Genomic DNA, 117,789 nt, shown 5'->3' on the forward strand with positions numbered 1-117,789 from the left:
ACCCTTCTCCAAAAGAGATTCTCCTTCCAGAGCAATCTTGGAGTTTCTGGGTTTCTTTATTCCTTTCAATGGAAGTACATAAAATATTTTCTAAAATTGGAAATGTATTTCTTTGCAGTCCATCTCTCAGGCAAACTCACTTTTTGGCCAAACCTTATCCCATCCACACTAACTCTACCACTGTGCAAGCCTCCCTTCTTCCACAGACCCCACAACTAGGGCCAATGCATCTTCCCAAAGCATGGCTCAAACCCTAATGTCTCCTCATGGGCAGATCATAAAGTTCAAATCAGTCTCTTGAAGGGCCCCAATATATCTTCCCAGGCATGTCCTCCACTACTCCCCTCACAAAACTGGAACTCCTCTCCAGTCAACTAGAAAGCATACCTTCATCCATACTATTCCATTGACACTTTGTCTGTCACAATTCATCCAATTAATCCACTTCCACCTTTAATTCCCACCTCCTGTATTCAGCTTTTCCTGATCCAAAAAGCAAGAGCTCTCCCACTTCCATCCTTACCTCCTAACACAAAGTACTTTGTCTCTCTTGAATGGCACTTATCCTATTTCATAGGCTACCTCTGTAGGAAGTACCTCCCATGATCCCTTGAGGATAAGGTCAGCCCCATTTCCTCTTCACATTACTATGAAGTGTCCAGTATAGGACCTAGCCCATAAAGATCCAATACAAGTTCAATTGCATAGAGTTGCTGCCCCTTCTACATGAGCCCTACCGACACATTCAAGTTCTTTACCACTACTGCTATTATCGGAGACAATGTCTTATATAAAATATCACATACTGGTGGCTAATGAACAACAGAAACTTATTTCTCAAGTTCTAGAGGTTGGAAGTCCAAGATCATGGCGCCAGCAGATTTGGTGTCTGGTAAGAACCTACTTTCTGGTTTGTAGATAGCCATCGTCTTTCTGTGTCTTCACATGCTGGAAGGGACAATGGAGCATTCTAGGGCCACTTTTAAGAAACACATTGATGCCACTTAGGAGAGTTCTACCTCCCAAAGGCCCCACCTCCTAATATCACCACCTGGGACATTAGGTTTCAGCATATGAATTTGGGAGAGAGACAAACATTCAAACCAGAGCAGACAATAAACACTAGTGCCTGACGGAACATTTTTCTCTACTTTTTCTTATTTTGCTTCATAGAAGATGGACCTTGCTTTCTCCTCCCTGTGGAAGAATATTGAAAAAGAACACATCTGACCTTTCTCTAACCCTTCGATGATCCTTAAGGGAAGAATGGCAATCATGGATTCATCGTGATTCATCATGTTATTATTCATAAAGTTAAAGGGGGATCAATTAAAAAATTGGAGTGTCTCTTACAATAAAGGCTAAAAATACCCCAAAACCAGTTGGGGGTATTAAAAGGACATTGTTGAATAGAATGGAGAGGGGGAATCATATTCTCTGAGATCACAAGCTTTGAACTTCTTAGATTGTTTTCCATTTTCTGAAAATCAAAGAGGTAGGATTTTCTACTTTTATCTGTCTCTGAGGATACACACTTCTGCTTATATTGTTTTCACAAGTCACCCAAATACAGTCTCTCCAGGGCACATGAGTTACCCCTCATCTAAATACCTTACCCAGAAATACTCTAAACTTAATTTGCTGGAAAATTATCTTCCTGAACCACACACCCGATGGGAAAACATTTCCTGCTGAAGACTGCAGAAAATGAGAATTGTTTTAAACTCAACTTGTACTAAATATGTCCATCCCGTAAAATGAGGTCTACCTAATTCATGTAAGCACTTGATTTTATTTTCTTTGCACATTACCCTTTGGGGCTGTTTTTTTTTTTTAATCTTTTTGTTGTTGTTATTGTCTGCCTTCTGTTTTAAATCCCCAGTTCACAAAAAAGAATCAATGACTTAAAAGTGGCTTGTTAATAAGAGTGTCATGAAAATAGTAATATAAATACTACAGCTCAAAATAAAATCATAAATATAAACAGGAAAGAGGATTCCAGCCTAACTTAAATATAGACTGTGAAGCTGCATGTGCTAGAACAAGGGATAGGCTAGCAGATCTCTCACAAATAACCCCCAACTAAAGACTTAAAGGGGAAACCTGACAATGAATTTTAAAATCGGATTTCACTGGAGGCGCCTGGCTGACTCAGTCGGTAGAGTATGTGACTCTTCATATTCAGGTCATGAGTTTGAGCCTCACATTGGGTGTAGAGATTTCTTAGAAATATAAAACAATAAATTAAAGATTACACTTGACCGAGGCACTTACTTGTTTCTACTCTGCAATGATTTATCTGCTTAGGAATTCTGTTGAACAGGGAACTAAGATTTTGCATCCTTTTCCAACAGTGGCCTTTTTCACAAACCTATTGAGAATTTTTTTTTTCTAGAACAAGTGCAAGATATCACTTTCCAGTTGTAAATTGAATATTTTTTATCTAAGAACTTAAAACTTCAAAGCTAACATTCAACGCCTTCTCCAAAGCATAAACAGGTTTGAGTCAAAATATTTTCCCGAAGTTTGGGAAACCACTTTCATAGCTTTTGACACATTTAGGCTTGGCAAGGAAGTCAAATAAGCATGCGGAAGTCATTAGTACCGTTCACTACCTATTTCCAGGTCTTCGTCTTCTGTGTGCATGAAAGCACCATATCCCATCTCCCTGCTGCCTTTGAAGAGAGGCATGGCCATGTGACCTGCTTTAGTCAGAGAAATGTGAGTGGAAAAATAACTTTAAAAGCCAGTGTGCGATTTGCCATGTTCTCTCTCCCCCTACCACCATGAGGCATTGTCCATGTTCCAGGAGTGGTTGTCCCACCAGCCTGGATCACAGAGTGAGGAAGACATGCAACACTGCCTTCAGTGGACACGCGCCAGACATGAACTTTGCTGGGTGAGATTTGGGGCTCATTTGTCCCTGCAGCATAGCTGAGCTCATTTGAAGTGATACATAGTGTTGGAAATCTTTAAGCAGTGGACATAGTTGAGGGAAGTCGAGTATTAACAGCATGTAGTATGGAAGAACAACGTCATGAAGGGTGGTAGGAAGGCCTGTGTTTGTTTTAGTTTGTGGTTGGATTAAACCACCGATGTACCAACACTTGAACTCACTCTTGAAATATGAGTGACGCGTTCAGGGAAGCAGAAACTGGTGACGTTTCTCTGTTGGAAACTATGGTACAGGAGAAGAGGTGTTTAGCTAGTGACGTTCTTCTGTTGGAAACTATGGTACAGGGGAAGAGGTGTTTATTTTAGTTAACAATTATTTTGTGAGTCATGGTGAGGATTGGAAATTGTGCGTAGGGGCCAGGTACATGGAACACTCGCTAAGTAGGCATCGAGGAAGGGAGTTGCCACCAAAGTCAAAGAAGTTGTTCCTAAAGGTCGGCCTTCTCGGTATTATGTTTACCAAACACCATGCAATAACACAGGAAATGCACTTTCCAATCACATTGGACACTGAAATTGAGTGGTGCCTATTTCAGCACGTGGTCTGAAGGTGTTGGCAGGGATTATAAGATTTTTTTTTTTTATTTTCGACATAGATTGTATTGGATTAAAGGGACTCAAATGAGTATTTGAAATTAGGACTAAGTTGTGTGGTTTTGGGTTTTGTTTTGTTTTGTTTTTTTAAGCCTTATTTCACGACACTGCTAATGTCAGTTAAGGCCATTTCAGTGACGTCAAGTGATTTGCCTATGTGACATGTGGCATAACTTACCTATATATGCAGCAGTCTCGAGGATTCTTAAAGAGATGGACACTTGGTGCAAATAACTTAATTGGAAAGAATTTGACTTCTTCCTGATATTTGATGATTTTCTCCAATTACCAGAGGAAGAAATACATGAAGTTATTGAGTAGATGATATTTTAAAACTGTAACCAAATGATGTCACAGAATTTGAAAAATTCCAATTTGAAAAATCCCAAGTTCACTAAAAAATGCCATTGGGACCACTTACTGCTACCTCCCAGCTTCCGAGTTTAATATACCCTTATACTTCTGGATATTTGAATGGGTTCAGAGAGAACAAGAGTTAGCTCTACCTCAGATCCTTTCTATCAGAACCACCTAGAATTTGCTTCTAGTTTCATTGGCCTAATAGCTGTGAGTTAGAATTTTATGCTTTTGATATGCTTAGATTACTATTAAATTTATGTACATTTTCTTTTAGTATTTTCATGATCTTTATTTTTTAAGATTTTATTTTTTAAAGATTTTATTTATTTATTTGAGAGAGAAAGTGCAAGCAGGTGGGTGCAGAAACAGAGGGAGAGGGACAAGCAGACTCTGTGCTGAGCACAGTGCCCCAAGCAGGGCTCAATCTCACAACCCTGGGATTATGACCTGAGCAGAAATCAAGAGTCAGACACTTAAGCTGGGCCACCCAGGTGCCCCTGTGTTTTCATAGTTTTTAAAACTCCATAAACAGCTAGAACTTATGTCAGTATATCACATGAAATTACAACCTAAAAAAATTTTTTGCAGATAACCAGTTCTTGAATAATCCATTTTTTCTCCTACTATTATGAAGTATTGATTTTGTTAGATCCATATGTACATATGGCTATTTTGGACTTTCTATTTCATTGATCTGTCTGCTTATCCCACTTCCAATTACTATTGCTAAAAAATATTGCTTCAAGATGGGATACCTGGTGGCTTAGTAGGTTAAACATCTGACTCTTGATTTTGGCTCAGGTCTTGATCTCAAGGTCATGAGATAGAGCCCCACAATAGGCTCTACACTTAGGGTGGAATTTGCTTGAGATTCTCAAGATTCTCTCCCTTCCCCTGCACCCCACCCCATGCTCATTCACTCTCTCTCTCTTAAAATAAATAATTTAATATTGAAGAAAATACTGCTTCAGGAATAATAAACAAGTAAGAATGGCTGATTTTTTTTTTTTAACCATGTTGAGAGATCTACGTGCAGTATGACTCTTCCAATATCTTTTAATTTCTCAATCTCTCTGCTGGCTTCTTTCCCTTTGCTCCCAAATGTGAACATGCCTTTTTTCTACCTTGAAAAGACTTGCATTGACTTCCTTGTGTTTTTCCAGTTGTTGTTTTTCTGTCCTTCCTTTCACTGCCGGTCAACCCCTGCTACCCATAGAACATAGTCCTCTTTCCCTTAAATTCCTGTGTTATCTGGCCACACTGTGCTCCCCAAAGAGGACTATTAAAAGTTATCAGCGACCTCCCCCATGTCCTTCAGGTCTATTTCTGATCATCAACCTCTCACAACCCCTTACATAACGTTACACCCAATCAACACACAGCCTGGACTCCTTTCTCCTCTCTTGCCACTGCCACATTCTGGACCTCCTCTGTCTTTTCTGAGGTGACTTCCCTGTCTCTTTGTTCTTCTTGTAGTTCCCCTACACACTTCTCTTCCAAGACTGGCTGGCTGGCCTTGCTCAAGTTACTTAACTTCACTCTCCCTCAATTCCAAAGATCATGCTGTGGTTTGCTCTGTGTTCTTCAAGAACAACTTGGACCTTTCTGCAGCTCAGTCCATGATCTTTCTGTCAACAATATCTGGACCTAAAAATGAGCTGCTGACCTTCCAGTGGACTTCCAGAAAAACTCTGGTCCTTGACGTTCCCATGCTATCACTGTCCTCGGCACCTCTAAAACATCTGGATGTGAGAGAAAGCAACCCCTAAGACACAAAACCTTGACACATGGTTTTTCTTGAAGCCCTCCCATTTTTCCCCTCTAACACTGCTACTGGCTTGTTCTTCTTACTTCCTACTTCTTCAGTAGCTTCCACTGAGAAGTTCATTAAAAGATTCTCTGGATGACTGCTGCCAATGGATGAAATCCGAATTTCTTAACCTGCCACTCAAGACCATCAGAATCAGTGAACAAACTGTGTTTGCAACATCGGTACCCTCGCTATCCTGACTAATACTGGGGTCAAAGGGATCTAGATTTCAATCCAGACTCAGCCTCTTGGTAGCTGTGTGGATTTAAGTAAATTACTAAGCCTCACTGTCACCAAACCCAAAGACCTTGGAATGGCTTAGCAGATGAAATTGACCACCGGTATCTTGTGTGTGCCAAGCACTAAAGAACCTACCTTCAGTGATCAAGAAACTTGTGTATCCAGCACAGAGACAGAACTCGACCCATCTTGGTAACATCTCTGGACTCCTGAAGATGAACACAGGGCCTCTCCCCCTTCTTCTTTGCTCTTAGAGGTCAACAAAGTGATTCTCTCTCCTTATTGCTAACCCCCTTTTGATGAATGGAGCTGTCTTATTTATTTGTGTCTTCCCAGTAGTTAACACACTCAACAGATGGTCTATAAAACTTTGCAAATATGTGCTTGTTGAGACCACCCATCGTGGTATATAGAAAAGATACTAAGAAACAGAAGACCCAGGTTTATATCTGGAATTGCACTACTAAATAGCATTCCTGAGCTTTGGTGGCCTAAATTTTCATGTAGAACTCTAATCAGTGTTCAACAGCCATATGTGGTTGGTTGCTACCATTTTGGACAGAGAAGATATAGAATATTTCCATCATTGTCAAAAATGTTATTGCACAGGGCTGATAGATAAAACATCACAAGAGAGTTGGTGTGGCTGGCAGTAAGATCACAAAATAGTATTTATGGGAAATGCCTAGAACAGAAGCTTCACTGACAACAGAAACACAGCTGCATTAAGTGGAAGAGATAGCCAAGTGTCTCTAGGATGGACTCCCATGCATCTGAAGAATTAGATTAGTGGAGATTCAGATAAACAACTGAAAAACCTCATCATAATCCTCTGGGAGTTATCTGGATTCACTGGATGATAGGAAGGAAGAAGGGAAAGAAGCCCCACCTTCTATGGGAGTCTTTAGTATTAAGCTGAAGATACAAGACAATTCCAAAAGCTACTGTGAGGCCCCCAATAGGAAATGGTGATTTTTCAGATCGTTAAGCTTCTTGACTAAGAAATTGAGCCTCGAGGTGAAGAGCCAAAAAAGTACTGGGTGGTGTTTAGCTCAGAGAAGATTGGGAGGAGCCATGAAGGAGATTATAACTTTTCCCAACATAGAGACTTTATTAAATGACCTTCCTCCCAAGGAAATGACCTTCCCAGGATCCTCTTCAATATATTTCTATAACATATTACCTTTAATAATAACCCTTGGCCATATTTGGTTTTACCAGCCATACTATAAGTTCCTAGAGGGTGATGATAGTGTCCATTCTTCCATTCTTCATATCACAACCAGAGTGGTTTTTCAAAAATCAAGATGTGTCTCTTCTCACCTAAAACCCTTCCATGGCTATATACAACAAGTGAAAACAAGATCAAACCCCCACAGCCAGCTACCTACATACTTTATGGGTCTTGGTGAAAAATGAAAATGCAGGGCTCCCCATTCAAAACTTTTTAAGAATTTCAGAATATTGACGGAAGAGCATAAACCAAGCATGAATCCTTCCTGAGCCTAGGGCCCTGAGTGGCTGACAGGTATCTTGCCCATGAAGCCAGTCCTATTGGTATCTAACACCTCTATATAACCTCCTCAACCTTCCAGGTTTTTAAAAGGTGAGATGTAGTGAAAAGAAGGGCCATATGTACCCCAGTGTTCATAGCAGCAATGGCCACAATCACCAAACTGTGGAAAGAGCCAAGATGCCCTTCAACAGACAAATGGATAAATAAGATATGGTCCATATATGCAATGGAGTATTATGCCTCCATCAGAAAGGATGAATACCCGACTTCTGTATCAACATGGACAGGACTGGAGGAGATTAGGCTGAGTGAAATAAGTCAAGCAGAGAGAGTCAATTATCATATGGTTTCACTTACTTGTGGAGCATAAGGAATAACACGGAGAAGGAAAGGAAAAGTGAATTGGGGTAAATCAGAGAGGGAGACGAAGCATGAGAGACTGTGGACTCTGAAAAACAGAGAGTTTTAGCGGGGAGGGAGTGGAGGGATGGGTGAACCTGGTGGTGAGTATTAAGGAGGGCAGGTATTGCATGGACCACACCCAGTGGGACCACACTGGGTGTGGTCCATGCAATACCTGCCCTCCTTAATACAATGAATCTTGGAACACTGAAAAAAATAAAATTAAATTAAGATGTTAAAAATAAATAAATGGTGATTCTTTCTACCCAGAAAACACCTCGGGGGGGGGGCCTCTTTCATCCCCACCACTTTGCATATTGATTTCTTACCTTCCAGATAGTTGGTTAAATGTCACAACTTCAAGAAAACCTACCAAGGTCCAAGTCCTCTCCTAAATTCTCATAACTAACTTAATTCTGGGTATGAGTATCTGATTGTCAGTCTAATCCTAAATTCAATTAATTAATATATAGTGTATTATTAGTTTCAGAGGGAGAATTAATTAGCATATTTCTTAAGGTCATATGAGGTTTTAAAAAAGAGTCCTAATTGGTTTTAACCTCTGCACCGAAGGAACATAGTAATGGTTTCCAAAGAGCCAAACTACATAGTCTTTACAGTTAAAAACATGACACTATCTTACCAAAGCAATCACAGTATTTTCCTCTAAGGAGAGAGAGGCTGGGACTAGACACAGTGGTCAAAGGAGAATTTAGCCTCACTGGTAATGTTTCATTATTTTTAAAGGATAACATATTTCTATGTTATCATATAATTTTGTGAATATTAAAATATAAATCCTGTGCTGCATTGCCATGGCTATACAAAATTTAGAACTTAAATCCTTAAAGATTAGAATGTCCTAGCCAAAAATAAACAAACAAATATATATAATAAAAATATATAATATAAGTATGTCTATAAAACTATATCTGGGGGTGCCTGGGCGGCTCAGTGGATTAAATCCTCTGCCTTCGGCTTGGGTCATGATCCCAGGGTCCTGGGATCAAGCCCCACATCAGGCTCTCTGCTCAGTGGTGAGCCTACTTCCCCCCTCTCTCTCTGCCTGCCTCTCTGCCTGCTTTGTGATGTCTGTCTGTCAAATAAATAAATAAAATCTTTAAAAAAATCTATATCTAAATACATATGTAGTTATATAAATATAAATTGTTTTATATATATATACATATATATGTGCATATATATATAGTATAAGTGTTAAAAATAAACAGCTGCCTTCATTATATCAGTCATAACTGACTTTACCTAGCTTTTCATCACTGGATTGATTTCGTTGACAAGTTTAATTCCTAAGGTCATGCAAGAATATTTGCTACCAGATCCTTCAAAATGATCAGGCTGGAACTTGTACAAAGTCCTTCTCTATGTATAGCCCATATGTGCCTCTCCCTCTGGTTGCCCTGTTGCCATCTCAAACTTACCACTAGAGAATGTCAAGCTCCTTTTATTTTTTCATAAATGGAATTAAACTATATACCATTATACCGCTTGTGCAGATGTGGAAATATGTGTATTTGCATATTGCACTCTAAGTTAGGTCCTGTCTCTTGATGTATGATAGCTCGGTACGCTTAAAGTTACTTTCTAAGTCTTGGTTCCCCTAAATGGTCTTCAACGCAATCTCCTATTTTTCTACTGGACTGTATACTGGTATGACAAACTAAAACTACTTGAGGTTGTCTGTCCCCACGGGCGCATTCTTGAATTTCAAGGCTTTGGTTCATCTCACTGTGGTCATCAGCACTATAATTTATAGTATGAATAATAAACCTAAGCTCCAGTTCTAAATCAGAGTTCCCACCCCACCCCACAATTTATTGTTAGGCTGTTTTGTAAATAAGCATCGGAAGGTATAGTACTATTGTAGGCTTGCCCTCTCTCATCTCTCCAAAAGGAATACTCCCAACTCTTGCTAGGGTTTGAATCACTGCAACAGAGAGGTTCAGAATCTCCAGCTCCATGAGGCCACCTTCCTGCGTGGCAATAATGAGGCAGAACAGGACAGGGGCTCCCTCTTTTAGACTGAGCATGCACTCTGCAGTTTACTCCAGGCTAACTCTTGAGTTCCAGGCTAGTTCTCTGTTGTTTTCCCAACATGGAAGCTCTATCTTCGCCTAATTCTTGCTGGAATACTTTCTTATGGAAACTAATGATTTCTCTGTCTTCAAAACACTCTTCATGTAGGTAGACGATAAAACAAGTCAGATTTGACATTAGCTCAGAAGCATGCCCCGGGTGGGTGACTGGTCCTCAGTATTTTTTTCTGTAAAGCAGGGACAAAACTCCTACCAGTAATCACTTTATAATGTGGAGAACCTCAAATGAGTGTAATATGCAAGTTTTAAGCAAAAAGCAAATCAAAGGGAACTCTCCTGTATGTCTAGCCGTACCTTCAGCAAGTGGCTCCCTTTCTCTTCTTCTTTAACAATTGCATTCATTCAAAACCACTATACATTTGAATGAATTTATGATTATTAATATTTGAATGTGAGCTCTCTTCAAAACCAAGTCCAAACTCCTAATCAGAGTCAGTTGTTACAAGTCAAACAATCTCTCGCCATCCTTGCACAATTTTAGTTCGGATGGTGGGTTTGGCTCCCTCGATACCTACGCAAACCTTCTGAAAATATTCCCTACCATACTGTAGAGGCCAAAGTCTTTTTTGAAAAAACAAAACAAACAACAAAAAACTCCATTTCCCAGACCATCTTGCTGCTCAAGCTCTGGATGTGATTGGGGGTCATGTTGAACAAGCTGTAGTGTGAGACTGGCCTTTGGAATTCAGCTCCATAGGAAGAGAGGAAGGACTCGAGGCATGAGATTTGTTCCTGTGGATGACAGAGGTCATGTTTTTGGAGTTGGTAGCTGTGTTCACCACTTCCTGATTTAGCAGAGGTGCCTTTCTGATCCCAACAGAAATAGTGCTGGATATAGTAGCAGTTAGTGGAGGCTTTCTCAACTCAATGAGAGATTTCCCAACGCATAAAAGGCATCTTTGGTGGCCTAGTTTAGCAACGTGGTTTGGGAGTAATTCAGGAAATCAGCCAAGAATCTGTTTCTTTAGCTTTACCAGTGACCCTAGAAAACTTTCAATACCCTATACAGATGGTCTCCTACTTAAGACGGTTTGACTTACGATTTTTCAACTTTATGATGGTGCAATAAGCATTTGGGAGAAATCATATTTCGAATTTTGAATTTGGATCTTTTCCCAAGCTAATGATATGGAGTACAATCCTCTCTCGTGATGCTGAGCAGTGACAACCTGAAGGTCCCAGTCAGGCAACCATTCTTACAACCATTCTGTACCCATGTATCCATTCTGTATTTCACTTTCAGTAGAGTATTCAATTAATTACATGAGATATTCAACATTTTATTACAAAATAGGCTTTGCATTAGATGATTCTGCCCAACTGTAAGTTAATGTAAATGTTCTAAACACATTTAAGGTAGGATAGGCTAAGCTATGGTGCATGGTAGGTTAGGTATATGCCTTTTCTGACAATATTTTCAACTTATGATGGGTTATCAGCATGTAAACCCATCATAAGTTGAGAAGGTTCTGTGTTTCCTTCCGTCTAATGTAGCTGGAGGAGATCATCCTCTCATGAAACTGTCCAATAGGGATAGTCATTATTTTACCATGATAGGTCTCTCTCATCCCAGAGCCTTTGAGCATTCTCCTCCCCAAGAGATAAACATTATCCTTCAATAAACACCTCAGAACTTCTACCCCCTATGTTGGTAGTTACTCATCCTGAGTACCAATTAACCAGAACAAGGATGATTCTGAAAATATCAATAGGTATCTCTGTGCTTCTAGATTGAGACTTTTCATCAATTACTCTCTATATGTCATAATAAGACTCCTTTCTACATTACCTAACATTATCACACCACAGTATTTACTAATCATCTTATTAATATGTTCCTGTGTCTACTGAGCTCCATATGAGCAAACAAATATGTTGAGAACTATGGTGGGATGAAGAGAGTCCAAACCAACCTAACCACAGAAGAGATCTAGTTCTGAATTCTCTTTTCTCTCTAGAGGAAGTTAGGGAGCTAATTTTGTAGCTATAACTCAATCTCAGATGAAAACATAAAATGCACACATATGGGAAAGAAATTATTTTAGTTAACTAGCACCAAAAAACTGGTGTATGTGGTCACTAAACAAAATCAATTCCCATCTGGGACTGAATGTTCTTTAAGAAAAATATGCTGGCAAGACCCAGCACATAGAAGACAATCCTACAACCCATCGGTGTCTATGGTTATTGTTGACAGATTTCCAAGAGAGGTTGAGTGAAGGAGAAATTGATTTCTAAAACTGAGTACCTTCTATTGAACTGTCAGATATTTTTTTCCTTCTATCTGAAGAAACAGAGTATACACCCAGTTATCATCCTTAAATTCTACTTAAAGATAGAATCAAGGAAGTTTAGAGTTAAGACTTTGAAAGACTATGGTAAAATTAATTTATTGTGTTAATGAGACTGCTTAGAATATATCCTCATGAACATCTTTGGGGGAAAAAAGCACATTGGTTGTAAAATATTTTTTTAAAAAACCCACAACTTTGAGAATGTCTAATTCATTCTAAAGTGTTTAGAAAGAAGCAATGTAGTAATGTATCAGTGATTTTTTTTCAATTTTTTATTTAAATTCAATTTAGTTAACATATCTGTATTATTAGTTTCAGGGGTAAAAATTTAGTAATTCATCAGTTGCATATAACACCCAGTGCTCATTACATCAAATGCCCTCCTTTATGCCCATCACCCCATCTCCCCACCCAACTCCCTCCAGCCCTCAGTTTCTTTCCAATAGTTAAGAGTCTTTTATGATTTGTCTCCCTCTCTGTTTTTATCTTATTTTATTTTTCCTTCCCTTACCCTACGTTTGTCTGTTTTGTTTCTTAAATTTCACATATGAGTGAAATAATATTTGTCTTTCTCTGACTACCTGATTTCACCTAATACCCTCTAATTCCATCCATGTCAATTGTGAATGGAAAGATTTAATTCTTTTTGTTGGCTGAGTAATATTCCATTTGTTGTATATAATTATTTATATATAATTATGTATTTTATGTCATACACACACACACACACACATATATATAGCCACATCTATAATATATAGCCACATCTTCTTTATCCATTTATTTGTCGATGCACATCTGAGCTCTTTCCATAATTTGGCTATTGTGGACATTGCTGCTATAAACATTGGGGTACAGGTGCCCCTTCAAATCACTGTTGGTATCCTTTGGATAATTACCTAATAGTGCAATTGCTGGGTCATAAGGTAGCTCTATTTTTAACTTCTTGAGGAAACTCCATACTGTTTTCCAGAGTGGCTGCACAAGACTGCATTCCCACCAACAGTATAAGAGGGCTCTCATTTCTCCCCAGTCTCACCAACATCTGTTGTTTCATAAGCTGTTTATTTTAGCCATTCTGACTGGTGTGAAGTGGAATCTTATTGTGGTTTTGATTTGTATTACCCTGATGCCTAGTGATGTTTGGAAGAGAACCTCTCTGAGTTCAGATCCTGACTCTGGAGCTTACAAGTGGCTTGACTCTGGATTATTCTACTTGCCTCAGACTCAATTTTCTCATTTTTTAAATGTGGATAGTTAAATGTGTGCACCTTGGAGAATAGCTGTGATTGTGAAATAATATTTATAAAGTTCTTCTACACAGCATGAGTTGATTATCACCATCATCATTACATGTGTCAATATCAAGAGATGATCATCAACCCAGAGGTTGGATATCATTCATACTTTACTTTTAAGCAAACTTTCCAAAATTAAAGCTTCTTCAATGCCTCTGTCCTCAATTCTATTTTTTTTAATTTTTTCAATTTATTTATTTTCAGAAAAACAGTATTCATTATTTTTTCACCACACCCAGTGCTCCATGAAATCCATGCCCTCTATAATACCCACCACCTGGTACCCCAACCTCCCACCCCCCCGCCACTTCGAACCCCTCAGATTGTTTTTCAGAGTCCATAGTCTCTCATGGTTCACCTCCCCTTCCAATTTCCCCCAACTCCCTTCTCCTCTGTAACACCCCTTGTCCTCCATGATATTTGTTATGCTCCACAAATAAGTGAAACCATAAGATAATTGACTCTCTCTGCTTGACTTATTTCACTCAGCATAATCTCTTCCAGTCCTGTCCATGTTGCTACAAAAGTTGGGTATTCATCCTTTCTTATGGAGGCATAATACTCCATCGTGTATATGGACCACATTTTCCTTATCCATTCGTCCATTGAAGGGCATCTTGGTTCTTTCCATAGTTTGGCAACTGTGGCCATTGCTGCTATAAACATTGGGGTACAGATGGCCCTTCTTTTCACGACATCTGTACCCTTGGGGTAAATACCCAGGAGTGCAATTGCAGGGTCATAGGGAAGCTCTATTTTTAATTTCTTGAGGAATCTCCACACTGTTCTCCAAAGAGGCTGCACCAACTTGCCTTCCCACCAACAGTGTAAGAGCGTTCCCCTTTCTCCACATCCTCTCCAACACATGTTGTTTCCTGTTTTGTTAATTTTGGCCATTCTAACTGGTGTAAGGTGATATCTCAATGTGGTTTTAATTTGAATCTCCCTGATGGCTAGTGATGATGAACATTTTTTCATGTGTCTGATAGCCATTTGTATGTCTTGATTGGAGAAGTGTCTGTTCATATCTTCTGCCCATTTTTTGATATGTTTGCCTGTTTCATGTGTGTTGAGTTTGAGGAGTTCATTATAGATCCTGGATATCAACCTTTTGTCTGTACTGTCATTTGCAAATATCTTCTCCCATTCTGTGGGTTGCCACCTTGTTTTTTGTTTTGTTTTGGTTTTTTGTTTTTTTGTTTTTTTTTTTTTTTGGACTGTTTCCTTTGCTGTGCAGAAGCTTTTGATTTTGATGAAGTCCCAAAAGTTTATTTTCGCTTTTGTTTCCTTTGCCTTTGGAGACATATCTTGAAAGAAGCTGCTGTGGCTGATATTGAAGAGATTACTGCCTATGTTCTCCTCTAGGATTCTGATGGATTCTGGTCTCACGTTGAGGTCTTTTATCCATTTTGAGTTTATCTTTGTGTACGGTGTAAGAGAATGGTCGAGTTTCATTCTTCTACATGTAGCTGTCCAGTTTTCCCAGCACCATTTATTGAAGAGACTTTTTTCCACTGTATATTTTTTCCTGGTTTTTTAAAAAAGATTTTATTTATTTATTTGTCAGAGAGAGAGAGGGAGAGAGAGTGAGCACAGGCAGACAAAATGGCAGGCAGAGGCAGAGGGAGAAGCAGGTTTCCTGCTGAGCAAGGAGCCCGATGCGGGACTCGATCCCAGGACGCTGGGATCATGACCTGAGCTGAAAGCAGCTGCTTAACCAACTGAGCCACCCAGGCATCCCTATTTTTTCCTGTTTTGTCGAAGATTAATTGACCATAGAGTTGAGGGTCCATATCTGGGCTCTCTACTCTCTTCCACTGGTCTATGTGTCTGTTTTTATGCCAGTACCATGCTGTCTTGGTGATCACAGCTTTGTAATAAAGCTTGAAATCAGGTAACGTGATGCCCCCAGCTTTATTTTTGTTTTTCAACATTTCCTTAGCAATTCGGGGTCTCTTCTGATTCCATACAAAATTTAGGATTATTTGCTCCAGCTCTTTGAAGAATACCGGTGGAATTTTGATCAGAATGGCATTAAAAGTATAGATTGCTCTAGGCAGTATAGACATTTTAACAATGTTTATTCTTCCGATCCAAGAGCATGGAATGGTCTTCCATCTTTTTGTGTCTTCTTCAATTTCTTTCATGAGTGTTCTGTAGTTCCTCGAGTACAGACCCTTTACCTCTTTGGTTAGGTTTATTCCCAGGTATCTTATGGTTCTTGGTGCTATAGTAAATGGAATCGATTCTCTAATTTCCCTTTCTGTATTTTCATTGTTAGTGTATAAGAAAGCCACTGATTTCTGCACATTGACTTTGTATCCTGCCACTTTGCTGAATTGCTGTATGAGTTCCAGTAGTTTGGGGGTGGAGTCTTTCAGGTTTCCCATATAAAGAATCATGTCATCTGCGAAGAGAGAGAGTTTGACCTCTTCATTACCAATTCGGATACCTTTTATTTCTCTTTGTTGTCTGATTGCTGTTGCTAGGACTTCTAATACTATGTTGAACAAGAGTGGTGAAAGTGGGCATCCTTGTCTTGTTCCTGATCTCAATGGGAAGGCTGCAAGCTTTTTCCCATTGAGGATGATATTTGCTGTGGGTCTTTCATAGATAGATTTGATGAGGTTCAGGAATGTTCCCTCTATCCCTATACTTTGAAGCATTTTAATCAGAAACGGATGCTGGATTTTGTCAAATGCTTTTTCTGCATCAATTGAGAGGACCATGTGTTTCTTCTCTCTTCTCATATTAATTTGTTGTATCACATTGATTGATTTGCGAATGTTGAACCATCCTTGTAACCCAGGGATGAATCCCACCTGGTCATGGTGGATAATCTTTTTAATGTGCTTTTGGATCCTGTTGGCTAGGATCTTGTTGAGAATCTTAGCATCCATATTCATCAGTGATATTGGTCTAAAATTCTCCTTTTTGGTAGGGTTTTTGCCTGGTTTGGGAATCAGGGTAGTGCTGGCTTCATAGAAAGAGTCTGGAAGTTTTCCTTCTGCTTCAATTTTTTGAAATAGCTTCAGGAGAATAGGTGTTATTTCTTCTTTGAAGGTTTGGTAGAATTCCCCAGGGAATCCGTCAGGTCCTGGGCTCTTGTTTTTTGGGAGGTTTTTGATCACTGCTTCAATCTCGTTATTAGATATCGATCTATTCAGGTTGTCGGTTTCTTCCTGGTTCAATTTTGGCAGTTTATATTTTTCCTCTGTCCTCAATTCTTAATCTAACAGTGCCATCATTGTAAACATTTTGTTGTTGTTGTTGTTGTTGCTGAGAAGAACAATCTGGAGACCCTCTAATGGTATAAAATAGTAGCTAAGAGCTCATATCCCAGTGTCAGATAAGGGGATTGAACACTCAATCCAGCATTTCTATCTGAATAACCTCAGACTAGTCACTTAGCAACTGTGGGGTTATGCAACGTCTCTGAGTCTCAGTTTCCCCACCTGCAGGGTGGCAATAATAACTGTCTCATGAGATTGTTGCTATTATGATGAGAACATAGTAATGAGCAACTCAAGAAACTTGAGTCATTAAAATTATCCAAGAACTTAGTAGTTCAAGACAACAGTTAATTATTTCTTATGATTCTGTAGGTTGGTTGGGCAGTCCTGCCTCCCATGGGGTCAGCAGACGCACTGGGAAGGCAGGAAGATTCCAAATGTTCTCATTCATATGACTGGCAGCTGCTGTGGCCTCCCCAGAACCCCATCTGCAGCTAGTGGCTGAAGTCCTTTTCCACACGAGCCTCCCCATGTGGCTGTTTGGGCTCCTTCACAACATGGTGATCTCAGGGCAGTCACAATTCTTACATGGCAACTAGGTCTCAGGAGCATAAAAGCAGAAGCTTCCGGGCCTTCTCAAGGCTTTGGCCAAGAATTGGCAAAGTTTTACACTGAAGTCTGGTGGGTCAGGTGATCAGAAAGTCAGCCCATAGTCAAGGAGATGAGAGGACTTTGCAAAGTCATGACTACTTGGAGGTATGGCTATTTTCTCCCAAGACCCTGAGAAATATCTACTACATCTATCTTTTAGGAAACTGAGAATGTTGGTTGCCCCTTCCAGCATTATTTTAAAGTGTCAATGCTTTGGGGCACCTAGGTGGCACAGTCAGTTGAGCATCTGACTCTTGGTTTCAGCTCAGGTCATGATGCATGATCTCAGGGTCCTGGGGTTGAGTCCTGAGTCAGGCTCTGCACTCAGAGGGGAGTCTGTTTGAGCATTTCTCTCTCCTTCTTTCTCTGTCTCTCCCTTTCCTCATGCACATGTTCTCTCTCTCTCAAATAAACAAATAAATCTTTAGAAATAATAAATAAATAAATAAATAAATACATGTGTCAATTCTTTTTTTTAATTTTTTTTCCAATTTATTTATTTTCAGAAAAACATTATTCATTATTTTTTCACCACACCCAGTGCTCCATGCAAGCCGTGCTCTCTATAATACCCACCACCTGGTACCCCAACCTCCCACCCCCCCGCCACTTCAAAGCCCTCAGATTGTTTTTCAGAGTCCATAGTCTCTCATGGTTCACCTCCCCTTCCAATTTACCCAAATTCCCTTCTCCTCTCTAACGCCTCTTGTCCTCCATGCTATTTGTTATGCTCCACAAATAATATCACATGTGTCAATTCTTTAATCTTTCATTCTGTGATATAGATGGTGATTTTAAGTCTTGACTGTGGCCCTGGCTTATTATTTTCCCCTCAGGTTGCCTGACCTCATCTCTCTTAAAGAGCCTCCATCTTTGCGACACATATCAAGTGGCCTGGGGTTGAAAGGTGGAATGGATTAGCTTATTGCAAATAAATTGGATACCCCCTAAAACATATAACAATTTTTGTTATCAGTGAAGGCATAGGTTTCCATAAAGAGCAGTTTCTCAGGCAAGCAGAGGACCGTTTGATGGGGGTCGGGGGAGTGGGAAAAGCATTCCTTATGTCAGAGTGACTGAAGACCTAAAATACCCGAGACGAGAGCCTTGAAACTTAGTTCAAAGTTATCATTTCCCCTTACAGGGAGGAGGAAAAAGTAACTGAGAAAAAGGAGGAATTTGTTTGGTTCCCACAGCTCTGTCCATCCATATACAATGAGATAGCACTCATAGCAGCTGTAAAATGCTCCCTCTTCCCCAACAAGCTCCCTCCTCACTGTGCCATGAAGACACCACAGTTGCATTTTGGTCCTGGGGAGCCCTTTAGAAGGTCCTTTTTCTAAAAAGGAAAAAGGTGGCGAAGAAAGGGACTTCTTTTAGCTCCCAGCAAAATTAGCAATAACAGGGTCCAGAGGGAATGAGCCATGGATCACAAAACAGAAACCTCTAGATGTTGACAGAGAAAGATTTGAACTGAAGAGGACTCAGAACAACTTAGAGAAAAGCTAACTGTATTCGTGCTTCCTCTTCTCTGCCCTGGAACCCTTGCAGACAACAGTCTTCTAGGGCACCTCTAGATTCTTACCTGTCCAAGCTCACTCGGGGCCTCAAATCCTTCTCAACTCAACACTGAATAAATACACACTACCAAGGTCTGGAGCTGGTCTGCAAGGTGAAATCGATTGTCCAGCTCTAGTGAAGAAATTAAATATTGTCTCTTTTCCCCATGAAAGCATGAATATATAGGGTTCCAAAAATACCATCAGAGCACTCTGCACAGAAGGCTGGTCTTGGCAATCACGCCAAGGGCGAACCCAGCATTGCTGGGAACAGTTGAAGGGTCAGGGCTAGCAGAGTGGACGCTGACAATGACCAGCCACTCCACCCACTCCTGTGTGCCTTGAGCCAGCCCTGACGTACAAAGGGAAGGACTCCATCCCTGCTTTCGGAGCAAAGCAAAAATTATAATCTAAAACCAGACCCCACCTCAGCTATTTACAGCATGAACTCAAGACTCAAAAGTGCCAGGTGAGGTGTTTATGAAAACACTTCCCCGGAAGCATAAATGGACATTACTAAAATTATAGGTAACTTGGCTATTTGGGGCAGTTACGCGCATTTCTAAATCTGAATGATGCTTAGGGAGGTGGAAGCCTTTGACGGTCTAGCAGCTCTTCTTAAAGCCACATACTATTAAAGATACTTGGGGATTGAGTATATAAAGCCACATCCCGTGTTGATATTTGCAGTCATGTGATTCTCAAACAAGATAGCGCTTTGTGTTTCTTAGCTGTTCGTGGATTTCAGCATTAGAATATTTACCCTCGTGAAGCGGCCACAACATTTAAGACAAGCAACCAAATGTTTATTTGTGGAACTTAGTCTTGCCCACAGGTTACCGAAATAACAAGAAAACTGGCTTTTTCTGTGTCTGAACTGCACTTTCTTCCCATCACATTCTTGCAATGCCGGCAACATATGTTTAAGGGAAAAAACTCCGCAGGCATACAGTCTTTAAAAAAGGTAACAATTCATGGAAAAAGTTGGCAAGATTTTCCCCGAAACATATAACAACTTAGAGACGTGTGGAATTTATGTTTATTCTTACTGTCATCTAAAAGCGATGACCATCAACACTTAATTGCCCCCATTGCCTAAGTGCTCGAGTGGCCCTTAAAGATCTTTGTTTCCATTAGAAGCAACAGGAGGACAAAAACCTACAATTTGATTTCTAAAATGATATATTGAGACGGCAAAACTATCTCCAGTCCAAGCTCACCATGTTTGAGTCAACTTTTCTAGCATTTTGAGATGTTTCATGAAGTTGACTAATCAAGGTCTGAGAAACTTTTAAGAAACAGAGAGAGAGAGAGATGGGTTTGGGGTTAATCAACAGCAGTTAGATGGGAGTGAGGACAGACAGAGAGATGCTAACTAGCTAATGGGCGAGAGGGGGCTGCACCTAAGTGACAAGTAGGAGACAGGCAGAAAGCCTTTCCCTCCAGTAATCCCACCTTCCCATCTCAGGATTTCTGCAACAAAGCATTCAAAGCCAAAATGCTGTCAACATCCTATCAGGTTGAACTCCAGATGGTTCAGAAAACACTAGAGGAATTAGAAGAAATTACAAGTAAATAATCTTGCGATGAAGAAGAGCTTCCCCGGTGTAACTCCAAAGGCATAAATAAATCATAATGGAAACATTTGTACACTTCACCCTCCGTACATTAAAAACCATAAACAAAATGTAAAAGCAAGTGTCATATAAAGAACCCATGTTCAGTACCAATGGTGAAAGTGTCCTATGATTGATATATGGAGAACTCTCACAAAAAATGGAAAAAAAAGATTTTTAAAAAATGGAAAAAAAAGATTAAAAAAAGAAAATTCCCCTTCCTGCTTAGGGGAAATAGGAAAATAACAAAAACAAGCAATTAGCAGAAAAAATTTAAGGACCCAGGGAACAGTGCTCTACATCACTGGTGTCCAAAGAACAAGATGTTAAAGCAATTAAGACCATTTTTATACTATTAAATGGTTAAAAAAAACACAAGTTATCAAAAATGCAGAAAGACTCACCCTCTCATAGACTGTTGGCAGGAGTGCAGAGTAACACAACTCTCAGGAGGGCAAAATGACAACACCCCATAAAAGATTTTTCCCCCCAAAAATTGTTATAGAACATTCTAGAACTTCCTTGCAATGGTACGTCAAAAAGCCATTAGAATGAAGTTGTGAAAAGATATTTAATGACATCAAAAGTGTAAGTAGGATTCAGTGCAGAAGCATAAATGGGCTGAGGTGAATGAGGTACTGAGAACGGTATCAGACACATAAGCGTTTTAAAAGTACTAGCTACTTTATTCGGAATGATTCTGATTTTTGAGAGGAACACCAGTGTATAAGTACAGAAATAAAAATCTATACATATCAAAGTACCTAGTTTAGAAAAATAGAGGACATTTATTTTCCTTTTTTTGTGTCTGTATTTTCTCAAGTTCCCACAAGCAAAACATATTGGGTTTTGGAGGTGGAAAGGAAAGATTTTCAAAAATGATGCTGTGGATAAACAGCCAGTGACATATTTATATATGGAAATAACCATAAACATTACCTATTACCCACATGTGTAGATAAATATTATACGTATACACAGAGAGTCTAAGCAAAGGAATTGAGAGCACAGAAAAGAAAATGTTGACAGACCTCACCCATTTCTGGGTGTTGTGATAACATGTGCATCTTAGGAGTTGGTGTGTGTGTGTTTTCATTTCCAAAATATGTCATGCAAATGTTTTTCATTTATAATAAAGAAAAAGTTATTTTAAACAAAAATGCCTGGGATACCACAGGACCTCCTGGAATTTAAGCAATGCCCCATTTTGCAACTCATCTAGGGTCAACGCCTCTGCCATCCTGGACCCCTTTGTACTCAGTTCCCATGGAAAGAATTACCAAGCCCTGTTGATTGGTTAGAATATGTGTTGCATTTCTCCTTTCTTTGTTTCTACTGCTATCACTCTGATATCGTTGCCCGATCACAATTTCATACAGCCATTTCCCTGCTCAGAGAGGTCTGTCAGCTCCCCTCAACTCCTTGACCTGGAGATAAAGACCTCCCCACATTATACACCTATAATTATGAATCACAGTCAAACCAGTCTCCTTATTATCGTTCCAAATCCCCTGTGCGTTTTTCCACCCTTGTTTTTGCTCAGACTACCCCAACCACCACATACCCAAGGGCCTTTCTCCTTTCCTCTGGGTTTCCTTCCAGACAGAGTTGAAAACCCACCTTATTCGGGATGACTGCCCTCACCACCTACCTAAGGGAAATACATTTCTCCTTTCCAGCCCATTCATGTTACACAGGCAACAACAAGAATAATACAAATAATCTTTTTTTTTTTTAACCTTCTCTATCAGATTGATTATATTTCTTTATATTCTTCCCACAGCTCAGAAGTCTAGTACATAGTAGAAAATGAAGGTTTGGACGTAGACAAAAGACTCTCTGAGACAGCACGTTGGTACCTTTCTATCAACACAATCCTTTAATAAGTGACTATATTAGCACTCCGTTTAAATTAGCTGCAAACAGGGCTGTGGTTCCACTTGGCCGGCTCCTGGCAGGGCCCTCTAACAGAAGCCCACCAGCCGGAGGGTGTTGGGGAAGGTCTTGCGCATGCTCATGCATTTTTCCTGGTCAATGTAGAGGGAGTTGGCTTTGACCGCCAGGTCATGCTCCAGGGTGGCCTTGGTGTGGACCAGCGACTGTAGGGTGTCCTCCGCATCCCTCAGACGCTGCTGCAAGGTCTGGATGGTGTCGTCTACCTCGTACACCTCGTTAACAAGGCTGCGTGAGGAAAGAAGCACCAGGTTAGGTTAGTGGAAATCACACACCCTGGAGGCTGGTTATGGGTTGATTTGAGGGCTTGCAGGGTTACTGAATTCCTGCCAGAAGGTGGCTGCTGGGCTGCGTGCACAGGGAGCCCCCAAGAGCACAGGGGTCATCCCAGTGTCAGAACAAATGAGCAGAGGAAGCAATACTTGGGCTTCCTTGGTGTTCTAGAATCAGGCCAGCACCACTCCCAATAACAACGCCCAGAATCCGAACGGCAAACTAAGCATATTTTAGGGACACCATCAAATTTACCACCAAGTTTTCACACACGCACACACACAATTTTTTTTTTTTTTTTTTTTTTTTTTAAGGGAAAACTTGGGTGCCTGGGTGGCTCAGTGGGTTAAGCCTCTGCCTTCCGCTCAGGTCATGATCTCAGGGTCCTGGGATCGAGCTCTCTGCTCAGCAGGGAGCCTGCTTCCTCCTCTCTCTCTCTCTGCCTGCCTCTCTGCCTACTTGTGATCTCTGTCTGTCAAATAAATAAATAAAATCTTTTTAAAAAAATAAAAAATAAAAATAAAAAGGAAAAACTTATAAACGTGACTTTTTAAAAAATAGTACAAATGGGAAAAATCAAAGTTTTGCTGGATTTCCTTATATTTTTTAATCATCGAAACTGTTTTCATTGTTAGGAAGAAAGGGACACCCAAGTTTACTCAGGGGCTAGAGTTCAGCACAATGGCAATGGGAAGGGTTAGCGAATGGGGCATTCCTGAAATTTTAATGCCCCTGTCCCCCAGGAACCTCCTAAGGCAATGCCTCAAGTTCCCAGACTGAATATTTTTGTAATTGTCGAAAATGTAATAGAACAGGATAAGGCTTGAAACCATCTCCATAGAGGGTGTAACGGGTTGTAGTTCTGATTACCTTGTGATGATTTTCTTTTTTTTAATGGCACATTTTTTCATGAAGACAAAAGAAAAAATTCATTTCATGAAAAAACATATAGCATCTCCTCCAATTATATTAGTCAATATGGTTTCAATTTTCCTTTCTCTGATTATTAGCAAACCTTTCCTAAGTGTCTATTGGTCTTGTTGCTTGCGTCATTTCTTCTGTGAACTGCTTCTCTCCTTTGCTCCCTTCCTACTGATTTATTACTATTTATCTGACTCACTTGCAAAGAGCACTTTCCATAATAGGCATATTGATTTGGGGGGGCGGAGCTCTGTTTTGCTTCTGGCGAATGTTTTCCCTAATTTATTTTTTGCCTTTTTAATTGTAGTTATTATGTTTTTATTATATGTAAGATTTCAATTTTTTACAGTAAGCCAAATCTTTCTTTTTCTTTGTGATTTCTTCCATTGTGTTTATATTTAGAAAGCCTTCCCTTCCTAGGGAGCAATTAAGCAGGTTCTCCTTTACCCACTGATTTGACCAAATATATTGTGGAGAGATGACCATGTGGTCACTTGAGAAAAAAATTAGGAAACAGTTTCTAAAAAGACAATAATAATTTAATAGTAATAATAGCAACACACTTATTAACTACTTCATTATATATATATATATACACATTATACATGTAGTATATATATATAAATATGTATGTATTTACTATTCTCAGTACTTTACATGATCAGACAATTTAATCCTCATAATAACACCATGAAGTAGATATTATGATTATCCCCATTTTACAGATGACAAAACTGAGGTATAAGGAATTTAGAGTTTTGCATGGAACTGCCCATCGGCTACTTTTAATTACCATGCTGCTCCCCTACCTAACTCCAGTCAACTGAAAACACAACTCCAAATTTATCAAATTGTAATTATCAAATTGACTCAATATTAAGGTTATTTTATTTGGGAATTCATTTATCAACAGACTGGAGGTGCATGGAATTAATTAAAATATACAGTAATACAGGGGCGCCTGGCCAGCTCATTCAGTAGAGCATGAAACTCTGAATCTTAGGGTCATGAGTTCAAGCCCCACATTGGGCATGGAGCCTACTTTAAAAAAATAAAAATTAAAAAAAAAAATAAAGCATACAGTAATGTAAAGAGAATAGCAACGATGACCACATAAAGATATATGGGTCCCTAAGGATAGAAAGGGATTTCAACATTATAGAAAAATTTCCAAGTCATGTTAAAATCATTATTATACCCAGGCAACTGTCTGGCTTCACAGAACTCTGCAGCTGGAAAATAAATGTGAGAGGTCATCAAGCCCAGCTTCCTTGTTTCGCAGACAAGGAAACTGAGCCAAGAGACCCATGAACTGCCTGCTGTCTCCACAGGCACGCGGCCCACATGTGTTTATAGCTTTGCATGGTTATCCAGGAAGCTAAGAAGGAAATAAGGAGTCTCACTGGCCGTAATAAGGAACTGGGTCCCATTTCCTGCCCCTACCGTGTCAGCTCCCTGCAAGCAAAGGGTAGAAGCAGAGACCCCGCATGCTGGCGTCAGCATCCAGGACCCCCTTGGGTAAGACCATTTCTAGATTTTATTTATTTATTATTATATTTTTTTAATTTGACAGAGAGAGGGAGATCACAAGTGGGCAAAGAGGCAGGCAGAGAGAGAGGGGGAAGCAAGTTCCCTGCTGAGCAGAGAGCCCAACGTGGGGCTCGATCCCAGGACCCTGAGATCATGTCCTGAGCTGAAGGCAGAGGCTTAACCCACTGAGCCACTCAGGTGCCCTGGTAAGACCATTTCTAATTGTAATCCCCACCGGGTAAGGAGGCCAGATTAATACACAGGAAGCCCAGTTAAATTTGAATTTCAGATCCATGTGTAATTGTTTTAGTATAAGTATTTTTTAATTGTGATCAAAGACAGACAACAGAGAATTTACTGTCTTAAACATTTTGGGGCGCACAGATCCAGCCTTTCTTCCGTTCCCTCCGTTCACACTGTTGGGCCATCACTACCACCAACCATCCACAAAACTGATCTTGCAAAACTGAAAATCAGTCCTCATGAAAAACTAATGCCCCATTGCCCCCAGCAATAACCATTCTACTCTCCGTCTCTCTGGATATTTGGGATCTATCTGTATTGAAAACCATTCACTGTTTACCTGAAACTCAAATTTTACTGGACATCCCGGGTTTCGAGTTGCAAAATCGGGGCAAACCCACCACAAGACCCATGTAGTGCCCGGCACAAAGTGGGCTCTCACACAATATTAAAGTGGCACCAAAGAGAAATTTTTCTACCCCAAACCCTCCATGCTCTCTTCTTCGTAAAGACACAATTTTAAGGAGATGCACCAATTCACAAGCTGCAGTTTAATCTGAGTGGAGGAGAGACTAGAGGGTAGAGAAGGGGGTTCTCACTTTGGACTCCACAGAGATCTGTATATTCCTTGAATTCATTTTAACATCAGACTCCATCTCGATCTTGTGAAACTGAACAAGACAACTTGCAGGGGAAAATACGGTGGAACGTTTGACATCAAAGAATAAAGGAATAATTTCTTCGCCATGTTACCTTGTATTGAGTCATAGTATGAGAAAACAAGAGGAAACAGCATTCATACCCAATGATAACCTACGCTCTAGCCACATGATGGAAACCAGGCAAGCAACACTTTGGAAAAAAGAGAATTTGTACTTGAGGTGGGGGAAGAAACTCACAATATGATGTTGACTGAAAAAGTCAAGATAGGAGCGCCTGGGTGCCTCAGCCAGCTGAGTGTCTGACTTGTCTCAGCTCATGATCTCAGGGTCCTAGGAGTGAGCCCCAGTAGGGCTTCCTGCTCATCAGGGATCTGCTTGTCCTACTGCTCCTCCCCTGTCCTCCTCTCCATTCCCCTCCCCTGCTCATGCACCCATGTTCTCTCACTCTCTCTTTCTCAAATAAATAAATAATTTTTTAAAAAGAAAGAAAGAAAGAGAGAGGGAGAGGAAGGGAGAGAGAGAGAAAGGAAGGAAGGAAAGGAGGAAGGGAAGGAGAAGGTAGGGAAGGAAGGCAGGAAGGAAAAGTGAGGTTAGAAAATCCCAAAGGCAGTGTGATCACAATTTTGTTAACATGTCTGGTGTCAAGTACAACAAAATACTAACCTCCGTTATCCCTCCATGGCACAACGAATCGAAGATGGGTTTTATTTTTTTATTTTTCCTGTTTTGTTTTGCTTTGTTTTTTTTCCTATCATGAACAGATGCTACTTTTAAAATCAGGGAGAATGAGGTAAATATTTTACAAAAAGGAAACACAGTTTGGAGGGACTTAAGCTCCCTTTGACCTTTAGTGACCAACACCGCAACAGGGCAACAGGGCCAACGTATCTGGCTCGGACAACGCAGCGATCAGACTATGATGGTCTAGAAACGTCCGTGGACTGCTCTGCGGAGCCCACCTCTGGGCGTGCCCTCTTCCGGAGATACACCTGCTGGAGGGGTCCTCGCTCAAGACACATGCACACAGCCCCCAAGGGGAAAGGCGCTCACAAAAGACTCACAGAAGCAACAACACACAGTGCATCTCCCTTCATCTTAGAACCTGTACTGCGAGGAAAATACAAAGGCTTTCCATGGGATGGGGGAAGGAACTGAAACCTACTGTGCCCGAAGTTCCCTTTGGTCTCCGATGGGTAAACACAAAATCTGAGAACAGATCTAAAAACTCCTTTCTGTTGTTGCTTCCTTCAAGATTGATTAAAAAGAAAAGTCTCTTGGAAAGATCCCAGGGTATAAAATAGTGGGGAGGTTGTGGCAACCGTGCGGGGGATGGGGTTGACCAAGGGTGGGGGGAGGGAGTGTAAAATCACGCCCCGCCCCCCCTCACTTTGCCCTGCCCTGGTAAGAAGACTTCAGAAGGAGCCCCAAACCCATAGGCAGGAAATGGAGCAAATGATCTATGAGTCCTTACTCTTAGCTGACAAACACTTAGCCTAGTGGAAAATTTATCTGGAAAGGAACTTTTGAAAATACAGATGTTGAAAGATCAATGATTATTTTTAATTTTAATTTTTTGGGGGGGGGTGGAGGGGGGAAGGGAATTCAAGATCCAGAAAATGCAGGCAGCTAGTTCCCTTGCCTCCCGTTGCTGTGTGAATAGGGCTGGGAGGTCCTGGACTTCCCTCCGTTTGTGCCTTTAGAAACACACTCTCACCCATCTTTTAAGGCCCCGCCTCTGCCTCGGCTTCCTTGTTCTTGGCAGATCACAGAGAGCCATTCTGCTGAAACCTCTCATTTTGGGGGGAAATTACAGAACTGAAAAAACATTTTGCATTCAAATACAAATAAAGCTACCGTCATTTTTCTGTTTTTCTAAATGTACCAAGATTATTGAAGCAAAGCAGAACCTGGTCTGGCCTGCCACCAAGAGCCAAAAATGTTTAGAGTTACTTTTGAAAGAACCCGTTTGGAACACTGTAAATGAAAATAAAAGTCTCAAAATGAAATCTGCCGTTTTTCTCTGTCCTTGCTCCCCTGAGTCTGTGGTCTTTTTGGCAATGATACTTGGATGAGAAATCCTTACGGAAACAAAAGGAGGTTTTTCTACTAAAGTCAATAAAGGAGCAGTGGAAATGGACATAGTATGGATTCTATGGGAAGCAAAGGGAAAGTAAATTCTGTGTAGCTCTGAAGGGGGGAGAAAAGTAAAAATCATTCAGTTTCTGTGCAGCAACCTTCAATGCCTCATTGTCTGATAACTCCAACGTCAAATTAGACCACTGCTCAAAACCCTTTTAAAAAGTAGCCCTGGGGGTGCCTGGGTGGCTCAGTGGGTTAAGCCGCTGCCTTCGGCTCAGGTCATGATCTCAGGGTCCTGGGATCGAGTCCCGCATCGGGCTCTCTGCTCGGCAGGGAGCCTGCTTCCCTCTCTCTCTCTCTGCCTGCCTCTCCGTCTACTTGTGATCTCTCTCTGTCAAATAAATAAATAAAAATCTTTAAAAAGCAGCCCTGGGCTTGTCTGATGCCAGGCTGAACAATTGATAGATTTCCGTCTCTACTTCTGGTGATTCCTCGGAAACTTTCAGAGAATGCAACTTTGTTCAGCTACCCCTCGTAAGATTTGCAGAAAGCCACAATTCGTGATCTAATCCTAACCGGCCAGATGGTCGGGTACTCACTGCCACAATCTTCAGAAGCATGTGGACACCGCAGATGGGCCTCTGGAGGGGAGGAGAGGTAATCCTAAATAATGAACAGACTGGGTAGGAAAAGGAGTTCTCTGAAACCCACTTGGGGAAATGTGTGGCCAGCCTGGGTGCACATGCATATGGCTATGGCCCAGACAGCAGATCTACCAGGAAAAAGGCAGCTAATCCATTGGCATATATGCTCAAACATGCTTCTTAGCATGCCACACAGACAACATGCATGGGTACAGGTAGGGGGTTTTGCTGTAAAGATCGCCTCTGTGACCCTAGTTTCATCCTCTATGAGAAAGAGATGGGAATACAGTACCTGCTTTGCTGACTCACTCCGTTAGGGCATTGAGGAAGTGGGATGGGATCGGCGGCCCGATGGGGGGATGATAAAAGGACCGTATGTGTATAAAGATGGGAGCAGAAACTTCCCACACAGAAGGTTGAATAGGGCTCTGCAGTGAGGCAGGCAAGGGCTCAAACGGTGCCTTTACTCACCACATCATGCAACCCGCTTCTGCCTCCGTTTCCCTATTTGTGAAATGCAGATACTGAATGAGGTAGTGTAAGGGGCTGAGGACAGGGCTCAGCCCAGAATGAGAGCCATACATAATCACCTACTCTTCTCATGCCATTTCACTGTCTTTCTTGTCTTCATCGTTGTTGGCCTCACAACCATCTCCCTTACCCTCCAAGAAACCACACTTGCTTCCTTGGCAGGGCTCAAAGCTATTTAATCCCCAGGATCAACCCCTTGTGATGACAAAGGAATCCCATCAAGGAACCAGGCAAGAGACGAGACTAGTGGCATCTCCCCACAGCACCAGAAAAGAATTTGGAGTTCGAGTGTGGCCCCTTTGTCCCTCCAGTTGCTATAAATTTGATTTGATTCTGCAGAGACCATTTCATGACCTGAGAGAAGCCAGGGAGAACTCCACAAAGAAAAGGCAAACTGGCAGGTATTGGGAAATTGGAAATGAAGCCAGAATGTAGGAGGGAGAAAAGAGCTTTGCCCAGTTCCTGATGAGCCCATCCTAAAAGGAATGCTCAAAGTTTAAATCATCATCATAAGAAAAGATGCCTAGTGTTGGGTAGATAAATGGCGGCATGAGAGTTTTGCCAGCCTTGTATATGGGGGATGTGCTTGATGAAGCCCAGGTCTTTTCTACTTATACTGAGAACAGAACAAACTGAAGTGACTAGGAAACCACGAGGGTGGTCATAATGGGGAGAGTAGATAACTAAATGCCAAAAAAGGCCAGTGAGAACCAATGGGTGAGAACAAATAGAAAGGGGCCTGTGGAACGAGTACCAGGACTCCCTTTCCCGAGACCAAGTCCCAGGCCTTGAAAATCACACAGCAAGCAATGCACGCTGCTGCTTTTAAGAGACATTCTGGAAACTCCAGATCCCAGGGTAGCGCAGATTGTGAGTGGTCCCACTGAATGAAGCTTCACATTCGTTATCACTTTTTTTTTTTTGTATCTAGTATTGATATCATTTCCTTATTTTTTTTAATTGTGGTTAAATGTACATAACCCAAAAAATTTACCACCTCGACTGTTTTTAAGTGTGCAGTTCGGTGACATTAAGTACCTTCGAAGTGTGGTGCGCCTATCACCGGCATCCATCTCCAGAACTTAACTGTCCTCCCCAACAGAAAGTCCATGCCCGTTATTAATAATTATTAACACTTCCGAAGAAGGATCCTACACAATGACTGTTACTGGGTTCTTCCATATGACCGGTGTGAAAGCAGAAAGAAGGACCTTCATAAAGACCATGGAGCCACCATGGGGCTGGTGGGTGGCCCCAAGGAGCACCCCGAGCTTCCCCCTCCTGCCCAGGGCCCACTGCCATCTCACCGTAGCTGAGCCATGTCCCGGCAGAGCTCTATGTTGGGTCTCCTTGTGCGCTCGTCCAATCTGGTCTGAGCCACCTTCAGGAAGGCAGACTTGTCCTTGATGGCCTTCTTGATGGATTCTATGGTCATTTCAGTCTGGAAGATCTCCTGCAGGGTCTGTAGGAATAGAAGCAAATGCTTGAGGCCTCTTGCAATTTGAGGCCTGAGGCCTGCCTTGCCCTCTCCTAGGGGGAGGTGGATTCTCTGAGGGCCTTGCTCCCTCCCAGCCCTGTCCCTGGGAATCTCAGGAGAGCTGAATGTGTGTGTCTCTTCCTAACTCCAGGTGAAATCTGCCAGACGGAGAGAAGTCACACCACAGAAATGAGCAAATTTGACAAATTGGAGCCTTCTTCCCACCCACAACTCCCAGATCACTATTATTAAATATTTACCAGCACACACATGTGCGTAACTCTGAAAAAGGGGGAGGCCCTGAGATTCGAGTGGCCCTTGCATCCCTCCTCACATCAGTATGTCCTGCCTCTTCATCTTCTTACAAGTGTCACAGAGATGTTTTCCTGCTAGTGGAGGACTTGACTTGAAGCAAATCAAGTTCAAGTTTCTCAGGGTCTCATTTGCAAGGAAGGACCACAGGCAGATTTGGAGTCCTCCTTTTATGTTCTTTTTTCTTAAAGGAGGGTCCCCCAAACTACATAAACCCAGATCCCTTCCTGGTCTCCTTGCCTATGCTCGGACAACTCTTGTTTCTTCTACGACCTTGGTGCCCTCCTGCCCCTGGCTCACAGGCCCAGCTATGTGCATTGCACAGTGGTCCTACTCACTCTCTGTACTTTGACCAGCTCCCTTGAGGTGACCCCTGTACTCCAAGACCCAGTGGCCCTCGTGAAACTGTACTTTCAAAGTTGACAATAACCCTCCCCAACGACTCCTTCTCCTTGAAACCCTTACCCTGTTTGTCTTCTCTGGCCAACCGCTGTCCTAATTCCTTGCATCTCCCTATAGCTGCCCCTCACCACTTCCCAGTACAAGGCTCTGTCTTGAGCCACTTCTGTCCTTTCTCCCCTGCAGAGCTCTCATGAAACCTCACAGATTCGGCACTTGTGCAATCCAGGAGCCCTGAAATCTGTCACTTAAGCTTTGACCTCCCTCCCAAGCATTCAGCAACCTGTTGAAGATCATTGCACTGTTCCTATCACCAAAGCTTCCCTCAGGGTTCCCTGTCCCGTGAAGCCATCCCTGTCTCTCATCAGTGGACATAACGCTTCCTTCGGCTACGTTTAATGTTTTATCTGAGAAGTTCTTTCTGCACCTTTCTGGTCTTTTCTACTTTCATGTCCCGTCTGGCTCTAAGATGCAAGATGGCAAGGCCAGTGTGTTGTTCCATGTGCTTACCCCAAAGCCACCCAGCACCATACTTCCAATGTAGCAGTTCTGGCCTAATTGCTATCTTCTTCTCCACCCCCAAGTAAGTTCCTGTGTTGAAGTCTTAACCCCTGGTATCTTAGGATGTGATTGCATTTGGAAGTGGAGCCTTTGAAAGAGGTAATTATGCTAAAATGAGGTCATTGGTGTAGGTCCTAGTGCAAAAGGACTGTTGTCCTTATAAGAAGGGGAGATCAGGACAGAGACATGCATGGAGGGAAGAACAAGTGAAGACAATGGGAGAAGATGGCCATCTCAAGTCAAGGAGATAGACCTCAGAAGAGACCAACCCTGCTGACACCTTGATCTTGGGAATTCTAGGCTCCAGAATTCTGTTTTTTATGAATTTTGTTGTTTATGCCACCCAGTCTATAGTGCTTTGCTGGGATAGCCCCAGGGAACTAATGCAAAATTAAATACAAATTTGTTGAACAAAGGGACTCCATCAGGTTATCCTTCTAGAGGCCTTCAAAATTGCCTTGTACTGCGCAGTGACTACCTTCCCACCAATGTCCTGTACAGTATGGCTCCAGGCTCCCCTCGCAAGCTTCTCTGCCAGGCCACACGACAGATCCCAACTCAACCTCTGACTGGCTCCCTCCCAAGTTTTTGTTTGAGACATCACCCCACCTGAATGTTCCCCTCTTTCTCCAAACCCCAATGACACTTTCTGCATCTGTTATCTGGCAATCGCCATTTGTAATTTTCTATTGTTATTAATTGTTCATGATCTTTTCCTATGTGTGCGCATCACGAATATAAGCTTCCTGGGACCCAAACTGCATATTATACTTCTCTCTGCCCTTCACAGAAGGTAGCACACTGTCTGGCCCAATAAATATTTGCTGCCCAAAGAAGACACCATGAGAAGGGAACTTAAATTGCTGCAGTCTGAGAAAATAAGGTTTCCCTCAATTGGATAATAATGGTGCCTTCCAGCACCCATGGCTGACTGTGTCAGGTTCTTAAAATAGGAAGTGAAAACCTATAGGTAGCATAAATCCACAGAAATAATAAAAGCTCTAAGACCAATGCTCAATAAAGAAAGAGTTCTCCTTGTTTATCTTGAAACACTCAAATCCTGCTTAAATCCTTCATTTTATTGTCATTGTAAAATGTTTATGCTTAGAGGACTTTAAAAAGTTCAATGTCAGAAACACTTTGAACCACCTAATAGTTTCCTGTATTTGGTTTTGTATTCCAGAGAAAGGACCTGAAATAATTTAACAGAAAACATTCCTACCGTATGTTCTAATAATAAATTCACTTCCTAGCTACATACAGTGATTCATTAAACTTTAATCATAATATTTTTGTTTCTATTAAATTCTAGGAATCCTTCAGTGCATGGTGCATTCTTTGTATTCCAAAAACCAGTGGATTCCAATTTCATTTTGACACCTGGCTACCTGGCTAAAATAAATGGTGTGCTTTGTACTGTTTTTAATTTTTCTTAGTCTGTATGGTCAGGAGGCCATACATCTTACAGCGTCTCTCCGGGAGTGGTGAGAGATTTGTGGTCCCAAAGCCCCTTGCTCTATCTCACTGGGTCAGCTAAGGGGTACCACGGGCACTTGATTTACCTTCGCTAAGTGAATCTGAATCTTATTTTTAGCATCTGCGGTCTCAGCAATGCGATTGGTGAAAGACAAGTTCACTTTGTTGAATTGATTCCACATCTCATTGGCAGTCACAACCAAGAGGTTTTGAATGTCATCTCTTAGCTTGGCAGAGGCTGCTCGTTCACTTTGGGAACGGAGAATATTGTCATCTGTAAATTTGGCCCAGGACTCGGGCACTGAGACCCTGTGGGGAAAAAAAGAAGAAGAAGAAAAAGTAGAACCTTACAATGGTGACAATGATGAATCAGCCTGGACAGTCTCTAGGTGATCATTCATTTTGTGAAAGGGGAAACCCCCTATCACTGAATCCTGGTTTATTGAATAAAATGTAAACATCAGAGGAAAGCTTATTTAAAACTTTTCTTAATTGTTCCTTATATTTCTGTAAATCTAGGGCACACACTAAGTCCCCTGCCCAGTTGGTAGGGAGGGAAGCAAGAGTCGGGGAAATGGGTGAAGGATATGGGTATTGTGGCTCATAAGAAATGTGTCTCACTGGCCTGAGAAGCATATGAGAAAATATCCAAACTCAGGAGTAATCAAAGGAGTACTGACAAAAACAGCAACATACTAAGGACCCTTCATCAGAATAGCAAAGACTGTCGAGAATGATAATTTTCTGGTGAGCATATTTTAAAAAGTTTTCTCTCCTGCAGGCAGGAATGTGGGATTGGTAGAACCATGCTGGAGGACAACATACACCAAGACCCTAACACATGTGTATAACCCAGAAATTCCATTTACGGAATTTTTTTTTACTGAGATATAACTGGCATATAACATTGCATTAATTTCAGGTAGGTGCACAACATAATAATTTGATACATGTCTACATTGCAAATTGATTATCACAATAAATTTCATTAACATCCATCACCATACAGAGTTAGTTATTTTTTCTTCAAATGAAAACTGTTACGTTCTACTCTCTTAATAACTTTCGAATTCACAACATGGTATCATTAACTATGGTCACGAAGCTCTACTTTACATCTCTAGGACTAAAAATAAGGAGTGCTTTGGGAATTTGTGTGACATCCTTGCCCAAGACCCATGCTCATCTTCTCTGCATCATTCCAATGTTAGCATATGGAGCTGCCAAAACAAGTAATATAGAAATTTATCATAAAGAATTAATGCAGCCAAAAATGTATACATGAAGATATTAATTTTCAGCAATATTTAGGACTATCATTAAAAAACTGAAAACAGTCTAAGTGTCCAAAAGTAAAGAAAAAGTTGAGTAGATTATGGTACATTTCACTTGATCTTGGCCAAAAGACCGAGAAGCAATAGATTATGGTACATTTAAATAAGGTAATTCATAGAGCATGCGAACTTGTGTTGTAGAGTATTTTCACAGTGCTTTGATATATCAGGAAATGAAAAGCCACACAGACTATACAAACAGTATGTCTGTAATGCCACTCTTTAAAAATACAAATCTCGGGCGCCTGGGTGGCTCAGTGGGTTAAAGCCTCTTCCTTCAGCCCAGGTCATGATCCCAGGGTCCTGGGATCAAGCCCCATGTCAGGCTCTCAACTCAGCAGAGAACTTTCTTCCTCCTCTCTCTCTGCCTACCTCTCTGCCTACTTGTGATCTCTGTCAAATAAATAAATAAAATCTTTAAAAGATAAAAATAAATAAAAATAAAAATCTCTATGTGTGCGAAACCATACTGGAAGGACTAATAGTTAACATTGGGCATGGTGGGTTTACAGGTGGCATTTCTTTGTTGACATGATGGAATATCAAAGAAGAATCTTACTGTTGACTAAAGGTGTTAGCTCAGGCCACAATGACCAAAAATAACACACTACATGCTCCATACCTTGACATTCCATGAAGAATGGCTAAAAATTCATGCTGGAAATAGAGAAGGCCCTTGATGGAAGGCAAGGTGCTCAGAGTGTCTGGTTTGATCTCAGCACATCTCCTTCCCCAGAAGGAGAAGATGATGATGATTTCTGCTCACCTCAACCCAAGTAAGGGGCATTTCAAGCAGACCGCTTAGGACATAGGGTTTGAATCTGATTCACACTTGAAGAATCTAAAAATCAAATTAATTATTATTGCTCCTAGTATAGGAGCAATAAGAGATGGGGCTGCTTTGGGGGTGACCAGCCCCACAATAGGGAATCCATGTGGGGGTCACTTGAAAAGGGTGTCAGCTTGGGAAGGAGAACACGGGAACTCTTTGAGGTGACAAAAGTATACTTTATCTTGACCCTGGTCATGGTTACATGGGCACAGAAATTTGTCAAAACTCACCAAAATGTACACTTGGACCAAATGCATTTTAGTGTGTAGGTGAATTTCACCTCAATCAATCAAGTTGATTTCTTAAGGGAATGGCTGGAAAAAGACCATTAACTCAAGACTGCAGCCAGGGGCCTAGCAAAGAAACCACTGGTTTAACAAGCGGTGGTAATAAAACATGAAGTTGTTTTTCAACTTTTACCCCATGGAATCCAGGGCATCCAGCCCATTGGTAACGCCTTCTTTTCTTTACATTTATTTGTGTTTTCTAGGCTTTTCTGTTTCAAGTAGCTGTTATCTTCATAGTTAGAAATACAAACAACAAATTTTCACCCTTTTTTTTTTAGCTTTTTAAATATTTATTTTTGAGGTAAGTTTGACTTACAACGTCCTATTACTTTGTACAAAGTGATTCCACAATTCTATACATGACTCAGTGCTCCCCACAATAAGTGTAAACAGCAAATATTCTTCTACAAAATAAAAGAGAAGGCAAGTGCCTGGCTGAGGAATACACATGCTTACTGAAGACTGATCCAAAGTAGGGTATATCTTTCATCTTCCCCACATCTTCCCACATTTTTCATTTTAACCTGTAAGCTATGTCATTTTGAAGGGAGAGAGAATGAATTAAATGATATTGAAATCATAGAGGTAGTTGGAGCCCAACTTACGTCGCATCAACCCTCTCCACACCGCGAAAGTAGCTGACACCATCCGATGTGTTTCGCAGATGGTGGCATTTATCATCGATTCTGAAAGCTGCCTGCTTATCACTCAGGTCCTTCTCCAGCTCGTGCTGGGAAGCTCTGTTAGCTCTGTAACAGAGAGTGAGGAAATGGAGCTTCAGGTTAGGAAATAATTTGATATGAGGAAGAGTAATTGGCCCTTCTGTGCTGGGACCCACCTACTACTGCTGTCTGGGTGTCTACTCTTTTCACACAATGTTCAGCTTCCTAATTAAAAGGAGACTTCCCTGGAGATGTCCATACATGTGATTAATTAGAACCCTGTCCACACTGCCCCTCCCATCGTGTGTGGTGGGATTTGGGGGAGAAGAGGTATAGATAAGCAGAGGGCAGGTATCTGGAACCCCAAGGCTGAGACCTGTCTTCCTAACACAAACACTGTTCCAGGCTGGACCCTGGTTTAAAGTGATATGTCCACATCAGTGCCTCTCTTTCCTTCTTCTTTTTCTGCTTCTAAACCCTAATTCCTCCATTCTTTGAGGGCAGTTCCTCCAAGAAGTTCTGAGACATTTATATCCAGCCTCCCTCCTTCCACTGCTGACCTCAGTTTGTGGTCAGGTGAGGCCTAAGAAGTTTTCTGGGAGATAGAAACTAAGTGTAAATATTGAGCTCTGGGGCCAGAGACAGAGTGCCTGAAAGGACATGAGGAATTGGGGCCCACGGGCTCATCTCCTCCAGTAGCCTCTCTCCTGGGAAGGAAGGGGCTCTGAGATGCATGGTGTTCCCTCCCCTGCCAAACAGATAGGAGACCTGGAACCTCACTAGCAAAAAGATAGGTCCATGGGGTGGGCATGGATGACAGGTGACCCACATCTTTCCTCATGTGGTGGTTGATTCAACAAATAATTACTGAGTGTCTACTACCTGTCAGGCACTGTTCAACCCCAATGCCTCAATGGACAAAGCAAGCATCTCTTCTCTAAAGAAGTTTACATTCTAGAGGGAGGAGACAGGCAATACCCCTAACAAATAAGCAAATCATGTAGTTAGCAGAACAATGCAAAAAACAAAGCAGAAAAGGAAACAAGACTGTGAGTGATGATTTAAATAAGATGGTCAGAATAGGACTCCTTAAGGAGGAGATGTTTGAGCCAAGACTTGCAGGAGGAAGTAGCAGATCATGCTGAGCCTCATTGGGGGACATTGGAAGGAGTCAAGTTTTCCTCCAAGTGAAGTGAGAGACCACTGATTTACAGTTTTCAAAGATCATTTGGTGCTGGGTTTAGAACAGACTGTAGGGGACAGGGAGACCCATTAGCAGATGGGTACAGTTATCCAGGTGAGAGGCAATAGTGGCTTGGACCAAGGGGATAACAATGAAGGAGGTAGCAAGTGTTCAGATCCAGTAAGTTTTAAGAGAGCTGAGAGACATCTCTAGGAGATTAAACATGAAGGGGTGGAGGAGAGGTGAAGCTGAGTAATTGGAATAACAGAATTCCATCAACAGAGGTGAGCAAGAAGGCTGGGGAGAAGACAGAAGTACAGCCAACACACTGAGCTTGAGCATTCATTAAACATCCAAGTGTAGATACCAAGGAGGTTGTTGGAATTTGGGAGACAGGTCTGGGATGGAAATAAAAACTGGGGGATCATTAGCATACAGATAGTATTTGAAAAATCAGGACAACCAGATGATAATCATTTCAGTGTTCCTGGCACCCAAGATCGTCTTGGCATTGGACCATTTTGGTCCAATGGTCCATTTTGGAGCCACTTGGTAAAGCCTACATTGAATAGAATAGATTAATTCCAGTTGCAGCTTCCCCTTAGCTTAGCTCATACATTTAGGTAAGTGCTTGACCTACCAGAGCTCATCTTTTTATGTGAAATAGAAATGAGGATAGCAGCATGCCAGTAGCCTGTGTTTTGTGAATCCTGAAAAATAATTTTTGTGAATTCTAAAAAACATGCAAGACATGAAAGATGAGAAAGCTACCTCCTCTTGCCATTCTGTGTTCAGTCTCCCATCTCAGGTTATTGTGTTGAAACTCTGGGATTAAAGGCCTTTCTCACTTCTGGTCTGGGACCAAGATGCCCCCTACCCTTCCTCTCTTGGGCTGACACAAGACCTCCTCTGACCTAACCTCAGAACTTCCTTAAAGAAGGTGCTTGAGGCAGTACCCCACCCACCTGTCTTAGAGCCCAAAATGGGAAAAATCTTGGCTACCATGTTGGTGCCTAATGACGTTCTATTTTCAGCTGAGGTCCAAACTGAGGCCTTCGTTGTGTGTTCCAAAGCAAATAGCATTGAACAACCTCCTCCCATCACCTTCATTGGACCAAGCCCAATGACCATGTTAAGGATCCCATAAATTCTGGAGAAACCACCCCAGGAAATGAGGTAGGCATTTTATCCACTGTGTATTAAATGAAAACCCAGGTCTTTAAAGGCTCACCAACAAAGGTTCCACACAAGTGCATACGTAGAGTGAGAACTTTCTGCAAAGACCTAAATAGGGCCAGAAATGAGGCAGTTTGTAGTAGAGACTGATATGAGCATTTGGCTGTTCCACAGTGGAACAATCTGGGCAAGAAGAGTGAAGAACGTGGAGGATGAGCTGCAGATTTTAAGTTACACAAGAAAATAAGATTGGGAACTGAAAACAGAACAGACACTATTCTGTGAACCATGCTAAACTGTGGTTCTGTGATTTCTAGGGAGCAGAAGCCAAAAAGTAATACCAGAACAACACTGCCTTGTATTTATAGCTCAGGTAAATGGTAATTAACCAAACCATGTGTAGTCAGTCATCCTTAACTAATCTTCTACCTATCCTCAACATTTCTAGTGTAAAGAGCCCTTCCAATCACAGTGAGGGAGAGGTCCCAGCCAGCTAAACCTCACCGAACTGCACAGCATCAATCCGGTGGGACACAGTGGGCAAGCAAAGCAAGCAGAACTGATAACTCTATAACTCTTAGTCCTTTTAGGGTCTCTCTCACATCTTATCCTTGAAAGCATCAGTATAAGCAGAAGCATCCTTTCCTTCCAGTGACATTTTGATGCTGCTTCCACGGCCATAACCAGATGAACATTCATCTTTCCAGTCATGTTGGGAAAGAGGCTCGACCAATGTATTTTCTAAGCTGACAGTTGTTATCTTTGCTTAAGACCTTCCTTTGATTATTATTCTTTCCCGCCCCAACCCCCACCATAAATATTAAGTACCTAACTATCTACTATTGCCAAGGAAAGGAGGATTTGTACTCTGGGAGAGTAGGATGGGTGAAGAGTTACAGTACTGCACTGTGTAACGAAAGCACCAGGGAGCAGGTACCAGGGTCCCCTGGAAATCAGAGAAGGCTAAGTCTTTAAGGAGTTAAGGAAATAATCATAAAAGTGAGCCACAACTCTTTACTTTTCCAGCTATTGGGCTGAATATACACAAATCAATCTCTCCTCAAAGAATGAAAGTCTTTTGAGTTTAAAGGAAATCTTACCCAGGGCACCTGGGTGGCTCATTCGGTTAAGCAACTGCCTTCGGCTCGGGTCATGATCCCAGGGTCTTGGGATGGAGTCCTGTATTGGGCTTCTTGCTCAGCAGGGGTTTGTTTCTCCCTCATCCCTCTACTCCCCCCCCACACCATGCATGCTCAGTCTCTCTCTCCTCTCTTGCTCTCAAATTAAAATCTTTTTTTAAAAAAAAAAAAGAAAAGAAATTAATCTTAGCCGTACTCTAAGTTAGGGCAGAAATTCTGTAGCATCTCAAAATTATTTTTTAAGATTTTATTTACTGATTGACTTGAGAAAGAGTGTGTGCACACATGTGTGCACACGCAATTCGGGGGCGAGGCAGAGGGCAAGGGAATCACAAGCAGACTCCATGCTGCGCATGAAGCCCCCACTGGGGCTCAATCTTCGACACTGAGACTGCGACCTGAGCTGAAACCAAGAGTCTGATGTTTAACCAGCTGAGCACCCAGGCAGCCCTCAAAACTACTTCTCTAGCTAAAAAGTTAAAGCAAGCACTCCAAGTACTCATCTTAACCTCCAAATAAAAATGTGTATGTGCACGTGTGTGTGTGTGTGTGTGTGAGTGTGTATGTGTATCTCTATATAAGAAATCCTTACCTAAGAGAAACTTGAGTGGAAGACACAAAAATACAATTTTGAGACAGATTTTAAATTGTATACACATTGAAAAGTCTTACGCAAGTTGAGCAATGGCCTTATCCAAATGCAGCTTCATCCTTTCTTGACAACACAGAATAATATCAACCTCCTACTCGATTGAAAAAAAAAACACACACATACACATTAATGTTTTCATCATTGGGTATAACATCCAAAGCCAACAATGTAACAAAACATCAGCAAAGGAAAACTGTTCCTGGAAAAAAACGTCAAGTAAGACAATAAAACAATTTTTACACCCACTTACTTACCTCTATGCCTTCATGGTCCTGCAATCTAAACATTAGACTGAGGTTCACCCCTTTCTAGAGCTATAAGAAAATTATATTATGGAACAAGTTGGGACAGGAGTAAAACTGTAGGATTTGTTTTTATCTCTGACCCTTAACAAAAACAGTATAACAATAAGGTAATAAATAAATTCTGGTGATGTGCAAGGCTGAACTTGATGCAAGCTTCTTTTATAGTAGCTATTCTTCCAAAACAAAGTAAACTGGGGAGGGAAAGGGGCTGCCAAAAAGGGACTTCCCTCTGGCAATGCATATATCCTCAACAGACCCAGGTCTTTGGTCCAAATGGAAACTTGACTTCCACACTGGGAGGCCAGCCCTCTCTCTGTTGCCTGTGCCTGGCAGCTCAGCTCCTACACTCACAAACCCCACAGTGTACCCCTCTACTCGACCACACACGGGGCATTCTGATGCCTCCAGGATATATACTATTACATAGCCTGTGTTGTGTCAGAGACGTTTTAAGTAAACACTCTTCGCTTCCCTCTGATGTTTAGAAAGTGCACATGGTCACTGTTTTCACTTTTCAAACACAGAGCAATCACACTATGCACACTGTTTTGTGGCCTGCCTTTTCATCTTGTTTATTTTTATTTTAAGATTTTATTTTTTTTTAATTTTATTTTATTTAGAGAGAGCAGTCCCAGCAAGGGCTGAAGGAAAGAGAGAAAGAGAATCTCAAGAGGACTCCCTACTGAGTGCAAGCCCATCTGGGCTCGATCTCACGACCCTGAGATCATGACTGGAGCTGAGATCATGAGTGGGACGTTTAACCAACTGAGGCGCCCAAGGGCCCCCACCTTTTCATTTTTAAACCTGAACATTTTCCCATGACATTAAAACACACCATGATGAACCACCTCAGTAAATGTTTAGAGGCCACCAAAGGCATGGTTATTTCCAAGGTTTTGAAGAATGCGGCCAAATGTCCTTCAGAGAAGTTGTACCCACTTACAACAATAAATGAGAGTACACTTCCTCTCCTCACCTACCAAGCGATCACTACCAAATCCTCTCCATTTTTGCCAGTGTGATAGGACCCCTCCCCCAAACAACAAACCTCCTGAAATTGGCAGGTTAATATTTTAACTGTGTATTGGCTCCTCATTTGACTTTCTTCTTTTGCGAATTACCTGCTTCTTCGCTTTTTCTGTTGTTTTTTTCTTACTACTTTGTAAGGATTCTTATATTTGAAATTCAATCTTTTCCATCATGGATGTCATCAATGTAGATATAAATATATACAATATAAAAGTATATGTACATTTTTAACCAGTTTCTACCTTGCCTTTATATTTTTGCATCATGAGTTTGATATTTAGACAGCCAAGATTTCTATGCTGTCAAATTTATGAAGTATCCCCTTTTGGTCTCCACTTTTGCTAATTTGATTATAAAGGTCTTCTCCACTCCAATATCAATTACTGCTCAACTATATAGTCTTCTTATTCTTTTACTGCTTCACATAAAAATATTAAGTATGCCTGGAATTCATTTCAGCGATAACTCTACCGACTCATTCTTTGATCCTCTGAATTAATGAAGTGAAAAACCACATTCCCACCTCGTGTTGTCATCAAGGTTCCACCTGCCCTTACAGGTAGCGAAGCTTTTTTGCACATTTTCATAGTGAGTTGTGCAATCAGTCTTTGTTTTAGTGTTGTTCAGTCTTCATCTTTCTCTACAGCTTGGTGGTGGTGGTGGTGGTGTGTGTACCTAATTCACTAAGGTGTTGCCAAAGGATGAGTGGAATACTACTTGGAAAATACTACTTAACGCCCCAAATCCTAGTGAGCTTTTATACTACATATACACGAGCATGTAGTGGGAATTTCTGGACTTTAATGGGGGAAAAATGCATTTAATGAAACTCTTGCTATAAAAAAATATTGATAAATTTGATCAATGATTACTATATTTGAATTTAAATGATGCCATGGAATAAATGTCAGATGGTTGGGGGCAGAAGGATTCATGGAAATAGGGAATGCCTACAACCAAAGACCTTTGGAATTGTCTCCAGCAATAATTTATCTATTAATCTGTATACAAGATTCATTTGGCTTTAAAAAGTTCAAGGAGTTAGCCTGGTCTAGGAGGACCAAAAAAGAGGGTACCCTGATCAATTCCCCAAGAGAAGCCATTCTGTGAGAATTTGGTGGAATATCACTGATTGAATATGAAAGCCAAGAGAATTCATGAGAAAATATTTCAATGTGGCCACCTTCTTCAACAAGAGGCCTTTTAAGTCTACTTCTTTTTTTGCCAATGTTTCTTGAGTTATTCCAAAGAATTAGACCAGTGTTGTTTAAATGAAAAGATATGCTAATATCACTACTTTGAGTAAGCTAAGGATACACTCATTACTTGAATTAATTGGCAATGATCAAGGCACCTTTCAGTTGACAAACCATTACTTTAACTGTAGATTTAGTTATTTGGAGATAAAGTAACCTCTGCTACTGGTCTGAAAAAATATTAAACCTCTAAAGCAGTGGCAGTGGTGGTTGTTTAAAAATTAGATTTATTAAGATATAATTCATATATGATAGAGCTCATGTATTTGACTGTACAATTCAATGGTTTTTTAGTATATAAAACCATCACCAGAACCAATGGTAGAACATCCTCATTACACCCCAAAGAAACAACATACCCCTACACCGTTACCCAGTTTCCAATCTCCAGAGCCTGTTTCTCGTAGGCTACCACTAATCTACTCAGTCTCTATAGACTTCCTAAATCCAGACATTTCATGGAAACGGAATCCTGCAATGTGCAGTCCTTTGTGGCTGACTTCTTCCCTTAGCATAAATTTTCAAGGATCATCCATGTAGTAGAACGTTTTAGGATCTTTTTATGGTTAAATAACATTCTATTGTATGGCTATACCACATTTTATGTATCACTCAGCAGCTGACGGACATTTGTGTTGTTTCTAAATGGCTGTTATGGATAATGCTGTGGACATTCATGTATAAGTTCTTGTGTAGGCATGTCCTTTTTTTTTCCCCCCCTCTTGGGCAGATACATAGGAGTAGAACTACTTAATCATGGGGCCACTCTACCGTTAACGATTTTCCAAAACAGGTATATCATTTTACCTCTCCACCAGCACATCCTCACCAACACCTGTTATTATTTGTGCTTCTGAGTACAGACATCCTGGGGTGGGGGTGAGGTAGTATTCCATTGTGGTTTTATTTGCATCTCCCTGATGAACTAATGATGAGCATTTTTTTTTTAAAGATTTATTTATTTATTTGACAGACAGAGATCACAAGTAGGCAGAGAGGCAGACAGAGAGAGAGGAGGAAGCAGGCTCCCTGCTGAGCAGAGAGCCCGATGTGGGGCTCGATCCCAGGACCCTGGGATCATGACCTGAGCCGAAAGCAGAGGCTTTAACCCACTGAGCCACCCAGGCGCCCCATGATGAGCATTTTTTACTGTGTTTATTGGCCATGTGCATATTCACTTTGGAGAACTCTGTTCAGATCCTTTGCCTAGTTTTTGTTGGGTTATTTGGGGTTTTTTATCTTTAATTTTTAGAGTTATTTATATATTATAGATAACCTTATCAGATATACAATTTGAGAAGATTTTTCTTCTATTCTATGGACTGTCTTTTCACTTTGTTGATGACGTTCTTTAAAGCATCAAAGTTTGCCCTTTTGATGATGATCATTTGATCTCTTTTTTCTTACATTGTCTGTATGTGTGTTTTTGGTGTCAGATTTATGAAATGATTGCTGACTCCAGTGTCACCAATATTTATGCCTATGTTTTCTTCTAAGAGTTTTACAATTGTAGCTCTTACATTTAAGTCTTTGATCCACTTATATTCAATTTTTTATATTTGGTGTGACGTAGGAGTCCAACTTCAGTCTCTTGCACACAGACATCCAACTGTCCCATCACTGTTCATGAAAGCATTTCTTTCCCATTGACTCATGTTGGCACCCTTGTTGAAGATGAATTGATTGTAAAAGGGAGGGTTCATTTCTGGATTCTCAAATCCTATTCCATTGGTCTGCAAGCCTATCTTTATTGCCAGTACTACTGTCTCATGTGTTATAGCTTTGTAGTAAGTTTTTAAAATTAAGAAGTGTAGGTCCTCTGAATTCCTTCTTTTTCAATATTAGTTTGGCTATTCTGAATCCCTTGAATTTCCACGTGAATTTCAGGATCAGCTTGCCAATTTTTACAAAGCAGTCAGCTGGGAGTTTGACAAGGTTTTTGTTGAATCTGTGGTCCATGTTGAGAAGTACTGCTACCATAACACTATTTAAGCCTTCAAATACACACACATGATTTGTCCATTCATTTATGTCTTCATTAATTCCTACCAACAATATTTTATAGTGCTTCTGAACTCCAGTTGTTCATTAAAATTATCTGGGGAATATTTTTAATACCAATAACTAATCCCCACTCCAGATTTGATGACAATGATGTATCAAGGTAGGTTCATCAATGGTGGGGGCTGTTGGTAATGGGGGAGATTATATATTCCCTTATAGTAGGGGCTATATGGGAAATCTCTATGCCTTACTCTTAATTTTGTTGTAATTCTAAAACTGCTCTAAAAAAAACTAATGCTTTAAAAAGAATGGGGCTGCCTTCCCTACAACTGTATTTTTTTAAAAGATTTTATTTATTTATTTATTTGAGAGAGAGACAGTGAGAGAGAGCATGAGCAAGGAGAAGGTCAGAGGGAGAAGCAGACTCCACATGGAGCTGGGAGCCCGATGCGGGACTCGATCCCAGGACTCCAGGATCACGACCCGACCCGAAGGCAGTCGTGCAACCAACTGAGCCACCCAGGTGTCCCCTTACAACTGTATTTAAGAATAAACCTCATTGAGCATTTGTCCATCAAAAAAAAGCACCACGCAAATTTTGTATACAGTATAATTCTAATCTTGAAGACATATTTGTGTGTCTTTAAGTTGGGTGGTGTCTAAGTATGATTAATAAAAAGAAATTCTCTGAATAAACTAAAATTCTCCAAAGTTAACAGTGATTTCTGTCCAACTGAAATTCAGGTGATTTTTATCTTTCTTTATCCTAGTCTGTATCTTTTGAATTCTCTCAATGACCACCTATTACTTTTATAACCCAAAAAAATCTTTTCTAAATGCTATAAACATTTGATACTATATTGTATCAATATAAACATATTGATACTATAATGCAACTTCTTACTTATAAATGGCTTCATCTAACACAAATTTCGTTTGTTTCTACACATTAAGCACATGTTTGCAACTACATTTCTTGATGTTGACTGTACTCACCGTCAACAATTCAGTTTCCACTTCATCATGAACCAGATCAATCCCCATTCTCTTCTCTCGATGAAATAGACATTCTCGGGCTACCTACAGGTACACAAATTAGACATTCTCAGGCTACCTACAGGTACACAAATAATGGAAAACACTAATACAAAGTAACAAAAATCAGTGATGAGAAGTTCTAAGGATCTGTTCCTAAAACAAGTCAATAGATAGTCCCAATACCAACTTACCAACTTTTCAAGCCATTTTGTCCAAAATCCAGCATGAGACCCACCATAACATATAAGTAAATCCTAATTGCTAGTTAAGAGGTAGAGTTCACCCTTCAAAGTGGTTTGGGAAAAAATTCTAATTTGGAAAGGTGACAAAATCAGGCATTTGGCATTGACTTAGTTCCTACAAATTAACTTCTGAGAAAATTACTTAGCATCAATTTCTGCTACAGAAATAATATCCTGAAACACAGCCTACAGAATATTATTTTCAAATATTTTCTACTGAGAAGAGTGAGGAAGAAACAAATTATTATCCTTGAAGAAGCCAAAATATTAGTGTAGCCAAAAATCCAAGTGATTACTTTTAAGTACCATTTATTATTTTCCTAATTACAAAAATAATGTGCTTTATCCATTAAAAAGAAAAAACAAGGAAAAGTAGAAAATGATTTAGCCATATTCCTATCACTGTTTTGTTTGTTGTTTATAACAAAACAGAGGCTATAATGTCCTTTACAATTTTATATTGTGTTTTTTTAGGATTGACATTAAATGGTAGGCTCCAGTCGTAAAATATTCCCTGAGACAAAGTATGCTAATGACTCAAGTGGAAAACAGCTTGGATCACTAACAATCAATTATGAAAGAACATTATAAAAAAGTTACAAATCTTTTTTCAAAGACTATTTCATGACTTGGAATGACCATATAATGTTAATGTTTTCAGCATAAAATGTAATAGTATGTATACTGTAATCTGGACATCATATTATTGAACAAAATCTTTGAATGAATGTATATTTTTAATAGTAAAAGTTCACATTTACAAGAAAATGAATTAATAGGTTGACGGGGAACTCTGATTATTTTCATGTATATTGCTAAACTGCTTTTTGTAAATTCCTACTAACCCTAGGTCTAGTAGGATTCTACTCATCTTACCAGCAACTTCTTACCAGCAACTTACCAGCATCTTCTTCACTTTGGCCACTCTAGATATCATCAGTTTCCACCATTGCAAATATGATAGGCCAAAGATGGATATTTCATTGATTTCTCATTTTTATTGTGGAATTTTAGCACTTTTTTTCTTATGTTAGTTGATCACCTGGATTTTCCCTCTTGAGATGTATCTGTTTATCTAATTCTAATTTTAAATAGTACCTTCCTACACTGTGCTGATAGTAAATATTTGAACACAGAAGAATATTTGGACAAGAATTGCAGAAAAAAATACAAATTAGATCCATCTCACTGAAAGGAGTAATAAAAGGAAGAAACAGGATGTCCCCCTGAAATTCGGAGAGTAAGTGGCTATCATTTTAAGGATACTCTAAAGTGGGGTGGGTAAGATGGGGTGCAGATCAGCCCAGGATTCCTCAAAATAAGCCAGAGCATGAAGAAAGTATGGAAGGGTTTCTGATCCTGGAAAACATCTCATGGTGGGTTAATATAAAAGGACATCATTTGAGAAGTCCTTTCTTGGAATTTCTGGTGGTTGTGTGTACTTGCATGTGCTTGTGTTTTGTGGGGGGAAGGGGTGGGGGTGCATAATAAGAAGGAACAATGGGATCTTCAACAAACTCTTCAACCCACTAGACTTCTAGCTGCTTAATTCTCTAAACTCTTCTGCTACAGATGTTGTAATGAAGACTGCAAATGCTTATCACATGGGAAATATCATACAAACATGAAGAAAAATGGTGTTTGCCTCATCAATATATAGATACCTTCTGAAATAATTTCTGTAATTTGTTCATCTTCAACAATAGAATGTCTTCTTTCAATGGTGGTGGGTAGAGTGGGGTTGGAGCTCCCCCACACCTCACACACTCAGTGGGGTAAGAGGTCCAGAGGCCAGCAACAAACTAACATGATACCTCCATGACTGCAACACCTGGCTTAATCTCATGCCCATTACTCTATTCAATCAAACTCACCCCACCTCCTAAGGTGGTCTCCTTGATCATTTCACTGTGCTCTAAAAAGATATCATAACATATATACAGGAGGCATTTCATGACACAGATTAGAAGATTAAAGACTAGTACTTTTTTCCCCTCAAATAATATATACAATAATCCAGGGACAGCGATGCCCAAGAGCCTTTTAAAGAAATGGAAAGATGCCATTCTCACTATAAGTGTGTCTCTCTGTTTAACCGTTTTTGCTTTGCACTCAGAATTCATTCTAGTTAAATGGTTGTTCTGTAGGATGTATAAAGCTGGTCGTGGTTTTTCCAACTCCTGGAAGTAGTTACAGATATACTGACAGGGGATTGGCTTCTATAGGTGAAGTGAAACATAATTCGACAGATAATAACCACAGTAATTCAACCAGTGGATTATAATCTTATAAATATCCAGTGTCCTTTATCATAAGGTCTTATATTTACCTGAAGAGGGGCTTCTGTCTCCATCAAAGCCCTCTCCAATTTTTTCTTAACATCAGTGAGTTCATTTGTCTCTCCAATCATTGCATCCAACTCATGAGTGATTTCAGATTTCCAAAATCCTATGTCATTGACTCGTTCTCCCAAATTTTGGGTGGAGTCTGCTTGAGTTTTTCTTGTTTGCTGATATTTGTCTTGAATCAGGCGAGATGTATCTACCCTTAGTCTCTCTGAATTATGTCGGGAAGTGTTGGATTCTAGATAGTTGGTCAAATTGGACCTGTACCAATCATCAGGAGTATACCTTGTGAAGAGAGTGGTTCTATTGGAAACAAAGGGAAGCATGGTACTCTCGCACACCTTCTGAGATCTGGTGCAGTACGGACCCAAGGTCGGCAAGTTGGAGGCTACTTTGTAGTATGTGCTTGGTCTCCAAGGAAGGCTCAAGGTGTGGGTTAAATTGTAGTGGGGGAAGCGGTCCCTATAGCTTGATGCCATAGTACTGATGGCTGGTAGAAAGTTGGTTGGTGTTGGTCTAGGGTGGGCATAAGTTGCCGTTAATGTAGAACCTAAAGGCTCCATGATGCTCAAACACTATTTGTAAATCTCTCCTGTTGGGGGGGAGGGTGTATAAAAACAAACAGTCACATAAATTAATCTTTGGTAAAAATTTACAAATGAAAGCCACATTTGACTTTTAGTAGCAGTACTCCCTAACATATTAGGTATTTGTTCTAATTTGATATCCACCTTTACCAGTGATAATATGTTCCAAAAATATTTTTTCCCATCTCTGTTTCCAGAATATTCTAAAAATTACATTTTTTTAGATTGGCCACTTGAATTTCTGAATTTTTAAAAAATCATTATTTAAATTTATGTAATTATCTTGTAACAAATCTAAGAGCCTCAAGTATGCATTTTAACAGGGATGCAAATCTTGCCTCTTATTTACTAGCTGTGAGGCATTGGGCAAATTACTTAACCTATTTGTGCCTCAATTTTCTCATCTCTAAATTGGGAATAATATAGTAGTACTTACTTCTCTGGATTATTATGAGAGGTAGTAATAGCAAGGTGTTACTTGGCAGCATTTCCCCTACCAAGTCATCCTAAATGAGCACAAAACTGGTATAACAATAGTGTGCTTGGTATGCAAACATACCTCAAGGCAAATACTTGGCTCCCTTCTCTTGGCAACTTGCCACCTCTAGGCACCTCCAGTATGGACACTCTAGGACAGTTAGGAGGGCTAAGTAAGACAATGCTATGTTTTTGGAATGCTAATCATAGTTCTGGGCTCAAAATAAATGTTCAATAAATGTGAGCTTTTTAAACTACTAGGCCAGGGGCCCCTGGGTGGCTCAGTGGGTTAAGCCTCTGCCTTCAGCTCAGGTCATGATCCCAGGGTTCTGGGATCGAGCCCCGCATCAGGCTCTCTGCTCAGTGGGGAGCCTGCTTCCCCCTCTCTCTCTTCCTCTCTGCCTGATCTCTCTCTCTGTCAAATAAATAAAATCTTTAAAAAATAATGATAAATAAACTACTAGGCCAAAAGTATATACAAAATAAAAGATAAATATTCACCTCCCCCAAGGTGAACCTTTTGAACACTGAACAACTATTCATTAGTAGTTGTTTCTGTCCAGATATTTCCTATTATATACCAACATATGTATCATTTTTAAGGCTATCTTAAAAATGCTACTTATAAAAAAAATGCTACTTATATACCATTTATACGTATGAACAGAGCTTTTTAAATACAAATATTGAATTATCTTAATATTATATGTACTATTTAGAACATGCATTTTTTAAATATATATTTCTGATCTCTCCCCCTGTTAGAACATACAGATCCACTTCATCTTTTTTACCAGTTGAAAGTATTCTATTGTCTGGAACTTTTGGTTATTATTAGCTCAGAAAGTCAAGATGTCACAGCCTATGACATACTTTTCAGCATGTAAACATCATTCTGTTTAGTTGCTAATGTCTATGGATCCATTTACTGAAAAGGAAAAATAAATCAGATCCAATTCTATAACCACCTCAGAAAAAAAAAAATCATTTGATGATTATTTAAATAGCTATGTCTTGAGGCCTTTGGTCCCCAAACCACAAAATAATCTATTTGTAGAACTGTGGTTAGATTGAAACACACTCATTCCACATGCGGTGGGACAGCTGCCCACGCCGTGGTGGTGGCCCACACAACCTTAGCTCCCCACCTCTTCCTAATTCTTCCCTCCCTCAGTCCCCAGATACCTTGTACTGGCCAAGCTTAGGAGTATGGTGGTAAAAGAGAAACCTTAATAATCACTTGCAGTTCTTCCCCTCAGTTTGAAAGTTAAACACTGTTTTTCAAAAAAGTAAATTCAAAGCAACTTGAGACCTTAGGGTCTTCATGGCTACTTTCAGTTCTAACCTCTTCTCCAGTCAAATCTGGAAATAATCTTGTCAGTTTTCGTTCAGCAAGAAACTTCAAGTGGGCTTTGGGCCACTCTTACTTGGATTTTCTTAATTCTTGACAGTAAAAGCTAGCGAATCATTTGGTCCTTCAATCAAGGAATTCTAAGTGTAGAGTTACCACATATGTTTACCCAACACCTATTATGTTGAAGCATCTAAACCCATGTTTATCAAATCATGAGTCATCTACTATGAGTGGTGATTTATGAAACGCAGAAGTTCATAAACCAGAGGAGACAGACAGATTGAGAAATTCAATATAGCTTACAAAAGTTTCCAGTGATATATCTTTTAATTAGGGATGGGATATAATTTAAAATCTGGAATCTGAAGCATAAAACTCCAGATACATCTCTCAGATGTAGAGCTCCTGGTGTGTGGCCATAAGTTTCACATGGAGACAATATTCTACATAAGACACAATGTTCTATATAGTTGCACAATGGAAGTTCTAGCTGCAGCCAGCCTTCTTATAAGTCGTTCAGGAAGGCTGAGTAGAAGACAATAGCACAGCAACATCTTATATTTTGGGTCATTATTGGTCAAGGAAACCGAGGGTATCATGGCCTAAGAAATACTTAAAAAATCAAAATAGACTTCTGACTCCATCTATGTTAGAGTAATAAAAACTAGACTTAGCCTCTTACATCTAAAACACTAGACAAAATATATGAAACACCCGTCTTGGACAATAAGCAGGACAAGACTCTGATCTCTGAGAAAAGAGAAACAAATAAGGCAAGCCGTTCTGATTGTCCTGGCTTTCTGGCTGGAGGCAATTTCCAGATTACGGGAAAAACAGGTGAAAACTGAACGGATTCTGGCAACTCTGTGAGTTGAGGAGGAGATCAGAATTTTAGGAAGCTGGGACAGTTGGAAGTTGTGAAGCAGGATTCCAGAATAAAGCAAACTATGTAGAAAAACAGCTCCCTAAATCTATATAGGGGTCCACTTGCATCTTTGCTGTGCAATAGACTGCACGTAGATCAAGGGACACTACATGAACTTTGGCAAAGAATGATGGCAGGGTTCTATTTCTAGAGTGGATGGAGAGACATTTTGAACTCAGACCAGTCAGAGTGGAGTGATGGCAGGGTTCAATTTCTAGAGTCGGTGGAGAGACATTTTGAACTCAGACCAGTCAGAGTGGAAAGTTGTTGATTACCTAGAGCATCCCATGGAGACCCCAGAGGAGTCACACATTAGAGATAAGGCTGACCTATCTCCAGAGTGAAAGTACTAAAGATTCATCCCATCAAAGCTTAACAAGAGGCCTCAAAGAGATCAAATTAATCCACAAGTAATTTAATTGCCTGACAACATCAGGACATTCAAATATGTAATATCACAATGTCCAGCATCCAATCAATATTACCAGACATGCCAAGTACCAGAAAAAATTCTGACACATAATTAGGAAAAATTGTTGACTGCAACAGGAAAGATTTGATAGAACAAAGATTTGATGGAACAAGCAAGCAATGTACAAGTATTTAAAGGAAAACAGGAACATAATGAAGGTAAAACAAGAACAAGATCTTTAAAAAAGAATCAATGTAACTTTAGGAATAAAACATACAACATATACAGTATATACTATATATAGTATATACTCTATATACTACTTATACAGTATATACTTATACAGTATATATAGTATATATTATAACAATTTTACTAGATGCAGGGTAGACACTGGGGAAATAAAGATTGGTGAGTTTAAATCTAACGAAACCAAAGCACAGACTTTCTCTAACTGAAAAAAAAAGAGAGAGAGAGAAAATCCTCAGTAATACAGGCACAATATCAAATAAACTAACATCACATATTTGGGGTGTCAGTCATATAGAAAGGGGAGGGAGACAAAAATATTTGAAGAAATAATGGCTGCATATTTTCCAAATTTGATGAAAACTATAAATCCCTAGGTCTAAGAAGCTCCAAACACTCCAAGAAGATAAACACACACCCAACACACATGTGTGCTCACACTACTACCGCTATAATCACCATCACTATCACCACCTCAAGGATCATCATAATCAGGGCGCCTGGGTGGCTCAGTGGGTTAAGCCGCTGCCTTCGGCTCAGGTCATGATCTCAGGGTCCTGGGATCGAGTCCCGCATCGGGCTCTCTGCTCAGCAGAGAGAGTCCCACATCGGGCTCTCTCTCTGCCTGCCTCTCCATCTACTTGTGATTTCTCTCTGTCAAATAAATACATAAAAAATCTTAAAAAAAAAAGGATCATCATAATCAAATTGCTGAAAACCAGCAATAAAGAGAAAAACTTAAAATCAGAGCAAAAATACACATTACATAGAAAGGAACAAAGGCAAGAATTAGTGCAGAATTCTTGTCAAAAACTGTACAAGCCAGGGGCGCCTGCATGGTTCAGTGTGTTGAAGCTCTACCTTCGGCTCGGGTTATGGTCTCAGGGTCCTGGGATCGAGCCCCACATCGGGCTCTCTGTTCAGCAGGGAGCCAGCTTCCCCCTCCCCCCTCTGCCTGCCTCTCTGCCTGCTTGTGATATCTCTCTCTCTCTCTCTCTGTGTCAAATAAATAAAGTCTTTTAAAAAAAAAGTTGTACAAGGCAAAAGACAATCAAACACCATCTTTAAACAGCTAGGGAAAAATGTATCCTAGAATTGTTTATCCAGTAAAAGTATTTTTCAAAGATGAAGGTGGAATAAAATTTTTTCATAAAAATAAAAGCCAAGATTATTCATCAGCAGCAGAACTGCACTAAAGGAATTGTTCAAAGAAATTCTTCAGGCAAAAAGAAATTATACCAGATGGAGACTTGGATCTACACGAAGAAACAAAGTGCTAGAAATGGTATGTGTGCTAATATAAAAAATAATCTTTTCTAACTTACAAATTTCTTTAAAAGATGTTTGTGTAAGTGAAATAATAAAAAATTATTGTGGAGTTTATAGTAAAAATAGAAGTAAATTTTATGATCATAATAGCACAAATGATGGAGAGCTGAAAAGGCAATGTATTATTCTAGGAACACAACTAAAATGGAATAATATTGTTTAAACATATACTGCAACAAGTTTAAAAATGCATATTGTAAACTGTAGAGCATTAGTTCTTCAAGATATGACCCAGAACCCATGAACCCAGAAGTCTAAACCTTCTCAGGAGTGACAAGGTCAAAATTATTTTGATAGAAATGCTCATATGCTGTTTTCCTTTTTCACTCTGATTCTCTCACAAATTTACAATGGAGTTTTCCAGAGGTGACATGATATGTGATATCACAATAGACTAAACACAGTAGATCAGATAACCCAGCTGCTAAGACAGAAATCAAAGAACTTTACCACATATATAAAATGATGCTACTCTTCTCACTAGATATTCTTTGTTTCAAAAACATAGCTTTTTTGGGGGGGGGTGGGAGGTTGGGGTACCAGGTGGTGGGTATTATAGAGGGCACGGCTTGCATGGAGCACTGGGTGTGGTGAAAAAATAATGAATACTGTTTTTCTGAAAATAAATAAATTGGAAAAAAATAGCTTTTTAATAAAATATTTATGTTACGATATAATGGGTTGTAATGCTTATTTTTAAAAGAATTGATATTCTAACTGATTTTAATTTCTAATATAATAAATATCAGTGGATGCAATCCACATAAAGTTCTTTGAGATACTCAACATGAAGTTGTTTGAGTACAAAGGGGTCCTGAGACCAAACAGATTCAAAACAGAATTAAAGCTAATCAGCTAAGAGGGGAAGGGAAAAATAGAAGACCGACAAAGACACATAATCCAAGAGAAAAGAGACAAAAGTAAGACAAAATCAAGCAGCAAGATTGTAGACACAAACCAAATCACACTGATAATTATATTTATAATGAATGGTTTAAACAGTCAAAAGGCACCAATTTTTTTTTAATTTTCTTTAAGATTTTATTTATTTGACAGAGAGAGAGAGACCACAAGTAGGCAGAGAGGCAGGCAGAGAGAGAGAGGGGGGAGGAAGCAGGCTCCCTGCGGGCAGAGAGCCCAATGCGGGGCTCGATCCCAGGACCCTGGGATCATGACCTGAGCTGAAGGCAGAGGCTTTAACCCACTGAGCCACCTAGGCGCCCCCAAGGCACAGATTTTTTAAGCTGGTTGTTAAAAAGCAATATTGAACGATATGCCATCTCAACAAATCCATTTTAAATGTAAAACATAGATAAGTTAAAACTAAAAGAATGGAAAAGGCACACCTTGTAAATACAAATCAAAAGAATATTGAAGTGGCTATATTACCAAACAGATTTCAGGACAATAAATACCATCACAAATAAAGAGGGAAATAGGGATAAAAGGATTAATCAAGGAGCTTTAATGATCTTCAATGTCTAGGTAACCACCAATAGAATATTAAACACATAAAGCAAAAACTGGCAGAACTAAAATGAGAAATAGACCCACAGCTATAGCAGATATTTCAACACACCTCTGTCAGTAATTGTTAGAACAAATACAAAATTGGTAATAAATAGGCTATTTGAATAATACAACTAACTGGACCTAATTTATGACACCACTCAAAACAGCAGATTCTTTTGTATCTATATGGGATGACAGATGTTAACTAAACTTATTGAGGTAGCCATTTCACAATATATGTAAGATATTATGCTGTACATCTTAAACTCATACACATTATATGTTAATTTATCTCAATAAAACTGAAAGAAAAATATTTTTAAACAGCAATTACATACAATTTCCAACTACATAGAGAATGTTTAACAAGGTAAACCATATACTGACCCTTAAACAAGTTCTCAATAAACATAAAATACTGAAATGATACAGAATATGTTCACTGACTATATCAAACTAAATTAGAAATCATGGATGGAACTAGAGCATATCATGCTTAGCGAAATAAGTCAAGCAGAGAAAGACAACTATCATATGATCTCCCTGATATGAGGAAGTGGTGATGCAACATGGGGGCTTAAGTGAGTAGGAGAAGAATCCATGAAACAAGATGGGATAGGGAGGGAGACAAACCATAAGTGACTCTTAATCTCACGAAACAAACTGTGGGTTGCTGGTGGGAGGGGGGTTGGGAGAAGGGGGGTAGGGTTATGGACATTGAGGAGGGTATGTGCTTTTGGGTAAATTGGAAGGGGAAGTGAACCATGAGAGACTATGGACTCTGAAAAACAATCTGAGGGGTTTGAAGTGGCGAGGGGGTGGGAGGTTGGGGTACCAGGTGGTGGGTATTATAGAGGGCACAGCTTGCATGGAGCACTGGGTGTGGTGAACAAATAATGAATACTGTTTTTCTGAAAATAAATAAATTGGAAAAAAAATAGAAAGATATTTGGAAAATTCTCAAATAGCAAGAAATTAAACAGCACACTTTTTTCTAAGTAGGCTCCACACCCAGCATGGAGCCCCCAGTGTGGGGCTTGAACCCATGATCCTGAGATCAAAATCTGAGCCAACATCAGGAGTAGAATGCTAGGGGTGCTTGGGTGGCTCAGTGGTTAAGCGTCTGCCTTCAGCTCAGGTCATGATCTCAGGGTCCTGGGATGGAGCCCCGCATCGGGCTCCCTGCTCAATGGGAAGCCTGCTTCTCCCTCTCTCACTCTACCTGTTTGTGTTCTCTCCCTCTCGCTGTCAAATAAGTAAGTAAAATCTTAAAAAAAAAAAAAAAAGGAGCAGAATGCTCAACTAACCGAGCCACCCATGCACCCCTAAACAACATACTTCTAAATATCCTCTAAGTCAATGAAGAAAACTTAGAAAACATTTGGAACCGAATGAGAATAAAAACAGAGCATATCAAAATTGTAAGATGCAGCTAAAATAGTGTTTAGGCAGAAGTGTATAGCTTTCAATGCTTACACTAGAAAATTAGTTCAAATCAATGATCTTGGGACACCTGGGAGGCTCAGTTGGTTAAGCATCTGCCTTCAGCTAAGATCATCACCCCAGGATCCTGGGATCAAGTCCCATATCCTTGCTCAGCAGGAGCCTGATTCTCCATCTCTCTCTGTCCTTCCAACCCTGCTCATGCTCTCTGTGTCATTCTGCTCTCTCTCTCTCAAATAAATAAATAAAATATTTTAAAATTTTTTAAAATAAAATAAAATCAATGATCTCCACTTTATTCTTGATGGCAAGGTGTGGGGCATTGGGGGTGGGGGGACAGCAAAGTAAGGCCAAAGTAGAATGAAATAAATAATAAAAAGAGAAAAGTCAATGAAATAGAAAATGGACAAATGGGGGGAAAAAGCAACGAGACTCTAACAATAAAATTGATAGACCTCTCACCAGACTGATCAAGATAAAAAGAGAGGAGATAAATTACTAATATCAGGAAAGAAAAAGAGATATTGACACAGATCCCTGGCAAACATTAAACAGTTAATAAAAACAATGTTACTAACAACTTTACAGCAAGAAATTTGACAACAGAGATGAAATATACAAAATGCTTTAAAAAGACAAACACCCAAAATTTACTAAAGAAGAAATTGATGACTTGAATAGCCCTGTAGTACTTAAAGGAGCTGAGTCTCTGGTTTAAAATCTTCCCTCAAAGAAAACTTCAGGCCTAAATGGGTTTGTTCACAAATTCTACCAAAGTTTTAAGGAAGAGTTTTTTTTAAAACCTATGGCTTACTTTGATGATGTGACTTTTACAACATTTAAATCATTCTCTAAATTCTAACTCCGTCACATCTTAACAGGGCTCATGAAGCACATACTAAGATCATTAACTGATGCTATAAATGTCTCCTATTTGCAAGCAAACTGAACAAATTCTTTGGAAAAATGACTGAAAATAGCTGTGGAAAAATTCATATCTTAAATTATGCAATTGTTTTTCTATTATACTTTTGGCATGAACCAAAAAACATTTTAAGAAATGAAGTCAAATACAGTGTATTTATTTAATGTGGAGTCAATAGTTACTTACCTACAGGAAAAAAATGCTATAATTGTCTTCCATAAATATTAACATGCTAAAAATATAATCAATAACACAAAGACTGTAGGTACTGGGAAGCCTTACTTATAAACCAGAAGATGACCTCAAGTAGGATAAACATATTTTATTAGCATATTTAGGCAAGGCTTTAAAATCATAAATATTTTAAGGTATAAAAACCTGTGGATCATTTTGTGCAGAAGACATGACAGGAACAAATTTCCATTAATTTCTCCACATTCTGCCTCAGATAAGTGACCAGGATAGGCTTAAATGATCACATACAAACCCCCTTAGCTCCTTTAGTTATATCCACCAAATTACTCACAGTTCCAAACTGGGGCAAAAATAAACACTGCCCCCAGTACATTAACAAGCAGCTGATTTTTAAAAAATTATATCAGATTTTAACATGTAAGTAATTTATCTTTATGCATATATTAAATATGAATAAATAAGTAAATAAATAAGACGCTCCAGCCAGCCATCTTAGAAGTCATTCAGAAAGACTGATTAGAAGACAATAGCATGGCAACATCTTATATTTTGGGTCATTAAGTTAATTCCTTCTTTCCAAAAAAAAATGTATAATATAGAACCCTCTTCACTGAGACTGGAAATATAAATTAACATACATTGAAGATCTATGTGGCAGCATCTAACAAAAAAAGCTGAAAAAGCACATTCCCTATGTCTCAGCAATGCAACCTTTTGATATACCTAGAGAAACTCAAGTATGTACCAAAGAATGTACAAGAATGTACAAGAATGTTTCTAACGGTTTTTAAAAGGAAACAGTCTAAAAGTCTATCAAGAGGAGGAGGCATACATCATTTGTGTTAAGTTCATACAATCATTATCACACAGCAGTTAAAATGAATGACCTAGAGCACGACCCCATTATATAAACTTTGAAAACAACACTGTACATTCGTTTTTTAACAAATACGTAAGTAGAAACGGTCTACGAATATACAGAATGTAAGTAAACAGCAAGTTCTGGTAGGTGGGTATTGCTGGGAAAGAAGGGGAATGGGATTCCCAAGGGATGCATAGGAGGGAGGTCTCATCCACAACTGTAAAGTTCTTAGCTTGTTTATTTAAGTGAAGCATGGATGCTTGAACACTCTACTTATTGCGGAAAATATTTCACTTTAAAAAGAAAAGAGTGGGGAGGGGGGCCTGGGTGGTTCAGTGGGTTAAGCCTCTCTGCCTTGGCTCAGGTCATGATCTCAGGGTCCTGGAATCGAGCCCCACATCCGGCTCTCTGCTAAACGGGTAGCCTGCTTCCCTCTCTCTCTCTGCCTGCCTCTCTGCCTACTTGTGATCTCTGCCAAATAAGAAAATAAAATCTTAATTTAAAAAAAGAGTAGACTATTTTATCAGAACCCTCGGAACACTTTGTCTATTAGTGAAACAATTTGCTCGCTTGTTTTCACGGTGGCCAAACAAGTAATATTACGCGTTTCTGAAATATTTATCTACACCATCATAAGCATCCAGGGAGGAAACATAAAGGGGTTTGGTCTAAAAGGTCCAAACACAAGTTAAGAGCTTCAGGGTCAGAGCAGAAGAGAACTGGCCACAGGCCAAGAGGGAGCACCTGCCCCGATCAGAATCTCAGGAATCCCCGGGAACAGCCAGGCGGTGGGACGGCCCTCCCCTGGGCGGCCCTGGAAAACCCAGCGGAGGAGGCCGGACCCAGCGCTGCGCTGGCAAAGCACAGCACCGCTCACCGATATAAGAAATTGCACGAGTGAGCACAGGGTCGGGGGGTCGGACGCCCCTTTGCTGGTTCTGCATTTGGAAATAACTTCTCAGTCCTTGACAACAAGCATCAGGCATGGGGCGGGGGTGCGAGGGTGGGGAGGTAGCAGGTGCCCGTGGGTCTGTGTGGTCCCTATTTTGAAGGGTGGGGGCAGGGAAGTGCAGACTGGGGAGAGGAATTCCAGGGTTACCAGGACTTCACCCCGAATTCTGAGGTCAGACGTTGGGGCTTCACTGGGGAAGGGGACGCTGCAGGGGTCGTCCCAGCGGCAGGCAGGAGCCGACCAGACCACTCACCTGTCAGCGGCTGCGGGCAAGGGGCAGGGAAGGGGCGGTGAGAGGGAAGGGTGGCAGTCCCCCACCTACCGCCCTTGGTGGCTGGGACCCCGACCCTCCGGTCCTGGCCCCGCCTTCCCCACCTGTGACGTCAGCGCCCGTGGACCACTCAACGGCCCCCCCTGCCGGCTCGCCGGGAGCCCATTGGCCGGTGGGAGGCGGGAGGCGGGAGTGGGAGGAACGGAGGGAAACCCAGCGGCAGGCGGTTGCCATGGACGCTCTCGCGTCTAGTAACCAAGGCTCCGGGAGAGACCTGCTTGATCGCGGAGGTGAGGGGGGGCGGGGGGAGTGCAACCCAAGGGAGGGGCCGCGGTGATACCCCGCCTCTCCTGAGCACCTGAATGGGAACTTCAGTGGCAGAGGGCTTGGTGGCCCATTCTAGGTGCAGGCAAGCCTCCACATCTACACCTGTCTTCTGCCCAGCTGGACTTCTCCCATGGTGGCATTGTCTAGTGACCCTCCCCTCCTTCCTCACTCTAAAGAAAAGATTTGGGGTTTCCCTCACACTCTCTCTTTGGCAAATATTTCCGTAAACAGAGGCCTCTACTAGTTCATCCGGGGACTGGGTCACCTGTCTCCCATACATCACTGTTCACCCTTGCAACTTCCTCACAACCGTGTGGTAGGAATTTATGATTTACACGGAAAAAAATGCAAGTTTGGATAAATTAACTGGCATAGGTAAGGTCACCCAAACAGTAAGTGGCAGAACCACTACTAAAATTTAGATCTGTCTGGCTTCAAGGCACTCTTTCCACAAGACAACAGTCTTAATGGGTGAACAGAGAGACCATGGAGTTACTCGTAGCGCTAAAGAAAATACAGCCCTCAGCTGATCAGTCTTGGGTGGTCTGGGAACCCCTGTGACACTCCACCAAAGGGTGATAGCAGGATAAAGCACCATCAGATTGGCCCCTAGTAGACCTTAGTGATGTGACTAAAGGTTAGGGACCTCAGCTTTGTCAATGCAGAAAAGTGTTTCCGTCTTCTTTCCAAGTTTATTAGAGGCTAACTCACATTAACTGAACTCACAGGAACCTGAACTAGAAAAGCAGGGATGGGGTGCCACCGCAAGAGTTTATTTTAAGAAACATGGCACCTCAGCAATGGAGACAAGCCCAGAATATTTTCCCCACCCTGGAAAACCGCAGACAATATCCGATGATCAGAAGCTGCTCATTAGCCTGGCCACAGGACTAAACAGGCCAAGTTTAGGCTCACAGACCCCACCAGGGCACCAGGGCTCCCCAACCCAGTCCTTCTGTTCTCCTATGCTCCTTACCAGCAACTCTTTCTATTTCTGGCCTCGCAAACATTTTACCTTCAGATACCTTTTTTAAAACTCCTTCTTCTCAAGCACAGTGTATATTTTGTATTAATTCTCAGAATTCTGGATGGGACTGTAGGCTGTAGACTTGGTAAATGCTACCATGGGTCTAAAATGGTACTGGTTCATTTGTTTTGGTTTTTAGATTTCACATGTAAGTGAAATCATATGGCATTTGTCTTTCTCCGTCTGACTTATTTCCAAACCAACAAAAACAGAAACAGACTCATAAATGCAGAGAACAGACTGGTGGTTACCAGAGGAGAGGGGGTAGGGAAATGGGTAAAATATGTGAAGGGGATTCAGAGGTACAATCTTCCGGATCCAAAATAAATGAGTCACAGGAGTGTAAAGTACGACATAGACAATATATATGCTTTGTATAGTAGTACCTTGGTAGAGATGACAGATGGTATCTACGCTTCACATGGTGAGCATTGCATAATATATAGAATTGTCCATTTGCCATGTTATACACCTAAAACTAACATAACACTGTATGTCAGCTATGCTTTGACTGGGGTGGGAGGGAGCCCTACCTGAAAATGCTACCAGCCAAAAGGTCTTCAACAGTCCTAGAACAAATTTAACTGCCTGTTAGAGATGACATACTTGTGTGTCTTTGTGTTTGGCACATGTCAAAATGCCCAATATCACTGCTTACTGAATATCAAATTCATTCAATGTCCTATCTACAAATAAATAGATGAAATTATAGCACAATTTGGTCCTTTGAATGACCCATAGAGCCAGTGAAATTTTAAAACCTTCTGATCAAAATTTCTGGTTACATTGGTCAGCTCTGGTCTCCACAGAAAGAATTTCATGATTTAAAAAAATAATCCAGATGCCCTCCCCCTAAAATTTTTACATGATCATCCAGTCTTTGACAGAATGAAGAGGTTAGCTGTCCCCTACCCCCTGTCAGCTTTATTTTACAATAGAGAGCTCCTATAATGCTTATTAGTCCCTGTTTTTATAAAGAGAATGTAGCAAAACAATGTGCACTCTGCTAATCAACCTCACAGTTGTCAGTAGCTTCATGAGTTCAGGGACGAGTCTGTTTCTGTCCATCTCTGTATCTGCTGCAAAACAGGGACACGATCGATGTTTGTTAAATAAAGGAGAGACTCTGTGATGACTGATGGGCTAGAAGATCATCAAGTGTATGGAAATACAGAAGCCACAAAAGAGTTTGCCTCTTTTATAATTTGTATGTGCTGTATTTTCATTGCCCTGCCCTATTTCACCAAACCTCCGCTCCAATCTCTATGGGGCTTCCATCAGTCCTTATTAAGGATGCTGTCAGCCCCTTCCCATTTTGTCTTCCTCATGAGAAACCAGCGTAGCCCTATCCATCTTTGGCCCCCAACCCCCACCCTCCAGCTCCATTTGCAGGTGGACTCATGCACACAGCCTGCTTCCTCCATGCCTCCTCCCAGACTAGAAGTGGTGCCAGCAGGTTAGCCTATGCTGCTCACAACACAGCAATGCCATTCACATTCTAAGTCTAACCTTTCAGCATCCAAGCCTAAGCTTTGATGATACTCCCCAGAAATCTCCTTGCTGAGTTCTATACATCTTCTAAGTTCACAAAGGACCAACCCTTCTAAGACTCCCATTTCAACCCTAAATGCCCAAGACTCATGGTGAGTAGAACACTTAGCCTCCAGCTATATGAAGACCAAGTCATCATCCTCTGTAGCTGACTTACCTTGTCTCCCCCTTCATACCTGACCATCCCATCCCCCCTCCACACCTGACCACTCCTTCTCCCCCTCCATATTTCACTATCCTGTCTCCTCCTCCACACCCTTACCTGTCTCTCCTCCACACCTGACTACCTCCCATCTCTTCTCTCACTTATGTCTTCATCCTTAGACAAAGGGGATTTTCCCATTAATGCTCACTCAGAACCACATTGCATCCCGCCATTCAGATAACTCAAGTATTTCCTTTAACTCTCCAGCCTCTTTCACTTCTCTTACTCCCTAGAGAACTTCCCCTCCATCTCCCCACATACTCCAACCATTGTTGTTACTGAATTAAGGCATGAAGCTTTCTTGCAATATCAAGTCATTGACCTCTACCTCTCTTCCTTACGCTGTCAAGTCCCTAATAACTGGGATATGATCATGACCTCTGCATAGATTTTTCTTGTGCAGAGTCCAAGGAGTCAAGTTCTGTATCTGTGTTGTTAGCTCCCGTGTCTACATCTCTGACCCAGTGTTCCAGCCTGGTTTGACATGCTCTGTGCAGGACAGCCTGTTGCTACCACCTTCCAGGGTGACATTCTTGGAATTGACAAACACCTTGCCTGTCCAAATTATGTTCCATAATCTTCAGCAAAATCTCTTTATGTGAAGCAGGGACCCAATGTTTAAAGTAAAACATTGATGCCCCTTTGTCCCTCTGCTTCCCCATTTCCAGCTGTGATAAAAGCACAGGCTAGAAATCTCTCCTTCATTCATTCAACCATTACTTAGTAAGTGCCTGCTACCATGTGCCAGGCACTGAATAGCAGGGAACAAATAACACAAGGTCCCTGCCCTAAAGCAGCACCAAGTTGGGAAAGAAGAAATATGGGGGAGCTCTCCAACCCTCCCTCTCCCCTCCACGACCCCAAACGTAGGTGAGCACACCTCTGCCCCAACTTCCCCTTCTCCAAGTGGGCCTCCAAGAACACCCTGTAATTTTTCTGCATCGATGATCTGCTCAGACTGTCCCCTCAATCCAGAGCTCCCTTCTTCCCATCTTTGCCTATATAAGTGCTACTCATTGTTTGATGCTAAGGGGAAACGCTACCTCCAAAACATTACATATTTTGCTCATCAGAACTAATCGTATCTTCTCTATCTTGTTAGTTTGTGTGGCAAGTATGGTAGAATCCACTTGATGCTATATTCATTTACTAATGTTTTGGCCTCACTCCCTAGACAGTATGCCTTGTTTCTGCACACACGCGCGTGTGCGCGCGCGCACACACACACACACACACACACACACACATACCCCACTACTGGGCTGCAGTAATAATCATAGTTAATATTTAATGACCTCTCACTCTGTGCCATATACCTTATCTTATGCTAGGTAGGGCTTTACATTCATAAACTCATTCATTTCTCTTACTAGCAGTAAGGAATAGATTATTTTTATTTCTGTTTTCTAGATGAAGCAATGTAGGTTTGGAGATGTTGGGTGGCTTGCCCAAGGCCACACAGACAATAAAAGGAAGAGCCATACTCTGAATCCGTGTCTGTCCGGTTTTAATTTCTATGCTCTTCACCTCTATATGATAAACAAATAAGCTTAAAGTAAGTTATGTATCAGAAACACAAGACCAACCACAAAGAAGTAGCTTTGAAGGATTACCCAGGGCACAGGTTCCCTGTTGGGAGGCATTAAAGTCAGCTTTTCTAGGATCACACCTTTAATAAGGCTGGCAAAATAATTTTGATACCACCTAGAAGGGAGAATGACAGCTCCCCATCTAAGTATCCTGCTAGGAGTGTGGGGAATGGGAAGGAGGAGTCAAAGGGTAGCTCTTGGAAAACTGATGAAAGAAGGACAGAAGAGGAGAGGTAAAATAGGGATATGGGAGTATGAGTGTAGGGGGAGTAGAGGGGAAATGTTTAGGAAAATAAAATAGAAAGCATTGCCTTTATAGTCAGCTGTCTCTAATCTGCCCACTCTTTCTAAGGCCTTTTAATTCCATAATTCTGTTTTATGGCAATTTATATGGGGAAACTGGAAATATTGCTTTGTAAAAATGTGAGACTCTAAATTATAGAATAATGTAAGCTCTAAATTGCAGTCTAAAATTAGAGAATAATGTAAGTTCTTAAAATGTATTCTTTATCATTGGTTCTCAGAAATTACTTAGAAACAGATGTACATCGTTTCATTCAAATTCGTGCCATCCATGTCAATGGCTGTATTTTCCTTGAGTGCCGTGCTGATTATCAGTACTTTTGGAAACAGCAATGTTAACCTGTAACTGGAAATGGGATCCATGTTGACTTAATGTACAGAATACAACACTCATATTTACAGAAGAGTGCTTCACAGAGGACTGATTGGGAAACTTGATTGAGCGTGTGATGCATCCGTTGAGAATTTTATCATTTACAACCCTAGTAAGGTGATATCAGCTGTCACTGTTATGTTTTGCTTTTGTTACTAAGCTATTTGTAGGGTGTGTATCACCATCAGCTTTTTTAACTGAACAGACTTTCTCATAGCATGATATTGCAGGGCACGTCTTGTTGGGAGTACCTCCAGAGATCCAAAGGTACATAGACTCACCCAAGTTTTAATACCATCTTCTAGCTCCCTTGTTTAGCAGGTGAAGAACTGTGATCCTAGAGGTTAAATGACATGCCCAGCATTACATTTTTGCTGTGCCCTCCTGATCAAGTGGGAAGCAGTAGGCTCCCATGGGGCTCCCTTTCCTTGTGTTTCCATCAGAGTCATTATCCCATTGTCATAGGTCTTTATATGTCTTCTCTCCCATGAGACTATGAGTCCTATGAGGACAGGAACAATGGGTCTCCAACCTTAGTCACAAGAATCATTTTGGAAGTCATTCATGCTGTTGAGTGAAGTTCCAACACACATCTTCATTTTTGTCTTACCTATTAACATAAAGGGATGTATCAGATAGCATTCAGGTTGGAACTCCCCTTGTTCAGCAACTGCAACTATAGGTTGGCCAGAGATAGAAGAGTTTAGCAAAAATCAATAAAAGCACTCTGTGAAAATCAATTGGCTATGTGGAACTTACAACACAGAGTATTGTATAGCTTATTATTATTTACAAATTGTGTGCTGTATATCCTTTATATCATTAAAACATATAATAAAGTTGTGTATGTATATATGAATACCTTTTCCCTAGAGAGCAAGTTGTTAAATGTTTGTATGGCTGTAAGTGGGTCCCTGTTCCCATCTTTAAAGAAATTACTGTCTAGGACATGGGAAAGCCCCTTGGGGCAGGATCCAGTGTGGTTAGAGTCCCCAAAAGAGGACTTCCAGCCAGAGATTCCTAAAAGGTTAGTGTATAGGTAACATGGAATATCATATAGCTCTTTAAACTGAGGAGAGGTTGTGGAAATAAAAATGGAGCTGACTATAGCAGATGCTGTTAGTGCTACAGTCCACATTCCCTCACATGCTTTGACCATTTCTTTTTTTTTTTTTTTTAAGATTTTATTTATTTATTTGAGAAAGAGAGCACATGAAAGAAAGCATGAGCAGTGGGGAGGGACAGAGGGAGAAGCAGACTCCCCACTGAGCAGAGAGCCCAATGTGAGACTTGATCCCAGGACCCTGAGACATGACCTGAGTGGAAAGTAGATGCTTAACCGACTGAGTCACCCAGGCACTCCTGCTTTGACCATTTCTTAAGCACAGCCTTTTAGTGTGCTTTCCCCTATAACAGTGGACTCTACGTCTCCTTGAAGAAGGACTGCCTTTGACTAGCAGCATCTACTTTGCCAACTTAAGAAAAGCTGGAAATGTCTAGGAATTTGTGCCTTGAGCCAACCCTTGCCCAAAGATCAATGAGTTCAGGGTTATAAATACCCCAGTTCCCTTGCCCTCACTGGGACAGCTCTGAGAAGTGACCCATCCTGTCTCCAGAGCTCCCCCTCTGGGGTTAAACCAAACCTACCCTTCTGGGATTTGGCTTGATACCAATACTTGATACTCCTGCATCGCCTGACTTCCCATCTAGATATCCAGATCCCACTTCCTCATTTCCCTACTAGTTTTTCCAGGGGAACACTTTCTGATGAATGATTTTCACACTAATCCTCAGGGTGGTTTCTTGGGAACCCATCCTATAATGGTGGCCATGCTTCCTGTGATATCCTATTCACCCCCATCCAGCACTCCCAGCTACAGCTGATTAGACCACAGGTGGGCACTTAGCTCAAAGGTAGCCAATCTGTAGTCTGGCCAGCAGACTGAGATAACCTAGCACAAAAGCCAACGTAACTAGATCCTCTCTCTTGGAATGTTTGATTTTGTGTCATATAGAGAGTAGCTGAGTCAGCATATTTGATGGTGCAAAATTCTAGATTCATAGATTTGGACTGCCAGGGAGCCATAAGACCTTGTCATCGAGGTCCTATTACATCCTCAGTGACTCTCCAGTTTGAAAATATTTTCCCATTTCCATGAGATTTCTTATTTGTACATTCTCCTTCCCATAGCCCTCATTATTCAAGGTAATTGGGTATCTCTATTTTCCAAAGAGCCTAAAACACAGGCTAGGAATCATCTCATGGATAGCCCCAATTTTCTGGCCACTCACTGCCAAATTCTTCAGGGAAAGTTTCCTGAGAATTATCTAGAAGGCCATGATGATTTGAATAGAAACAAGCCAAATTAGTATGCAAATAAGTTGAATAACAAAGATGGAAGGAAATCTGTTTGAGATACTGAAAAGCCGAAAGGAGGCAGACCAGCACTCATGCTTGAGGTAGAAAAGCATTTGTACCCCTTTCAGACTTGCATAACTCTTTCTGTCCCTTGCAGCAGCCAAGATGAAGTTCCCAAGCTCAGGAGGAGACCGAGAGGGCAAAGAAAGAGTCAAAAGTCTACCAACCAGGAGTGTGGAGGGAACCATATAAACCATGAATGTGGAGCCCTTTGGTTTAGAGACGGCTCTTGAGCCTTTGGATGCCTTTAGTTCAGTGATGAAGGGATCAGACTAAAATGGAAACTGAGGTGTGTTCTCTGGGACATGGAGGCCAGGTAGGACATGGAGTTGAGTGGTACTTACACTACAGCCTTTCATGTCAGAATGTTAGGCCAGAATTTTACAGATGCAACCAAATGCAAACCAACAGAATTCAAGCTTGCCTGGAATCAACATCATCTCTCCTCCCCCACCCCACACTTCTCTAGAGTGCTCATAAAAATACCAATGCTCTTCATAAGCCGATAATTAGCTCATCTGAGTCACAATGCATAGACGTCTTTCCTTGGCTAGAACATTCCCAAGTACTGAGCATGACACATCAGAATTGCCCAGAGAGCTTTTAAAATGCAGATTTCAGGGTCTCATCCCAAGAGGATCTGATTCAGTAAATCTAGGGTGGGGTCTGAGAATCCATACAAACTTTACTGCAAAGGAGTTTGCCTGGATTTGAGCAATAAGAAAATTTTGTTTAAATGACCCTTATTTTAATCTTGGGGATCTTTTTTAATTGAAGTACAACTAACATATAGTATTTTATTAGTTTTGGGTGTACGGTATAATCAGGGGATTTTTAAAGGCAAAGAACACATTCTGTCTTTTGATTTCCTTTGTTTGACAGAGGTATTTCTAAACTTAACCTACATGGTAAATAAGTTATTGTTTTTCCTGCTTGTGAATAGGATTTTTAAAAATATTTACTTATATTTCTAATTCAAAGTAAGTTTGATTTTTTCGTAAGTATCCAAGAGGAATTTTTTTTATTATTTTTACTAACATATAATGTATTATTTGCCCCAGGGTACAGATCTGTGAATTGTCAGGCTTATGCATTTCACATCACTCACCATAGCACATACCCTCCCCAATGTCCATAACCCAACCACCCTCTTCATACACCCTCCACCAGCAACCCTCTGTTTTGTAAGATTAAGAGTCTCTTATGGCTTGTCTCCTTCCTGATCCCATCTTGTTTCATTTCTTCCTTCTCTACCCTCTAAGTCCCCCACCTTGCCTCTCAAACTCCTCATATCAGGGAAATCATATGATAATTGTCTTTCTCTGATTGACTTACTTTGCTCAACATAATACCCTCTAGTTCCATCCATGTCATTGCAAATGGCAAGATTTCATTTCTTTTGATGGCTGCATAGTATTCCATTGTGTATATATACCACATCTTATTTATCTACTCATTTGTTGATGGATATCTGGCTTCTTTCCATAGTTCGGCTATTGTGGACATTGCTGCTATAAACATTTGGGTGCATGTGCCCCTTCGGATGACTACATTTTTATCTTTAGGGTAAATATCCAGTAGTGTGATTGCTGGGTCGTAGGGTAGCTCTATTTTCAACTTTTTGAGGAAACTCCATGCTGTTTTCCAGAGTGACTGCACCAGCTTGCATTCCCACCACAGGAGGAATTTTTATGTCTCTTCTGTTTCCTCCTCCCCCCCCTCGCCCCGGCCAGATTTGGGAGACCCATCACCAATGTCCTTGGGTGTCTTTCCTATGCCCAAGAGGCCTGGTGTGAGCATTCTCCCTGGAGTTTTATTTCTAGTCTTCTGCAAATAGTTCATCCAGGCAAATTGAGCAGGGATGGACATATTATCGCTGAACAAAGCCTACCTAGGTAGTTCCATCTTCCCTCTGCTTGATCGGACCCTGGCTACAAAGCATCCATCCCTCACTGCTTTAAGGTTTCCCTACAAAAGAATTTTCAAGATAATAGTTAGAACCAAAAAACAAATTTCATCATGCGTCAAGATATTCTGATGTATTCTCATTTGCATAAATACCTGGAGCCTGCTTACACACATCTGCTGAGAATATACACCTCTATATTCTCTCTTATCTCTCTATCTCTGTCTATCTCTCTATCGTATGTGTGTGTGCACACATACCTACACATACACATGCATACACCTATGTATTCTCTACTCCCTTAGGAATCATTTGAGTCTAAAGTGAGAATCATCAACTCCACACTGTATTATTTCTTCTCACTTTATTCAGAACAGCATTTCCTTTTCTTTCAATTGATTGAATTGCCAATCAGTTAAAAGGAAAGGAGAAAGACAGTGAGCAACTCTATGATCTGTGAGTGGTCTCAGGCCACCTGTCCTCCCCCAGGGACAAGAGGTATTACAGTGGCCCAAGAAACATGTGTCCTCCTGTTTTCTTCCACCCTACCATTCAAAATCGCCAGTGCTCTGAGAACACAAGGCTGTGACCATGAACTCAAAAAGGGATCATCTATTGCTTATCCTATGAAGGAATGCAGCTCCACAGAGACCCCACTGCCATGATAGCTGGTCCTCAAGGACAGCGTCTGAGTTGCACTTGTGCACTGTGGGTCGGACAGCCATGCTCTAGACAGGTCAGAAATGTGCTGCCTTCAGCAACTGGGAGGATGTTTGGCCTTTTGCCTCTAGCTTGGAATGCTTCTGTGTAACCCAAATGCCTGCTTTCCTCTTCTCTACAGGCTGTGGTGCAGAAATGGTTGGGAAACACTGCTCTAGACACACATCTGCTAGGCATTTCTGAAGACCACAGTCATCTACCATGGTGGCTTCCCACACCCCCATCCAGGGCAGTGACCACAGCTAGGGAGATGTTTTTTACCTAAGGTGCCCCCATCCCTCTTGGTAAGAACATAGCCCCAGTAATAAGACAGACCCAACCAGTAGTCTTGGTTTTGCCCTCCACTGGTGAATGACAATGACCAAGTCATAACATCTCTGAGACCTGGTTTCCTTATCTATTAAGTGGGGAGCGTAACACCACCTTCACAGATGGTTATGCAAATTAAATGGGAACACAGGTGAAATAAGAGCTCCCCTTTTCCTCAGAGGAGTACATCACTGTTCCTGCAGAACAAGGGAAGTGTAACGATGGAAGGTTCCTGAACCTCCATAGCCACACGTGGTGGCTATTTTCTCCTGGCCTCCCCCTCCCACAGCAGCTTAGCAGGAAAAGAAGCATCGCATTATCTTGCAGCAGAAACATGGCAAGACAGAATTTAATTATATGTGGCTGCAAGTTAGCCACAACATTGGATGAAGTCATCAGTTCTTACAGAAAATGACCAAGGCTTCTTGAAAGGTGACAACTATTTTTAAATAACTAGACTTTCTTAAAAAAATGTTTTCTCTGTCCTCTCAGTTTAAGGCAGATTGGCCCAAGGCCTAATTTAGATCAGGGTTTCTTATGAGTGCTAGAGCTGATCTTTCTTCCCCTGGTTCTCTATCCCTAGAGTTCTTGTGCACTTCCAAGCACACAACTTAGAAATAACAATGGAAATATATAACTGAAGCACACTTCCAGGAAGTTTAAATAACTCATTGGGTGCTGCACTCTTTTGGGGAGGTTATCTAAGAGAGCCAAGAAGAGACTGCAGAGGACGGGGTCACAGTGAGTGTGAGGGTCATTCTCAGAAAACACAGAGAATTGAGAAGGACAGGAGTGTCTGCTGGGTCTGGGTCACCAGCTGAGGTGCAACACAGCAGCTTTCTCCAGCCCAGTGGAGACTTCCAGACTAGTAAACAAGCCTACTGGAGGCATTGGGATACTTTCCAAGGGGGCATGTCAGCACTAAGCATCAATTTCCAGTCTTCAGCTTCCTACAACTAATTCCTACAACTGATTGCCTTGAGGGGAACAGGGTCAAGGGGTCCTCCTGGTTCCCTCACCCTTTCACTAAGACCCTTCTTACTTTCAATAGTGTATTGGCCTCAGGTGTGAAACAATCCAGGGTACCAAATGAAGGTAAATCCCAAAGACTTGGCAGTGGTTCAGAAAAGATATCACTGTAATAATTAGATAATGAATAATTTTGCCAATCTAGTGATTTTTAGTTCATTTCCTACAAAATTGAAGGAAGAACTAAACAGTTGTCTATCCATCAAATAATTTTTGATGATTGATGACCTTGTTAATTGGGACATATCACTCAGAAAGAGTTATATTTTAAGTTGAGTAACATTGATATAAGCATTCTCCTTATAGCCCCATCTAATTTGTGTGAACAAAATTTCTCAATATCAGTCAGCATCCATTAAAAATGAGACATTAGCACAGAAATAACAGTGAAATTCAGCTCAGTTTAGCTGTGCTATGTGTGCTAATAGTAAAATAAGTAAATCATGTCCCATCCATCTCATGGAAGTGTGCATTTCCAGTAAAATGTTGCTTTGAGAGTATCATAATGGGATAAATTTCTGGTTTTTAGGTGAATAGTACACCAGTAATTAAAAGTTTGACATTTTTCTATTTGGAGCCTTATCTAATGGAGTTATAAAGATTTTAAAATCATTAAATTCCACTTATATATACATATTTCTATTTTGTTTATATTTTCTTTTTGTTTCATTTATAAACAAATTTTGGGAGAGAAACACAAGAGGGCAGTCAATGGGAGATTTTTCCAAGCCTAAATACACATTACATTAAAATGCATTTTTGTGGAAGAAGTGGAATAGGAAAATGAGCTCAAAGAATTGATGTAAAACTTCTGACCATTAAGAAAAGCTTGTTCTCAAATTAAATCTTTAAAAAGAAAAAATAATCTTTTTTGTTTATTTTTAAATGGGTGATGGGGTGGATATCATTCATTATGTATTTAACTGGATATATTAAAAACAATGATATAACAACTTTATCAATATTGACAGTACGTAAAAATTATTTCTTTGCAACTACTTAAACTTATAGGGGTTTTTTTGCACATCAACTTTAAAAAGTGCAAGAGAGTACAAAATTTTTCCAAAAAATGTTTAAGTTTACATGAGCTCCATATTTTGAAGACTGTGGCTCTAATGTGCCCAGATGGTGTTGATTTGTCTGCTCCTATCCCTTCCTCCCAAGGAATTCCTGCCCACATTTTAGCATTCAAACCCAAAGTTGCTCATCACTGTCCTGTCACCCAGGGATAGGCTTGTAATGATCTTTTCAAGAAGAAGACACATTCTGGCATTCTACTTTTTAGTCAATATTTTTCTACAAAACGTAGAAATAATATGAAAGGTTGTGGTACCCTTTTCAGGACATTACCTTGAGATAAAAGAAGCGACAGAACTGTTATCCAAAACTAGCTACAGTAAGTGAAGCTCCTGATAAACACAAACTACAACTGGGATGGAAGAAAAGATTACTCTGGAAGAGGAGGGAGGCATGGTGGCCCCCGCCTGTGCTTGGGCAGGAACTAGAAGGGAGAGAACAGAAAAAGGATGTGAAGGGAAACATGCCAGGACAGCTGCTAAGCACAAATCCCTCCCCTACCCATGCTCAGTGTTCTCAGGACTTGCATATGAGCCTGCCCCTTACCAGTGTCACCATGAGTCAACCTGATTAGCTCCTACCAAAAAGTGGACATTGGAGTGAATGCAACTGACTTGTAACACATTCATCCCAATGTTGAGACATGAGCAGGAAGTAGCCGCAGGAGGCATTGAGCCCCATGAGATCAGGGAGGGGCCTTGATTTTCCAAAATAGACCACCAGAAGCAGAAGCTAGACATGCTGTAGGAAAGCTTCATCAGCTGCACAGTGCTGCTATGGCCTGATCGTGTTTGCTGTCAATGGGATAGAAGAAACAAATTGAACTGCACAGACCAATGGCTTAGATCATGTGAATATCACAAGTACACCACATTACAAAATCCTTGCTCTTCTTATACAGGCATAGTCCTGGAGCACCCTCTGAAGAATTTTTGCTTTAGCATGGCTGCCTTCATGATGGGAGGATTTTGTTCACAGGTAATTAGTAATCAAAGCAAGCATGGGTTCACCCCCACCTAACCCATGGCCGCAGACTTGCTGCTCCAAGTGTGGTCTGTAGACCACCAGCCACAGTATCCCCTGAGAGGTTATAAGAAATGCAGAGCCTAAGAGTATGCCTTTATGACAAATGGACAGAATCCGAAGTTTTATGGCACATCTAGGTGAGCTGTATGTGCACTAGAGTTTGAGAAGCACTTGACAACATGGTACAACTATTCTGAACATAACTCAATAGATGAGATGAGGGTTGAATGCTTGATGTTCACTGCACAAACCAGTATCTTTCTTGAGAATCATCACTGAGAAACAACAGTGATCAAGGAAACCAGATCTTGGTTGTCATCCTTCCTGGGGTTTTGCATAATAATATACCAATTGGACAAAAATTTTGTTTCTAGTGTCTGGAGCAGCTTGGATTTTTGGTAAACTGTAAGAGTATAATGCATGGGCACAACACAAGAAAAGGAAGCCACACACCAATATCCCTTATGAATATAGATGCAAAATTCCTCAACAAAATGCTAGCAATCCAAATGTGACAAAAATACTATACAGCATGATCGAGAAATTCATCCCTGAAATTCAAGTGTAATTCAATATTTAAGAAGCAACTGATGTAAATCACTACATTAATAGAACAAAGGGGGGGGGAAACACATGATCATCTCCATTGATGCATAAAAATATTTGACAAAATCTAACACCCTGCCCTGGTTTAAAAAAAAAAAAAACCCACTGAGAAAACTGGTAGTAGAAAGTAACTTTCTCAACAGGATAAAGAGCATTTACTGTAACTAACATCACACTCAATAGTCTTTCAATAGTGAAAGACTGCATGTTTTCCTCTTAATATAGAGTACAAGACAAGGATACCCACTTTCACTCCTGCTACACAACATTGTACTAGAAGTTCTAACCAGAGCAGGTAGGCAATAAAAAGAGATAAAATGTGTCCCGATAGGAGAGGAAGAAGTAAAACTACTTCTATTCACAAGTGACATGACCCTATATTCAGAAAGTCCCAAAGAACCCAAAGAAAAACTTGTAGAGCAACAAATGAAGTCAGCAAAGTTGTAGGGCACAAGATCAACACCCAAAAATCGTTTGTGATTTCATACACCAACAATGAACAACCTGAAAAGATAATGAATAAAACAATTCCATTTACAACAGCACCCAAAAATATAAAATACATAGGCATAATTTTAATGAAGGAGGTGGAAGAGCTGTGAGTTGAAAGCCACTAAGTATTACTGAAAGAAATGAAACAAGACCTAAATGAATAGAAAGCAAACACATTCCTGGACTGGTTATTGTTAAGATGGCAGATTATCCAAAGTGATTTACAGAGTCAATGCAATCCCTTTCAAAATTCCAATGGCCCTTTTTGCAGAAATGCAAAAGCCGGTCCTCCAATTTATGTGGAATCCCCAGGAGCCCAAAATAGCCCAAAAAAAGTAAAAATGCAGAACTTTAGAAGACTCACACTCCTTGATTTCAAAACTTACTGCATAGCAACAGTAATCAAGACAGTGTCATACTGGCATAAGGAAAAATACACTCTATGAAATAGAACTGGGAGTCCAGAAATAATCTCACATATCTATGGGCAGAGGATTTTCAACAGGTGTGCAAAGATCATTTGATGGGAAAGAAAACAGTCTCTTCCACATACTGTCCTGGGTCCACTGGGTATCTACAGGCAAAAGAATGAAGTTGGACACCTACCTCATTTCGTATACAAAAATTAACCAAAATGGTCCAACGACCTAAATACAAAAGCAAAACCATAAGCCTCTTAGAAGAAAGCATAGTAGTAAATTTTTACAACCTTGGATTTGGCAATGGATGAGAGAATTACTTTGTTTGCACACTGACTGCAAAATTTTCCATCTATAAAATTTTACTGAGTCCCTTAAGAAACTTGAATTTGCTTAAGACAAAATTACTACAAAATAGCAAGTATATGTTGAGTGGTCCTATGACCCACACAGGACGGTGTACTTCACCTCTATTATGTCACTGAAATTCAAAAACCCTGTACAAAGGGGGCAGTATTATTAACCCCATTTTAAAGGGGAGAAAAAAAAACCAAGATTTTAGAGCTAAATTAGTCTGTACAGAGTTAAGCATTTACTATATTATGGTGCTAGAATTTGATTCTACCCTTCTCAGATACTTACCAGTTTGCTTCCTCATAAGAAACCTGGTTTTTACTTAGTGTTAGCTCTCTGGGGATGCTTGGCTCTTAAGTCTTGGTGAGATCCATCAGGCATGACATCGGGTGTGGCAAGAGAAAGCACGCCATCATCCTCTGCCTGGAAACCAGAACAGCCAATATGGATTATTGTGGACTCTTTACATGGGACTTCAAGTGATGACATCAGTCAAGAGGGACTAGGGTATGTTATGAAATATCACACGACCCAGAGCTTGAGGCTACTGGGTCAAAGGGGAGGCTTTACCTGTTTTCCACTCAGATGTTTGTTTAATTAAAAATAACTGTGAGATTTAAGAATGTGTTCTTGGGTTTAAATATAAACTAAAATATAAGCTAATATTTAATGAATGGTATGTTTGTTAGAGATGCCCCAGGCTCTCCTAGATCCACCAGAAGGGGCTCAGGCCAACACAAGACCTCAAGAAAGGAGACAATTAGTGCATTTTTACTTGGTTTACTTCGGTTTCACAGTAGCCACACATATAGACCACCCCAAATTTAACCTCGACGGTTACACAAATAAAGAAATAGTAGAATTTAGGACTAGAAGAAAGGTCAAGTGGCTCTATTTTTCTTTCTATCTTATTCTGGAACCAACATTTTGTTCCACAGGAAGTGAAAAGTATATATACTTGTACTTTTCTTCTGGAAAAAGTTCATCACTGACCTCTTCTTCTTGCTCTGCAAAGAATATTAGAAATCTAAGGAAACTCAAAAATTATACAGTTCAGTCTCATTTCATCACAAAAAAGGAAACCAAAATGAAGCCCGGGGAGTTTCAGTGGGTTGGCCAAAGTCATACTGCTGGAAGAACCTGGACCGGAACTAGGTGCTCTGACCCCAGGAAACATTTCCCAACACCGCTGAATATGTTTTTATCATATTTTTAATTTTTTTTAAGATTTTATTTATTTTATTTCAGAGAGCGAGAGCACGTGCATGAGAGTGAAGAAAGGAGAAGGAAGGGAGAGAATTTCAAGCATGCTCTGTGCTGACTACAGAGCCTGATGCAAGGCTCAATTTCACCACCCTGAGATGAAGACCTGAGCTGAAACCAGGAGTCAGATGCTTAACCAACTGAGCCACCCTGGTGTCCCCCAAATTCTTTTAAATCAGAAGAATTTCTTGGTTCAACTGTTTGAATCATGGATTTATTTTTCACATATTTATTCTTTATTCTTTAAAAGTTTTAAAAATCATCTTTCAAATTTATAGAATTTCTACTTGGGTCTTTTTTTATTTCAGCTATTCTTCTACTGACCATCCAATTAACCCATCATCAGACATTCATTAATCAATTAATCTTTATCTTAAAGTTTTTTTCCATTTTCACAATTTCCTTGGAGGATGATTTCCCCCCACATACACCCTGTCATGCTCAGTGGTTCTCCTTCTGAAGTTCGTCTGTCTGGAATGGTCATTCTTATGCTTCTTTTCATACTGAGGATTCCCTCCACGTCTGTCTGTGGATGAGGCTTACTTTCCCTGCACTTCGCTCTTGGTGACTATAAGGTAGGGTTTTCTGCTGTGGGCAGGTCTCCATTCTTTTGCAGTTTCTTTTTTTTTTTTTTTTTTAAGATTTTATTTATTTATTTGACAGAGATCACAAGCAGGCAGAGAGGCAGGCAGAGAGAGGAAGGGAAGCAGGTTCCCCACTGAGCAGAGAGCCCAATGCGGCAGATCCCAGGGTCCTGGGATGTAGGTAGACCTGAGCTGAAGGTAGAGGCTTTAACCCACTGAGCCACCCAGGTGCCCCTCTTTTTCAGGTTCAATAGCCTCTGGGGGCACCTCCTTCTCTCTTAGCACCCAGTGCTCACTCTCACTATCTGAGTCAGGATGCCAAAGTCATTGCTTCTGGAAGTAGGAGTTGGGAGAAGGGGCTGCCTTGCCTTCCAAAGGCAGCTCTCAAGTTATGTCCCCAAACAGAGCCCAGGAGTCCTATCTGTGCCTGAGTTTTTATAGAAGACTGGCACAGGACTTCCACCCTTCGGTACATCTGCGGCCTTTCACCAGAATATCCTCTGGGTGGCTTTTCTGCTGTTTCGTCTTGCCCTCCGTCTTCAAGAACAGCCCTCCATCCTTACTGACTAAAGGAACGCAATCTTCTTTTTTGTGTGCTGTTACGGACTTAAAACTTCAAGAAACTTTCACGAAGGAGTTCAGTCTACCCCGTTTCCATGCCCTTCATTTGTTGTTCTTTTTTAAAAGCCTCTCTGGGGAGGCCCATGTTTCTTTCGTAGGTCCACATCCCTCTGGCGGATTTGATATGTTTGAGTGGTTTTAATACGTTTGAATAGTACGTTTGACTGGTTTTCCACACCGGGGTTGGGCCGCGGAGTCTGTCACAGCTACCCATGCCCGTAGAGACAAAAGAGACCCTTGTGACCAGCCAAAGGTGTTTTCCTCCACCGGCTGGTAGGTAAACGGAGCCTGTCGTTTCTTGCCCACAACAGCCTCACACTCACTTCCCTGGGAGCGCAGGATACCAAGGTGCTGTGTTCTGCCGCTGCGAAAAGCCCTCGGAGTGGAAACACTGGCTGTTTTGATACCAACACCATAAAGAATCAGTGCGCTGCCGCGGAGTAGAGAGGGACACAGGCGTCCTTTTGTTCAGCAGCAATTAGTACATTCCGGGAGAGCCAGTTCTGGGCAGGGGTCAGAGGGAGTCGCCACAAAATGGCCTTTGTTCCAACTCCCCATAAAAAATTCCAGCCAGTGGGAGGGGACGCAGGCACAGTCCAGAGAGTCGATTGTAGATGTCCCAGATCTTGGCTTTTCTAGTGAAACTATTCTGGGAATTCATGGAGCGTGGTCTATCCAAGGAGGAGGAAAGCAAACACCCTCTCAAGAAAAGGTGCCACTTTCAGAAGAGTTGACTTTATGATCAGGGACTTACGAGCACTCCATCTCTAGAAAGCTGGGAGGGTTATTTCATTAAGAGCATACACATGCAGCCACCCAAAGACATCTTTCCCCTCTTCCCTCCACCCCATGTCCACCTCCAGTTCCCTCATGCACACATAGAAATAAGTGTTGGACCATTTTGATTCACCACTAGGTAATCCTAAAACTGTGTTACACGGTTCTAATTACAGACATACCTGGCACAGCTTTCTCTCGGGGTTAGGTATTATTATCCCCAAGAGAATCTTGAAGATCCAAGAGGTTAAGTAGCTAGATGAGGTTTAGCTACAAGGCCAGATTCATCTACCTACATTCCTGGATACCAGATCTAGAACACCATGCTGCTGAAAGGAAATACTGGCACAGCAGTGTGTCACCTGTCTCCAAATTTGCCCTCTTTAATTACCCATCAGCTACAAGATGAACGCATCCCTGTGCTTTACTTTCCTCAACTGTACGGCGGGCTGCTGATCATGTTGCAATCATAGAACTTCTGTACACTAAATGATGGGAAATGTGGCATACTTAGCACGGTATCTGGTACTTAGTAATCAGTAAATGGACGTATTTCAATTACGTCAAGGGCCACAGAGTAAGAACCTATCCCGGACCAGTGAGATATGCTTTGAAAGATTCTTCCAGCTTGGAAGGATTTGCACTGAGGCATACATTTTTAGTCTCATTTGGTACTAATCTCAAGCACTCAGAAGGTGGCTGGCTAGATTAATGGTGCATTGTTTGGCCACTCAGGCATTCACCAAGCTCAGATGTCTTAAATGCTGACCACCTCTGGAGAGAGTAGAGAAGATGAATGGGGGACAGCCTACTGTTTTCACATCTACCCTAGCTAGGACACCCTAGCTTTCTTTTTTTCCAAGGAGGTAGGATTTGTTCCATCAGCTCTAGGGAGACAGTAGGCTAATGAGAATCCTGAATGGAAGTCATGGGATCTAGACCTGAGATTTCCTCGTGCACCAGCTGGTGGGGCCCAGTGGGTGACAGGGCCTTAATTTCTTCATCTTCACAAAGAAGAAAAAACTAATTCATGTCTGAGTTTTATTTATCACTGTAAAAATACATAATTCTGCAGGTTTATTTCTTTGTGAAAATTAACCCTGGTTGGTCTCAAGGTCAGACTCTAGCCAATCACCACAAAGATGAGCAAGTCTAAATCTTTGAATGATACACAGTAATTTCAATCGTAGTGAACCAACTCTGAGCGGTCAAACTTGAAACAGCAGGAGCAAACCTTTTGCAAAATAAATATCATAAGACATACTTGGGCCCTAACTAGGTGGTGAATTCACCTTCCTGCCTTGTACAGGACATTTTTTGAATGTTCCTCCTCTAATGATTCATCTCCACTGGACTTTGGCATATAATTTAATTTTTATGAAGCCTGGATTTTTTATTGTTGGAAGGGTGGGAACGGCATGTGGGTTTAATGCCTGCACTAGAAATCACTTCGCTGGCCTGTCCCAGCCTACCTGAAATGATTCAAAATGTTGTCATCTTCATAATAGCTGTCTTTCACTGGTCATTGTCTCCCAGGGGTTTATGATAGCCTCCCATGATACCCAACTCTGCAAGGGAGACAATTTCAATTGAAGAATTGTTTTCCCACCCTCCTGGAGAGCTTTCACCACAATGAAACATCTTAATATTGTTGAAGTTTAATTGAGTTTGATAGATACATGGACAATCAATATAAATACAGTTGGTTCTCATTATTCATGGTAGTTGTCGTCTATAAAGTCACTGAGAACGCTGAATCAGTAAATACTGAACCATTGCTCCTCGGGGAAATACAAGACTGGGTTCTTGCGAGTCTCTGATGATAAGATTTTCATCAGATAATCAAGACATAGCCCTGTTTTATGTGTGTTCCCGTTTAAAGCCAGTTTATTTCATATATATTGTTGAGGGCGCCTGGGTGGCTCAGTGGGTTAAAGCCTCTGCCTTTGGCTCAGGTCATGATCCCAGCGTCCTGGTATCGAGCCCCACATTGGGCTCTCTGCTCAGCAGGGAGGCTGCTTCCTCTCTCTCTCTGACTGCCTCTCTGCCTGCTTGTGATCTCTGTCTGTCAAATAAATAAAATCTTTTAAAAAATTATAGATAGATAGATAGATAGAGATATAGTTGATTTGCTCATGTTGAATTCTCGGCCAGCACTGCTGTAACCTATGCCCCCACAGAGCTCACCCACACACCTACGTCCTCCAGAAGGTACATCACAACTTTCTTGCACTCGGGAACACCAAACAACATTTTAGTGTTGCTCCTGGAAGCCACCTCAAACAGCAAAATCACCACCAACAGCAGCAACAACAAAAATGCGGAAAATGCGGCACTAACTATACCACGGAGAGGACACCAGCTTGCACTACAGAGATCCACAGCGAGAAGGCAGATGTGACCTTGGCTCCCTTTAGACAACCGCAGGTGTTTTTGCCACTTTGTGCAACTGCATGTCTGAGAAGACTGCGACAGCGATGAGTATTGATGGAGGTGTTATAAATATATTTGAGGGTGGCTCAGTGGGTTAAGCCTCTGCCCTCAGCTCAGGTCATGATCTTGGGGTCCTGGGATCAAGCCCCGCATCAGGCTTTCTGCTTGGCAGGTAGCCTGCTTCCTCCTCTCTCTGCCTGCCTCTCTGCCTACTTGTGATCTCTCTCTCTGTCAAATAAATAAATAAAATCTTTAACATACATACATACATTTGAGCTGGCAGACATCCGTTCACAAATGGGGGGTCCACAATTAATGAGGAGAAATTGCAGTTTAGAGCAGTAGGGTTGCAAATGAGGAACAGAATAATGTGCAGGATTTAGAGTCTGATCACATATGTTTAAATCCTGGCTCCGCCATGATGTGGGCAAATTCTCCTTTATGTCTTAGCTTTGTCATCTGTGACATCAGACTAATAAAAACGCTGACTACCAATGAGTTAAAACATATTAAAGTTCTCAGATTCAGAACCAGTACCTCGCATGTAAGAAGTGGTTGATAATTGCTGGCTAATCCTTCTCACCCTTTGCCCCATTGTCCCACCTTCATTGAGGGAAGTGGAAAAAAGGAGATTCACCCCCAAACTGAGAGGACCCTATTCTGGGGTAGAAGCAATTCCACCAGTTCTCATTTGAGAAGAAAAAAAAAATTGGATGAAACCTTGAAAACACTGCTAGTATTCATTAGGATAATAAATCCAGATATCTGAGAGTTTCTAGATGTTTCTGAGCATATTGCCTTTTCGCTTTTGCAATAATTTATTTCTACTGGATTTTAACATAGTTTTCTTGTTATGAAGCTTAACAGTCTTCCCCTAGGAGACTGGAATAAGGCTAATGTTTACATAGCATGTGGCAACACCCGTGTGACCCAGAGCCAGAAGATATGATTCACTGTGTCCTACATGGCTGCTTAATCTCTAGATAAATCCTAAATAACACGCCTGCCCTGCAGTCTGGATTGTGGATTCAGAGAGCTGCTGTCAGGTGGCAGCTCAACCACATCACAATTCTATCTTGTTAGAGAGGAATTAACTTGTTTTAAGGTTGAATTTGCAAACTAAAATGTATGCAGGAAAAAACTGTCACTGTGTGTAGTACATGGGGACTATGGTTAATAATGCTGTATCTCATCACAAGAAAAAGTTTGTCACTCCAAAATGTATGACAAGATAATAGTTGAGGAAGATAAAATAAGAAAAATGATAAATAACATAGTTAATAGACACTTTCAAGCACTAACGACTAAGTGTACCTAACTCCAGCAAAGGGGGTTATTGAAATTACCAAAATATTGAAGATGGTCATTATCATCATCCTTATTAACATCTGAGCTGTCCCTGAAGAAAGGAAAGGGCAAGCCTGCTTGAAGGATCACACAAGGGTGATGGTAGTGGTCAGTTCCATCACAGGAAAGCAAAAGAAGGACCACATACAACCAGAGTTTGCATTTTCATTGTTTGAAATGTTGTCATCATGACGTCTGGGAAAAGAGAGCACGAAGATAGCAAATCGGGGAACCTGACATTTCAGTGCTGGTTTATTGGGGTGGTCCCTTGGATCCTTGCTGGGAAGGATTCTGCTAAATAGCTCAGTGGGTAACAGTGCCAAAATATACAGTACACCAATATTACTCCATCTGAGTAATGCACTTGCTCATGGATTCCTCACAATGGGCACCATTAATGTCGCCATTTTATTGACAAAAAAACTTACACATGATCTCATCGACTAAGGAGGCTGGTCGCTGAAAAGTGTTTTTGGGTATTGTCAAGGTCCGAATTCTCTAGCTGGGAGACAGTATATTTGAATATTGTAGCTCCTGGTCGTAGCGCTTAGTGGTCATGAAACTTTGGGCATTTTTTTAAACCTATGTTAAAACACTGAGTTAAACACATTTTAGCCTATGGTAAGATAATCCATGGTTCTATGTCCTAAGCCACATAATAATGGTAAAAAAGAGCTTCATAATACAGGCTTGTTGCGAATGGACAGTTCATGGGAAATGCTTAGCAGCGTGCCTGTAAACAGTCAGTGCTTAATAAATGTTGGTTACTGTTTTTACCATTGGTGATGTCCCAAAGAGTACTGTAGGTCATGACTCCAATCCTGCATTCCTAGCCACACCCAAGGAGTCAGTATACAAAATCCCTTGATGGGAATATAATGCAAGCTCATCCAAAAGGGACAGAGCTGACTCTTTTCTGATAAACCTTTTTTTTAAAGATGGTATTTATTAATTTGACAGAGATCACAAGTAGGCAGAGAGGCAGGCAGAGAGAGAGGAGGGGATGCAGGCTCCCTGCCAAGCAGAGAGCCTGATGCGGGGCTCGATCCCAGGACCCTGAGATCATGACTTGAGCCTAAGGCAGAGGCTTAACCCACTGAACCACCCAAGCACCCATCTTTTCTGATAAATCTTGATTAGACTAATTAAATCTGACCATCAGGTCATCTCTCTTTTTGAAAAATCATCAAACTAATAATTCCACATGGAGGGAGCTCTGCTAGAGTAGTACATCTATCTTCCTTCCCTAATATTTATGGTTCCCAGAAAAGAAAGAATCTGATTGCCAATGGCATGAGTTCTCTATGCTTCTCACTGATGGAGTTAATTTATTAAAAATCCGAAAATTTTTTAAAAAAGGAAAGATCATCAAACTATACCAAACAGTACAAAAATCCTTTCCCAAATACTCTATAGATATTACACCATACACATACCCATAATCTGAATGTGCTTTTACTGCAGGAATGATCCTATTACACAGTAGCGAACAGAAAATGCCCACGAACAAAAAGAAATCAAAACCCATCCACAACACCCTCGCTGCGATAACCGCCATCAACACGTCTGCATATATCTTTCCAAAACTTTTCCATACATTCTACGTATAGGTGTATTTTTCACAACAATGTGATCATATGGGTTTTTTAGCTTGCATTATTTTACTGCATGCATTTCACCTTTTTGTGTCAATTGCTCATTCTTGCCATTTTGGGGCCCTGGTGGCCTACCAGCAACTGTCCTAACTATTTGTCAATTTTTCGCTGGCCCAAGGAGATCAGCACCATTATAATTACTTTACAAATGGAAAAATTAATGTTTTGAGAACTTTGAGTAAACTTGCCAAAGTCCACATACCCAGCAAGCATCTGGCCAGTCTTCAATTCATCACAGACATCAAGGCCTATTCTCTAAACCAAATGTTCTTCCAGCATGTGCTGTAGCTACACGTACCCACTGAGGGTGAGCCATACTTCGGTTGCACAATCCCCCATTAGTGTGCATTCAGAATGTTGTCAGTTTCTTCACTATTATAAACACTATGGTATCAAATATCCTTATATATTCTTTGCCTGGTTCCTTTCTTTTCTTTTTAATTTGGATTTACTTCTTTATTTGGGGGGTGGGGCAGAGAGAGGGAGAGAATCCCAAGCAGACTCCATCCTGAGCAGGGTCTCCGTTCCATATCCCTAAGATCATGTTCTGAAACCAAGAGTTGGACGCTCAACCAACTGAGCCACCCAGGTGCCCCCTTGTTATTTTCTTAGGGGAAAAAAAAAATCTTTCAACTAGAATTGCCAGCTTAAAAGACTTGCAAATTTTAAAGCTCTTGAAAAAATAGTGCTAGGTGGCCTCCAAAAGTGTTGTAGTATTTAAAACCAAAACCCCACAAACAATACACAGGAGTGTTCCTTTCTCTCTCCCACATTGCATATTCCTTTAATCAACAAATACTTCTGTAGCACTTCCTAAATGCAAGGCTTTGATTAAGCATTGTATATTTATACTCACTGGATTATGTTATTATAATGAGTAAAAGTATATATTTGTTTAGTGTTGATGGTCACAACAGTCCAGGAGAAAGGCAGATAGATTCTGCAGAGGGGGAGACAGATACTCAGTGAGTTTCAGGAGCCCATCCAAAGTCATGCAGCTGGTGAGGGACAGATCTAGGATCAGAGCCAAGCCCATCAGGCTCTAAAAGCCATGTTCTTGCCTTTCTGCCACTCTGCCAACCCCAGACACCCAGGATCATCTGAGGGTTTGTGCAATTTCCTGTCCCTTCCCCACAAGCTGCATATTTTGAGCCAAGGCCATTAAAGGGAAATGAGCAGAAGAGCTGACTAGAGAGAAAGTTGCAAATGGCGTGATAGTTCCTGAGCTTTGAGGCTGACCCACATGTTGTGGATATGCTGATTCTGTCTGGGGAAACCCAGCAGCAGATTCATGTCAATGTGATGGCAGTACATCCCAGTTGCAGAGAATATTAAAACTGGAAGAAACACTAGAAATCCTCTGGACTAAAACTGACTCTGAGGCAATGGTTGCCTTGTCCAATGTTAGGTTGCTGGGTGTTAGCAGCATGGGGATTAGAACCCAGGGCTCTGTAACCAGCAAGTCTGCTTTCTTTCCATAAATCTGTTCCGAACAAGTCTAGATGGTTCTCAATCCTTTCCCCTGGTATCCAGAGCCTCATCTCATCCCAGCCAGCCACCAATACCAAAGGAAAGGTGCTGTTCCTGTGAAGCATCTGGACTTTTACCTCCATTTCTCACCTTTACAATCCTGCTTATAAAATGTTTAATTTGGGGTGCCTGGGTGGCTCAGTGCGTTAAAGCCTCTGCCTTCGGCTCAGGTCATGATCACAGGGTCCTGGGGTTGAGCCCCCCATCTGGATCTCTGCTCAGGAGGGAGCCTGATTCCTCCTCTCTCTCTCTCTCTCTCTCTCTCTCTCTGCCTGCCTCTCTGCCTACCTGCGATCTCTGTCTGTCAAATAAATAAATAAAATCTTTAAAAAAATGTTTAATTTTCCTACATGAAAAACCACAAAAAAACCCACAAAACGTCAAACTGACACCCAAAAAATATTCACAAGTCTTATGGAAACATATACAAATATTAATAAACAGGTCTTATGAATCAGCATCCACAATGGCAAAAGACAAACAAATCCCACAGAAAAAATGTGAATGAGATGAATAGGCATTTTGGACCAAAAAAAAAACTCACAAATAACCAATCCACCAAAAAAAAAAAAATCATTCATAATTTGTTTTAAAGATTTTATTTATCTATTATTTGAGAGTGAGAGAGAGAGCATGAGAGGAGAGAGGTCAATGGGAGAAGCCTTCCTGTCAAGCAAGGAGCCTGATGTGGGACTCGATCCTGGGACTCCAGGATCATGACTTGAGCGGAAGGCAGTTGCTTTACCAACTGAGCCACCCAGGCACTCCAGATCTCACTCATAATTAAAGCTAAATCAGAGTAACAGCAATTATTCAATAACAAAATAGCAAAAAGCATGAAAAATAACAAATTAGCTAAATACTAAATAACTGATTACCTAAAATTAGGGACTATTTCAAAAACATTCATCCATCTTTGGCTTGTCCTTGCTTCCTTTCCCTGTCATTCCAGTAACATGGAATGAAATACCTTCCACTATTTGCCATATTAATAGGACATTTTAATCTCCCCTGTCTTAATTCCAGCCAAATGAATATAATATTTAATTTTTCTCTTGAGATATAAGATGAAATCCAGTTCTTATAGGGAAAAAATGTTTCTTAGACACAGCCTGCCTAGTCACAGACTAGGAGATGGTATGTGTAAAATATATCCAACAAATGATTCATACCAAGATTCATACCAAGTCCTTTATATATCTTGGTAATATCTTGCCCAATAAAAATGGGCAAAATACCCAGGCAAACACTTAACCAAAGAAGATGCATGGTGAATAAATGCATGAGAAGACATTGGACATCATTAGCCATGAGGGAAAACCATGCTGCGATGTCACTACCTGTTCAATACAATACCTGCAATTCAAAAGACTGACTATACCAAGTGTTGGTGAGGATATAGAGGAACTGTACCTCTCATACATTGTCAGTAGGAAGGCTAAATTGTCCCACTACTTTGGAAAATAGTTTGGCTATTTCTTTTTTCTTTTTTTTTTTTTTTCAGTGTTCCAAGATTCTAAGATTCATTGTTTATGCACCACACCCAGTTTGGCTGTTTCTTACAAAATTAAATACCTATTAAGGGGATAAAAAGACAAGCTAGAGGGATGCCTGGGTGTCTCAGTCAGTTAAGTGTCTGCCTTCTGCTCAAGTCATGATCCCAGAGTCCTGGGATCAATTCCCACATCAGGCTCCCTGCTCCCTCTCCTTCTGCTGCTTGCTCTCTCCCTCTCCCTCTCTCTCTCTCTGTGTCAAATAAATAAATAAAATTTTTAAAGAAAGAAAAAAAAAAGACAAGCTAAGGGCACCTGGGTGGATCTATCTTCATCTAAGGTCATGGTCTCAGGCTCTCTGCTCAGCAGGGAACCTGCTTCCCCCTCTCCCTCTGCCTTCCTCTCTGCCTACTTGTGATCCCTCTCTCTGTGTCAAATAAATAAATAAATAAATCTTTAAAAAGACAAGCTAGAGACTGGGAAAATTTTCACAAACCAGGTATCTGACAAAGGACTGCTATCAAGAATATATGATTTTTAAAAATCTTTCAAAATTCAAAATTAAGAAGATAATCCATTTAGATAATGGGAAAAAGACATGAACAGACTTTTTTTCACTGAAGGGGACACACAAATAGCAAATAGCAAAAGAAAGATGCTCAAAAGCACCAACCATCAGAAAAATGCAAATTAAAACAATGAAATACTACCACACATGGATCAGAAGAGCAAAAATAAAAAATAATTCCCCCAAAGCTGGTAATAATGTGGAGAAAAATGGGTTATTTACACATTGCTAGGAGGATAGAAAATGGTACAGCTTTTCTTGGAAACTATGTGGCACTTTCTTATAAAACTAGACATACAACTGCAGGACAACCTAATCATTGCCCTCTTGGGTATATACAAAAGTCTTTATCAAAATGTTTGTAATAGCTTAATTCATATCAGGCTAAAACTGAAACAACAAAAATGTCCCTCAAAAGATGAACAGTTAAATAAACAGCATATAGCCATACCACGGAATACTATGCAGCAATAAAAATGCACATCTTGGGTGAATCTCAAGGAAATTGTACTGATCGAAAAAAGTCAATCTTAAAATCTACATACTGTATAATTCTAGTTATACAACATCCTTGGAGTAACAAAATTACAGAGATAGAGAACAGATTAGTGGTTGCCAGGAAATGAGGACAGGGATGGGATGGAGAAGAAAGGAGGTAAGTAGAAATAAATGGGACCACAGGGATCCTTGTTGGGGTGGAACTAGTTTGTATCCTGACTGAGGTGGTGGATGCATGAACACAGACATGGGGTAAGGTTGCACAGAACTATATGCACACATACGCAAATGAACACAAACACAACTGAACAAGATCAGTGAATTACAGCAGGTGAATATCCTAGTTGTGATATGTGCTAGAATTTTGTTATGGTGGTGGTGGTGGTGGTTGTTTTGTTTTCTTTTGTTTTGTTTCACTTTTTTTGTGCTACAGTTTTGCAAAATGTCACCATTGAAGGAAATTGAGTAAAGACATTACTTCTTACAACTGCATTTGAATCTACAGTTTTCTCAAAATTAAAAGGTTAACTTGCTTAACAAATTTAAATATATTCTTAACCATATAATCCAACCATTCTATTTCTAGGTATTTATCCTGGAGCGATGGAAGCATATGTCTACATAAAAACCTGTACTTAAATTTTTATAACAGCTTTATTTCTAAAAACCCCAAACGGAAAACGACCCAGATGTTCATCAACAAGTGAATGGATAAATAAATCATAGTATATCAATGCAATGGGATACTATTCAGCAATAAAAAGGAACAAACCATTGCCACATGAAACAACATGGATGAATCTGAAAGTAATTATGCCAGACAGAAACAAGACTACAGACTATACTGTATAGTTCCCTCGGTTTAAAAAAAAAAAAATCCAGTGGCGCCTGGGTGGCTCATTGGGTTAAGCCTCTGCCTTCGGCTCAGGTCATGATCTCAGGGTCCTGGGATCGAGCCCGCATCGGGCTCTCTGCTCAGCAGGGAGCCTGCTTCCCTTCCTCTCTCTCTGCCTGCCTCTCTGCCTACTTGTGATCTCTGTCTGTCAAATAAATACATAAAATCTTTTTTTAAAAATTCCAGCGTACACAAATAAACATATAATAACAAAAAACGGGAGCGAGGGTAGGGGCAGGGGGAAGTGAAAAGGAAGGATGACAAAAAAGGAACAAGGAAACTTTGGTAAGTAATGAGTACATTCATTATCTCGATTGTAGTGCTTATCTCGTGGATACATGTGTGTATTTGTTTATATATGTAAAAAGTCAAATTGTTCATTGCGTGTCCATTATGCCTCTCTAAAGCTGGTAACACCGCAATCTCCCTCATGTTACCTTATTCTTTCTAGAATCTCCTGCCCTAACTCTTGGGGAGTCCACATTTTTGCAGCTGTTTGTGTTTCTTTATTTGTTCAATAGTCACCACATGAATTTTCTTCATATTCCTATATCTTCCTGTCAGATTCTCTTTCTTGGAAATTTGAACAACAACAATTTAAAAAATAAGAAATAATAGTGAGATCATCCTAACAAACTCAAGGTAGGGAGAGCAGAAGCTACGACCATCCATCAAGTAGTAGGGAACTCAAGTTCAGGGCAGTCTAATCCTCTGCACAAGATGTGCCTATTTCTACCACACCTCATGCCATCTACCCTCTTACTCAGATGCTAGGAACAGGGGAAAATATTTTCCCTTTGTCCCCACACTTCACCTTAGCCCAAGATCAATGAACGATTGAAACCTCCAGCCTAGAATTAGATTATCCCCGTGAGAGGAGGGATTGACATTCTGATCGGTCAGAGTCTGAGAGAGTCACCGGGTCAGGTTTGACGAGGGAATGGGATCACTTCATAAAGGGTGGGGGGAATTCATGCACAGACTCTCACCTTTCCTAATCCTCTGCATCCCAGGGTGGATGAGTCAGTGTAGTCTTATTGACCCTGCACTCACCACCCTAGAATCCAGAGGGCAAGAGTCAATGAGCACTCCTGGCCAAGAATACATTCACCCATCCAGTTTTCCTAGGGAGTTCTGCCTTGGGAGTGGGGGTATCTGGAATGTTCTTGCGTGTTTCTCTCCATCTCAGAGAGGACAAGGATATGCATCAGAATTCAAGCACCAAAACCAGTCGGCAAATTCCTAACTGTACATCTCCATCCCTCTACCATAGCCCTTGTCCCCAAGTCTTGATACCTTACAGCTCATGTACTCCTTCCCTTATGGGAGAGGTGTGTAGAATCTTAAGTAACATTAATTTTATGACAAAAATAGACTCCAGAGTACCTCAAATGGGGTTAGTTTGTCAAAAATTGCTGGTTGACCACATAAACATCCATTTTCCATTCCCTCCTTCGTAATAGAATGCCAACTTTTAGTAGGGAACACTGCTGACTGTCCCCCTAAAAAAGTCTATTTCTAGCGACCTATAAAGGTGGTAGGTGTGGCCAAGAGACTAATACTTGAGCAGGAATGCTGTCCTGCCAAGAAGGCTGCTAAAAGAGCTGCCTGAGATGAGAGGGGCTTATCTTTCCTCCCTTCCGTCACCTGGAATGCAGGTGTCTTGGCTCCAACTCTCTTAGTCATCAAGGACAAGATAACAAAGAAGCCACAGCCAAGAATGGTGGAGCAGAAGGCAAAAGTCTGGGCTCCTAGTGCGGGTGAGCCGTCCTACAAGTCCAGGATTGCCCACTTCTGGACATTTTTTATGTGTAAGAGAAATAAACTATCTCATGTGAACCACTAATATTTTGAGGTTTCTGCCGTATGCATGTGCTCCCAATCTTAACTAATGCAGTCAGTTCTTGCTCTTTGTTTCCCTAACGCTTTGGGAGTTGTCTCTCTAGATTCACATTTCTCCACTAGACTGTGAATTTTCATAGTCTTTAGATGCCTAGTACCCTCCTGCTTAGCACACGGCAGGTACCTGTTGAATATTTTTCAATATTTGAAAGCACAAATTTCCAAGGTAAATTTCAAAAAACTGTTTGCAGTTGGAATGCCCTATCCTCTTCACCCCCGGGATAACTCTTTCTCCTCTACAGATGACTCATGATGTCCGGCCCCAGGGCTTCCCTTGCTGGCAAACCAAACCAACTGGGGGCCAGAAATATGGTGTAAAAAAGCCATTGTTGGCCCTCCTCCCCCGCACCCGGGATCTTCCCCCTCACTCACAGACGACAAACTGAGGCTTTGTTTAGGAAAAGTGCAGTGTTACATTTCTGACCTCGCAGACCCCAAAACTCCAGGAATGGAGGGAAAAAAAAAGAAAAAGTCCTCATTTTACCATTACTCCTTGCATATCCAAGCCAATCTTTATTTAAAACATCCAAACATCACTTTTTTAGTTTGTTTTTCTCTCTCTCTCAGATTTCTACCCAAGTCATTGAACCTTCCATTTACCCTTTGACCAGAGGCCCGGCCAACCTTGCCACCTCTTTATTTACTACTCTCCTTTTTTTCTGTACATCAATTAATTTTATATAATATTTTATGGACACCCAATAAATGTTGAGCCCTATGTAAGGTGCTGGGACGGTGAAGATAAAAATGTGATTACAGGTTGGGTTTCTCTATTAGATGTAAACAAATGAAATGTAGTTTGGCAGCTGTTCTGGTGGAGGTATGTGCTGAACACAGTGGTGGCCTTGATCAAGGACCACCTAAGTTTCTCTAAGACAATTGGGAGAGGCATCATGAGACAGTAGTGACTGGGCAGACCCTTGAAGGACAAGAAGCACTCATGCACAAGAAGAGGAGAGAGGGCAAATATTTTTGTGCAAATATAAGTCAAGTGAGAAATATCCTAAGAAGCCCGGGGCCCGTGATAAATGAGGTAGATTGTACCATGGCAGATGATTAGACAAAAGCCTGCACTGATGGGTAAGGGCAGGCTAAGCAGGACCCTGAAAGCACTGTCTCCCAGTTTGTACCACCACCTGCAGACAGTGGAAAGAAATGGAAGGGATTTGTGCAGTAGAGTCATGCCCATAATCAGCCTTACTTTAGACAGGCCAGTCTGGAAGGGGTGCAGAGGAGGAACAGGGATATGGCCAGAGTAGGCTGCCACTGCGATACTTCAAGTGAGAGAGGGGAGTGGGTTGGCTTTGGGAGAAAAGTAGATTTGATAGATGTTAAGGTCTTGGAGGCAATGGGACTTGGCGCCCACTAAATGTGGGGTGTGAGAGTTCTGACTTTGTGACAACATGCATGGCTGATAAATTGGAGATGGGAAACACCCCATTATTTCCCCTTCTCTTTGATATTTCTTCATCTAGGAGAAGAGGTTATGGGTAGAGGTAGGGTGCTCCCCCGGCACAGGCACCACTGAGCAGAGGTTGAACACAGGGCAGATGCAGGTGTTTTATCTACACAGACCCTCCCAATTTTGCCCTAACCCACATGGATCTCCACCTGCTTTGACTTTGGTCCTATTGCCCATGCCCTCCTAATCCCTCATTTCTAGTAGCTCTCATTTTCAGAGAACACATAGTAGATGATGCCCTGGCTCCATCACCTAAGCACCTGGGAAGCAGGAGGACTGGCTCTTCACTTCTTTACTGGCAGATTGCCTGACACATGGTGGCCAGCACTCTTTGAATACCAGAGAAGGCCATAGCTGGCTTGAAAACCTGCACAAGAGAAAAAGATGTGAGATATGTATCACACTGAGGAGCTGGAGGAAGGCCAGCAGGATTGGCCAGAGACAAACTGGGGGTGGGGGAATATGTGCCATATGGGCAACCATGGGCCTTGGGAATTATGGATTGGGGAATGGGCCACAAAAGAGTTACCTGAGCCAGACCCATGCTTCAGTTAGACCAGTCTCTTCACAGTCTTCTCTCACAGGTCCTCCTACTGAGAGGACATTGTTGTACTCCCTGGGGAAGAAAAGAGAATGTGGGGACATGATAAGTCCCTCTTGGGCATCAAAAACAGAAAGGACACATTTTCATACTAATACAACTTGGACATTACATGAAGACACGATAGGGGGTCCAGGCATACAATATTTTAGGCATCTTTCAGCCTCTTCTATCCATCCATTTCTAGAAAGTTCCAGTTCAAGCATAATAACCGTGAAGAAGCCTGATCAGGAACCAATGGGACTCTCCAATTTCAGCAGACTGGTCTGATTACCCAGAGATAGGCTGAATTAGAGTATAGAGGGCCGTTATGGGTAAAACACTGTCATGATTCCAAGAAAACTGTCATAGCAACTGTGGCCAAGGGTATCCTTTGGCTGCAGTGTCCTGGAGCTCCAACAAGTAGGAGTGGTTTAACTCTGTGACTCCAGTTCCTGACTCAGTCTTTGATTTCCCTTGGGCACTCCCTTGGATTTAGTACTGGGCATCATACTCTTTACCCTGATGCCCCCAGGGTAGTAAGATGTGTTCACAGCATCCTGGAGTGTTGGGGCTGGAACTGACTTCATCATGATGTGATCAGTCCTTCTATTTTATGGAGGAGGAATCTATAGCCCAGAGAAGTGATGTGACTCATCCTATGAACTAAGAACTATGCCTTGGCCAAGTAACGTTGCCATCAAAAATGGGAAGTCTGAACAGTCTAGAAAGTGTGTCTGTGTTTCTCCATCCCTGTACTGTGGAAGGAGGCAGGGAGGAAATGCACACAATAAATGTCCTAAAGTCCAAGCGTCCCAAGCCCTATACCAGTGTAGACTGCGGAATAGCATAGCCCGCAGTCTATGCTGGGCACTCTCTAAAACTAATTCTCATTGCTCTGAGTTCATGTTCCCAAAACACTCTTTTCCAATAGATCCCAAGCTTCCTTGAGATTAGAACAGAAGTTCCTTCGAAGAAAATATGAATACCCAGAGGAAGGTCTCCCATTATAACCTCATATTTGTTGGCACATCAGACACTTGTCAGTTGGATAAACATCACTTTTCCCAAGGTGGGACGACCCCTGTTTTCATCCTTCTGTAGGAAGGATCTACCAGGAGAACATTGGCTCTACCAATTTTATCTTCTCACTCTGCTACTTCTTGACAACAAGCAGCAGATAACTTCCCTCCCCTAGTGAAGTTTAGGTGATTATGGTTAGCACTGTCTCCAATTTTTTGAAGTAGAGAGTATGTATTTATGTCTCATGGACCTTAAATGCAAAGGCTGATCATAAATAAGTCATCTCATAATCACATCCTGTTGTTTATACAGTAGGTGAATACAGTAGTTAATCTTCAGATGTCCCCAAGGCCCCATTCTGTGCCCTAACTTCTCCCAAGTGACATCCCCTTCACTTCATCCTGTGCTCAAGGTTCCATATGTTTTCTTAGTCTCCCCAAATAAAACCCCTCTCAGAAAGAATCTCCTGGAGAACATTTGGGGAACAACAGCCAAGGATCCTACCTCTCCTTTCTATTCCCTCTGTCCTTTCCATTATTAAGACCCACTCTTTCTCCCAGATATTACAATAGCCCTACAGTTGGTGTCACTGCCTTCACTGCTCTCTGATTCATTTTCCCAAAGCTATATTCCTATCAGGACACTTCTTCACCCAAAAATATTCAGTGGCTCAGAATAAAGTCCAGACTCCTTCATTCATCGTTCAAAGTCTTGTATTACCCAGACCCAGTGATATTTTTTTAACCTTACTTCCTTTTCCTCCCCTTCACTGCCCTTAACTGCCCAGGAGATCCTCGCGGTTCTTCTCATTCTTCCTCACATGCCCTTCATGTTGTCTTTTTTGCCATCACTCTGCCTGGAATATTCATTCCCTGAACCCCACTTCCATTTGCCTAAATCTTGCCCATCTGTATCAGTTAGGATTGTTGTTAAGAACAACAGAGACCAGGGACGCCTGGGTGGCTCAGTTGGTTGGACGACTGCCTTCGGCTCAGGGCATGATCCTGGAGTCCCGGGATCGAGTCCCACATCAGGCTCCCAGCTCCATGGGCAGTCTGCTTCACTCTCTGACCTTCTCCTCGCTCATGCTCTCTCTCACTGTCTCTCTCTCAAATAAATAAATAAAATCTTTAAAAAAAAAAAAAAAAGAACAACAGAGACCAAAAGTAACAGGCTTAAACAAGATCCGATTTTTTTCCCTCCTTCATATAGAAGTTTAGAGACCCAGGCTCTTTCCTGCTCATTGCTCTGTCATCCACATGGTCCGATGTAGGACCCAGAGTTTCTTCATCGTATCCATATTCCATGAATCAGGGCACAGGAAGGAGCAAAGAAAAAGAGGGCAAAGGATGTATTTCAGCTATCTTTTAGGAACTATTCCTAGAAACTGCCACGTAACAGTTCACTGACATTTTTTGAACTCAGTCATGTGGTTCACATCTAGCTGCAAGGTCATCTGAGAAATGTCTTTATTTGTGAGTGGCCATAGTCCCAATTAAAAATTGGGAGTTGTGTTACTGTGGAAGATGAGAAGAACTACTAGAGGACAGATACAACTGTCAGCTACCCCATTGCTCAGGGCTTCTTCTGCTACACAACTTTTGCTCCCACCCACACCTCCTCTATCAGTCATCTTTCCATTTCCTGAATGGCTAGAGTACTTTTTCTGGTCCTTCCTCCTAGCACATGACACTTCCTACCCTCTTATGACCACTTATGTCGTGAGGTTTTTTCCTTAAATCCCCTGTTGAATTTTGGTCATTCATTAGGCACTATTCTGTGTTGAATTCTCTTGAATGTCTCCTATCCTCACTACCAGTGGGTACAGATGGGGCAACATTTACCACAATAACCTGCATGCAGTCCCCTGGCTCTTGGCCAACCTCCTCATTCTGACCCATGAGCTGCCTATGAGCATTCGGAGTAACACAGTTCCATTTTTACTTTCAAATCCTCTTTTCTTGGATCCAGATGTATGTCTATATGCTGAACTGTGGATGGATTTGAGCGACACCCACACAGAATCACTCTTCCCCTGCAATGATTGGAAAGAGGTTTATCATACCTGGCTCTTCGCAGCTTAGGGTGGGCACATCCCACGCTGCCCTCAACCTCTTGTGGAAATACACCTGCCAGAGTCCAACCCTTCCCTCTTCCACAGACATGTCTGGATTCCATTTCAGGCTCATAAGCCATTACATAATCATAAGCTGTTAGATAAATAATCACAGACTGTTATATAAACAATACCCAAAGCCTCTAGCTCTTCTGTGCAAATACACAGTGTTATAAACATTGGATGGATGTTATAAACATTGGATGATTATTGCCTTCAATTTGCCAATTCTCTGGATCATTTTCATCAGGCGTAAGTGCAAACTTGTGGTTTGCACAAATGTGAATAGATATTATTGACTCTTCGATTGAATGTACATCGATTGACAATGAAGGGGATCCGTTATAGATGGATAGAAACCTTGTCACATGAAGAAAAGTGAGGGGTGCCAGTGATGTGCAGACAGAGAAGTCTTTTCTGTCTTTAAACAAAAATGATTTCCAGAGTCTCTTGAGTTTCACAGATGATGTGGGGTGTTTGTTATGCATTATTTCTCAGCTTCATTGCAACTTGAGCATAGGATGTCCACTTTACAGAAGAGGAAACAGAGGCTCAAAGAACAGATCTGCCCTGTTAGATTTTTGGATTTGAACTCAGATCTGTCTGTTTACAGAGACAGTTGGGTTTCTGCTACAGCATGACCTTTTGGATATTTGACGAACTTTCCTACAGCACAGGTAAGAACCTTCTGGAATGTGCTCCAGCAGGCTGAGCAGGATCCAGTGGGGCAAGAGTATAGAAGCCAGTGGGCTTGGTGGCATAGTGTGTCCCATGAGGGAAATGATCTAGCTCACCGAGTGGTGCTTGGGGACAGGCCTGAGCAGAAGTCAGGAGCTTACAGAGAGGATTGCATCCAGTTGGAGGTTAGAACAACACCATCTCTAAGGCCCTACTGATTCCAAGACTGCAATCAGGATGAGAGGGGGAGGAGACAGCAGTCTTTTCCTGAAGAATGCAGGTGGCAGATCATACTTAATGTCCCAGGAGAAGCAGGTTGCACAACAATGTGAATGCAGTTAATGGCAATGAATTGTACACTTAAAAATGGCTGAAATGGTAAATTTTATCTTGTGTATATTTTGCACACACACTCACACAAAGTCAGTAGAAGAAGAAAAAAAAAAAATCTATGGTTAGACCAACAACACACCCAAACACAGGAAACATCCAATATTATCAGACTAAAGGACGTTTGGTTTCACCCCTTAGACTCCGGGCCAAAAAAAAAAAAAAGCATATTTGCTACATGACTGGACATGCCTTGGGATCTGACTAAAGAAGAAGGACCCAAAAGGAGTCAATAGCATTGTTTGCTCACACACTGTGGTGATGGTACCAGCTCTGCGATGGTAGGTCACTCGGAGTCCCTCTTCCTCTGTAGGTCAAGATTGACCCATCGACCCACTGAGGTTTAGTCGTAATTATTAAAATCAACAGATTCCTATCTTTAAGGTGTTTCATCCTTACCTTGCATGGGCTGCAAGAGTTCAGGTGATTTGGACCCTGCAAGTAGGGTGGGAAACGGAAGGTAGAGAGACCCTAAGGAGGAAAGGGGAGGCTTCAGGAGTGAAAACTAGTGGGCATGATTTCACCCCCTTTCCTGCATGGTGTCTATAAGAGAACACATCCAGGGCCCTGTGGGTGATGAATGGTCGATCGTAGACCAAGAAATCTCTTCAGAGAATATGTTTTTTTTCTATCTAAAGTCAAGTTCATTTTTCTGGCTTGGATTCCTTCAAATGAGTCAAAGAACTGGGACTTTGTTCTCATAAATCTAGTGTTCTTACCTGCCAAAAATTGCATTTAGGAAGAGGGGCAGTGACCCAGAGAGGCAGAGGAACAATGGCAGGAACAGACAGCGTTTGTCTTGACTGGGGGAAGAGTTTGCGTTTTCCTCCCACCCCTATCCTATCCACATACCTGCCTACCCCTTGATTATCGTCAAAAGCTTTTTCCTGGACTCCCTGTACCGGGTTCTCCAGACTTCAAGCTAGACATTCATTTGCAGAAAAGTCCTCCTGAAATCCCTTTTCCATCATTTCACATTCTAGTTGACGACCCTTTCTTCCTGAATGTGAGCCCCCAGGTTGGCATCATCACATCCCTCAGAGCTCACCGCACCTCCTTTCCCAGCCCTGTCCACCCTGTACCAGCCCCCGTGGGCTTCCGCCAAACCCATCTCCTTAACAACCAACCCTTTCTGGCCTCTGTGCTTTGTCATTAGTCATCCCTCCCATCGTAAAACTGCCTCCCGCCTCATTAATTCAGGGCCACCACCTCCTGCCGTGCCCAGCTCACTGCCTTTAGGACGAGTTCCAAAACAACCATTTGAGTATTGGTTCACTGTGCCCTGTGTCCCCGGGTCCAGAGACCTTCCGTTTAACCATCTCCCTCGTTTTCTATCAGCATGTGGTGCAAGGTGAAAGCAGGAAATTATGGGGGTGGGGACAGGCCAGGGAGAAGGGAGGGGCCGGGGAGGAGGGGGAGACCTAACTTCTTTGACAGCTCTTCCAACGATGATCTCTCTGACCTCCACTTTTAAAGGCACACGGTGCTGCCATTCCTGAGCCTTTGGAAGCTTCTGGGCTGCTTCTCATCTTTCCTGGCACAGGGTTAGCAATGAGCTTCCCATAGCTGCTCAGTCAGTTTCTACTTGTCCATGTGCCATCTTCCAACGTACAGCTACGACTGACTCCTTCCTCCTTTTCTCTACCCTTATGGTCTTCTGCTTTTCTTTCCCAAGCCCTCTCCTGTAATGCTGATGGAGTTTCATGAACATGGGTGCAAACTACCTTCTTTAACCAGATGTCTTGTGTGACTATTTACATTTGTTGCTAACTTCTTTCTGGCTGAGTGTTCTCTCCTGGTACATGACAGACCTCTGGTCACTGTCGTTGCCTACCTAGCAACGTGATTCTCCGGGAAGACACAGAAATGGTGTTTAGCTGATGACCTGAGCAGGCTTTGTTGACTTTGGAGGGTGGGACTGATTACACGTGAGCTGACCCTGTGCCCTGTGAATTACTGAGCTTCCTAGAGCATCTTATTCTGAGCGGTCATGACAGCTGACATGAAGGCTCCTTCATCATTGGCCTGTTGGGCAAGCTACAGGTTCGTTTGAGCTATGTCCTCTGTCGTGTGTCCCAAGGGGGTCTGAAGGCCCCTGCTTAGAGACAGAGACAGAAAGTTAATGCACATACAGCCTCCAGTCTGCTTTTTCTCATTTCCCAGAGGGAAAACAGAAGATGCCCCAGGCTTACACCAGAAGCACAATAAAAAAAGAATCCCCCACACCTCTGGATCACCCTGACAGATGACACCCCAGTACAGGAGTTATTTCTGAATAACAGAGGAGCTGCCAAGCTCCACCCTTGCTCTGGGCTCCCTGCATCCCACACGCTCACGTCCTACACAGGCTTCTAACCGGCCAGGGGCCCCAGAGCGAGATAAGGAAGAGCCAACCCAAGTTGGCAGGTTATTTCTTCCTTCCTACCTGTGTTGGTGGAGTTATGTATATGGGTGGAGAGTTTAGGCCTTAATTCAAATAACCAGAACTGAACACTCTAACTTTAATGAGGTCCTAGAAGCTTGGACCTATTTAAGCAGAAAAAAAGGTGACTGTGGTTACAGCAAGGAATGTACTACCTGTTCACCCAAATAATACATTATGGATTGAGTCCCTTCTCTATGCAAACCCTGTGTTGGGACCTGGGGGTACAAGAATGGCAAGTAGATATTGCCCTGTCCTGAGAGAGCTTAGAACCCATGAAAGACACAACAGGCATGTGTGGTGCCTTCCTCGTGGCGAGTGTTTCACCAGGAGTGGGAAGAGAGTCATGTGGGATCCCAGACTAGGCATCAAGGATGGTTTCCATGCAAGGCGGCATCTGAGCCAAATGACAAGTTAGGTGCAGGAAGGGGTTGAACTGAGCTCAGAGCTCTCACTACATCCCATGTGACCAACAGCTGGCGGGTTTGGGTACAGGTCAGAGGGATCAGGACCTTACACGGGGCGACACTTAACCCAAAGCACAACCAAGAACCACTAACAAGTTCCAAGCTGGGGCAGTGACTCACATTTTGGAAGGATGTCTCTGATGGCCAAGGGCAAAACAAATTGGGGTCCATGGTGGGGTGAGGGCGGGGGTCTACACAGTGTGGCAAGAAGCCCAGAGCCCAATAGGGTCTTGGCAACAGAGTGGTGTCCTGCACGAGGTAGTGCAGAGGAACAGGACTCCTGAGGTCCTCAGGAGGTGGAATCACTGGGATTTAGAGATGAGGGTAAGACTGATGGAGACTCAGGGTGTGAGGCTGATGGAGACGTCTGAGTGATGGTCATGTTTCCAGACTGGGTATCTGCATGGTAACATTTACCAAGATAGGGACACCTGGGGGCAGTTCAACAGAATTGGATGTATCTTTCTTACTTAAAAAAGCAACAATAAGGGGCACCTGGGTGGCTCGGTGAGTTAAAGCCTCTGCCTTCAGCTTAGGTCATGATCCCAGAGTCCTGGGATCAAGCCCGGTATCAGGCTCTCTGTTCAGTTGGGAGCCTGCTTCCTCCTCTCTCTCTTTCTGCCTGCCTCTCCACCTCCTTGTGATCTCTCTCTCTCGGTCAAATAAATAAATAAACTCTTTTAAAAAAAAGAAAAAGAAAAAGCAACAATAAGAACAGAAGATGCCCCTTCCTGGAAATACCATGAACCTGAGGAAGGGGTCAGGCATAGACATTTTGCTGCCCAGCTCTTCATCTTAACACTGTAATTGGACTTCATGTGCAATAAAGCACCAAGAAAACCCAGCTCCTCAGGCTGATGTCGTGGCATCCCAAAGCCAGCCCCAGCTAGATGTGATGACTTCAGATGTCGCTTCTCAGCCCCACATACTGCCCTGTATGTGTGCATGAGCATATCCCAGGCATCATGGCCCCTTGGCTTCTGAGACCTGGTGCATGATGTCACCCGCCACCTGGAGCTCAGCCCCCAGCCCTCTCCCTGATGCCAGACCTCACTCAAAGCCCCCAGCTCCTCAGGCCTCCTGAGATCTTTCTTTGTCTGAGGCAGAGCCAGAGACTGTGCTCTTCCATTTCATGACACAAAAAGGAAATATTAGGGTGAGCAAAAAGATGGCACACGTCCTCCCGCACAAGGATGACCACTTGGTTACCTTGACTTTAAGGTCTGGACTTGCCCAGAAATGGGAACGTTCCTCTAAAAGTGCTGAGCTGGGTTTAGCATGGAGAAGGACGCAGGGCTGACAAGGACACAGTCTCTGTTAGCCAGGAGGGACAACGGGCACTCACCTACGTCACTACAGTATCAAGCTGACCGTAATCTGTGCTGCTATGGGCTGAATTGTGTCTCATGGAATTCACATATTGAAGTCCTAACCCCCCAGCACCTAAAAAGGTGAGTCCATTTCAGGATAAGGTTTTTTTAAAAAAAATTTTAAAAATTAAAAAAATTTAAAAAAATTTTTTTAAATTAAGTCAATAAGATCACGAGGGCAGGCCACGAGTATGACTGGGATCCTTCTAAGAAGAGATTAGGTTACTGACACACACAGAGGGCACAGAGGGAAGACCCCAGGAGGACACAATGTGAAGACCGCCATCTACAAGGAGAGAGGCCTTGGGAGAAACCAACCCCTTCTGGGACATGCAGCCTCCAGAAGTGGGAGACAATAAATCTCTGTTCTTCTAGCCCCCAACTCGGTGGTACTTTCTTAAGGTCACCTGAGCAAACTCCCAGAAGTGCCATAATAGAGGAAAACTAAAAGTGCTACCAGCATGCAAAGTAGACAGAAATCAAGGCTTACAAAGAAGGAAGTCAGTGGAGGGGTTATTTGTGGGGGTTCCAGGATAGACTGGCTGGACTCAGACACCCCTGACCTGCCAGTCCCCTCAGCGACTGTCCCCACCAGGTGTGGTCACAGAGAGGATCGACTGAGATGAACGGGTCCATAGAGTAAGCCCACAGGAAAGAGTAGGTATTGCTTTATTAATTATTGTAGAGGAATCGTTCCTCACATAAGCAGAGAACACAAGAAGAGAGCACCCAGGAAGCCAGGGCCTGAGCAGGGGAAAAGTGAGTCACCTCCAAGAGCCGGGAGAAGGAAGATAGGATGGTGGAATGCAGGGCAGGCAGGAAAGCCAGGGAATGCTGGATTTCACTGCCAGACTTTTTCTCCAGTAGAGAAAAAAGAACTGTTCAGGGTTCCTAAAGCAAGTCGGAAGCAGGGCAGGGAATGCTGACCAGCTAGTGGAAGAAGAATCTGAGAGAAAGGCAAAAACCCAGGCAGACCAGATGCAGGTTTCTCTGATGCAAAGAGGAGCCCAGGGTGTAACTGAGGTCCTTCTATTCATTGGCCTTAAATATTTATTTTAATGTTTGCATGCATAAACAATGCAAAGAGCCCAGACACAGTCACTCCCTCCAGCTCTTAAAAGATTTCTGCAAAAGTGTTCCTGGAAAAGACAGTTAATGCCTTTGCTCCTTTGCCCTGAAATTGATTTCTTGCGAGCTGGCTGTAAGTGGGGTTCCTTGGGCCCCTCACACCTTCTGGGTGGGGATGTGATGAAACTCTGGGAGCTCGGGTTTCCAGAGAGAACAGTCCCTAGAGAATTGGCGGGGAGGTGCCTGATGAATAAAGAAATGGGTGCTCCCAGGGTCCCGTCCATTCACCAATACTCTGCCCTTTAACCCTATATCAGAATGATTCAAGCATAAGTCCTGCCACCTCTTGGCATGAATGGAGCCTGGCTGTGCCCACATCCCTCCTTTCCTGTCTACCTTGTGTTATTTGGGTAGCAGAGAGGTTGAAAGTTGTAGGTGGCTAGAGTATGATCTAGTTCAATGCTCCCATTTTGAAGATGAAGAAACCGAGGCCCAGAGAAGAGATCTGCTCAGTCTTTCAGTCCATCATTGCGCGCAGATGATGACACTGGAAATCAGACACCATGACTCCCAGCCCAGGGGGTTGTCCTGTCTGGCGCCCACCGGGGAAGCGTTGACCCACAGAAACATAACGCAAGCCAGAGACGTTGTTTCAGCCTTTCAAGTCGCCACATTTAAAAAGTGAAAAGAAACAGATGAAATTCACCTCCGTCGTGTATCAGCCAATGTCTGCAAAATGCACAAACTCCCTCAGTCCACACCTCTCATGCCACAATCTCGAAGCACGCTGTGCGCCTGCTTGGGCTTGGCAGGGAGGAGGGCGGGGGGCGGGGGGGGGCGGTCAGACTCTGAATAGCAGCCTTTCCAAGAAAAGCAATCAATGTGCAAGCTCACTACGCCATACATTTTGCAGAAAGTCTGCACTTCTCTCGGGAGCATTAAGCATATAGAGAAATATCCTCATAATGAATGTGTAGGACGTGGTCGACATTGTCCCAGCCTACAACACACAGAGGACTTTTCATCCAGGCACCCATCTCCAGTGTGCTTTTAGCTGACAAAGGACTCCTGTGGGCTGCTGGCATTCCAGTTATCTCCTGAGGTGGCTGGAAGTGGGTGGCAGTGCCAACTTCTGGGAAGAATGTTGGAACAGAAGGGCCTGGGGAGAGAAAGGGACTGCCTCTCATATTAGAGCCCATGTTAGGTCAGCCCAGATGACTAATGTGGCATTCCCTCACTTTTTGGGTGCAGGGAACTATACCAACTCGCAGAGCTTCCAGAGTTCTATCTGAAACTGTAGCCAATGTCAGAGCTCCTCCACTCATTTCCAACAGTCTGGAATTCCATTTCAATTCCTTTAAAAAGCAGTGGCCAACCGGCTTGGCCTTCACCTTGTCCAAAGGCGTCATTGTGCATCTCAGGACTAAGGGCTTCTCTGCCCCTCTAGATGAGTTCTCTTGTTAGGGCCACTGAACAGATAGACCAACCAGGGCTGATGATAAATAACAGATTCCCAAAGGAACAGAACTCTAAGAGCAAGGCTGGTATACTCTCCACGACCAGCTGGCCCAAGGCGTGGCTTACCTGACAGCCATCAAGGCCAATGCTCAGGTCAATGGAATTCACAAGCTCCTCTGACAATTGGTGGTCTCAGCGTGTGGTTGCAGAGTTTGCTTCTAGAGTTATTACTCGTCTCAGAGGGTAGTTGCAGAATTTGCTTCTAGAGTTAATACACACACATGGCCAGCGAGTCCTTGAAATGTGGCTGGTCCAAACTGAGAAGCCCTCTAAGTGCAAAATACATACCAGATAGCAAGGGCTTCAAATAAAAAAAAAAAAAAAAAAAAGATGTCAAATACCTCATCAAAAATGTTTATATTGATTCCATGTTGCAATTATTCCATCTTGCATATATTAGATATGTATTATTAAAAATAATTTTTTTAAATGAGACGTGTGGCTCACATTGTATTCCTACTGGACAGCAATGTTCTAGTAGAGGCATTTGCTCTGAAAGGCCACTTCCTGGGATTTAATTCCAGTGACACTGTATGGGATTTGACTAGTGGTGTGGGGATTGATGGCGTAAGATTGGTGGCTGGTGACCAGGACAAGGATGTGAAATGGAAGGGCAGGTTGAAAGCACTGGAGCAACCGGGGCCCCCCTCTGCACCCCCTCCCCTTATTCATGGCCCTGGAGGCCATGGCTTAAATTCAAGTGAGACATCATCACCTGGAGGCAGGTCTCTCTGTTGGAAACCTGCAGCAGGATATCTCCAGATGAGACCTGAGTTACGTGATTGCTTCTCACCCTTTGGAATTGGAACATGAAATCTAGAGCTGAACCTTGTTGACACAAAGCATCCTTATAATGATGCAACTGATCTGTATCTTGCTTTTGGTGGTAAATGCACAAAGCTGCACAAGGATGGAAAGAGTTCCATGGGCGTGTGGTGATAAGGATGGCACAACCATGGGAGTGTACTAAATGTCACTGCATTGTATACTTAAAAGTGGTGAAGATGGTAAATTTAGTTAAGTGTATTTTCCCACAATTTTTTCAAAGTCAGGGACTTTGGTCTAAAGATCTAAAGATCAATGACTTTCCTTCCTGATTTACCCTGTTCAAGAAGGTAGAACCAATAAGCTGTAAAGCATGTTAGCAAGACCTGGGGTCCCAGCTTCCGGGTGATTAACCTTAAGAGAAGCAGAAGAAGGGTGTGTCCCTGGCGCACCTGTTGGGAGAAGGCATGGACCGCCCTGGTGTTCCAGTGCCCAGGCCTCCCCTCAAACATGTTCCATACCCAGATGGGTCCTTTATGCCACCCACAGGAGGACCCCCAACATATTAGTACGGAGGTAGCCTTGATCAAAAATGCTCATCATTGTGGTGACAGAGAGCCAAACGTCTAGGTGGAAGTATCAGTACCTAGAGCTCCAAAGGCACTGGGAAGCCGAGGATTATTCCTGGTAGAGTAAATCAAATCTACTTTACCATGTGAGGTGGGATTGGCATTTGGGGAGGTATTTCTCAATATCACCTCACTCAGGTTGCAAGGTTTTTCTTATATAAACTAAGGGGGCTTGACTTCATGGGGCCCACCCTTAGTTATAGTCAAAGCAGCCTCGAGTTTCCTCGTTCACAGGAAACATGTAAAAGAGCCCACTGAGGGGCACCTGGGGGGCTCAGTCAGGTAAGAATCTGCCTTCAGCTCAGGTCATGATCCCGAGGTCCTGGAACTGAGCCCCAAGTGGGCACCTTGCACAGCAGAGAGACTGCTTCTCCCTCTGTCCCTTCCCCACCTCATGTACTCTCTCTCTCTCAAATAAATAATTAAATAAATTAACATAATAATTAAAATAATAACAACAACAAAAAGAGAATGGCAGGGAGTCTATCTGTACCCCAAGAAATAGACCACCCAGAGATCTGCTGTTGAGTCACCAGGAGACACCAGTCAGCAGGGAGGAGGGAGCTGCAAGGCTGGGAGTGTCTCTCTTATCCCATCATAAGAGAGCACAAGATAACAAGGGTCCAATTTTGGTAATGGGGTCAATCCAGAAAATAATGATTTCTTTCCCCTTAAATTCACATTAGGCTGACCAGAGCCCCTAGACTGCCCAGACTGTGTATTAAGAATGCCAGACAGCTCAGCCATAAATTTCAGACACAAGCACATCTATTTAGACCCAAAGTTCCTCATCCCCTCTGGTCTTGACCTCCACCATGGCCGTCACCCAGAACCTGTGCCAGAAAGCAGTATCAGTGGTTCTGCATCTGACCTGGACAAAAACATGTGGACATCTATAAGATTCTGCTCCGTTTACGATGTCTCCTTGGCCACTTTACCATGAGCCAAGAGATTCAACTGTTTATGAAAAACAGTATTGTATTCCCTCTTGGTCATCTAAGTCATGGGAAATTTTTCTGCGGTGATGCATAAATCCCAGAAAGTTTGGTTTAAAAAGTCCTCTAAAGTGTGGGTGGTTCCTCAAGTTTGTCCAGATTTACTGAATATCCTGTGTCCATAAAACAGGCCTGAAGGCTTCACCCGAACATCCACCCCCAAGGGGCCCTTTGGAATCATGGGCTCCCCCATTACGGAGTTTGGACTGTTACATGGAGGACTTTCAAAGTGAGCCTACAAAGCCCAAGTCAGCAGAGTGGCTGGAGAATATGATGTTTTGACTCCGTTAAGGACGACCCTCCCATGATCCAAAATCCCTCTAATAAAGTCATTGTAGTAAGTCCCACAATGAGTTAACTGTTCTCTTTGAGAAATCCGTCTTTGGGTTTTTTGTTCAATCTGTCCTTGGGGTCTTATTCAATCCATCAACAAGTATTTCATGAGCACCTGTGTATCGGAGTGTGACAAGGCCCCTGACTTCTCATCCCTTCTCCCAACCCTCCTCCCCCTCCTCAGGGAGTTTCTCCCATGGCCTTCTTCCATGACCAAGTGACCGTTGAAGAGCATTCAAATAAAAGCTCCCAAGTACTGAGATGGAAAGAGGGAGAGCTGTACTCAGCAAAATTGGTCTTAATCGGTTTCTGTAAATACACAAACAGTGTGTGTTTAACACTCCCCCTTTGTAAGTATATATTTAGAGATGGATAAATAGGTAGATAGACAGATATTCATGTATATATTTCAACACAATAAACTGAAAGCAGGTATACAAAACTGGCCACCGCATTGCCCGACAGCATTTTATTTTCTTTTCTTGTAGCTTCTTCTCGTATGTTTTCTAGAGTAAACACATATTGCATGTGAAATGAAAATATACAAGTGGGTTTTCAAGGAAACACTAGCATGAGAGGAGATGGTAAGTCGCTGTGATAACCACTGAAAGATGTTTATGTGTGTGTATAGTTTGGAGGGATGTTCTGAGTTCTGGCTGAGATCATAGACACTCTGCACATTTTAGGGAAAAGTAAATTTTGTTGTTTTTCCTGTGTGACTGGGATTAAAATTATGTATGTGTACCTGTACATTATATCACTATATTTAGTTATCAAAGAGCCTTGACAACCATTAGCATCATCAATGCCTCGACCAATCTTATCCACTACACTCACTGATCTTGACAATAGGAACTCTATTACCCACACCAGACCCACTAATCAACAAATTTCTGTGTGTTATTTCTATTCACCATGTGAAGCTTAGGTGTTTCTATTCCCTGATCAGGATGGGCTTCCAACGCAAAATGAGTCTTGGCTGGTGCCCTTATGAAGTCTTTTCAGCAATTAGTCTATTATCAATCCTTTTAATAATCCACATAGCAAATGATATCCTTGCAATTATATGGTATCTTTTGCAACTTCCTTGGAAAATGAGGAAAGAGTCTTTCTGGCCCTGCCTTGGTTGTTCTGCTTGGGCGGGAGCTGTAGGAATTGAAATTGATCTACATAAGAAAGAGCACAACAGGAAGGAAAGGGTGGAAAGGCACAGAATGAGGAAGGAAGTGGAAAGAGTTTGAAGAGGGGAGGGAGGGGAAAGCAGGGAAAATCCAGTGCAGCTGGAATTCTTCTAAAAAAAAAAAAAGTGGGAGGAGAGAAAAGGGGCTTGAGCAGCTGGCGCTCCTTGGGGACTCTGGGTGGGAGGAGGGAGAGGACAGGACAAGAGGGTAGACAGCGTGAGTTATAAGAACGGCACAATGTGACACACATTTGGCTTCCCTCCTCCCACCCAAGAAAACCTTCAGCAAATTTGCATTACTCCTCAAAGTTTGTGTCTCTTTGGCATCTATTAGTTGTCAGATCAGGAATCATTTTGTTTTGCTAGATGGGGAAGCGAGGGAGTAAAGAAGGTCGGGGGAGATCCCCTGGGAAGCATCAGGAACAGCCAGGTTCTGCCTTTGCTGAGTGGCCCTGCCCCCATGGTGCCACCACACCCAGCATGAGCCATGGCATCACCCTTTCCAAGTGGCTGCATGGAGGCCAGCTGGAACCAAGTACCACAGACTGGGGGGCTCCAACAACAGAGATCTTCTGTCTCACAGTTTTGGAGGCTTGAAGTCCAAGGTCAAAGTGTCACGGCAGTTGGTTTCTGCAGAGAGCTATGAGGCTAGAAGCAGCTCATGCCCCTCCCCCTAGCCTGGAGATGGCCCTGAGGAAGAAACCACCATGGTTTCTTCCTCAGTGAGTGTCTCTGTGTCCAAATTTCCCCCTTTTTATAAAGACATAAGTCACACTGGATTAGACCCCACCCTAGGGACCTGATTTTAACTTGATTACCTCTTTCAATGACTCTATTTCCAAATAAGGTCACATTCTGAGGTACCAAGGCTTAGGACTTCAATGCATAAATTTGGGGGTGGGAGAGACACAATTCAACCTCCAACACCCACTGGCAAACCCTTGACCTCTTGCTGCAGCTTCTACCTTGGAGGTCACACAGGGGAGTCCCTCCCCTTTTCCTTCACAGATGCTCATCCCCAAGTCCAGGCCTCCCTGTCCTCATGAGGTACTGCACAAATTCCTCTGAATTCTGGCTTGGTGACCTAGCCCTTCCCCATTTTCAGCCAGGACATGGGGTTTTATCAGATGCTTCCATTTCTCTGGGAAATTCTGTAGGGATTGAGAAGAGAGGAGACTCTCCCAGGTGGGCTCAGATCCTGTTGAAGCTGAAGCTATTCTTTGTTTTGATGCCCCTGATTCCAGCTTCATCCCTGGGGGGCTGGGAGGGCTCCAGTGGAATGGACAGGAGGCTCCCTACTCCTATTCCCTTCGCTGCTCTGGGGTAGACCTGGGCCTTGGCCTCATCTCTCAGGGAACTCCCTGGTCCTTGTGGGGATGAGTCCACTCCCCACAGCCCGGCATCTTCACCCTAGATGCCTGGGAGGATCTGCAACTGGAGAGACCGGTGAGCGGAGCATACATCCAGGCGGGGCAGAGTCCCTGGAGTAAAGACCAGGATGGGGATGGACAACCCGACAACTGATGGAAGTTGGAAGAGGGGCCAGCTGGTCACCAGGTGTAGCAAAATGTTTGCATCAAAACCCAAATTTCGGGATGCCTGGATGGCTCAGTCTGTTAAGCGGCTGCCTTCAGCTCAGGTCATGGTCCCAAGGTCCTAGGATCGAGTCCTACATGGGGCTCCCTGCTCAGCAGAGAGCCCTCTGCCTGCCGCTCCTCCTGCTTGTATGCTCTCTCTCACTTTCTCTCTCTGACAAATAAACAGTCTTTAAAAAAAAAAAAAAATTTCCTGCATGCAATACCGGGGAGAACACAGCTCACAAGAGTAAGAACTTACATTTGAAAATGTCTTCAATTGTGTCTTAGGGGATTCGTAATCGTAGGGCTTCTTAAGACAAGTGGTTTTCCCATGGAGGTCCCAGGGCGTGCTAAGGCTTCCTGTGCAGTCCTGTGGCCTTCTCCAGGGACCAGGGAGAGAGACAGACAAAGGGGTTCCAGTGCCCCTCCCCTGCTGCACCCCAGCCTCCCCCCTGGCTCCTAGCAGATGCCCCACCCTCACCTGCCTGATACACCCTGCTCCCCCACAGGATATCATAGCAAAAATAATAATAATTAATAATAATAATAAAAACCATATATTATATGCAATAAAAATAGATATTATTATATTTTAGATAATATATATTAATTATATGTTATGCCTTTATATATAAAATATACATTGTTCTACATATATATATAAATATACATATATATGCATCAATTATTTACCTAATGAGATCTCCATGCATATAAAATCATTCAATATATAACTATTCGGCTTACTTGTGATTTCATATCGCATCTGCTACATGACGTCAGCGTGGAGGGCTGTAATTCATTCCTGATGAGAAAGATCCTCTTCCACATCACAGGGAGCGGACTAACTTGAAAGGACCACTGTCTCCAGGGGAGATGCTCCAGCCTTCAAAAACAAGAAATATTCGGAGGCAGATCAACCTTGGCCTCGGATGCTTCTGGTGGCTCCTACTGCACCAAATCAGCTTTTCAAAATTAAGCGCACTGATCTGGCTGCCGCCAAGGGACACCCCCTTCCGGGAAAAGAAGATCCGACGTGGCAGGGCTGCGCACCTTCTGCGAAGTTGCAAGCTCCTGCTTCAAAGGCTATGCCTCCTAAGGAAGGAAGAGCATGGCGGTGGGGGGTGGGGTGGAGGGCATTTTCCTGACACCCTGGTCCTGGGTCACTAAGTTCTTACATCTGGGGATAGGGTGCTCTAAGCAGAGTGGCTCGAAGGAGAGACACCAGGACCTGGCCTGCTCTACAGCCCACGTTAATTCTGTTCCCCAGCCTTTCGCGGGGCGCCTCCTGTACTCAGCAATGTGCAAAGTATTGTGGTTGAAAGGGGAGACAGAGGCAGTCCTTGACCTTAGGGGGCTTCCAGTGTCGGTGTCGTTGGAGGGATGGAGCTTTATGCACAGACGATCAAATCCCGTGCAAGGTACTAGCTGGAAGTTGCACTCTTCTAGCCCAGGGAGCACCAAGGTGAGGCAGGGCCCAGTCTGGAAGCCCTGGGAGGCTTTCTGGAGCAAGTTCGTGTACATTGCCTTGCAGGACTTGCTTTATTGAGTCTTGGTTTATAAATACCTCCGACCAACACAAATGCACTTCCACAAAACGATAGAATTTCAGCATTAGAAGAAACCTTCATGTTCATTAACCCCACGGCTGGTCTGATGCTCAAAGCCCTTCTAGGATACATGCACGGAATCGTGGGTTGTTCTTTTCTGTGTGTGTGTGTGTGTGTGTGTGTTTACTCTCAAAACAGGGTGCTCACTACCACCTGCGGAGGGGTTTGAACCACCCCAGAGCACTCGTGCAGAGGCCCCAGTTTGCAGAGCCTGCTTCCAGCTTCGGGGAGTATGAAGGCTGAGGAATGTCCCCCATGTGTCTGGCTTGTTCTGCCTGCCCGGGGCCCCATGCTCAGGGATTCCGGGCTCTCAGGTTGCATCTCGGGTGTTGGAATGGAGCGGCCAGCTGCCTGCGGTCACTCTGAACGCACGCAGCAACTCAGGCATGGCATGTGCCCTTCAGGACAAGCAGCACAGCCCGGCACCCGGGCCCTCCCCAGGCTGTGCCCCTCCTCTGCCCTGGGGCCCATGGTAACCGCAGCCGTGGCGGGGCCTCGCCTGGTAGCTCGGCTCACCCCAATTAGACCCGCTGTTCACCTTGCGTGCAGCATTCTCATCTCACATTGTTTTATGTCTGCTGTGACCCCAGGGTCCCCGGTCACTCTTCCGAGTGCATCAAATACTCCAGGTCATGAGAGCACAGGGGCTGGGTCCCTACTGAGCTGCTCCCGGTAAAGCCAAATTATCCTCATTAATCCCACCTCCAGTCCCCAGTCAGACCCTCTGTGTTTTTCAGTGCCCTGCCCTCTCTTCCAACCCCTTCCTTTCTTGGCATTCCTCCCTGCCATCCTCCCGGCACGGACCCCCAGCAGAGAAGAATTTTGTTCCATCGTCTCCGATAACCTATGAGGCACATAGTAGGTTTCAGCACACGTTTGTCAAATGAAGACGTGAATACAATGTGAACCCGGCCCTCCCCCCTAAATCTCACAATTACCCAGGGACAGGGAAATGACAACACATCGTTGCAAACAAGCAGGAGGAGTATTTGCAAGGGTTGGAGGCTCAGAGCCCATAACCATGAGTCCTCCCGAAACATTTGATTGCTTGATAAACAAGATGTAGACACGCGATGCGTTTCTTCTTTCTCTGCTCCTTAGCCCTGCCATCCAAACGTGGAGTCAGCTGCCCTTGTTAGAACACACGTCTTGGGGGCGCCTGGGTGGCTTAGTGGGTTAAAGCCTCTGCCTTTGGCTCAGGTCATGATCCCAGGGTCCTGGGATAGAGCCCGGAGTCAGGCTCTCTGCTCAGCGGGGAGCCCACTTCCCCCTCTCTCTCTGCCTGCCTCTCAGCCTACTTGTGATCTCTGTCTGTCAAATAAATAAATAAATGATCTTTAAAAAAAAAAAAAAAACACGCGTCTTGGTTTGTCTGGGCTTAAATGAGGAGAAATGAAAACCGTGGCCATTGCATTTGTGCAGCGATGTATAATCTTCAGGGAATTCTGTGAACAGGGCCATTGTGTGTGCCAGTGATAGACTAGATAGCTTCTGGAGCTTTTTCTAGATCAATCCCCTTGTTTTATGGAAAAGAGCAGAGATTCCAAGTGACTTCCCAGAGTTCCTGCAGAGAGGTGGACACGGGGCTGGAGCTGCAGGTTACCCCATTATCCCACGTTCAACCTGCTCTGCCCAGCCAGCTGCCTCTCCTCCAGCCTCTCCAGGAAAGACTCTCTCTTTCTACAGCTCCCCTCCAGGGATCTTCTGGACAACATCTTTTCTTTCTGGGGCTTATTCAGAAAAGATACGTGACAATGACAAACCATCTGTGGCTTTCCAACTTGTACCTGGAGTTTTTCCAAACCATTTGCTCCTGATCATAGGCGCCTGGTACGGCTTTCTCCTGCTCCCACGGTGGAAGCCCACAGAAGTGGAGCTCTTCCCTGGTGGGATTGTCTGATGAAGATCTAGCCTCCATTTAAGAAATTTGGGAGGGTCGGGGTGCCTGGGTGGCTCAGTGGGTTAAATTCTCTGCCTTCAGCTCGGGTCATGATCCCAGGGTCCTGGGATCAAGCCCCGCATCGGGCTCTCTGCTCAGCGGGGAGCCTGCTTCCTCCTCTCTCTCTCTCTGCCTGCATCTCTGCCTACTTGTAGATCTCTGTCAAATAAATAAATAAAATCTTAAAAAAAAAAAAAAAGAAAGAAAGAAAGAAAGAAATGTGGGAGGGTGCCTTCTTGGAGCATATTAATTTTAGTAAGAACCAATTCTAAGATGATTTCTATGCAAATAGAAATATAGTATTAGTGGCCATGGAGGTAAAGTGGGTTTCTTTTTTTTTTTTTTAAGATTTTATTTATTTATTAGAAAAGAGAGAGAGAAAGCACACAAGCAGGCAGAGAGGCAGGCAGAGGCAGAGAGAGAGGCAGGCTCCCCGCTGAGCAAGGAGCCTTGATGCAGGGCTCAATCCCAAGACCCTGAGATCATGACCTGAGCCAAAGGCAGCGGCTTAAGTTACACTGAGCCACCCAGGCATCCCGTAAAGTGGGTTTCTTAATGAAAAAAAAGAAGAAGAAAACCCCACCCTGATTTGTAGTGTTTGCTTATTTCTGGGGTGTGGATACTCCCACCATGGTTAATTTCCAGCTGCTAACATTCATTTAAGAGGAGCTGGAAAGAGATGTACACAGTTGGCTCTTATCACCTCTGCTTGCTCTAGCCACCACGTTTCCTGAGATTTTTTTTTTCTATGAGCCAGTGCCTTTTTAAGCTCACCTCACTGTGATCTATCTCTAAAAAACACTGGAGCAAGGAAAAGACCTTCCTGATGGGTTTTGGGAGGACTGAATGAATACAAACAAAGTTGACTCACAGCAGTACCTGGCCCACAGGAAGCACTCGAGAGAAAAACACAACCATAATTACCACCATTGCAGCACACGTGATCTCCTGTAATCTCTTCAACAGCCACAGGAAGCAGATGCCCATCAGACAGCTGGCAGGAGCCTCTCCTTGGTGAGCAGGTGTGTAGGTAGAGCTAAGAATATTGGGTAGTGTCTACTGCTCCGCTGGGGAAAGCAAGGCGACACAGTCATCTCTTGACGCCAGCACCCCAACTTCCCAGACCTCCTGAGGATGGGTGTGATGGTTCCTTTCTTGTGTCAATTTCACTAGGCAAAAGGATGCCTGAATAGCTTATAAAATGTGATTTCTGAGTGTGTCTCCAGAAGAGACACACTCAGAATGGGTGGACGGTGGGAAGGTCCATCCTCACCAATGCAGGTGGATCTCCTCAATGTACTAGGGGCCTGAAGAGAACACAACAGTGAAGGGAGGGGGAGTTCTCACCCTCTGCTTGAGCTGAGACCAATTGGCGCCCTTGGTTCTCTGGCTTTCAGACTCAGACCAGGACTTACATCATCGATCTCCCCAAGAGAATTAATCAGTGTTCTTGAGAGGAGCAGAACCAGTAGGATATATAGAGAGATGTACAAGAGGACATTTATTATAGGGATTGGCTTATGTGCTTATGAAGCCTGAGAAATCCCATCATCTGCCCCCTGCAAGCTGAAAAATCAGGTATAATTCAGCCTGAGTGTGAAGGTTCGAGAATGGGGAGACCCCCGAGAATCAAGTAGGTGTCAGTTGGAGCCCTGGGGCATTTCAGCAGCAGCACCCAGGAGGAGGTCCCACAGGCCTGCCCACTTACAGGTGCATCGGCCCCTCTTGCCACCCTCCCAACCCAACACCTGTCAGTTGAGCTTGACACTGAGCTGCTGTGGAGAGCTCTGAGGTTTCCCTGGGCTGAACGCAGGCAACTTCCTTATCCCCCTGAGCAGTATTCACAGCCCAGTCACTCCTCACCTGCCTTTGTCCATTTCAAACACATCTCAACGTGGTCTTTGAAAAAGAGAGGTAAGAGTGCCCGGCGCTGAATGGCGTTCACTGGCATGGGTGTGTAAATGAGGTGGGCTCATCTTGACTTATTAGTGTCAGCTCTGGGCACCTTTATTCCCTGATCATAAGGTTTGGATGGTTCTGTGGCACTAGATGCTTGGGGGAGGGGGCAGAAGGCAGCCAGCTGCTGACTCGTGACTGCTCAGTCAGAGTGGGGCTGGGTAGGGGTGAGTCTGGGGCTGTCTTGTGGCTGCTTCTCCGAGGAGCTGAGTTCTGCTCCCCAAGGTCCTCACACACTCTCAAAGATGGTCTCTCCTGAAGGCTGCAGACAGCACCCTTGCCAAGTTGCCCAGGGCAGGGGTGCACAATGGAGGCCTGTTCCTGTGGAAGCCAGGAATATTCTATGAGAAGAAAGCAAAAGGAAAAAAATGTCTAAATATCTGTTTGTGCGTCCTACACCTCACCCACTCCAAACATTAACTTCATACCAAGCTCCCACTGAATCGGTGTCCAGGGACTTCAGGCAGCCCTCAGGCAGGTCAGGAAGGAGCCGAGGAAAGTCAGCCATTTCTATACTAGCTCTGGTGAATGTCAGCCCCACAGCTGAAGCCCATGCTTCATGCTTCAGGGTTTTTTTTGGGGGGGGGGGCATTGGGGGGCTTGTGGGGGAGGTTCCTTTCTCTGTTTTGTTTTTTGTTTTTTTGTCTTAGTTTTTGATGAAATTATTTGCCACCGCTATATTCCAAGGGTGACAAGGGTGGAATTATTTTTTTTTCTGATTTGCATTCTTCTCCTATTTTTGATATTATTTTTTTTTCTTAGGTGAAAAGGGCATAACTTCAGCTGGCTCTATGAACTGGTAAATTTACATTTGACCCTCCCTATGACACCTGTTAAGGATCACCTAAGCCATGGCCTGACTTCAACAAGTTTGGTTGCAAGCAGGGTTATGGCTTCAAGGGAGGTGAAGGAATACAGCTTTTATCTTACAATCACCTTGTTATGAGATTTAACCTTTCAAAAGGAAGACAGGCTGTCAGCTGACAGGATCAAGAAGCCCACATTCCATGCACCATTCTGGTCACCCAAGAGAAAAGAGGGCAGTTTCACAATCTAAAAATCACTTTCAAACTTAACCAAATGCTCAGTGACCATCGGGAAAAAATTACAGAAAGGTCCTCAGAGCTTACTCTTATCAGAAGGAAAGACGGATTTTAAAGCTGCATTAGTGAAAATAATTTGATTCTGGCGCATAGACAGGCAGACAGATCAATGAGCCAAAATGAAGAGTCCCAAAAGATACTGGAAAACAGGATAATTTAATGTGTAAAAAAGGGCAAACGTCCAATCATTGAGGGGAAAATGGATTATTCCACAAATGGTCTTCTTTCATGTCCTTATAAAAAATGTCCTCATACTGTGTGCTTAAAAAAGAGAAAAGTCACGAAAATACCAGAAAAGAATACAAGATCATTTTTTTATGTCATCTTGGAAGAGGAGACAGTCTTTCTCTTAAGACAAACTCAGAAGCCGTAAGTACAAATATCGATGAGGTGGATTGTATAAATATTTAAAGTTTCGTTCATACCAAAAACACTAAAATGATGTCAGAATACAAATGAAAAGATGGAAGAAATATTTGGAAGATAGCTTATGGTTAAAGGACAGATATATCAAGAGCTTAATATGAAAACAGAACTCCTGAACCAAGCCAAAGGCCAACAACTCAAGTTTTTTAATAAGCAAATCATATAAACAAAAACTTCACACACAGAGGGAAAGAGAAATCG

At 42.1% G+C, this 117,789-nt stretch overlaps 1 protein-coding gene and 1 non-coding gene across 2 annotated transcripts; both read right to left on the reverse strand.

The window, feature by feature from the left end:
- Positions 1-22,594: 22,594 nt before the first annotated feature.
- TEKT3 (tektin 3) lies at positions 22,595-76,738 on the reverse strand. Its single transcript, XM_044250621.1, has 8 exons — positions 76,704-76,738; positions 49,175-49,782; positions 46,562-46,645; positions 40,992-41,062; positions 36,765-36,908; positions 33,793-34,015; positions 30,789-30,943; positions 22,595-22,826 (listed from the first exon to the last, which is right to left on the reverse strand). Exons 2-8 carry the CDS (start codon positions 49,751-49,753, stop codon positions 22,610-22,612), a joined length of 1,473 nt encoding a protein of 490 aa, XP_044106556.1. The 5' UTR covers positions 49,754-49,782; positions 76,704-76,738; the 3' UTR covers positions 22,595-22,609.
- LOC122908069 lies at positions 34,835-34,940 on the reverse strand. The gene has a single exon (XR_006384862.1). It is a non-coding gene; the product is annotated as a U6 spliceosomal RNA (small nuclear RNA).
- Positions 76,739-117,789: the final 41,051 nt, after the last annotated feature.

The sequence above is a fragment of the Neovison vison genome, chromosome 5, assembly GCF_020171115.1.
Source record: "Neovison vison isolate M4711 chromosome 5, ASM_NN_V1, whole genome shotgun sequence".
Classification (NCBI taxonomy): Eukaryota; Metazoa; Chordata; class Mammalia; order Carnivora; family Mustelidae; genus Neogale; species Neogale vison.

What these genes read in the sequence shown, in the direction of transcription:
- TEKT3 (XM_044250621.1), bottom strand. Translation starts at nt 49,753, where the DNA reads ATGGAGCCTTTAGGTTCTACATTAACGGCAACTTATGCCCACCCTAGA. An exon ending in AAGGCCATTGCTCAACTTGC is followed by an intron (nt 36,909 to 40,991) that starts GTAAGACTTTTC and finishes TCTCTGTTACAG; the next exon opens with AGCTAACAGAGCTTCCCAGC. An exon ending in TTCAGATTCACTTAGCGAAG is followed by an intron (nt 30,944 to 33,792) that starts GTAAATCAAGTG and finishes CTATTCCTACAG; the next exon opens with ACCCTGCAGGAGATCTTCCA.